Source organism: Diadema setosum, chromosome 20 (genome assembly GCF_964275005.1).
Source record: "Diadema setosum chromosome 20, eeDiaSeto1, whole genome shotgun sequence".
NCBI lineage: Eukaryota > Metazoa > Echinodermata > Echinoidea > Diadematoida > Diadematidae > Diadema > Diadema setosum.
Window position 1 is genome coordinate 24,265,085 of NC_092704.1, and position 144,179 is coordinate 24,409,263.

The 144,179-nt window shown below is 37.8% G+C and overlaps 1 protein-coding gene across 1 annotated transcript; it reads right to left on the bottom strand.

The window, feature by feature from the left end:
* Positions 1-14,187: 14,187 nt before the first annotated feature.
* Positions 14,188-88,109, bottom strand: LOC140243687 (5'-AMP-activated protein kinase subunit gamma-1-like). The gene is made up of 17 exons (XM_072323350.1): positions 87,720-88,109; positions 84,402-85,296; positions 54,513-54,665; positions 53,267-53,357; positions 47,368-47,525; positions 34,727-34,760; positions 30,567-30,667; positions 29,057-29,138; positions 25,536-25,594; positions 22,139-22,184; positions 20,729-20,780; positions 19,916-20,042; positions 19,135-19,218; positions 18,432-18,554; positions 17,486-17,632; positions 16,201-16,294; positions 14,188-15,594 (listed from the first exon to the last, which is right to left on the bottom strand). Exons 2-17 carry the CDS (start codon positions 84,591-84,593, stop codon positions 15,539-15,541), a joined length of 1,599 nt encoding a protein of 532 aa, XP_072179451.1. The 5' UTR covers positions 84,594-85,296; positions 87,720-88,109; the 3' UTR covers positions 14,188-15,538.
* Between the last annotated feature and the right edge of the window lie 56,070 nt (positions 88,110-144,179).

Consider the following 144,179-nt stretch of genomic DNA (forward strand, 5'->3'; position numbering starts at 1 on the left):
ACGTAATGATACTCTTTCTTCTACAGTTTGCGAGTAATCAATTCATTTATGGACAAATTTCATTAATATCAATGAGCAGAATTAATGGGAACAGGCATTTCAAAACTTAAAGGTTTTATTTGTTTGAGTGAGTATTTGGTGAGTAAAGAAACGTCGATAGCATAACAAGGTAGCGTTAAAACATTACGTTTGTTTAACTTCAATAAGCATACGTACCGTTTTAAAACACAGACTAACAGACACATTGACACACAAACACACACACAAACACACAAACACACAAACACACACTCACACGACACAAGTGCTATACACGTGATGTGGTGGTCCTTTCAAACACGCCCTTAATGCATGGTGACAAATGAAACGTGATTAATGACAACATAATGGATGGCGCCGCCAATGGGCTGGCTACGTGAGGGATCGGGGCATGCGTGCCACGGGCAGCAAGTTTTCTTTTCCAGAGTACTTTGCGTCATTAAAATGTCTCCTTTCCTGTCGTTTATTTTAAATTTTACGATTTGATACCAGTCATAATGACATCCATTATCAGGGTCGAGTAAATCGCGACGAAGAGCTTGGAATTAAGAATAAAACATTTGAATTTTTCCCGTTATTCAAACTGATTATCTTATATTGGTGTTGGTTAATTACGGTATGTTAGGATATGGTATGTGAAAGGCGGTAATAAGGACCCTGGTACTGACTGCACATCAATTAACACAAGGTCGGCAGGCCGGGCCTCGGAACAAGTTTTTGTTTTGTTTTTAACTTTGTTTGTTACGATACATAAAAGATCTAACGACATGCCCAGTTACAAGTTTTCCCTTTACCTGAACCGCATAATGCTTTGATTAATGATCACAGCTTGAATTTTACAAAGTTGTTTTTAAGTCTAGTTACAAAGTTTGTTTGTTTGTTTGTTTGTTTTTTTGGTCATGATTTGGTATCAATATGACATTTAAAAATAACCAAATCAGAGATAAGAGTGAGCTGAGTTAACACTTTAAATGCGGACTCGTTATCAGTTTCATACAACATGTTATTTCATATGCAGTGAATTCTTTGTCAATTAAATGCGATAATCGGTTGAATATGAAAAGAGCAATCGTCTTCAAGACACTCGTGCAAGCGGCACGAGCAGTAGCAATATTTTATTTTGCACCATTATGAAAGATGAGGTTTCCCCGAGAATGACCAGCAACCATCAATTTCCAAGACAATCCCTTGTCAGATCTTATAGTTTTTACACTGATTACACAATGCCATACTCATAAGTATATAGTATATCTGTTGACATGATATGCTGAAAGCAGGTTTTGACGATGAGAATTGTTTTACAAACTGCCGAAGGGTGAGCCAACAGAGCGGTGTTTGAGCACTGCAGAGTGTATCATTCTGTCAATCGCATTTGATGGGCAATACTTTTTCTGTGCTTAATGATACTTATGCTGTCGTGAAACTGTCATAATCACTGCGAGCATGACAAACATAGAAATATACTCAATATCCTTCCAAATCTCTCTCTCTCTCTTTCTCTCTCGATCGCTCGCTTGTTCTTTGTCTGTCTGTCTGTCTGTCTCTTTCTCTCCATCTATCCCTGTGAACATTTTATGTCGGATATAACTGCTTGGAAATCCAGATACTGGTTAATCAAATTAGCATCGTAACCGGCTGTAAAATGCATTGGTTGCTGAATGCTGAAATTGATCATGCCGATGAACGTTTTGAAAAGTCATTATCCATTTATCCCCAATTTTCGATATGGAATACATATTAGTTCTGTCATGTTAATCAAACGTGATTTCACACTGCGAGACATATATCGCTCCCCCATTCATGCAGTTTAATGATTCATTAGGAATCCGTAGACTGATCGGGTTATCTGTTACTCTAAACTAATTAATGCAAGTACAATTTGTATGTATCAGACATTATAATCCTGTATAACTGTTTAATTGTGGATGAATTTCCACTGCAGCTTCAAAATACTTGCAAAGTATCCTGCATCTTGGCGTATTTTTCTTTAAGCTTCACTAAACATGAGTGTGCAAAAGTGGTGCTTTCAATCTCTTAATTCTATAGCGACTAGCAAGGATAGGATATTCAGTGTGTGTGTGTGTGTTTGTGTGTGTGTTTCTTAATGGACAATAAAGTAAATGGGAACATACTCCCAAAATGCTGATATCCGTAATTGCACTGTAAGTTTTGCCTCGAGTTTTTGAGAAATTATAATCAAAGTCTTTGTTATATCAAGTTTCACAATGATTTTCACTTCTTATTCAGATTCTCATACATCAAGAGAGGTATAAGCTTAATTAAATTTCATTGATTATATAAAAGTGGGAAGAAGAAAAAACTGCACGATTTGAAAACCTTTGACACATTCCTACTGTCATTCAACTTCAATTAGTAAGATCGTCATAGAATCATACTTGCCGCAATGAAGACCACGATACAATTACTGTCCTTATCTACTAAAACATGACGTGAAAGTACTCAAATGGAAGAAGAAGAAGAAGAAGAAGAAGAAGAAGAAGAAGAAGAAGAAGAAGACGAAGGAAACAAGAAGAAGAACGGAATAACTGCACAGATTTTTGGCACTTAGGATCTCAGCCTAATCGGATCTTCACTTGGTGGAATACGTGGGCTTCTAGGCCGGCATATGTCTGGAGCACTAATCAAGAACTCAATCTAGCAGCGCTACAGCTGGTAACCTTTTCTAGGTTGACTGGTTTTCGACGAGCTTTTTTTTTTCATGGGGGGGGGGGGATGGGTGGGAGGAGGAGGATGGGTGGTGAAAAAAAAAAAAAAGAGATTGGGTGAGAGTTACCTTCGCGGCCTCTGGTGGTGTCCCGCAGGTTCATCGCGCCGGTGGAAGCGGGTTGAAGAATCAAGAGAAGTAGAGTTAGCCCACCGCACCATAATCCAAAGCACACTCCCTGCATGGCGACGCTCCTCCGAATGAGATTTCCGCCTCAGCGAGCAAAACCCAGAGAAAAAAATCCCGTAGTCGCAAACCGGAACGTTGTTTCTGCTAAAGTTAATATCTACTGCTGATATCCACAAGTGTTGACTTAATTAGCTACTCCGTTTCGTCGTGCGGAGTGCGAAGTGTTCGTACTTCGAAATTCAAACTATGAATACTTGCAGGGTACATCGTAACAGAAAATGTTGGTCCTGTCGCATAAGCACCTGTGTGCACGGACGACTGATAGAAACTGCTTCATCGTGCGGCGGAGCGCACCGATATATTATAGTCACCTGGGTGTTGACGGCGGCGGGGGAAAGCGCGTCGTCCCCCCGTAACCCTTCGCGATCATCTCTCGCGATTCAGTGGCGAGAAGGGTTCTGATGGCCACATCCAACACGAGAGAAGCCACTGAACTCGCCCACCCGCCCGCAGTTGCAGAATAATCCGCAAGCAAGTTAAATCTACTGCGCCGTATATCTGGCTGCACAATTAGCGTGATGGTCTGGCAGAGTGATTACTTCTTTCTCTACTTGATGAGGCTCGCCGATTTTAAAGAGGGTTCGTGCGCTGCTGGCTGGCTGCAGCGTCTCATTGATAATGCGATGATCAAAATGCTGAATCCCGCCCTATACTGAGAAAGAGCTGGATAGACGGACGAACGAGCAAGCCTGACTCGCATTCGGAATCGGCTGCATCGGTGGTTCGGTTTTTCAGGGTGGACCGTAATAATTCAACGTGGCAAGTCATACTCGAAACGTGAAGTAATGAAGAGTGTTAAAAACAATCACTGCGAGCCAAAACTCCTATTTAAAACAGTCCCTAACATCATTTATACAATAACCTCATCATCACCTTAACATACATTATCACTTGGATATTGAGAATAGAAGCTTTGAAATAAGGCATAAGATTTCACCCATTTCAGCGCCTGTTACTTAACTTGGACCATCACCATCTGTTTCTATTTGCAGTGCAGCGCTCCTACACGTAGGACCAATGCACGTGATATCGGAATAAATTCGCGAATTGTCCGCCGACGTAAGAACTCTCTTCTAATGTTTGATGATAGTCTTGGTCAGAACATGAAATCTCCAGCTTTGAATTTGATATGTTCAAATTTTTTAGCTGTTCATGACTGTCTGAAGGTGACAAAATGTTTGGCCCATATCGATCACTTGTCGATGTGTCTGGCGTGATGTAAAAAATTGCCTCGCTTCAAGCAAAAACATAACAGGCCAACCTCGAATAGTTTAATCTAAGATTTATGCTTAGAGACACAAGACTAATAGTCCAGAGTTTGAATGATATGTTTACAAATCTTACTCATGATTCATAAATCATCGACTTTTCTACAACTACACTGTGACGAACTGTCTTTTTTTTCCAGACGTCTATGGTAATTCGCACTACTAGTATCGAGAACATAATAATTGAAGTGTAGAAGCAAGTGTATGTATGTGTGTGCTTGGAACACGTGTGTGTGAGTGTGTGTGTGTGTGCGTGTATGTTAGTAATATTGTGTTTACTATATTCGTGTATGCTTTAACAAATACAATTTGTGAATGCATTATGTGTGTGTTTTATGAATGTTTGTGTATAAGTGAGTGTGTGTATGCCGGCGTGTGTTATGTTCGGCTATTGATCTTGTACTGTTCATGGGCGCAGCGCACACTAATGATTCACAGAAGTGTGGGACAAGCTAGTTTGAACAGACACCTAATGCCGAAAGCGCGAGATAATTGCCAATTAATGTTAGGCTATGTTATGAGCATCCGGGTTGTATAAATCAAACTAGGTCTCATTTTGAAACGAAATTAAAGCTCAATCTTCACATGTACGTTCTCATTACTCGATGATAATTAATTTCAGATGAAAAGCATTTTCCTCAACTGATAATTGGCATTCATGTGTGCAAAATGCGGTCAATTTACTTTCCTCATTTTCCAGGACACTGTTAAGTTCATGCCCATCAAAAGTTCAGCGCGACACATTCTAATTATTATGATGACGTCAGTTTATAATCGCATTTTATAATAATGACATAATAAGTGTGTAATATGATTTACGGACAAAAGTGTTGTTTCTTTTAATCTGCATCCTCCATTTTTGCTACACTACCAAAGTGCATTCCGTGCCGTGAGAATTTTGAACTGTACCTTTAACTTCCTGAAGACAGAATGCACAATGATATACTTGTAACACTGGCTACGAGCAAACGGACAAACATTAATGTTCGCTGAGGACATGATGTCCTACAGCAAGCTTTTACACACACATACTGACACACACACACACACACACACACACACACACACACACACACACACATTCCCACACACATGTATTATATACGTTCGTTTATTTACTTAGACATGAGTTTGTGTTTCATTATTGAAGGCATATAACATTGTTAACACGTCTTTATAAATACAAACACACAGATATGAATGTAATAACACACATCTTATATACATGTCTCTCTCTGTGTATGTGTGCGCGCGCCCTCGTGTGTGTAGGCAATTATTGGTCACGATCATTTTATGTGAATGAAAATTGCTACACTTTGAATGATTTTCTAGAATTGTATGACCGTCGTATAGACATGATAGAGCTCTGCCTATTTCAGAAATTAAAAAAACAACAACAACGGAGAAGCTTATTTCCATATACAGCAATAAGTATAATAGTTTTTTTCTAATGAGGATGCATACTATTTCTCTTTGCCGTCAAAGGCCCCTGCATCAAAATCTTGACATAAGATTATTGCTGGTGGGACTTAGGCCTATAGAGATTGTCACAATCTCATAGATGTAGTAAAATCAAAACAATACCATGTGTGTTAGGTGATCTCTTGATGCTGTTGTTGTTGTCTTTTTATAGTAAACATCTTATTCTACATATCATCCGAACAGATAAGGTATTAAAAAAAAAACCGTTAATGGCACCTGTATTAATTCATAATTTCATCTCAGCAAAAAATTACTGATAAACGGTAGCCGTAATCGTTACATTTGTACTTGCAATGTCCAAATCTGACGCTCTTTGAGCGTTGCTACACATTGATAATCAAACATGTACATTTGCATTAATGTGGACCTCCCTTAATTTCTATACGTTGCCATGGTTACGAGACCAGAGCTATTAAGACTCAATTATAATAGTCCTGGTTCTATGTAATGATAAAACCAGTATAGTTACAAACTCAAAGTTCCGCGGTCACATGTTATCGGTTTTTCCTCGAAATTCTGTAGCAGCACTGTAAGACAGTGATTGTTGGTATAAATTTTAGTGATCACCCCTGCCCAACGCTGACAGCAACATGAGAACCCGGTTTAGAATTATCAATTTGGTGATGAACATCAATGAATAGATAGGTATTATAATTATGATAGGTATATCATGACGCTGAAATAATTGTCCTTATATGATTTGAAATTTAAGTGGGCTAAAACCTAGATAAAAATGCATCCAGTACTATAAACATAAAACAAAATGGGGCGGGGGGGGGGGGGGGTAACATCCACATACGCCCGTTACAACTAACGCACAAACACTCGGATGGAAACGAGCACTCAAGACAGTGCGCATTAAATCAGTGAGAATTGCGCAGATGGTACCCTGAACTTTGAAATCAATTTCATCACGTTCATTTTCCCCTCTTACAAAACACTCTTAAATACTTCTTCAAAATACTGCTAGAAGGCCTTATGTGATTCATTGTGTCAATGACTGCAGCCAGCTCTGCAAACATTATTAACGCTTGACTGAAGCTGATTCCTTTGACTAAGGCTAATTCCTTTTTAGTCTCTACTGGAAATATTCACGACGCATGAATGCCGCAAGATTGTGATGTCTTTAATGACTTCAACAATACAATGTATTCCCAAACCCCGCACGCACACATACACACTATAAGCTTCTAAATCACGGGAGATTTTCGCTTTCCTTTTCCCCTTATTACCACTCCTCTAGGCGAACGCGAGAGAACAAGTCTCGGGTTACAGGTTGGTTGCCATGGAAACAGCACGTGTTGAATGTATCCAGAGAGGCAACATCATGCGCCACAATGATGATGATGAGAAACAAACAAGGAGGTATTAAGAGACTCAAGACGGATTGCTCATGCAAACAAAAATAAATATGACCACTATAGGAGATGGACGAAACAGATGTTTGGTTTGTAAAGGCTCAGATTGAATCCATGTTTTTAGAATATTACAGTATGGTATTGTGAAGCATTACTTTTCTATAGATGTATGGAACTATAGGCCCTATATAATATATTTGTATATAATTTATTACGAAGACGCATCATGAAGTAAAAAAGAAACGAAAAAAAACCCCCCAACAACCCATGAACGATAAGAATGCACAAAAATTGTAATATGAACCCGTTAAAAAATATTATTTTTGTGTCTTTATACAGATGATGAATGAACCATGGAGCTACTAGTGGCTCCATGAATGAACACAGCCCCTTTTGTGTTCATGGTCCCGCACAACTGGACAGTGCAGATTGCATGCACTAGTCGTTTCATTACAGAGCGCATTCATTTCATGTTTTATTCATTGTCCTTTGTGATCATACCAGAGCACTGCATTAAGGAAATCAGGCTTATGCTGTTTTCGTAAATCATTGCTTTACGACATTCTCTTTTGTTTGTTAGGGTTGTTGTTGTTGTTGCTGTTGTTGTTTGTTTTGTTTTGTTTTGTTTTGTTTTGTTTTGTTTTGTTTTTTTTTGCACTCCTCTGCTTCTAATGGGGTGGTAAAGTAAATGTTATTAACTTTACCCTCGTGGGCCCAAAGTAGCGGAGAAGGTAAATTGGCAGTTATTCCGCGATTGTTGCGGGATTATCGTCGTGAAGAATTCTCAACAGCCCTCGTGAAAAAAAAAAGAGGAAAATGTATACAAAATATTAAAATATCATGTCTTTGTAGAAGACTACAGCCAGACCTACATTGGACCTAATCCACTTCATCGGGGTGTTTCAAGGTCGTCACGCAGGCAGTAGCGTCCGCAGCGCCACCCGAAATTTATGGAGGTGATTATACACTTACGGAATACGAATGAATTATACATGGACTGATTTTATGAGATCTCAAGACCTCAGCATTAGTGCGCATGCCCAGTGAATAAAAGATGAACCTCCAGAGGGGAATAGAAACGCAGCGCGGTGGTCTAAAATTGATCAATCTCCATTTTGATCGCTGGGACGAAGGAGTGATTAAAGACGCACGTTTCCCCAGTGCAAAGTCACGAAACTGTTTTTGAAGGCACCAGGGTGGTGGTGGTGGTGGTGGTGGGGGGGGGGGGGGGTCAAACATAGCGTACAAAGTGTAGGCCTAAACACTGTGGAGAGCAGTGGGAAGTTTCCACAGGTTCACACTCAAGACATCCTGCGGGAATCCAGTATTTGATCAAAGACGCGTGACATTTTGGGTTGAACCAAGGAGGGATCTCATACCTCCTTGGTTGAACAGAATGTTATGTGTTCCCGTTCTTCAGGCACGCCACTTTCGACTGCTGACATCTGAAAGTTTGACACTTCCAAACCATCATGGGTGTCGGAAATCAATAAATGTTGTTAATTATGTCATAAAGACACGCATTTGGCAGAAAGGTAATTATTATTCACATTATGCAATCTCATATTGATGGGTCCCGCGGTAAGTTTATACACGGAGAGACTCTTATCTGTGTTTTCACATTCTACACTTTTCATTCTTCAGACATGTCGTTAATTGGCAGAACTAAACCGCTTCAAAGTTGAAAGGGGGGGGGGGTGGCGCAATTATTGCACAGGCGTGATCGACGCACGATCACAATAATAAGACAATTCACTAGCTCATGCCACAAATCGTCATAGCGTCCAAAATCTACTGACAAGAACTGTTCAAATCTATGAATTCTTCCGTCGAGTTCTTGTTGTTGTTTTTTTTCGCGGGGTGGGGGTCAATCAGTTGCAATTACAAGCCGATTGTTTCGTCAGTCAGTTGCAACAACATTCAACAGTCAATCAGCATAATCATGACTATATATTTACAAATTAAGTGATTTCTTCAACTAGAGCGCTACAAACATTATCCTGACAATTATGTCTGTTGACACGCGTTAGCTTTCGTTCGAGCTTTCACTTTGTGTTCCTCTTAAATCGATTCAATCTGTCCACCCCACCCCCGACTGGAAGTCATTCATCCCTTTTGTTCACCCCCATCCTAGATGTAAGGTAGCTTAATCAGTGCACTCCCGTTATGATGAAGTGCTCGGGACCAGCGGTTTTCTTTCGTTATACCTAAATTTCTTCATAGCCGAAGAGTAAATTACGTATATAGCTATAATTATAATCTTTACTTCCTTGTAACGACCATTTCGTTATAACCGTGTTCGTTATAACGTTATAACGGGAATGCACTGGGGATGTCTATTATTAAAATCTACCACACGGGACACGGCATCAAACCGTAGCTACATAAACTCGGGTCTCGAATACGGCCATTTTCAGACTTCGAAAAGAAGGCGTTTCCCTTCAGCTCAGGGCATGGAACTTGTCAGTCACTGACAACTGTTATAAGCTACTGAAATCCTTGCATCTGATTGGCCGAGAGCAAATTTGTCTGTGCGAATCACTTGACAAAACACTCGATGAAATCCCCCCACACCCATTATTAGTCGAGAGAAAAGGCTCACTAAACCTTTCTTGTAAGAAAAGAAATAAAAGTCTCAATGACTTATATAATTCATATGCTCGTCCCACCTGTAATCTCGTTTTCAAAATACAGCTCTATTTGTTTGCATGCCTTTCTTTCCAAGTTTTGAGCCGCAACTGTTAAATGGATTTGGCATCCACATCATGTTTTCTAAAAATAAAAAAGATAATTAATTCAACATGCATACACTCCAGCATTCGTGGACACTTGTAACTTAACACTACGCAGCGCTGTCCCGATGACTCCAGGGCAGGGTCAGTTTGCGACAACATCGGCTCCTTGAAGGGGACCCTTCCGGGGAAATTTCTAATCCTGCAGCCCTCAGTCTAATTGTAGATCAGTGCTCAGGTCTAAACCACACATACACTCACACGCTCGCTCGCACGCACACACACATACACACGCACGCACGCACACACACACACACACACACACACACACACACACACACACACACACACACACACACACGCACGCACGCACACACACACACACACACACACACACACACACACACACACACACACACACACACACACACACACACACACACAAGTACAACTAACCCCGCCAGATGCTGGTAGAGTTGGTTAATTCACACTGTATCTATTATGCATTCCTTTAGAACCATTAATTTCAGGGCGACAATACAACTTCACCATCTACCCTGCTTTCTTGCAGGTCATCTGCCTTCATTTCAACTTCTTTTGCTTTAAGATTACTCAGTCATACCAAATAATATTTCCATCACTAAACACATATTGGTGCGTGTGTGTGTGTGTGTGTGTGTGTGTATTTCCTGTGTTAGCTGTATTTTCCAAGTCTGTACCATAGAATCTCACCACTAATGCAAGGAAATAATATCATTTACACAGCATTCAATTAAAGAAGACCAGGCTGAAACCAACATCGTATTTGATAAACTCTTGTGATTTATTTTCATATTTCTTCATTTTACAGTTTTAGTCTGAAAAGAGCAGATCCCTCATAATGATTACAAATTTTTACAAACATATGAACAAAAGTTCCAACTTCACAACTTGATACTTAAAAAATGAAGGTCAACAGTACTTGGGTTTGTCTTACAATGTCTATCATTTTTCCCCTTTCCTAAAACAATAAATCATTTCTCCAACATATTCAAGGGATTATAACACTAAGTACTTAAAATTAGGTAAAAGATTTCTACGTTCCACGTTCTTGCACCATCCACACCTGTGTTCTTACATTCTCTCTTCATTTCAGCATCTAACTTGTAGAAATTTTTGAACACTTCACCATTCTAGCCACACACTTCATAGATTTTATTGCTCATAATAAAATCAGTGGCAGAATGGTAGAGCAAACATCACATCCTATACCAAAATTGCCAAATGTATCAGTTTTTAAATCTGCAAATATCTCCTTTCAAATGAAATTATCTTCCAGAAGACTATTTGAGAGAATTTGGTTATGTTTTGAAACATGCAAGAGTGTTCTTTGAAAAGCATCATCAATCCTGGCCATATGGTCTAGTCTCTTGCAAGGCTTACCATCCTATGTAAATCAAAACATGACATTGCTAGTCAGGGCTCAAAATCAGCACAGGCCTGTGGCTCGAGGCCACCTAGAAATGATGTTGGGCTACCAAACTTCCAAAAAGATTATCCTTTGGTAGCCTGAACATGCAAGTAAGTTTCAAAAAGGATAGTTATGTTTCCTTCTATTTCGGGCCATTACATTTCTTTTCGGACAACAGAAATGTCAAAATTAGATATTTTAGTGGTCTGAACAGGCCACCAGAGGGGGAAAAAATAGTATACCTCCAGATGCTCTCACTGGTGCTTTTTGTTCATTCCTACTGGTATGACAAATTGGCAGAAGGAAATTCAATTACACATGATCTAGTCTATCTCAACATTAGTTCATGTTTAATGCAGCTAGCTGTGGCCCTTTGACGAAGACGTATTTGCTACCAAACACAATGATGAAGTCTGCTCAGAGTTGACATGCAAGACTTGATGTGTAGCAACTCACGGCTACCAAGTTAGTTATATTCTTTTTGGAGTGCATAAATTTTGACGGTGGTCTCCAGTAAATTTTCAGTACAATCTGTTTTGAACCGACTCGTCAGATAACAAATTTCTCCGAGGACTATCTTTATAACATCAATTTATTTTCAAAATATTTCACTTTGGGTATCAAACGTGAAGCACTGATAAACACAGTCTTCATGATAAATGCTGTGGGGATACATACATGTATATCTCTTGCTTCCTTTTCCCCAACAGTAGTTGGGTGTAAAATAAATCATATTCTCATACATCTCTGACACTCTTTCAAAGGTGATATCAATGGGTGGACACTGCTGATGCTTGTATATACAGACAACTCATTTCTACAGCAACAAAGCAGTCCTCATTGCATGTATACAATAATCACAGAATTGGCTTTTCTAAGCAGTTCAGAAATAAGCATATTTTCACAGAAAATATCAAAAACGTGTTACAAGCCACATCATGAAGTCCCCTTTCATCAAACTAAACAAGGCATTCAAATCTCGGATCATGGTGAAATCTGTATTTCATAACAAGGGCATGCCGAACAACAATACTGATCCTGATATAGGTCAAATACACTGCTAATTTTTAGTCAACACTAAACATATTTGAGACACTTAGCACAAGCATAATCTGAAAGGGGGAAAAAAATCATGCCGTGACATGTTCAGCCAGCTGAGCTGAATGACGAAACACAATTGTGTAGGGGGATCACAATGCTCAATTCAATACATTTGGTACAACTGGCATATCTATTATGTACAACTATACAATGTTTGGCAAACATTTTGTAGTGCGCAATTGCACTGTCATAAAAATGACCTATTTAGCGACAGCAGTGGCTTACCCGTGATACCCAGGCAAGAGGCATGAGGTTATCAAACCACCGACTGCTACAGGACATATCTGGATATCTCATTGGCCCATTCAAGCTGTACAAACAAGTGAAGCCGCTGCGCCGCCATCGTACTGGGCACACTCTATGGTGACTTGCATGCACTTTCCAGTAGAGACTGTCACCAACATCATGTAATGTTTTGAGCTCTGTACACAAGTGTATGGGTGATGTGCATAGTAAGATGGCGGCACGGTCGCTTCAAAGCAATTGGCCTACGAGATATCCATATACTTCCTACTAGAGATCAGTGGCATCAAACGGGTCCTTGGAACAAGTCTAAGCAATTTGCACACCACTTCTGCTCTTGAGTAAAAGTTACCACTGAAGTCTTTCTGCAAAACAGAGTGTAAGGAAGAAAAGAGTGAGGTTACAGAGGGCATGAATGATTGAGTTGAAGATTGGGAGAAGGAAGGGGGGGGGGGGTAGAGGGAGATGGGAGGGGGGGGGGGATGGGGAGTCAGACACTGAATACTTTTGATACTGTGGTCTTCCATCATGACACATTTGGTCATGCCTGGGTCATATCTTGGCCAAACTTATCCCCATCAACTCCCTGCCAGGACCGAAGTTGACACCATTCAAGACAAATAATGTTAACTGTCACTCTTCAAAATATTGCATACATCAAACAATGCCGAGAATAATGAGCCCACTTCTTGTCTCTTTTCACAAAAGTTTCTGCCGTCAAATTTTCCCCCGGCAGTACCATCACAAATCTCATTCTCCACTCTTTGCATCTCTTTATATGTAACTTTACACCTACAAATTCCTTTTTCTTTTTTTACAAGTCTCTTTCTGCTGCATCGTCCGAGTCTAAACTTGCACGTTTCTATTCTTCACATATATGTTTCTACATCTGTTCTAGCAATTCATATACATCTTGTCTCTCTGTTGTGCTTTTGGTGTTTCCATATTTTTCTGAATTTTACTTTCTCTGTTGATCAGTTATCTCATTCTCCACTGATCCTCACAGTTCAGTTGGGTCATATCAAAATTTTTGGATGACAAGTCATCCATCTTTAATACACATCTCTTGTAAAAGGACATTTGGGGCAGTTTGCACAGCGATGAGGGTACTTTAAGATGCATAAGCGGGGTGGGGGCCAGGTCTTACGGCGATTTAAGTAAACCTGTGGTTTCATGCCTTGAGTCCAATTATAGAATCAAGCATGACTTGTCTTGGTGTAAAGTGGAACTATGCATGAATTTGATGAAGAAACTGGGTAATCAGTTAAAAAAACAAAAAACAAAATTACCATGCCAGAAACAACCCCTAAGAAGTTATTTCAGCCCTGTTGAGTATCCAGGGTGCACACTTGTCCTCTTTTGATGTTGTCTTTTGAAGACTTAACCCCACTGTTTACTTGAACAGGACGTGCTGTGCACAAAATCCATTGTAAATTGATATAATTATTATATATTGCCTGGAGCTAACTTCCTTGGAATATTTCTGACATGGTAGTATAATGCCTGGTTCTTAATCCCATCAACTTGTGCTAGAGAGGCTGTGGAGAACATCAATCTATCTATGTTATTCTCAAATTGGAGTTTCAGCTAGCTGCACTCTAGAAAATTGAGAAATATGACCCCAGGAGAAATATGCACAATGAACACCTAGCAATAGAAGACAAAGTACAAGGACTGAAATCTAAAGCGATTACTTGCCATCATACATATGAATGAAATCGCGACAACACTTATGAAAATACCACGAAGGTCACAGCAGCAACACACTGGAGATGTTGCAAGGATGACTGAAAATAGCACATGTAATCAGGAGAAATATTTCGCTTTAAATATGACAAGAACGCAAATATGATATATAAACCTGTAATCTGTGCTCTATTTGTGTGTGCGCTCACAGCATTTTTACCCTATCCTCTTGGCAACTGATTGATATGAACATTCACAACATGCAGCTTGCCATATATTGGAGTATAGAGTGACTGCTTACAAAATCCTTTCAGTTTCACTTGAAAAGGTGTATATGTAAAATGCTCACTTCAGCATGCCTCACAAGAATAGGCCTATTGTCCTGTGCCACAGACTAAGAAAAAAAAAAAGCCATGCACAGTCAAGCAACGTCTGCTCGCATAATGCTGATGACTATTGGTATGTAGATATTCCAAGTTTGGTGACGTACGTAGGTCGGGATCGATGCATGCATCTACCACAAACTTCACGAATGCCACAGCGTAAACCAACACTTCACTTTGTGGGTTTCTCTGTATCTCAATGACGTCCGCTGGCTTGCTTAACCCTCCCACTCAAATCAAGGTACAAAAATTCTGTTGGTTTGACACAACAAAATCGAGACTAGTGAGGCAGCGAAGAGCAACATTTCATTGTGCAATAGTGGGGGATTTCTATAGTGGGGTTTGTCTTTTACAAATGCAGATTTTTAGATATTATGGTGAACATCATATTTAATAGGAAAGTGGCATTTTCAGGGTAGTCTTCGCTTTCTCACACAAACCTGGATATTGAGAGTCACTCATGTTTCTCCAGGGCCTCCATACACTAAACATTCTCAATGACTTGTGTGCACAATTAGAAGCAAATGCACAGCCAATGACCGATGTACATTTCCTGCAAGACAGGCATTGGTCCTCATCACAAGTCAACATCTGCTCTACACACCAGCCCACTTTGGTCACAGATTATATCCAGTTCATGCAAGTATGCTCTACTTGTAGATGGTGGGGGGGGGGGGGGGGGGAAGAATTTTTCGTCTAAATATATATTTCGGCAGTCTCAAGACATCTTGAACATCTTCTTTGCCAATGCGATGCTGAATCTCCGGACGTAACCTGGTGGTAATCACATCTCTCCTGGTGAGTCCAGATGTGTGGAGATGAAGAGCAATGCCGACATGCAAAACTAGTACTCGAAGAGTAAAGAGCGCCCTCTCTGGTTGGCTATACTCTTGGTGAGCCCTGTGATGAGGACGCACTACTCTTTCTGCTAGGTACTCCTTTAAAGGTGAAAAGAAAGAGTAAGTAGAAAATTAACGGGGCAAGGGCATCTTCTGGACGATATCAAGAGTAGGCAGGACTGGCTGTGCAAGATATCATTTCATTACTTACCAACTGACCACCGAAGCAAAAAAATATGGAGAGTTCAAATTGACCCTATATCTGGCTCCTGAGCTGTATATTTACATGAAATTCTATTTTCTCTTCATCTCTTTAGCAATACTATTACAGGCAACTACCGTTATAACGAAGTCCTCAAGAACCAGTATAGTCCTCAAGAACCAGTATCCTTGAATTCTTTTGTTATATTGAAATTTTGTTATGGTGAAACAGTAAAGTAGCAAAGAGATATATATGATAATGAGGGGACCTGAATTTTTACTTCACTGTAGCGAGAATTTCATTATAACCCTATTCGTTACAATGGGAATGCAATGTACTACTACAAATATGTAGCACAAACAAGAAAAACCATGCCTTGTTTAGTGAAGGGAACAGAGTCTTCTCATACAGCTCAATGCAACTAGGAGAAATACATCTGATCTTTTTTTTTTTATTTCTTATACTGACTGCTTGCTACATCTGATCACCATGGCAACACTCACCTGCAGGTTTGAGAACCAGCCTATTGAGGATGTCTGACAGTGAGATGATGCCTACCACGTGGTTCTCGTCGTCAACGACAACCAGTCTGTGAACCTGTTGCATACAAGTAAGAGGAGTCAAGACAGTGCAGTGTGGTCAGAAAAGCGGCGAAATCATCAAATAATCACTATGTGACTACACTCATTTCACAATTTACATCCAGTGCAGTACATAAAAAATTAAAGCTCCCCAAGGAAATTGAGCATCACATGTTAAAAGTGAAAAAAAAAATCCCCCAAAAATCAATAAAGAGAAGAAAACACAACTAAGTTTGCATAAAAAAGAATTCCATCAATCAATTTTACTACACAATGAGCAAATTCTTTCCTGAAAAAAATGAGAATGCTCCAAAGAAAACTTGGCAAACATGCATTAACAAAATGTACGTCAAAATTTTGACCACATCTCTGCCAACCATGACATTTAATATTCTTTTGAGCCTAGCAGAATGACCCTACCAAACAAGACACACAGTCTGCTGTGGCATGAAGAAAAAAACACATATGCCATAAATATCTGAAAACTATTTCCTACACTGCACAGAGCTTACTGCTGTGAAAGACATGAGTCTTTTCTGCTCTAGCCTCACAGATATTCAAGAAAGATAGAATGATGAGAGAATTACAAATCCACATTGCAAGTGCAAGGACACAGACAGAAAATTATCCTAAGTAGAACTGAAGATAGCGAAGAAATGACAAAATAAAACAAAACGCAAAGGCAACACACACACACACAAACAAATAAAGTGTCTGTCACCCCTAGAATAAAGAACTTCTATTAATGCAGACAGGTATGAACAACAGTTATTAAAGTAGAATTGAACACCTGAATATATGAAAGACCACAGTCCATTCAATAGAAGTTTGAGGGGGAAAATAGGCAACATCCTAATATTTCATATTTTTCAGTAACAGGAATGTTATGTCTACCAATTCAAATGTGAAACGATTATCTTCATTTGCACTACTTCCCAAGGGTGTCTCCAGAGATGATGGCAAAATTTGGACTTGAGCTCTTCCTACATTCTAGTATTCAATTGAAGGAGATGTGCAAAGGGCGACCAGAAAAAAAAAACAAGGAAACAAACCAAACCAAACCAAACCAAACAATGTACACAAGCAGGAAGAAAATGTGATATCAAGGGGGAGACAAATTTGTCACCTCCACTCCTCCCCCTCCCCCACCCCACACCCCCCCCCCCCACAGTCCCCAGAGGAGATGGGTGGTGTCTTTCCAACCCACCCCAGCCTTGATGATCCGCTCCATGATGGTCTCCAGTGTCTCGCTCTCCTTACACGTGCTGACACCCTCAAAGTACGTCTGGCGGAACTGGAGGGCCTGCTGGATGGTGATGTCCAAGTTGTTGTAGGTCTTCTCTGCAGCAAGATTCTACAGATGAAAAAAAAAATGACAATAAAAACTGGAGTAGACTCTTGGGTTTTGACAAACATACGGCAAAACTAGCAAAAGCAGCCGGAGAATATGAAACATAACTCTGGATTGAACAGGGTTATGCAGAGAGAGAGAGGAATGCCTAAAATGAAATAGTGATCATCATCCTCTTCACTCTCATCTTTGTCCTCCTCCTCCTCCTCCTCCACATCCTCATCATAATATCATATTCTTACTTACCCTGGGTAGACCCATTAGAGTATGCATTGTCCTTCTATAAAAGTCTTGTCATTATTATTACTCTATAGCATGCCAGGTAGTCATTTACATAACTGGCTAAACACGACTTTGTGAAGTTACCAAAGCATCTTGTCCACAAACTAGTGCAGTGAGCAGGAATCAATCTTGGTACCTTCTGTTACAAAGATTAAAGAGCCTTCATCGACGCATTGCATGGTTTGCATTGACGGTAGTTATGAAAATTGAGGTTAAGCCTATTAAAGTAAAGAGTCATTAAAAAAAAAAAGATCACAAGCAATCTGTCATTTGAATCCATATGGGTTAACATAGTTTCTGGATGATTTTTCTGGATGTATCTAATTCAAAAATTAATCCAGCTCTACTAGGAAGGCATCTTTCAGCCCTTCCCCACCCCTACTCCACCAAAAATAGGGAAGAAACTATCTATAATTCATCATGGATGACTACAGAGAGACACACAGACACTGACAAAGACAAAGACAGAAAAAAAAAAAAACATAAACACACAAGCACAACTAATTAAGGCAATACTCACGATGACATCAAACTTGGCATAGATGTCAACAATCTTGTTGTTTTCATCCACGATGGGCAGAGCGGAGACCCGCTTTGTGATGAACATGTTGAGAGCTTTGATCAGGGGTGTGTCTGGCCGTGCCTAGTATTAGGAGTCAAAGAGTTAAAAAGAGACTTGTAAGTATGACTGCCTTAAAACAAGCTTTCATAAGAGAATGCATTGATTTCACCACTAAAACCATTTGAGCAAGTGACTAATTTTTTTTCAGAGTCTTCAGTAAAATCATTGAATACTCAACCAACAAGAATATCAACATGTGTTATTGCCTTTTTAAGAGTGTAACAATGCCCCAGCATAATCTTTTTAATCTCTTCCAGTGTATCGAACTGTGCAATAGCTTTACATTTTTATTACTCAGCTTTCACGATTCCTGCTTTTGTTTCATTGTATATGTTACCAGGAGCCATCCAAATATTGTACATCAAACTGTGTGAAGAAAACTACCAAAGAAAATGGGTTGTTAGGACCTCTTCAATGTTGTATTACCGTCAAACTTTGGAATCAATTATAAAGGTTAAAGACAACTCCATCAAAGCATTGCATATTGACAATGATAATTTCATACATCTTCTGTCTAAGTTGTTTTTTCTGGAGCTATAGAATACAAAGAGATCTTTCATCAATAATGACGATGGTCTCAGTCCATCAGACTGCTACTCACCGTTGCGATGTTGTTGTAGGTGCCGATCTTGAGTTCTTTCAGGGTCTTCTTGAGGAACGAGGGACTCTTGATCTCATTTTTCTGCTTTACATGAGGTAACACAGGTTGGGGGAAGAAGGAAGAGAAGGAGAGACGAGTTGGACAGAAGTCGCATTGGACGCACCAGAAGCAATCATGAAATAAAGATTGGGCATAAACAGAGCTGCAGACATCTGCAGGTCAAAAACATACTGATGATATAGAAAACATAGTTTGAAGGCAAAAATCATATACAGGTGATTCCCGTTATAGCGAAGTCCTCGTGACCAGCAGTTTTCTTCCTTTATATCAAATTTTGTTACAACAACAGAACTAATATAGAATTCTGAAGATAAGTAGAAATAATTTTGACTCCTGAATTTTCACTTTGGTGAAATGAAATTTCGTTATAACTATCTGTCATAATGGGAGAGTACTTAACATTACTTTAAAAGTAAGAAAATCACACAAAGCAAGCAATGATATAGAATATCAACCTCTTTTTGTCTAATCTAAAACATACTTTTGTATATTCAATGAAGAAACATAAACAAATCATCAAAACATACTAGACAGCAGCACTGCATAAGTTGCACAGAACACACAACAAAAGCCTACATGAATAAAAGGTTGCTGGAGTTTGTAAGAAAAAAAAAAACATCAACGACCCAAACAAACCCATCAAATAAAATAAAACTAAAATAAGATCTGATTTCTTGTGTCCCTGGAAGCATACATATAGAAATGAAATACACAAACGAACCAGTAATGCCAGGAATTTGAGAATTCTCTTGTGCGTCAGGATGTAGATGACATTCCCCGTTGCCTGATCGATGACCGGTAACCTGTGGATCTTTTGCTGGATGAGCATCCGCACTGCTTCAAACAAACTGTGAGAGGGAGGCATTTATAAAGGTAGGTTGATGTCATTTTCAAACTCCTTTCACTGTACATGAACAGTCACAAATATAAATTGATATGGACTTCATTTAAAAACACTGCTCATTTAATGATCATTTGATATAAACAAAGATTCTTTTCTTATAAACAAAATAAATACTGGTCACATCTGCATTGCTAAGAAAAGTTTCCAGATAAAGTTATTGTAAACAGTTGGGGTCATTGAAGAAAACCATCATAAAAGGTTGTTGTACATGATGAATATGCACAAGGAATAGACTGCATAAATATTCGTAACCAATATGTTCTTTGACACACTTTTTTTTTTTTCACAGTATAATACTTCCACATATGTACAATAGCAATCAACCATGACAGCTCTCTCATAGTTGCTCATCTATGAAAAAAAAAAAAAAAACCAATCTGTATTTGTACTTGATCTGGTTGAAATTTGCTTTGTCAACTTCAACCTTGAATAACTCTACTATTCCCCTCCAAATTGATACTCCCTCAGTATTCTGGCTCTCAGGTATATATGTTTGTTTTGCATGTGTGTGGATGACAATATCACTGGAAAGTAAGGCAAAGTTACACATTTCAAATTGGACTTCCTTAACTTGCCCATCATATACAATGTTGACTGTGTAATCTAATAAGAAAAGAGCGTTGAACTCACCTTTGGTCTGGATCAATCCACACAAGGGGTCTTGCCTTCTCTTTAAGGACCTCTGCAACACAAATAATAGGACACAAACATTAAACATGGTTTGAATCTTACAACAAGCCACTGATTGTTATCCATGCAATTTTGTGCTTGTCACAATAATTGCTAGCACAGCAACTAATGAACACTAGTACACCATGCATTGGAATTTTCCTCTCCTACTTTTTCCCCTTTACATTCTGTTATTCTTTGCGTTCTGTCCCCTCCATTCTCTTCTTATCCCTTCTCTTCCTCCTCATCCTCCTCCTTTACTTTTCCACTCCCTTTTTGCACTTATCACCCTTTTCCTCCTTCTTTTCTATCCACTCTTTTCTCCTCGAATTTGGGCCTAACTGCCATGCAGCTTACTTGGACTTAATGTTCAAATTATACATGTTTCCTCTTAAAGGGATCGTATAGTTTTGGTTGAGACCTAACTTCAGGTTTCTAACATTTTTTTTGTGTGTGTGTGAGATAAGGACAAATTTCTTATGAAACATGAAAGAGCATGTAATTCCAAGAGGGATTCAACGTTTATTTGATGAAAATTGGTTTTGAAATGGCTGAGATATCCAAAATAGAGCAATCCTAATAAAGTGTGGGACCCACCTTTTATTAGGATCACTTTGTTTTACTTTGTTTTTGGATGTTTCAGTCATTTCAAACCGGATTTTCATCAAATAAACTGAATTCCTCTAAAAATGGTATGCTCTGTACTACATGTATTTCATAAGTGTTTTCTTGGTATCTCCAAAAAAGTTAAAAGCCCAATTCTCATCTCCACCAATACTGTACCATCCCTTTTAAGCAGTATTTTGCTCATTATCACTGTCAAGGAAATAAAAATAAGTCAGACAATTAGCCCAGTAGATGTTCAAATTACTGTATACGCCATATATTTCGCGAGTCTAAATTTTTGCGAATCGGAACTTCCCGACAATTTCACAAGTGGTTAAATTCGCGATCGTGGAGTCCTGTACTGAATGTAGAAATGTATATGTGTACGTCACATTCATATCGGCATTATAGTTAATATTTTTGTGTGTTTTTAATTTCGTGAAAAGCAGCCGACTCACGAAATTCCCGAAAATAAAAACCTTGCGAAATATTTGGCGTATAGAGTAAGCCTTATCTGCCCTCTGCATCAAGATTTGATGCATATGGCCAAATATTGATGAATGACACCTCACTTTTTATCTCTTTATTTTTTGTAAAAACAAATTCAACTTATCTGGCACTGACTGTGGTTTAGACTTTTCCTATTCACTGTTTGGAGAAATAACAGAGGAAACTTGACTGTGTTTCCCTCTTTGAAAGATAAGCAAGGATATTGGCAAAATACACTCAATTTATCAATAAAAACACAAGTGTCGAAAATCTCACCCCGCCACGTGGCAATCTTGTGTTCTTCCAGCTCGTCCATTTTCACCTGTGTCAACAACACAAGGAAAGAAATTTTTGAAAATTTACAGGCGTGTGAAACCAGCTTTAGTCCCCAAGTGACTACATGTGTTTGAATAAAACATTTCAGGTCACATGTGCTGCAACAGGTACTGTTTTTTTCTCTCCTTATTTGGGCAATCTGCAATATACAGTGTACATCTAATTCACACAAAAGCCCCTGTGGCTCAGTGGACAAGATCATGGACTGTGAATCACAAGGTCGCTGGTTCAAATCCCCTGGCTGCAGCGATTGTGTCCCTCTGCAAGACGCTTGGCTAATCCTTCGGAAGGGATAAGCCATTTGTCTTACAATAATAATATGCTTGTAAGCATGTGAGTGCCTCCTTAGTGGTTAGGTCAAACAAATTCAAACACACATTTTATACTCAGTCCCATCCAGGGTGCTACGTAATTTTATTTTACTACTTGCCCGGTTGGGCAAGCAGATTTTCAAATTTGCTGCAAACCACTTACCTGAAAAGAACGTCCAAAATATAAGGAAAAACACTATCATTTGAATAAACAGAACACATTGATTCGCATGCTTAGACACAATGGAGTAACAAACTCGGTCCGCCATTGCATTGCAATGGGGCTTCTTCACAGAAGTGTTGGAAAGTTGCTGACATGAAAAGTGTGTTGCATCACTAAACAGCTATTATCTTTGGGCTTCTTTGGGTCTTCTGCGTCTTCAGCAGCAAGTCTAATGGCAGCAAGTTCATTGAAAGTTTAAAAAGGTACTGACCCTCATGCATAAGTGGTATTCTATTAATCAAATACTAACAGCTTCACAACCTTCTTACTTTACTCTAATCAAACTATAAAATGTGTATACCCTAGCTGTTGCCTCATAGTCAGCCATGTAGATTCTGCTGAGTGACCTACATCACTCCTTTTATTGCTGCTGATAATATGACTCGGGCAGCATACCAAATTTCGCGAGTACAAAAGTTTAACAGCACTCAGCATGATGACCTTTGCACTGCAATATGTTCAACCATCTTCTATTCACACCCAACCCCCATCGTCACTCTCAAACAGTAATCCTGCCTTGTCATATCACCTATGCTTCAGCGCTCACCGATGATTTATTACCATCAGGTGACCGAATGCGGTACGAATGAGAATCTGCACATCTTTGCATTCGCACATATCATTATGCGCGCGCTGGAGACAACATTTAGGTTTAGCCTGTTCCATAGGAGCCTGGGCTTCCGGGGGCTCTATGAATTCATCCCCGTAGAAGTACCCTGTCAATTCCAGTGACAACATCATTGCAGGCAGGGGGGACCAACCCCGCCAATACTTGTACGTCTGAGCCTTTGTAGCAGGAATAGCCTCAAGTCAAGGCTAATTGAAATAAAAACTCTCTCCTTGCACAGGGGTGGCACAAGCCTGCCGTCACCCTATTTTATAGCCTGCCCATCCATGTGACGTGATGGAGAGCAGTATGATAATGAGAGATCCATCTGGGGATTAATGTGCAGTGATTATATCCAGGGACGAGGTGCTTAATGGGCCTTGAGGGACGACAGTGACAAGAGACAGAAGACAATGACAGAGTGAAGGGGGGGGGGGGGCGGGGGGACGGGGCCAAGCGGGAAGGAGAGTAAGAGAATGATGACACAGAGGATGAGGGGGATGGAGATGGTAAAACATCTTACTAGGAAGACATCGTGAGAAAAGAGGGAGACTTTCATAAAGTTGAACAAAATGAATGGGATTTAAGAAAAGTGGAGAAAATGGCTAGGGCACTAAAAATGATCATCAGATGCATACAATGTATACACAATGGATTCATACATACATACAGACATACATACATAGAGACATACATATATACATACATACATAGAGACATACATACATACATACATACATACATACATGTATACATATACATTACATACAGACATACATACATACAGACATATAGACAGACAGACATACATACATACATACATATGGTACAGACATACAAATCATGAATATTATGCGAGAAAGAGACGGAGACAGAGAGAGAGATATAAAGGAAAGAGGCAACTGACTGGCATTGTTGGTGAACACTTCAAGAGCACACACTTCTACTGCCTAATTTATTCACACTCGTTCTGGCAAAGCCACCTCACTTGAGGATTTTTCTGCGACAGAGGTTGGTTTTGCCGTCTGCGCAAACGTATGTTCACAGATATCTCAGTTTTTTTTAATACATAAATCAACAAATTGTGATCTCCACATGTCCTCTTTCTAATGATCTCTCGAAGCTGTATCTAGGTTGTCACACACATGAAAATAAAATATCAAAATATCAATGTCTTTGTTGCACAAACGATATTGAAGTCAAAAGCAGACACAGGATAGCTGATCCTCACTGTACAGTCAACTATTTGCATGGGAAAATATCTGACAGAACTAGATAATATCTAAGTTTTATTCTCTGCCACCCTACTACGCATCTTCAGCGTATACACTGCTCTTGAAGAAACCCTGCTATAATTATCACCCAAGCACCACCAAGTACCGTATGTACCTCGGGGTCAAGAGGGGTATTGTGGGTATACTATTGTGTCAAAGAATGCAAACACACTGGGTCGAATTGAACAACTCGAGTATCTCTTGGTTTTAGAGTCCAAGCCCTTGAATTATAGGCTGATATACCAGAAGAACTGTAGGCCATACCAGATGAGGTACACACATCGGATGAGCTAGATACTTGTGCTGTCTCACCATACAAGCACACACACACACAAAGAAATATAATACAAATTACTGAATGATTTAGATGGTTTACACGTATATAGTAGCAATATCAAGAAAGGGCAACAAAAACACACATTGTGCATCAGTGCATAGGACTAAGGCTTCTCATTTGTGAGATATACACTGTAAAAAAACATTATTTTCATGTACAGATATTTTTGCGTAAAGATATTTTTGTGTTTAACAGATATTTTACGAATGAGGTCACAGAAATTTTTATGAGATGTTGTTTTTTTTTCGCGATTTGACACCCAGGCCATCGCGAGTGAACAAAGATGCTAGTCCATACCCTAGCACATGGTGATATTTTCCTGTGTTGTTAGATTTATGGCATAACAGTGATTTACTATATTCGCGAAAATCAAACCCTCGTGAAAATAACAGCTTTACAGTAGTTCAAGTACTCTGGTCACAGGTTGTGCCGTTGGCAAGGTACTCTATCCATTATTTGCCTGGTCCAATGGAAGGGAATAAGAGCAGTTGGTCCCATGGTGGCTTATTAGTGAGAACTGAGTTTTTTTTTAATGGCCATGTAAAATAAGTCCAAAGGCAAAATGCAGTTCAAAGACAAACTTACGAGAGGTGATTTGTAGTAGTACTGTAGAATGTTGATGAAGTCTGTGATGGTCAGCATACCTACAAGAAGAAAACAAAAATCAAACAAATGTATTTTTAATACACAGGTAGGTGCATGACTGGTAATCAAGCAAGTATACTCTTTATGCAAATTGTTGAAATTCTTGAAACTGATGAACAAGTTGCCCTACATAGACACAGATAAGCACTGAAGTGATCAGTGTTTTTATAGTAGTAGCCACAACAAACAGAAATCATGGGCATACATACTGTACTATAGCAGGATTCAAACCTGTGACCCCCTGAACTCCGGACAGGCATCTTATACAGTAGATCACTGAGCTTTTGCCCGACAACCAGTGCTGGTTCTAATCCTTATAGCATGCAGCAGGTACTGCATAATTATTCAAATTAATTAAATTATTGAGTCAAAGATCTTTTTTTTTTTTTATTTATTTTCTTTTTTTTTACACTGCAACTGATCAACAAATTGCCCTACATCCCACATCTATGTCTGTTTTTTTTAATCCTTCTGTGTATCTGTGTGCCCTGCTCATTGATCAGTACAAACATCCAAGTACATTGATGCTACTACATATCAGTTTAATATCATCCTTGATGTCACAATGGCCTTCTTACAGGTCTGTGGTATAGATTCACCAAGAGCTGGCTTGCCAATTTCTTATTTTAAGGCCATGTACAGGGAAGATTTGACTACATGCCAATACAATGGCGTGGCAAGTTTACAGTGTAGAGCTAGCGCAGAGGTTAGCAAGACAGTATCTGTGCATGAATTTGAATGTCAAAACTGCAAAAATATGTTGCGTCTCGAAAGATGCAGCAAGCTTTGCTTAGGGATTATGATAGGAATGTATTTCATTCTGCTTCATTTGAGCTGACAGCTCTCCCATACCAGTATGTATTCTACATATTACTGTGAAAGTACGATTTTATATGGCGTGATGAATTTTATACCAAAAATGAAGTATCCATAATTCCTCTTGCTTTTAATTTCACTGCCAATGTATTACTAGCAACATCATATACTCATGGACAAAATGCAGCAAACAGAATAGTCACAAATTTTCTTTTCACACTGTTATAAAAGGGAACAAAACGTGTGCACATTTCTATGCCAGATACTACCAGTGAAATCTAGCTGTATCACAATAGGTGATTTTATCTTTCTTTTGCATCTACTTATATAAAATATAAAAGGTAAGAGTCATAGAACACATCACAGGAAAGACTGATTTACAAAAAAACCTACAGGTGTCAACCAACTTCATAATTTCCCTGATCTACAAGATAATGAATCTGTACAAGTGGGATGCGAAAATGGGTGGGAAGCAGTACAAATTTAGTTATTAGTATCAGGCATTAGAAATGGAGAGAAACCCAGGAGGACACACATTAATTCACCTGGAGGGAAAACAAAATTATCTAACCTTTTCACGAGGAGACTCTGAAATATTCCACAAAATTTGTATCTCACCAAGCAGGTTCTAATAGGCAACAATTCAAAATACATGTTCCATCTCCCACAAAAAATTTTATGCTCCCAGCATCCCTTTATATTGCAGACATGTTCAGGCAAGTCGCCCACTTGCATACTAATAGACCTCTCTGTAGACATGATATTCCAACCGTATGCATGCCTGTACACTATTGAACAGTTATGACCAACAACCAATCACTTTGCCTGAGGCTCACCTGACCATGTATTGCATGCAAACTGGATTGCAAGTACTAACATTTGCTTACAAGGAGCAGAAGACTTTAAGTTACCAGGTCAACGGGGTATAATATCTATAGATGCAAATGCACTGATGAATTTAGTCTATTTCTCTTTTATTCCATCTTTGCCACTCACCCACCCTGTGTTCAAAGGGATGGTATAGTTTTGGCGAGACGGGGCTTCAGATTTCCAACTTTCTTGTGAGATGACATGAAAACTCTTAATATGAAATGTAAAAGAGCATACAATTTTACAAGGAATTCAAAGTTGTTTTTGTTTGACTGAAAATTGGCTTTGAAATGGCTGATAAATCCATAAACAAAGAGGTCCTGATAAAAGGCAAGACCCACCTTTTATTAGGATCACTTTGTTTTACTTTGTCTGGATATTTCAACCATTTCAAAACTGATGATCATCAAAAATAAACTTTGAATTCCTCTTAGAATTGTATACTCTTTATTATTTCATAAATGGTCTCTGATTATCTCACAAAAAGTTAAAATCTAAACCCCCATCTCAACCAAAACTAACCATCCCTATGAATTGCAATGAAAAAAAGTTTGAAGACATTTCTCTTTAGAAATTATGCAAAAATGAGCAATCCAGTCAGCTAGGGTACTACAATTTATATTTTACCTTGTAAGCCTAGAGGATGCTTACACATATTTATTTTCTTTTTTACTTTTTGTATTCTAACAATGTTTGCGGACACTTCAGACATGACCGGTTGGAAACGTTGCACGTCGGAATTCATGAAATCTGCATATAAAATGTGTCCCTTCACGGAGCAAAGCAGGGGCAATGCATCAGCAAAGGAAATTTATGCCCTTTCGTGACTTATAATCATGCTCTTTGGTTGTGACTGCACGATTCTACATCAACAGGAATAGGAAAGTCAATTGGGACAGCTTTCTAAATGAGGCATCAGTTTATTGATGCCCTCCTCCTACATCACTGTTGCCATGGTTACTGGTTCCTCATGGTGTGGTCCATCACATAAACATCAAGTGAACAGATTTTAACCCATTGAGGTCGGACTGATTTTGCTACGACACGCATTTCCCATAGACACCTGTCCGAGTATACTTGGAACTAGTTTTCAACGGGTTAAAGAGACAACGGGTTCTGCATAGTAGTTTTTAGACATTAAGAATGATGTTTAACATTGTTGAGGCTTAATTACAACAACAAAAAAAAAATCTGATCTCTGTTGACTGAGCTTCAAAATAATTTAATTAAAAACACTCCAGCATACAGCGTTTTGAGAATTATGCTCTCGCTATCAAGAGAACTATGAACAAATACAGTGTATCACTATGCTAATAAGAACGTATAGGAAGGCAAGTTATACAGTTTTTAGTTTTAGCTTGTTATATATTGGTTTATATTACAAAGCTCTTATACATTACTTGATTAAAACAAATCTAATTTTGTGCTGCTTGAAAACTTGATTTTCTCAACAATCAGAAAGCTTGCCTCTGCCTCTATAAAGTCATCTATATCAACAAACCGAGCTCCAAAAATATTGAAATATAATTCATCTAAGGCACAACTAGTGAATTTAAAAGCTTTGAACTTTTTAAATGGGAGGCTAGGGTGGGAACTCACTTGTGGGAACACATTACTAAACATCACAGAGTTGTTGCTATGATGGACAAGCCTTTGACAGGGCCAAGGCAGGTTTCAATGTAGCCATGGATAATCTGTAAATGAAGCATGCATGAAATTTGAGCACATACACGTACAGGAGCTTGTCCCAGTGCTGATGATCAGGACACACTTACCCACAAAATCCTGTTTTGTGCTGTCCCATAGTGGAGCTGCCCTTACGCCATTGTAGACCAGAGCGTAGAAAGCCTTCTTGACCTGTGGTGTTAGAATTACAGCAGAGAAGAAAAACTATCTTCTTTTAAACAGATCAGAAAACCAGCACAAATCATGCTCATTTGGTGGTAGCCCTTACAAACCACTATCAAGGTGCTGAATTGAAGCATGTTCATAGTTAACCCGTTGAGGACGGTTTGATTTTGCTACAACACGCATGTCCCATAGACACTTGCCCGAGTATACTCGGGACTCGTCCTCAACGGGTTAATTGAAAAAATAACTTTGCAGCCCCATCATATTCAAGATCAATATACAAATTGTAGATATGATGCAACATTCATCTAACAATTCATATTTCAAATCCATGAAAACTCAAATTGATTCATAAAATATCACCCCAATGCTAAAACATGGACACACATTAGAATCATATGGAGCTGGAATATGAGAGAATTTAACATCAAGCCTGTGAAATGTTGAACTTTAACCTGTTGAGGGCAGGCTGATTTTGCTACAACATGCACTTCCCAAAGACCCCTGCCCGAGTATACTCGGGACTCGTCCTCAACGGGTTAACACACTACAAGATGAAGTGTAACGAGTTTAGCAACTATTAGTAAGGACAAACTCTCAAACTAGATGTATCACATTGTGTTATGAGATCTAACTGCAGTGATATGTTAAATTGATTTTTTTTTTTAATGTCTTTCTTTTTTCCATGAAATTGACATACTGGATCACTTAAAGCCTCACTCAAGACTCATATTTTTTCACCAGGCATTCAATTGCTAACTCTCTCACAAGAGTCTGTGCCTTTGAATGCTTCTACAACAGATATATACAGTATGGTGCTATACAAATGCTGTCGATCACTATTAGCATCATGTCACAAGTATGTTGTAAGTCTTACCGCTATACAGCCATACAGTGACTATAATAACATACATGCTTTTATCTTTTAGTATGGTGACTTCTGTAATTTGATTGGTCAATAAGCCATGCAATATTTCCAATATTTTATGATTGAGGTGCGTGTCCACTGTTGTATCAAAAAAGAAAGAAAGAATAAAAGATGAATAGGAAAATGTTTGCTGATTCCCTCATATTAAATGTAGCTACTTCACTGAATGTGAAATTTCACTAATATGTTGCAATATTGTGCTACTATACAGCAAGAAAGCAAAGTGATATGACATACAAGCTTTATCTTTTAGTGATGGTGAATTCTATAATCTGATTGGTCAATCAACCAGGCAATATTTCCCATATTGATTTTATGAATGAGGTCCTTACCCCTGTTGTATTGAAAAAGAAAGAAAAAAAAATAGAGAGAGAAGTACAATTGTATGTTGGATGATATAAGGATTCCCCCACATAAAATGTAGCTACTTCGCTGAAAATGAAATGTCACCGGTATGTTGCAATCCTTATTGCTGTACGGCTAGAAAGCGGCGTGACGTCACATACCAACAGCTTGAGATCGAAGACGACAAGCTTGGAGCTGGTTGGGATGATCTCGTAGCACTTGTGATTCTTCATGAATCGCACGAAGGTCATGTCCTCTTCCTCTGTGGTTGCCATGGAAACAAGGATAGAAATTGCATCAGCACCTTCTGCAGCCTACAGACCGCGAAGATCAATGGTCTTTGATAGTGTCTTTTCTTTTTATCCCCAAGAGAAAAGAACCGAAAACAAATCCATAAAATGTTCTTACGTGCCTGGCACAAGTCTCAGAGGTGAGTGACTGATGACTGTTTGTTACTAATCGCCTGAATTCTCTGCAATAATTGGTCATTATTCCCACTTTTTCCCTACAGAGCAGCAAGAAACCCACACATATGATAAACACTAAATCCTTTCCATAGACTATTAGGGCACACAATGCATACACACACCAAAAAAAAAAAAAAAAATGATGAGTGTGACATATGTGGTGCTTCATGCCTTTGAAGGTATAAACTCAGTGCAGAGAGCATGCTCAACACCACTAGATCAAACCATTTATATGGGTATTACAGACATGATTGTCTCAATACAAAAATGATAATTTTCAATGCATCATGTATCTGCTAACAAACGTAGAATTATACTACTACACCAGAATATACCAAGCCTTTGAATTGCTAAAGTTATAACTGATTTTTTACATTGGCAAACACCTTTTGGAAGATCGCAGTCCCTATTTTTTTCTCTCAAATTGACATTTTATCCTTATTTCAGATTTCTTTCTGGTTTCATGTGCATTTAATGAATTTCAGCACTTCCATCTAAATTTCTTTAAAAAAAAATTTCATAGTTGACAAATCAATGAGGACATGATTACTCTTAGAGCAAAACTACCCTGGCAGGACTTTAAGGCCCAAATTCACGAAGGTGGTACAATCTTGTCCATGGTTTAAACCATGGACAAAGACCATGGAGCGCCAAATGTCGCATGGCCTGTTTCATTACAAAATCAGTCATTTCGTCAACAAAATGAAGATTTTGTTGACAAAATGATATCGTTAACGAAATGGTCATTTTGTCGACAAAATGATAATATCGTGAACGAAATGGTCATTTCGTCGACAAAATGACAGATTTCGTAACGAAATATTCTCTTGTGACATTTGGCGCTCCATGGTCTTTGTCTGTGGTTTAAATCACGGACAAGATTGTACCACCTTCGTGAATTCGGGTCAATCTGTCTAAATAATGGACAGAGAAACTGCAGCCCCCTTGGGTACATGTACAAAATATTGTGTGCAAAGTTTGGCCAAAGCCCACTGCAAAGAACAAACTTTTGCCACTTTTTGTTTTATTTTAAAATGACTTGCTCTAATGTACTTGATACTAAATCATTTTGTAAGTCTATTTGTTCTCTTTATTTGATAAGGATCAAGTAATGACATCAATTTCAGAGGCCGAACAAGCTCACTTAAAAAGTATGTCCAGCTCTTCACTAGTTTCCCCTAATCTCACAGATGTTATGCGTATCTGGATTCATGCAAATTATGTTTTCATAGCATGGCAACAGTATATTTATTCAAAGTTTCTTTTCCCTATTATTAATTCAGTGATTATAAGAAAAGTACTATTATCAATAAATTATGTAATTATGTGCAATATGTCATGACAGTACTGGATTGGCAATGGACTCGTTATCAACAACTGCTAAAATTTTGCCGCTATAATAGCCCTGTGTCAATGTACATAGTAAGAACATGAGACGGCCCTACACAACACCATAACACAGGTATGACGAGGCCCTAAGTTACGGCATGCCACATTATCATATGTGCAGTTTTATGTGACACTGCTTCACACCTAAACACACAAAGCTGACATTGACAGAGTTAACAAAACAACAACAAACAACATAATGGTGCTACCAACACACCAGGCTAGCACAAGGAATTTTTGGATACTAGTACATGGGATGATGACAAACATGCAATTAGTTATAAAGGGAGGGGAGGGGGTAGGTGGGGGTAATGTCAAGGTGTCTATTGTGGAGTGACACTACAGGGCAGGGTCAACAGCACAAATGAATTTCATGCTTAAACATTACAACACCGACGAAACAGCATGTAAAAATGTCTGCAGCTTTAATAGAGTACTACATTGTATTTTGGTAACAATACACCCCTCTGGGCTAATCTGATATTCTGACCACCTGACATACTTTTGTCTTGATTTATTGGGCTTTTTATCATTACAGTTGATTATCAACAGGAATTGCATTATTACAAGCAACAATATTTTTGATATTTTTACAAATAATGTGGATCTTTTTACTTCAATACAACTGTACTACAATCAGGAAAGCTACATGTATATTATGACTGATATCAATTATAGATATGACAGCATCGTCAGGATGTGGTTTAGAAAGCTAGTCCAGAAAGTGCTAAGTGCATCCTGTTCGACCTCTTAATTTTCACCATGCTACATCTGAAGTACATACACTCTCTGAATTTCATTTAATCTATTTCGACTGCTTGGGGCAGCTTCTAGTCATAAAAAACAGCAAAAAAACACAAATTTTCTTTTTTATGTGCTTCACTTATTGCTTGCTTGTTTTGTTTTGTTTTGTTTTTGTTTTTGTTTTTGTTTTTGTTTTGTTTTTTGGGGGGTGGGGTGTTAGCTGATGTTTTTTTACCCTTTGGTCCATTCTATTCTTCCTCCCTAACCTTTCAGACATCACTTTTCGGCACTCATGATTTCTTTGCTGTGGGAATTTGTGATATCGCAATAGTGGAATGATAAAAATAGAAAAGAAAATATAAAGACAGCTCTCTGGAAATTTCATTTTTATGAAAAGTACTTATTAGATTTACTAGACCTTAGACTTGTTACTGATATGTGATGTGGGTAATGATATTCTCCGTCTTCAGAGAGAGTTCGGCCACGTGCTCTTTTTATTATGCCAGAAAAATAAAAATTATGAGGAATTTTGTTTATATCACTTTATATTCTTTCCACTGTATTCAACAACTGTTGTACCCTTTTTATCTAGTGATGAAGGCTAATGGAACCACCAAAAATCCTAGAGTAAAATTTCATCAAAAATTTCGAAAAGATTGTCTGAGTATTATTCCTCGAGCATTACTGATGTGTTCTGATATTTTTCCATTTACTCCAGCCACAATGGGGTCTATTTCCCTGCTAGTGTTGTTTTTATTTTTCATTATCTTTCTTTACAGGGTAAGTGGACCTGTTGATGTTATATTTTGACTCTTTACCTGTTAACACAAACCTGCACGATCTTAATAATGCCATGGGTATTTTTATTATGGATGTATCCCTGAAGATTGTCAACCATCAAAACACATGTTTTTTTTTCTTTATTGATAAGATCATTGACATTTGTAAACTGGATGTGTCTGAATTCAATAACTTGATTTTCTGAACATCTATGATGATGATAAAACAAATGAATTGCAAACACAACAAACTAGCAGCATATAAGGAAAGAATTATCAACTGAAAACCAGTAACATATCTGGTTAGTATGTGCCTTCATTCAACGAAGAACATACATGAAAAACGGAATGGTAAAAAATGAATAGATATATACCTCCACCTTTCAAGGTTTGGTAGTCATACCCAAGCAATTATGGAACACTAAGTGTGCTCTGATACATTAGTAGGGTGATTTTTTTTCACTCAAATTGTATCGTCACTACACACGGCTTTCCATACCTTCTCTCAGTAGCTCCATCTCTCCTATTGGATCACTTGTCTTACGAGAGAGCTACACGTTGGTAACGTTGGCAGAAGGGAGAAAAAGGAAAAATGGGCGGGGGGAAGAACAGTTGACAAAAATCATAAATATTAATTGAAAAGATATTGTGAAAAAAAATCATAGAAAGCTGTGAAATCTGATGAATTATCTAAAATGACAACATTAAAAGCGACTGAACAGCTGTGAAAAAAAAATATGTGAGCACATGGATGAAAAACATGGAATGGGAAATTTGGGATTAAGCAACAGATCAACGAGTGAACAAGCAAAAATTGAACGAAAGAAAAAAGAAAAGTTGCGGCATTCAAGAGTGAACGGGTCACGGAACAAAACAAAGAACGTAAATGGGAACAGAAGCCGTTTTGCTGTGACACTGTGCCTGATTGTCAACGCCACTGACCTTTCTTCTTCACATAAGACTCGGAGTATGACCTCTGTAAAGGGAACAAATGCAAATTATCATATCACCATGGTAATCAAATATCAAAAGGAAAAAAAAGGTCTTATCTTGTATCAAATGAACATAAAACAATGATAGGAAAAATAAAACCTGTGTGGAAAAATCAAATAAAATGTGATGAAATAATTGTTCATTTCACTGAATGCAAAAATATGAAAGGCTCAGTAACTATCTCACAAGCTGTTCGTACATGTACACAAATTTGAAGAAATTAAGCAGAGCTGAGTTCACATGAATGGGGCCAGCTTACTAGCATATAAATTCTGAAATTTTGACTCACTTTTGCCTTATTGCCAACGGTTGTTCCTGATAATGGGAAAGCTTGCCTGCATTTGCTTCACTCTGGGTGTGCATTTGTTTTGTCATCTGAATTGTATGACTGCTATATATGCAATACAACCAATCATGACCTTGTATTCATGTCCACTTTGATGTGTGCATACTCTGAGTCATATTGAATGTATTACAAGGTATCGAGAGCTGTCTGATTAACATTTCATGGATATGTGATATCACAGGGTTAGTTGTTTTCAAACCATTTGTTAATTGACGGGGAGACTCATTTCGGCATTTGAAAGCTTTGAAACTCTAAAAGCGGGTTCAGAAATGCAGTATAAACCAAGCCTTGTTTTGCAAGTCTGAAACCCTGTGGCATCCATTTCCCTCCAATCTACATTTTATGTATCAACCAAAAAAATTCCCCGCAACGCTCCCCACCTGCTCGTAACCCATCTCGTATGCAAATCCAGCAGCAATGTCAGTGTCTGGCGCCTCACAAGTGCATTCTGTGCGGCCAACTGGGGTACCTCTATTCCGCCAAGTGCATCTACAGTCTATTTTTCATGTATTCAGTCACGCTCAATCTCGCTGCGGGCCAGAGGGAACGCTGCTACATGTACATGCGTTTCATTGTCCGCCATTTATGCGAAACATTTTCAAGGCTTTTTTAATATCTGTCTGCCCACAGCAATTTATCTCAATAAAACTGCCTGTTCATTTTTCTTCTTTCTCATTTGTAAATGTCAAAGCTCTCCCAGACTTTCAAATCAATGCTAATAGCAGGAAATACCATTGTTTCTTGAACCCTACTTCATCATTTCAGAGATTTTGCATACAATACATGATGACAATCTCAACTTCATTCTGCACACTAATGTGAAGAAATGCGAACAAAAAATAAGCTCAACAAAATCATCCTCTGTTCAAAGGGGTGTACGAGATATCCACAAGATATTCCCTATCATGGTGATTGCATAGAATTATTTCTAGAAGCATGCTGAGTACAAGGAATGCAGTGCTTTTACTTTTTTTTCTTTTTGCCTGGAGTGCCATTCCACAAACCACTCACGTTTGACCTCGTCATACATACCGTCTTGACAATAGGGGAGGGAACTATACTTTATAAAAGGCAATACTGCATATTAGATAGTCTCGGATCCCTGGAATATTGAACAGTACATTGCTCATACTTAAAGGTAGGGAATCCCATTTGCATGCCTTAAATGAAGAGTTGTATAAACACAGTGGTATGTTGAAGAGAATATCATTTTAGAAACTCCCATAAAGTATTGAAAGTGGAAGGTAACATTTAGTACATTTTTATTGACCATTAGATTTTGAATTGAATTCTTTTCGGGGCTCACCGTAAATTCCAGTACATTACTAGGCTACCTTTGCACACCCATGCACTGCATGTGTGTCCATCATGTATATTATGTGAATAAAGTTCATCAAAACTTACAAACATTTCTATACATTCTTGCCACACACTCTATATGTTATTACATCAGCTCTTATACTTTTAGATTTGTGTTTATAGATAAAAAATACAGAAGACTGCAACAAAAAGGCTTAAGTGTGGCTGACACACAGAACTACTGAGTAGTTGAGTTTTGTGCATTATTCAAATTGTAGATAACTGTTGAATTCCAAATTTCTAAGCAGTGGCCTAAACAAGCCCCCTGAGGTTCATATTTAATGTTTTGCTGCATTTTGGGAGTTCTGTAAAAGGTATCCCCTACCTTTAAAGGGATGGTACAGTATTGGTGGAGATGAGAATTGGGCTTTAACTTTTTGCGAGATACCAAGAAAACGCTTACAAAATAGTACAGAGCATACCACTTTAAGAGGAATTCAAAGTTTATTTGATGAAAATTTGGTTTGGCATGACTGAAACATCCAAAAACAAAGTAAAACAAAGCGATCGTATTAAAATATGGGTCCCACACTTATTACAATCGCTCTGTTTTGGATATCTCGGCCATTTCGAAACCAATTTTCATCAAATAAAAACGTTGAATTCCTCATAGACTTACATTTTCTTTCTTATTTCATAAGAGGTTTCTCATTATCTCACCCAAAATCTTAGAAACCTGAAATTATTTCTCAACCAAACCTATACGATCCCTTTAAACAAATGCCGACAACAACTAACTACTGTACAAAGACACCAGAATCAATTCTCCCAATCGCATACTGTATACGCCGAATATTTTGCGAGGTTTTTATTTTTGCGAATTTCGCGAGTCAGTGCTATTAGTGAATTTAAAAGGCACATGTAAATATTAACTCTGATCCAGACATGAATGCGATGAGCAAGCATACATTAATTCGTTCAGTGTTGTACTTGATAATCGCAAATTTAACCACTCGCAAAATTATTGGGAAGTCCTGATTCGCAAAAAATTAAGACTCGCTTAATATATATCTGTAAAAACTTGGGCTATTTCAGGTAATGTGGCGACAATGCTGTGCTAGTGCATGAAAAAGATGGAGCACAAATTCGTTATTTCCAAACTGTCCTAGCTTTGTACAGAGATTTTCTCAGCAATTGTTAGTACATGTTGGGAATTTTAAGTAATATGAAGTTACAAGCTCTGAAAATGCACAGTCTTCTATTGTGACATGACAATGTTTTTTAACCATAAATAAAAGAGAAAAATTAGATGCGATTATTGCAAAGTACGTTCTGCCAGTACCTGCTGCATAGTAACCCTGCATCAACGGAATGGCACAAGTCGACATTGAAAGTGTGACCCCACTTGACTAATGCCTGTTGCGTGTGGGTGCATATGAATGTTCACCTCATTCACTTGCATGTAGCTTGGTCAGAGTATAAACCAAACCACTAGCGACAAAATGTTTACATTTATATGCGATAGAAATGGATGCACATTAACCTTGTCATTAAAAACCAGGGCTGGGATATAATTGCCTATGTATTGGATATTTTATAGAAGAAAACTTAACAATTAAGACCTATATAATATTTTCTGCAAACTAGTGAATATTTTAGAGTACCATATGAATCAGAAAGGGTATACTTCCTCAACCAAGCTTTCCTCTACTCCATAAAACTCCCAAGATTTCTTTTCCTCCGATAACCCATTAAATGTATCTCATCTGTCTCTTTATTTAGCTATCATTCCATGGCCTATCAATCTACTTGATATCTATACGTGCATTGTATACAAGTCTACGGTGTATCTCTCTTTCTCCAATATTAAACATTTTCCATGGGGAAGGATATTTCATGATCATTAACCCGTTGAGGACGTACTGATTTGGCTACAATACTTGTCCTCATCAACAGGTTAAGAGAATCATTCACAAACCCTAACATAAAGTGATACCATTTTCTTTTCTTCCGTGGTATATCTCTTCACTGACATAAGCAGCATTTAGTGAAACTGACTATTAAACAAAAGGCAGTTTAAGAATACTCATATGACCTGCAGTCCCTGCTGCAAATAAAGTAGAAGATTCATATTTCATTTTTGCAATTAATCACCTCGGGCACTCTTACAGGAACCTTGAAAGAGATGATTTCCTTCAATGACAGGACGACAGAAAATCTGACTCGTTACTTGTCTGTGGCTAAATGAAATTTATAATGGTATCTTTTTATGAATTTCATTGGTGTCCAGCTTGAAAAGAAAAAAAAAAATGATATTCAAAATCCACAGGAGCAACAGCAATATGAATACCCATGATAATGAGTGTGCAAATTTTCTCAGCATTTCACTTTATCTATTTTGCTTCTTAAAGGACAAGTTCACCTTCATAAACATAAGGATTGAGAGAATGTAGCAATATTAGTAGAACACATCATTGAAAGTTTGAGGAAAATCGGACAATCTGTTCAAAAGTTATGAATTTTTGAAGTTTTTGTGCAGTAACCGCTGGATGAGAAGACTACTGCAGTGTGTGAATAACTTAGATGTCACATGCGTACAACAATATAAGGAAAATATAAAGAGAATTTCACAAAATGTCATCTTTTGAAAAAAGTACACATTCCCCCGACTCGTTACCGACAAATGTTATGGGTAATATTATTCCCCCTGCCTTTAGAAAGAGGCAAGTCAAGTGCTCTTTTATTATGCGAAAAAAGTGAAAATATGTTGAATTTTCTTTACATTTTCTTTATACTGTTGTACGCATATGACTCACAAGCTGTAGTAGTCTCCTCATCAAGCGGTTCCAACACAAGAATTTTAAAAATTCATAACTTTTGCATCGATTGTCCAATTTTCCTCAAACTTTCACTGATGTGTTCTACTAATATTGTTGCATTCTCTCAATCCTTATGTTTATGAAGGTGAACTTGTCCTTTAAAAAGTTTGTAAACATGAGACTCCACAGATCTGTTTTAAAAGCATGGTCACTCCTTTTGCTGTATCCCAACAGCTGCCAGTGTTCACAGCTTTCTGGATAAGACTAAATTTTAAATGTCGTTTCCAACGTGCAGATTATGGCCTCCAGAATGTTAAAACATGCTGGAGTTCAATAAAGCTGACAGGAGATGACATAAGCAAGATGCCTGTTTGCTGCATAAATGGACTTTGAACATTACTAATCATACATTTTGTGATCTGTTGACAAATACCGAAAGAACAAAAGAATGTTGATCGACCCCTGCACCAAGATTACTCGTGGCATGAATGCTTTCACACTTACTCATATCCGATTATCACCATGGTTTTCAATGTTTTAATTTTGTGAATATTGGTCCATACGCATATAATTCACAAACATAAAAATACTGCAAAGTATACCCCATCTATACAATTTATACAATTTCCATATTTCTAGAGTTAATACGTCAGGAATTATCTCCCCGACTGCAATCACTAAAGCTGTCGTGACAGAGACTAGCCATTTTTCTGAAAACTTATCTCCACACACTCAGTGTTTCATACATAGCTCCTCCTACATAGGGTGCTAAATATGTTGTACATAAGCAATATCAATCTACAAATGCAATGTCAAATAAACAGTTTCTATCAGTACCCTACCATAAAATATATACATGTGACCCACACCCAGATTCGAAGCAGTCTCAACTTGTTCATCTATAATACTTCCTCTCTACGAAACGCCCATGATTGTAATGTGTCACATCATTGATTTCCATCAGTGCCCTGTATGTGACCCACAAAGGAATCGAGCTAGTCTTCACTTTTTATACATTTCCTTTCCTCCCTGGTCATGGGAAAGCAGTACCCCCGGAAACAGGCTCAGAGTTCTAGTTTCATGTCTAGCAATATTAAAGCCCAGGTCATTCAAATTCTCGCCTATTCTATTACAAACATGTTGTTTCGATACTCACCGACTCCTCTTCGGTTTCAACTGGTTCAGCCATGTCCATCATTCATAAACCAATAACTTAATATTCTCCAAAAAAAAAAAAAAAAAGAAAAAAAAGATGGTCCAGCAGCATGCGATTTTGTCTTACACGGTGCAAAGTCCTTTTAATACCCCATCAAAATACTGGAAAGGCGCTATTGTTGAAGTCGAATACGATGATCGGTGATAGCAAATGAATCCAGAGCAAGCTCATATACGATTTCAGATCAATATTCATACAAGCTTCGTGCTGCTTGCACACAGCAAAATGGGCAATGTTCAGCAAAGATTTAATGTCTCCAGAGTAATGAACCTCATTCCTTTCTTTCAGCACTAATTAAAACGGCAGTCACAAGTTTCATTGCACAGCTATTTACTTTGCTCCTTTTAATTACAGTTCATAGAACGCTCGTGCAAAGCCAGAAATCCTGAGCAACGAGTGTTCCTGTCATATTCAGATGCCAAGCGCTGTTCTCATCTTGCCCTCAACAGGGGTTGCGGCTCGGGGAAAATCATTGCTTGGTTCAGTATGATATTTGACATCCTCCTCTCTTCTCCTCTCTCCCTCGCCGGTGGATATATCTCGCGTAATCCCAATATTCTACCGGCATCACTAAAAACATTGTCCCGACGAACAAGGCACTTGAGCTCGGTACAGGAATCAGCTACACGTATGTGTGCCCTTCTTTGTGAGGGAGAACACTGGAAATTTTCTGGTCAACACAGAAAAAACACAAATTGCAGCTGTATGAGGCAAATCCAACCATCTATAACCCCAATGCCAGCTCCAGTTTGATGAGGAGTGCCCCTCCTGTTCTATTCACTGGGTCTGCTCTCCTTCCCTCTCCTTAGGTCTCCCAGAAACTCAAAGCTGGGTCTTCTTCCGGTTCAGCGCTTGGTAGGCGACATCATTTGTGGGTCAGAAAAGCGCACGCCGGGTACCGGTCCTCACCAAACCCCCACACAAAATGAATTCCCCAGCACGGCGTCTTTTTTTTTTTTTTTTGCGTCAGTTACTACTACTCGCAGAGACACACGTAGCCACAGCAAAGAGATTCCCACACTGCGTTTACACACACACTGCCCCTCTACTGCTGTCCCGAGTACACATACACACACTCCATAGTTCTCTTCCAAATGCTAATGCTACCACTCCAATATACCCGACACGGTGCCGCAGCAAATGAGATCGGAGATGGATAAGGCAGTTGACCTATAAAACCCGCCCTCTGTCACACAGAGGCACCATGTAATGCTTCAGCGATTATATTGAATGACACCCATCCAGCCCCTTGGGAAGGAAATCGTGAGAATAATGTAAGACACAGTGGCAGGCGTACAGATCCATGATAAGTATGGATTTTACATACCACACAGCATGCTTAACACTGGAAGAGTTCAACAACAAGGCCATGAATGGCTGTATAGTGTGTTGTATCAATTCATGCATGGCTCATATCTGAAACATGCACTGCAGGTAAATTCCCTGTTGTCCAATTACCGGTAATAGAGCTGTATGCACTCAAGAATGACAGTATGGTGCACTTTGTGTTTGGAGTATACTGGTATTAATACATACTGCACGTCCATGCATTATACAATGTGTATTCTTATAGCAATTAGCATGACCGAACACATACGATACATCATATATCTGTGTATGTCTGTATAAATGTGTGAACATGTATGTGTATGTATACGTAGGTATGTGTGTGTGTGTGTGTGTGCGCGCGCGCACGCACTGATTGGAACCTGTCCATGTAAGACATGGGAACAGCTTTACTGCAGTCACAGTGAAATTGCTGTCAATTGGAGGCTTGTCGGCCTGTAATTCACCTGCCATTTCCGTTGCATTATATGAAATCCAATTACAGCCTACTCCTCATTTTGCAAGTCACCTGGACAGTTCTCATTTGTAACTGATTATTGCGCAATACTCCTCCAAAACCAAAGTACACTTTTCTGTCATCAACCTTCATGCTCACAAATTTGATTATGTTGTTCAAACATGTAGGCAATAATGTTACTGCAATATTAATCTGGGCTACTGACTGTAATATTTCCCCATGCATTATAAGACCATGAACTTTCGATAAGACCATCTAACTATACCAGTGATGAGAATGCACATGTACGTGAGAATCAGCAGTGAATAATAAATCCCTGTATATTTCCCAGATTTTACTGGAAAAGTTTGAGGTCAGTGATTAGAATAAAATGCCAATTACTGCAAACATGAATTTTTTGTAGTGTGTATAATGATAATAATGGGGAAACTGTGTGGTAACATGCAAATATTTTGGAAAATTTATTTAAATAAAATTCACTACTGTATATGTGCCAAATTATAAACAAAGGAAATCACTAAAATTGGCCTGTGTGAAATACCAATCATATATAATTTTTTTTTTAATGTTTGTGAACAAATCTGAGGAGTTTTATTAGTCATATCATAGTAATGATCTATCATAAACTACAAATGTACCATTTTGAGGTTCTCATAAAATACACAGTCTGAGACTTTTGAACTGATGACACTGTATCATTTATACTACTTGTCTATTTTTGTCCTTTTTTCATTTGAAAAAAAAATCTGAAGTACCCTGGTAAGCTTTGGAAACATGCTCATCATGCATATAAACCTACAAATGTAGATAAAAACAATTGGGAAAAATGTGTGAAATTCATGAGTAACAACAGATGTGAGTGAATAATAATAACTTGATATTACATTCAGTATAATGACTATAAGAGAGTATATTCACGAGATTCACCCACATATAATACCTGTAGAGAATACAAGTGTGTACATGTTCTAAGCACTGAAATTAAGGCATCTTTAATATGATACAAATGCATCATTATGTGTATGATTCCCCTAATTAAACTTGAGCATAAAATGGCAGCAAATGGAGACAGGAACAAAAGTAACCAATTTTACAGTAAATACAAAGCTTATCATTACCAGTATAACAACGTATTTATTACGATCATTATTTTCATCATAATTACGATAGCCTTAATCAATAACTACACTGTTATTGTAATTACTATCATTATCATTATTTCTATACCTGGTAATCATTGATCTCGCATCTAGAGATCTACGCCCTTCAGAGTAAAGCCATAATTGTATATCACAGTGATTACAAAGTACAGTGTATCTACAATAGAAGATTAACAGTTAGGATGACGTATAAAAGGAGTCTTCAATCTTTTCATGATCTAATGAACCGGCAGAATCATGAGACAAGGGAAGTTCATTAAATTACCAATTCCACTCATAACATCTTCCATGACATAAGATAAACAAGCTCACAGCCCCAACTACCTGTATTCAACACCATTCCCCTGACTATTTTGCTACCATAATACGTTTCTTTTGTTTAAATGTTATTTGAGATACTTTGTAGACCACATTATGATCTCCCATTACACACTTCTGTGTAGATTCAATAAGATTGTGGTGTTTTCAGGCAATACCTTTCCAGTTCTTATTTCCATTCAACATACTGAAAAAACAAACAAACAAACAAACATACAGCACTAATGAAAAGTCACATGCTTGAATCTCCCCTCTTACACAGATGGCAAACGCACAGACTGCTTTACATGAAGCAACGATAACAGATGTCCCCTAATAACGATGATGAATTAATCACTTGGAGATGCTGTCATCCATTAATGTCTACTGTCAACCATCAGTACCTCATTGCAATGTTCCCCTCCGACAGATGTCACAAGACTTTTTTAATCTCGCATTGAAAATTCACATTCATTATCCTTTTCCCCTTGGGACCTAAACCACTCTTTTAGACTTCACCTTCCAATCTGATTTCATTGTTTTCAACTCATTTTGGTGCTGTTTTTATCATTTCATTTGATCATTTTATCTTAAGTCAGGGCTAGAACTTAAATAGGAATAATACGTATGACGTACAGTAGAATCATGAGCTCTTTAAACCCATACTTTAATAGATGCTCCATCTTTACAAATCACTACAATTGTAACATTCCACATCTGCAGCGACTGTTGTATCACCTTGGCAACGATCAGTCTGCTGTGAATATTTAAATCATTGCCACGGTAAAGTACGTTATAAATGACTAACACTAGCATGAAACCATTTTCATAATGAAAATGGGTTCCACATATGGACAAATCCTATGTTCCTCATGCAATGTGGAGGTGGAAAAATTGGTGTATCAAGTCTAACTCAATCTGCTACCGTTGACTGCAGTACGAAAATTCAATCTTGGTGTAACCTAATACTGACAAAGACATATCTTACCACCAGACACAGATTACTACGCTCAGCTCTGAATGACACACACTATCAAAAAAAAAAAAAAAAAAAGGGATCTTGTTCCCCCAAGTGCTTTGAATTTCATTGTGAAAGGAAGTGTGACCATGGTGCCTGCATAATTTGACGAGTCAAATATGGCTGCTGCAAAAGTGGCCTTCAACAGCACCAAACTCTCAAATTTCTTCCCTTCTAGGTGTTTTTTTTTCCCTCCAGACAGACAGTAGTGATTTATAAATAATCAAAATGTCTATAACAATACACACAGTATCTTTATCAGAACAAAAGACATCATATTTTGATATATCATGTGCATTGCACATTTTAAAAATCAAACAAAGGCAAATTCCAGGTAAAACTTAACTGAAATTAAAAATGAATATGACAAAGTATGCTATAATGGATCAGACATTAGTAACTCAGTATCATCAAGTTACATTCTTATTGCACGAATTATATTCAAACAAAGCAGTATCTTGCATGTAAATTCTAATATTCACATCATTATGTAAAGAAAGTTCGATTTAAAAGGGTTACACATGTCAGTTTATTACAATTTCATTAACACTTCTTTATGAGACAAAGTGCCCACATGCTTAAAATTATCAACTCTTTTTCCTCTTGACTTTATGTCACTGCCGAAGATCAGAAATGACTCTCATTTCCTTTTCTAATGGATCAAAATCTTTAGGGTACATTTTCAATTGACATCTTTCCCGGGAAATCAAAGAATCAAATTTTTTATTTGTATTATTTCTATTTGCATTTAGTGTTCATTTTGTTTTTGTAAATGAAGTAATCTATACAAAACCAGATATTACCTTTGCAATCTGTAAATAAAAGACTAAAGCAAGAAATTGTATGTTAAAATGAAACTATGCAATGTCAAAAAAAAAAAATCATTTAAAAAGGTATGACTAAATGTAATTCAATTAAAAACCACTAAGAATAGACATCAAATTGGCTCCCTTTTTAAAACTCTAACAGATAACCTATTTTTTTTTCTGTAAGTCATAGTTTAAGCATCCATGGCTCAACAACACATTGGTACATTTGGAACAAATGGGCAATCTATTGCTTTGCATATAAATTGCAAAATGTTTGCATTCTGTTCAGAGTGAGGAAAATAGCCTGCCTGTGTCTTGCACATTACTCTTTCCCTCAGTCAAGTGATTGTTTTTCTTTTTTAATGAGAGAGCAAATAAGGATTTTGACTTTGAACTACACTAGCAAGACTGTAGAGTGATTTGCATCCGCAATCCATAGCCTAGATGGGAATAACATTAAATTTATGACTGTGTGCAAGAGAGACATAAATTTTGTCACTCTCCAAGTTATACAAACTTTGGCCACAAGATGGCGCCATTACAATAAACAAAGATACTTCTTCGAGTCAAGTATGACCTAATCTGATCTGCTAGAGGAATTTCATCTCATCTCCATTTATAATTGTTCATTACAATGTCATTTTCAGAAGCAAAATTACAATGTATGTGAGGAAATTTATGGGACTGGTTCTCATTTGAATACTTATCTTGTCATATTCTGCAGATTTTGCAAATAATACTTTGGGGGCTAAAACTACAGATCCATGTGACCATTTGTTATTGAGCTTTCTACATCTTTCTATTCATTCATATGCCTGTTATGTTTGTTGCTTTATCTATACTGTACCTCTCCATGTCCAGCACAAATGTACCTAGATGCATCTCCTGATCTAAAACCTCTCAGGCAAACCTTTCAGGCCCAAAATAAGAATATTCAATTAACAACTTCTTCCGAATTGTTGCCAGTCATACTGAAATGATTTTTTTTTTCACATTTTTTTATTTAGGTGTTTCAGGAAAGAAACGGCAAACAACTCACACTACAATAGTATACCATAATGGTATAAATGCAGGGCTGTGTAACCCATTTTCCACTGTAGTCAGACCTTTCCCTGCTGGATCAGTAGATTTTAAACCAGTTTTTCCATTTTTACCGGTCCTGTTCTCTTTTACGTTTTGACTTGCCCAGATAACGATACTTTCATATTTTTACCAGTCATATCGAACCAGTAAATTTTGCAATTCCTGAAAAGTTACTGGCCCAACAGGAATTCTTACCGGTCTGGGACTGTCGGACCAGTAGTGCCAGTTTTAAGCATTGGGTAATGGCATGTGGAAGGGTGAAAGTTTATACCTACTAGTACAATAAATAGCAGGGAACATAAAATTGCTGTAGATGACTCTCCATCAGTGCAGTATTGACTGTAGCTATTCAATCACACAAAAAGAGAGAATACACTTGAAAGTGGGATCCAATCTACCAATTGACGCTGCAACTGCAACTACATTCTTTTGATTTACGGATTCATTCAAGAGTCCTGCGTATGTGAACTGCTAGGTGTAACATCACTTCAAGAATTGTAGTGGTTTTTGTTTGGACGAGATGACGAGTGGGAAGGTATATGTCTAAATATTTTTCAGTTAGTGTGTTTGTGTCTATGCGTTCCTAGAAATCTGTACGAGGGAAATATCAAACAGCCTTACATCAAGACTACCGGTAGTCTGTGGAAAAACAAACAACAATCCTGACCAGACAAAATGAACATTCAGACATTATAAAAAAAACTCTTTAAAAGATATCAATCAAAACACTTTGACTCACGGGATGGAAGGGCGTGGAGATGGTTTCCCCCTGGTCCGAGAATTGCCGGACGAGGACTCGCCGTGGTAACCGCCTCTCTGGCTCCCTGTTGTAGTCTTGTAGCCGGAGCTGCTGAAGGCCACTCATGTAGGAAGGTGTGGTGCTGGGCGATCCCACTGCTGGAGAGGAGAAGATAAAACAAAGAGATTATTACCTCCGCCATGGAAGGAGGAGGTTAAATGATCATTGGTGTTGGTTTGTCTGTTTGCAAAATAACTCAAAAAGTTGTGAACAGATTTAAAGGAAACTTGCAGGAAAAGTCGATGACACAAGGAACAGATGATTAAATTTTGGCAGTGATCTGGGAAAGGGGCAAGGTTTGAGATTTTGAACCTTGATTTTATTTTTCTTGATGATGCATATTACCATTTTTAATTAATGTACGAGCAACCTCTTTCAAACCTGACTGCATCTTACTTCAAAGATAATTTTCTTATGACTGCCTTTGTCTGGTTATATATCACTTGTCTTCTGTGGTAACAGTTTCAGAAATAAAATGTGGGGCAAATCTTGTCCTAACAAAAATGCATATCTGGAGAATTTAAAAACTATCCAGGTTGAAAAAAAAAAAAAGAGAAAAATATGTTTGGGGGCAACTCTTGTATTTGTGGTATATCATCATATATAACAGGGCATTCAGCTGCCCAGACCAAAGAGGTTTAAGAGTTGGAGTTCCAAGTGTCTGTAATTATTCAAACCATTGTCAGATTTCTATTGATGTACAAAAGAATTGCACAAGTGCATAATTTGTGCCTTTGATAATCGATGTTCGGCGCCGCCGCCTTGCTGAGCAATCTGAAGATTCATTTTGAACGTTAACATAATGTTGGTCATATTTTGCTTATTTATATATTAAATGAAATGAAATTTCACTTAATAGTAAAGCATGTCAAACAAAGTCAATCCTGTCCAGAGATTTGTGCAAAAGTGCAAATCAGAGCTGAATCATGTGAACTTGTTTGAAACTGTACTATGCCTGTAAAAAAGGTTTTATCACTTTTCCACTTAATTTCCACAAATAAAACTAATATGAAATAATCTTCAAGTATATTCTTTATTGAAAGATACATCAGATTAGTGCCCGGATATGCCCAGTCGGATAATTTCCATCTTTATTTCAGCATTTTTTGCACAATATCTATTCGCGCATCCTCGTGTCTCTACCGCATACCTTTTATGAGAAGGGATAGCGAAAAGTAATTACCATCACAAAGACATATCTTCCTTAGAAAGTGGCTGGTGATTATGCGATGAGACACAAGTCAATTGTCTTCCTATCTGTGTGGCAGATCCTGTTTGGCACATGCTTCAAATATTTTTGAGCGGCGGCATCAAACATCTAGCAAAGGAAATAAGACGGTTGTGACTCAATTCTCTTGAACCTCCTTGCCCAGACTGGCAGAAGTCACAGTCATTATACAATAATCACATTTAGTGAGTCATACACATGGCATATCTTTCAACCTAGGCCATCTTGAAATACATATTGCTTTGCTAAGACACAAGATGGGCATAAGGTATCCCTACAAAATCTATAGCCTTAGCTTGAGAATTGCCAGACATAGCAATGGTCAATGCAAGCACAGCACATTTCAGCTACAGGATAGCACAATTGGAAAAGGGCATGAAAACCAGAGAGCTGATTTGAATGGATGTGGGTGAGGAACCTTATACGTCGTCGTTAAGTACATTAGCGAAGTTGCCGATTGCACTATAGGCAGAGGAGAGACATGAACATCCGTCCTGTAACACAACACGCATCTCACACGACACAATGCCTACCTCTATTCCTGCTAAAAGGGAACATCCTTTTGTTCACATGCTCCCCGCTGTCACAAAAAGATGCATACGAGTCATTTGGGCTGTCACTTCGGAGAGACAGAACGTAACGCATGCACAGTCCCATCAGTTTGCAATCATGGCGTGACATTCGACCAACCAAGCCCCCAAAATGTCCTTTTACGATGGCTGATAATCACGTCAGAGGGAGGTTGCTGCCTGTCTGCCGGCAATTTAGCCCCCCTTCCCTGGAATAGGGGAGCCCCAGCAGTTAAAACGCCAATATGTCAGCGGAATCGCATGTCATATTCCAGAGCGGACCAACTCCTTGAGTGCCATCATATCAGTCCTCCCGTTATCAATACCCAACCTCCTTTGCTGGCCATGCGACGTGACGGTACACCTCAATATTCTACCCCAGTCTAGCGCTTTCCTCTCTCTACATCCATACATCCATCTAGATCCATACATACATACATACATATATCATACTATGTCATACCACTGGGATAGATGCCCTGAGCTTCAAACAAAAGAGACCCAACGCAACTACAAATCTATGCATTGTATCCGTAAGGAGCCCACGCTATATCCCTCGATCCGATTGGAATGTAGGTCAAGTTGTTTGCCAAGATCTGGAACAAGTTATGAGCCTTACAATGTTTTGGTGTACATGCAGGGCGCCCAGTGGTAAACAGTTTCGTACATTCGCCCCACTCCTCCACCCCATCCCCCACCCCCATCCCTGATGAATAGTGCATGCACAGAACAACAACTCCTCTTTCATCCTGTCACGACGGCACTCATCCATAGAAAAATGATCACTCTGTTTTGACAGTTCTCGTTTTGCACTCCCGTTCATTTGAGGAAATTTTGGCAATGACACAGAATATGTTTGAATATCACAGTACTCTGTTTACTATTAAGTTCTTAGAAGAAAAATGACAACATTTCTTGTACTTCTTTCAATTTACTTTGAATGCATCAAGTCAAATAGAGGTCAAATGATCAACAAAATATGTGTCACTGATTTCCTCATGACTATCAATAAAATGTTCTGAAATAATGTGTCTGTCGCCGAGGGTTTTATTTTTGGGAACTTCACAAGTTGAGCGCTACATGCGAATTCAAAAACATGTGAAAATATTAAAGGAATTGTTTTTCATTTACAGATAAAACCAAAACCCAGCTTCAGTGCTTCAAAATAGTTCTGAGATGTGAGTTAGAGATAGAAACAACCAATGTAAAAATACTAATCAGTATAATCAATGTTCAGTATTATACAAAATATGAACAATTGTTAAAATAATATAATTATTTCTAGGATAAACCATCTACAGTTATGGTTTATTGAAAAAAAATAGTGATATCTCCTTATATTTCATGCTTTATTGCAAAATTTTTGTATGGTAGGATGTTTTGTAATACAAATGACCTACACATTATGCATCAAAACTCGAACATTTTTAAAATCACTGCTCCCAAAGGTACAAAACAGTACCTTTAACCCTGATTCCAACATGAATGTGATCTGCTTACATACATTTTTCTTCTCATTCCTGTGTTCCAAGATCATGTTTTGAATGTCTCATGGAACTATCAAGAAGACCCAACTAGCAAAAAATTAGACACTCTATAAAATATATGCCGTATACGGTATTCATAACGTGAATGTCCTGCCTTGTGCTTTTCCACACTCCATTGTCCCCTACCTCTGCTTTTAACACAACAGCTTCACTTCTTAAAATGGGACTGGAACAATAAAACCAAATGAGTGAAGGCCGTTATTCAGCTTTTGCAAGCCATAAAATTACAATTAGACTGTTATCATACTTAATACACTACTATATCAATATCTCAGATAAAAAAATCTCACAATGTCACAATTCTATTCGAATAACAGAATAGCAAATAAAACTTTTGCAGGATGTCATTGAAAAACTATTATTATATTAAAAAAAAAATGCATTCTCTTTCTGCTATAGTATAATGGCTATGTATACACTCATCCTAGGTTATATCCAAAGAGGACATCATAAAAATGACAACACCCTTACTTTTACGCACCAGCCGAGTACTTGAATGATCTATCGAAATACTGGGTTAAAAAACTGTTCTAAACTTATACAAAGAGTGTTTGAATACTTACAAGATGAGATGCATTATACACTGAAAATATCGTTTGGTTCCAGATGGAACTTTGAGGCATACTTTGAAGAAGAATAAGAAGAAAATAAGTTAGTTTCATCAACATCTAATGTGTATACTTTTATATTGTATCATGCGCATTCCCCCCCCCCCCCCCCATGCTGGGCTTATATTCCTCAGATTATTAGATAATCAAGACAGTTATTTCATCTCCATGGCAAAGAGTCATTCAAGAGTATCTGGAACAAATGTCTTTGTCCCTAGAATTCAAACAGACAGCCATCTCAGTTCATTTTCATCATTCAATTGCTGCTGATATAGTTTCCATGGAAGCTTGAGCACTGAGGCAAGATAGCACAACACTCGCTGACCAAATCAGGATGGGATTTGGTTACTATCTGCTGCCCTCTACTGTTCACAGCCCAACAACATCAGTGCACTGCTTGTGTTGTTTGCTCACAGTGATGTAAGTCCGGCTATAAATACTCGAGTTAAACGCCTGGCTGTTAAACAATGATTTATGGCACCGCAAAGCAGGCAGTTAAAAGACATTTGCCAGATATTGGGGAAAGAATGCAAAGCAGGGCCACAGTAAATGCTAGTTAAACTCAACATTATTTACTATGACTGTCCATGTTTCACTACATACACCTCCACTCAAATTTGTCTCCTTTCACTAGTTTGTCTAACTTTATGCTCATGCACTCAGTTTCATTCCTCTTTGACCGACTGTGTGCTATGACTTTGACATCTGACCTCTGACCTTTAGTCAGTAACCTACTGTGCCAGGTTAATATCTATATCAGTTTCTTCTTAGCCAGAGTTGAAATGTCATAGGCTGAGTATCCTTTACTAAAAGAATACTGCTACCTAATCATACATGTACACGTGACTGTGACCCTTGACCTATATTAAACACCATTGCCTTACTGTACGAGCTGAAATTTTTGCGGTGGTATTATTTTCGCGAATTTTGAAAAATCGCTTTTGAACCGCAAAAATAACAACACGCGAAAATAACAACGCGCGAATATCTAAGTTCAGTTACACTCTCGCACCCACGAAATTAACAACACGCGAAAATGTCCTCCAAGTAGCAATTCGCGAAAATATCTGTACGCGAAAATTTCAGCTCTAACAGTATCCCAAAGGCTAATAATCAAACAGTTTGGACTTACCACTGGTTTTAGGCTGATACTACAAACCTCCCCAGCAGTGGAACATGGGAAACAGCATCCTTTTAATCTAAAGTTTGTACACTATGCAGTACACTAAGCAGCACAGACATAAAAAAAAGGCAAATAAAACGGTTTCCACAACCTCAACTACTGTATGTAAAGCGCTAGAGGGCCCGTTGCATAAAACTTACCGTTGAATTTCAATGGTAACTACGGTCAAAATTAGGCATCACAGCCAATCAGCATCAAGGATTATAAAATTTACTGCTAATTTGAAGACTTACCTAGAAAGGAGCGGTAAGTCCAGCGGTAAGGGTTTTATGCAACAGGGCCCAGGTGTGTGTGTATGTGTGAGTATTGACCGATTCTGTGACGCGCTATGTGTATTTTTGGCATGGGCAGCGCCATTACGCGGTGTCTCAGCCGACCCCCCCTTCCCACTCCCCACCCCTCTCCCTACATTAGCACGCGCGCAGAATGAAAAACGGATGCATGGTTGTTTTAGCCAATGAGCGTCTCGTACTGAGTGTGCGTATGCTTGCTTAGTGCGCGAACCTTTGTTACAAGTGCGCGATAAACATGTTGCCCGGGGGGTGGGGGAGAGCAGGGGGGGTCGGCTGAGACACCGCAATTTGAGCTCATGGCTGCGCCCAGTGCCATAAAATGTCTGCTGCCCTCAACGAACCCGAATCGGTCAATAGGTTGGGGGGGGGGGGGGAGGAGGAAAGAGGAAACTTCTTGCTGAATTTTCTTACCTGATCTTGAGTTGTACACAGGTTTTCCATGAGGTGAGGCCGCTGTCTGACTAGCCGAGGTGGAAGGTCCACTATGCCATCTTCGCTTGCCCTGCATATCATTAAAAAATGTTAATTATTAAACATTCCAAACGGGATGAGTCAGTTTAGAGTGCAAATGATTTTTGGAAACAATGGATCTTTTTTAAAAACATGGCTGAATTCTATTAACTGAAGTTCTTTCTCCAATCTGCAGACTACAGTGCTGCACTGTTGGCAGAGTACTTCAGAGATCAGACATACTTGCCGACTACCGGTAACTGCCAGTAGAACCAAACTCACTGTTGGGCTAGTGAAAGGCACTTTACCTCTTAAAAACATATGGGTCCTTTGTGCAATAATGCTCATTCAGATGAGTTGGAGAATTTTCTTATTGCTGGAACTGATTATTGGCACCATTTGAATTGAAAGCTTACACATATTTTTGCACAGTACACTAATTCTGTAAGATGCATCTGCCTAGGTATTATGCAAATACAGTAAAAACTAATACCACAGATATGTTGAGAGGCTCCTTTCTTCTCATCATCATACTTTGCATTACATTTAAAAACATGTGCATTGCTTGATTCTAATGATACAAGCTTGGTAGCAGAGACAGGCAATGCGGTATGAAAATATTTGCTAACTGCCAGTAATAGAGTATGCAAGTGTTGCAGGAGATCAAACTATTCAGTGTATTGTTGTACCTTCCTTTTTGTCACACTGGAAATTGGAATGATCGTAATCTTGCAAAATGTCATTATGAAATAATATTATGAAATAAAATCATATTTAAATCTTTGATCTTACGAAATAGGAAGAATTTCAAACAAAGTTATTCATATCTAAATAGCCCATAAATGACAAGGTCTTAATATCTGAAATGAAGATTAGCACCCAAAACCAATTTCAGTCAAATCTAAAGTAGCAAAATGACTCCAAGAATGAATTACAAGCTTATGATTTTTTTTTTCCCCAGGGTAAGGAAAATAAGCACTTCAAATATTAGAAGGCTGAAATAGTAAGCCACTAGAGGAGTCATTCCTAGCAGTGCTGACAAGTGTGCTCTGCTTTAAAATGTGATGTACAGAATGTTATACCTCTTTTGTAGGGCAAAGGAAAAAAAATAACAGACACCCCCTCCCCCTCCTTCTCCTTAACAGATACGTGTTTGAGCATGGGAGTAAAGCAAGATCAATCCTAAGCTTACGTACAAAGTACTTACGGGTTTGGCTGCGTTGTTGGGAAATGTGTAGCGCCGCGCGCTGTCGATGTTTGTGATGCTGCCCCCTGGTGAGGACGAAGTGCTGCCCCCTCGAGAGCTGCCCGGTGATTGTTCCTCGCTCTCCAGAAAGGGCATAGCAAAGGAACTCAAGTCCTGGGGGAGAGAGACGAAGATGACCGGGACAGAAACGGGATTGAATAATGAGACTGACTTGAGTGGTGAACTGTGTGACGAACATGTGTATCTCTGCCAAGAGCCCTCTCAAATCAGATATAATATCAATCAGTACCTTGCATGAGTATACCTAGATGATGCAGCTCTCTAGATCTGTCTCGTGTTATCACAAACATATTTCTGAGGTCATCATAGGTTGTTGACAGGATTTTAAAGGGATGAACCCCGTCTCACAAGAACTGAGCTATTAACCCGCTGAGGACAAGTCCCGACTATACTCGGGGAGGTATCTATGGGATATGCGTGTTGAAGCACAAGCAGTTCGTCCTCAACGGGTTAAGGTGAGGTTGGCTTAAATTACTTGTGTCTCTCTGGGCTCATTCAATTCCTCACAATTTAGGGCAGGCCCATTTTACACACATGAATTTTGGATCGTGATGCCAAATCAATTTTATTCGCAGCCATTTACCCACTGGTAAAAGTATCACTTGGATGCAAGCAAAGCACTTTAAATCTCCAAACTGCGCACACCAAAACAATCACTGGAGGAACTTGACCTCAGTCACCCTCAGCCAGACTTAGTGCAGAGACTCCAACTCTCCCGTTTTCGACGGGAGATCTCCCGCCGAAAACCCATTTTTGCAAAATCTCCTGTTCTCCCGCTTGAGATTTAATTTCTCCCGCCCAGGCTCTGTGTCTCCCGTTGGAAAGGATTTCTTACTTATTGCTATTGTATGTTGAAAAAAATAAGCCTTACATAGCACCAGAGAGCATCTAGAACCCTAGGAACTTCGCGCTTCGCACACATCAATTTGGAGTCTCCCGTTTGCTAGGGGTTTCAGGCGGGAGAATCTCTAGGGCAATTACTCCCTGGGCAATTACCCCGCACCCTTCCCCTGACCCTAATCCTAATCCTAATCCTAATCCTGAACCTAACTCTAACCCTCACCCAAACTCCTAACCCTAAACCTAACCCTAACCCTAATCTTTACTCTTACCTTACCACTAACCAGTATTTGGCCGGGGGGGTAATTGCCCTCCGGGGGTAATTGCCCGGATACGAATCTCCATATCAGAAGGTGCTTTGGGTTGGAGTCTCTGTTAGTGCTGTAAGCTGAACCATGGCATGAACAAAAATCGATATTGCTTTTGTATGTTGTTCACAATGTACAATGCATGGGGAAAACTTATCACGAGTATATGACAAAAATCAAGAAGAATGATTTTTGCATAATGACGTAGAGGGGATAGTGATGTTTTAGTATCCATCTGCACACAAGAATTATCTGTTCTTGCATTGCATTGCAAGAATTTATTTTTAAAACTCCATAATTTTGGGTGCATGTGAACAGGCCAAGCATGGGAATAGGTGGTACAGAGGTGGATGGGGTCTGCCTCCCCTACCCCATCCCCTCCCCCCCCCCCCCCCCCCATCCAAAGTTCTCCAGCAGCACCTCAAAGAGGAATTGAGAGTAAAAACACAGATCTTCTAATGTATTCCGAACAGGAAGTTTCCAAGTCTCAAATGACAAGCAAAGCTAACAAGGTGGTGTGTCTCAGACTATGTTTTCACATGATTTGACATTACTTGATTGAAAGACGTGGGAATGTGGGAAAAAACTAGGTTTCTATTGCATCCTGTACTTGTAAGTTATTGGCAATGGAAAAAAAAAAACAAAAAACGAACAACCATAAGACAAATCCTGAAACTTATCCAAAAACATCCATATTTTCATATGTGTATTTTTCCTGAATAAAACTATTCATGGAATGTTTGAAAGTTCCATGGACAATGTAGGATACCTGCATGCATTCCATGTGCCTACACTCTGCAGTGTCAGATCGCTGTTGGGGGGGGGGGGGGGTTGAATAAAGAACAGCATTCTAAACTTGATAGGGCCTACCTGTCTAAATTGACACATAAAGGTGAAAACCAATACTTCAGCAGAAAGCAAAGTAATGGTAAAATTTTTGAACTAATGCTTACACTGCTTTGCATTATTAATTCTTTTTCATAATCTAATACACAAGAGCTTTAACAAACAAACAAACAAAAAACAATAAGAAAAGATAGGACTGAGATCTTTCAAAACTGAAAAAGCAATGACTGATCCTTTAAGGGTTACACTGCAGTAAATTATCCATACAAATCACGGTACAGATTACTGCAACCCTTGTTCACACAGGCATAACAATCTCTGAAAATACACAGACTTGTGTGCTGATGAAAAATGTGATTTAGTATTCATTCTGCACAAAGTCCCTCACAGCAAAATCCTTCTGTTCCATACTAATGACATCAGAAACAAAACACAAAATAAACCTCCAGAAATTTCGAAGCCGACATGACAGACATGACGACTGATGGTCCTTACAAGATTACAAATGTTCACACTATCATTTAAAGGGATGGTGTAGGTCTAGTTTTGGTAGACATGGCACTTCAGGTTTCCCACATTATCTGATGATGATTCTGTTTTTTCTTGATCATGAGAAACCTCTTATGAAATACGGAAGATGATATAATTCTAAGGGGAACTCAGAGTTTATTTGACGAAAATTGGTTTTGAAATGGCCAAGATAAAACATAGCAATCCTAATAAAAGGTACATTGTAGGACCCACCTTTCATTAGGATCGCTTTGTTTTACTTTGTTTTTGGATATATATCAGCCATTAAAAAACCTATTTTAATCATATAAACTTTGAATTCCTCTTAGAATTGGATGTTCCTGAACATTTCATAAAGTGATTTCTGAGTATCTTGCAAAAAATGTTAAAAGCTGAATCCTTTAATACCTCAATCAATACGAAACCATCTCTTTAAAAACACATTTATCACCATCCCAGAAACATCTTAACAATGTAAGGGCCCAGCATAAAAGTTCATGCTGATTTCAAGTTTATTCCTCAGTTGGCTTACTTATTGAGTTAAAATACCAATCTCATTTGATGTCCATTTCTTCTATGGACAGCTCTGATGTTATTTCTGATAATTCTCAGACCCTACATATACCCTCTTCTTTGATGCAAGCATTTTCATGGTCTTAAAATCCAGAAAGAATGTTCCTACTGAAGTTGGAGCAAGTCAACAAGTTTAGTCAAAGTTTAGTCACTTTTGGCATTGAGTCATCTTGCCCAAATCTAATCAAGTGCATATATTTCACGGTTGCAGTATAGGAAATGCTATGAAACCCTTTTGTCTCACTCTCTCTCATGTTGGAGGTTTGGGGTTTGTGCACATGTCTATTGCACACACACACACACACACACACACACACACACACACACACACACACACACACAAAAAAAAAAACAAACAAACAAACAATATTTGAATGCCTCTGATACCCTTTGGGGGCAGAAACACATATCAAATGTGAAGTCATGTGATATATTTTTCAGGACAAAATGATATACCACCCCTTAAAATACAAAGTGTAGTACAGAGACTCCAACCCCAAGCACCTTCTGATCTGGAGATTCTCCCGCCCGAAACCCCCAGCAAACGGGAGACTCTACGTTGATGCGTGCAAAGCGCGAAGTTCCTAGGGTTCTAGATGCTCTCCGGTGCTATCTAAGGCTTATTTTTTCAACATACAATAGCAATAAGTAAGAAATCCTTTCCAACAGGAGACACAGAGCCAAGGCGGGAGAAATTAAATCTCAAGCGGGAGAACGGGAGATTTTGCAAAAATGGGTTTTCGGCGGGAGATCTCCCGTCGAAAACGGGAGAGTTGGAGTCTCTGGTAGTATCTGTAAGCATTCATTACTTATAAGATTTAAATGTAGTATCTATTAGAGTGTTCTTTATGTTCATTTGTGTGTGTGTTTTTTTTTTGTGTGTCTTTTGTTTTTTGAGGGAGAGAAGTTATGATAACGAAAACTATTTGAATGCTGTGAAAACATTTAAGCCTTGAGGCAAGGCTAGCTAAGAGAACAATTAAGAGGAAGCTGTGCACAGCAGGACCTCTTGTGTGGGTGTGTGTCCTGTGTGCCAGCGAGTAAGCAAGCACTCTACAAAACAAATGGCTGAAATGGATAATTAAAGCTTATTGAATATTTACGAGGTCAGTCCATTGCTGGTCTCATTACGGGTCAGTTTGTACTAGGCAAATTAAGTCTTCTTTGAAAAAAAAAAGGTAAACAATTTCAGAATTACACAAACATGTAGGCCTACATTACAGTTGGGACTGCTCACTGTAACATATGTAACCTTATCATTTTTTTCTCTTCTTCTCTTCTCTTCTTCATATCATTATCAATACAGTTCTCTGTAGAAAAAAAAAGGGTTTTGCACGGAGACTAACAGTAATATTTCATCAGTATCAGGATTAACAGCTATTAATCTCTCTATTTGATACTCTAAAGGCTATGATGCACTCAAACCCAGTGCGCACTTACTGCACCAGTAATTAGTAAAAAAAAAAAAAAAAACAACAACAACAACAACAAAAAACAAACATTTAAAGCACCACAGAATTTGACTGAAAAGGAAATATTTTCAAGTACTGATACTTTTTCTTATAGACTTTCTGGCTTAAGGCCTAAGGTTACACTTTTATAATGACTGCACACATTGCCCATTCATAAAAAAGAATGGTTTCAGCCATTCTAATAATCTAAATAGATTATTTAGTTAACTCGTTGAGGACGGACTGATTTTGCTACAACACGCATTTCCCATAGACCCCTGCCCTACTGTAGTATACTCGGGACTCATCCTCAATGGGATACAGTATAGCGATTTAAATATCCTGGGTTGAGTATCATGTGGCCGAGGAGGGTGAGTAAAGTAGGAAGATAAGATGAAGACATTAAAGGACAAGTCCACCACATCAAAGGATTGAGAGAATGCAGCAATATTAGAAGAACACATCAGTGAAAGTTTGAGGAAAATCAGACAATCTGTTCAAAAGTTATGAATTTTTGAAGTATCTGCGCAGTCACTGCTGGATGAGAAGACTACTACAGTGTATGATGTCACATGCATACAACGATATAAGGAAAATAAAAAGAGAAGTTCACAAAACTTTACTTTTTGAATAGAGTGTACATTTCTTCGACTTGTTACTGACGTATATTAAGGGTAATATTATTCCCCGCCTTCTGAAAGAGAGAAGTCGAGTGTTCTTTCGTTATGCGAGAAAAATGGAAATATGTTGAATTTTCTTTATTCTTTCTTTATATCGTTGTACTCATGTGACATCACAAGCCATAGTAGTCTTCTCATCCAGTCGTGACTGAGCAGAAACTTCAAAAATTCATAACTTTTGAACGAATTGTTCGATTTTCCTCAAACTCTCACTGATGTGTTTTACTATTATTGCTGCATTCACTAAACCCACATGTCTATGAAGGTGAACTTGTCCTTTAAATGCATCCAAGTCATTTCCAGGTATCCTCCTACACATTAAAGGTGTGGTTTACCATTGGGAACAGTGATTTTAAAAAATGTTCAAGTTATCACATTTGATGCATATGTGTAGGTCAGTTGTATCACAAAACATCCTACCATAATTTATAAACATTTTGCAAAAAAGCCTAAAATATGAGGAGATATCACTGTTCTTCTCAATAAACCATAACTGTGGGCAGTTTATTCCAGAAACAATTTTACTGTATCTATTGTTCACATTTTGTGTATTTAACAATACTATAAACATTGATTATATAGATTGACTTTTTTACACTGGTTGTTTCTATCCCCAAATCACATTTTAGAACTAATTTGAAGCACTAGTCCAAAGCTGGGTTTCTGTTTCATCTTCCAATAGTAAACAATGCCTTTAAAACAGGACTCCATTCATCTGCAAGGTTTGACCCTCATCCAATAGTGCAAGCATGTGTGTGAATGGAAGACCACTGCCCTCCTGACCAATAGAGCCCCACTCATAATCCTCTTGCTTTGTGGGGAAGGTGAATATAAGAAACTGCACACTCTGATGCTGTGGACCAGCAAATTAGACAAATCTGATTAGCATTATACGCAGGTGTGCCAGTCCACCCTCACTGTGTTTCCATGCATTGCAAATAATATTATAATTTGCTGGTAAATAGAACAGTTTAACCTTCAGAGAAGAGGTCTCAGAATATCACTGACTGTGTGTGTACATGATCTAGATTCGCCTTTGGGCATCGCAGGCTCAATGTGGATTAGGCCAGCGCAAGTCCTGCAAAATTATCTCCACCTATAGACTTATTAAACCGCATAAGCCTTTTACTGGTAGCATACATGTAGACAACGCCATCTGTAATTTATTCAGCCATCTTATAGATGCTTTGATACTTTCACATGTTATTTCTAATAAAGACCTATATGGCTGCAAATTTAAAAGCTGTGGGATGTACCATGTCCTGGCCAAATATCTATTAAAATGATGATGATGGATACAAAGCACATCTCACTTTTTTCATATATATACCGGTAACAATAAATTGATCTCTGAATTCATTCTCCAGCAAAATCCTCTTTCAAAAATCTTATATCATAACCTTTCATGAAATCAGAGATGATGTATCAACTTTTACTACCTTATTTCATCTTTTGGATGCTCTGATGCTTTCTATTCCCTAATTCTTCTTTGTGAATCAATTCATTTTTTAAAAAATCAATCTAAATCCCATCATCTTATATATATATCTTGTCATCTTTTTGTTCATATATTCATAAACTTTCATAAATTCATGTTGTCTGTACTATATCAGGACTTCATTAGGAAGTCCATTTACTTATTCTGCGATGCTTTCTCATCCTTTCGAATCCGTCCATGCATTAATTCATCGATCCATCAATTTATTCATAAGTATGTGCACATTCATTTCCTTGCCCATCTTTCATAATCTTTCATAAACTCATATCCACTGCCTCGCAAGGATTTTTTCTTTTCTTTCTCTCTGTAGACACATCGCTGTTTTTTGTTCGGTTCTCATTACTTTTATATATTACCCTTTGATATAACTCCCTGGCTGGCTGTTTTATCTTTATCTCTCCCTGAATGATACTGCTGATGAAAATTCAGACTGATTCTTTTTGCCAATACATGTATGTATTCGGTTCCTATACCACAAAGAGCAAAGCAATTCACTGTACAAAGATGTAGTGTGTAACATTATGCACTTGGAAATAGAAATTAACAATTTACTTGTAATATTTTACTATAAATAACTGGATGTTCTCTCTCTCCCTCTCACACACATGCACACACAAACACACTCCCACAAACACCAATGAGTTGGCAAATTAATGAGATTTATCGGCACTGGGGTGACAAGACCTTGTTATCTCAAATTTTGGTGAAAATGACTTTTTTTGGATTAACAGTCAGATAATCTGTTACAAAGTGATGTCCTGTCCATATCCTAGCTGTCTTATTCCAAAACTGAAGCCACCACATTAAGTCAAATGAAAGGATATCCCGTCTGATGTAGTGCTTTGGCTGCCATGTTTGTTTTTTTGTTGTTGTTTTTTGTTTTTTGCTCTACTGAACATTTGACATTTTATGAGGTCTTGTCGCCCCAGTGACGTTATGTAAATTTCCTCCACACCCCATCTGCATCTTATCAAAGATGCATTCATGTCACTCTTTTTTCAATGTGTGCAAGGCAGTCAGATACTAAGGGGGGGGGGGGGGGGAGCATTTCTGACACCTGTCTGGATAAATATCATTCAGATGGGGATGGTTGAAATCGCAACTTTCGTGTCCTCAATCATCAAATCTGTCTAGCACACACACCAAGATGACATCTACTCTTAATTATGCTCCCCTGTACAGCACATTCTGCTGTGCAAACGTGACAAGAAGAAAGTATACATGTTTTTTTGTGTGTGTTTTTTTTTTTTCTCATCAAGATTTGTTTAATAAATGCAATTTAGTGAAATTACAATGGTGGAGATCAGATTCAGTCAAAGAGTTCAGCCTACGCAGGAAGAACATCTCACAAACACACAACTTTTTTTCTAATACATTTGAAAAGAAGATAATGTTGGCCTACGAGAGAAAGAAAACAAAATTGGGTGACATAAATACAAAATGTACGCCATTGGTTGAAAAATCAGACAAAAGCTTTCGGAAAATAGAGAAAATGTTGTTCTGGGTTTCAATGAGATGTTACAATGAGACATCTATGTCATCAGCATTGGTCAGGTTAACATTTACTTAGAACTCACTCTCTACTCCATCCTCATTTTCACTGACCTTGGTCTCCATGGTAACCCCTCAGCTACCTTTGTTTAATTTTCATGTGCCACAGATCTGTCAATTCGGAGCTATTGGCATCCAAGTGGAAGCATTGGATTCAAATCAGGCCATGACTATTGCAGCATGCATTACCAGGTTGGTGTTTTCATTGGATTGAAAGAAAGATATCACGGGGTGCTACTACACAATAAAGTCTGCCTCCGAGCCACTTATCTCTATTCAGACCATTAGTAACACAGGAGGGATTATTCCGCTGAGAAATGTCAAGCTCTTACTGCGAGTCTCGGCTCTAAAGAAAGCACCGGTAGTTACCCGTTATCTACCCTGGAAGCGGTGAAAATGCAGTATTGAGCGCGGCACAATTTCAACATTGGAAGTTTAGTCAGAAGAAAAGGCATCCTCCATGAACAATAAATAATGCATCCAATCCAAGAAATTACATTTCTGTGAGTTTGGTTCTGCATCTGTTTACCATTTAAAAGTTTGCCTAACATTCATTAATAGTCTTTGACAAGTTAGAGGAAGAGCTTCTTTTCCACTTGTGCACTTGGTTGTTCATATAATGTACTCTTAAATGAATCCCTAAAGAATAGGAACAATCATCCCCCAGCATTCCCCATGATTCTCACTGATCAGTTACTAGCCATCCCCTTTAAGCTGAAGAGTGGTCAAAAGCCTCCCAAGTATTTGCTACATTCAAATTTTTTTTCTTTCATATTAGTATTAATACACTTCAGAAGACTTACAAATTTATTCCTACTGGTAATTTCTGTAAATTTTAATTAAAGGGTGTGTACAGTTCTGGTCGAGGTGATGATTTAGCTTTGAACATTTTGCGAAATATTAAGAAACCGCTCTATGAGATGTCAAAGAGCATGCAATTCTAAGGGGTATCAAAAGTTTATTGATGAAAATCGGTTTTGAAATGGCTGAGATATCCAAAAACAAGTTGAAACAAAGGGATCCTAATAAAAGGCATGGCCTGTTGCCTTTTATTATTGTCACTTTTTCAGATATCTCAGCCATTTGAAAACCAATTTTCATCAAATAAATGTTGAATCCTTCTTAAAATTACATGCTCTTTCATATTTCAACAGAGGTTTCTCATTATCTCACTTAGGAATGTTCAAAACATGAAACCTCACCTCAACCAGTATTGTACAGTCCCTTTCAAGTTGTGAAGATTCAATGCAATTAACTAGCTCCACTATACACTTGTAAGAAAATATGCTGTAAAATTCGGGGGTACCCATTTAATGGGAAAATAATTTCTGCAGCAAAAAAAAAAAAAAATCTCCTGGGAATCAATTGCTTACTGTATACGCCATATAATTAGCAGGTTAAAGTTTTTATAAATCAGGACTTCCCGACAATTTCGTGAGTGGTTAAATTCGCGATTGTGGAATACAGTACTGAACAGAGATATGTATGCGTGCATATCACATTCATGTTGGGGTCAGAGTCAATATTTTCCGTGTGTCTTTAAATTCGTGAACAGCACCTAACTTGCAAAATTCGCGAAAGTAAAAACCTCCCGAAATATTCAGCATAATATACAGTAATATTATGCTACCACGTGTGTTGAATGGTGGCTTGTTCTCAAATTACATACGTATTCACACAGTGTGCTTCTACTGGAGACCTCGCATTACCTCACATCATCGCACATTTTTGTCACCTGCATCACCTCCTGATTTACTACTACCTGAACTGTTTCTACTGAGCAATCAAATACTGTAAAAGCTGTTATTTCTACCTAGATATTTTCGCAAATGGGGTCAAAGACATGTTTGCGAGATGTTGTTTTTGCGATCGTAAGTGCACCAATGCCTGTCTGTACGCGCTGCAAACTTCATGCAATCTACATTAGGTGGCTATATTTTCATGTTGAAGATGGACTGATTTTGCTACAACACGCATTTCCCCTAGACGCTTGCTGGAGTATACTCGACTCGTCCTCAACGGATTCAATTCGCTGCCCGACAGTGATTTGCGAAATTCGTGAAACTTGAACCCTCGCAAACACGATGGCTATCACGTGGAGATGGCAGGGTAAAGCGAGGGATCTTGCAAAGTGCAGTGAACCAGAAAGTCCTGTATCGTAAGGTCACAGATCAGGTTGCTATGATGACCAATTGAATAACGCATGGAATCTTTTCACTAGGAATTCAAGACTTCCAGCACACCACAAATTTTGTCACTCTCTCCGTTTCTACTGAAAATCATGCCTTGCATTTCTGCGCATCGGCCACCTAAAAAAGGTGGAGGATGCACTTTGTATTGTTTCGCTTTTGTATTCATTTCTAAACCCGTTGAAGACGAATCCCGAGTATACTCGCGCAGGTGTCTATTGAAAATGCGTGTTGTAGCAAAATCAGCTTCTCCTCAACAAGATAATTATGAAGCAATATGTGGAACATTCCTGAATCCTGATCATTGGGTGCGTTCGAGCGCTCTAAAGCGAACCACAGCCAACTGAACTATAGCGTACCGTACCGTACCATGCCAATTTTGGAGCGTTCGAGCGCTCTGTGGAGAAAGCGTACTCACGAGTTATTTTTAGAAAGGTCACGCTTGTTTGTAGCAAGAATGTCATTCACCCCTGGCGCTTGAACTACTTACAGCTGTCCAGAACAAAGAGAATGATGTTTTTGCATTGTGACGTATGCGCATGATACGCACATGCTTTACAACGAACTTTTGGTACGCTTTGGTACGCTTTTGGAGCACATCGGGAAGTGGTCCACTTTTAGCTCGGTACAGTACGGTACGGTACACTTTAGGAGCGTTCGAATGCTCCTCTGGCGCGGGTACGGTACGGTACAGTTCGCTTCAGGAGAGCGCTCGAACGCACCCTCAGTATCAAAATACACATCACAATACATGCACAACTTATAAAATTGATTATAATACCAACACCATTAGTACTATTTTATGCACACAAAAAGTTCAATGATTGTATTTAATATTTCCCACCAATCTAAAAAGTACTCTTCACTGCATAACAAATAGCATTTTCACCCCCATCTAGTAGGGTTGCTGGATACCCAAAAGAATGCTCAAGTCAACAATTAGTCACATTTATGATAACACGTCCTAGGAATGAATAAATATAGGAGCTGTGCCAAGTTTCTATCATCAGTGAGGAAAAGAAGTCAAAATACTGAGTGAACAAAATGAGTAAAAACTCAGTGGTATCACATGTCTGTTATACAGGATAGTCTGGAGTAAGATGTTATGAAAATACCTGAATGTAGACCAGCAAGTTTGCTTTACTGTTTCTAGTTGGTGTCTCTTAACAATTAATGCTGGTTCCCTTTGGCATTCAAAGCCTATATCAGAACATCTCAAAAATCTTGATTCCCCATTGCTGTTGAATCATTATGGGTGCATTTCTCTATCAAAAAAATTTCCTGAGGCAGAATCGCAACACAAAACACATTTGAGGCATTCTGGGGCAAGAGATAAAACAAAATTGTGTTTTCAAACAAGTTGAGAAATGCCGATTTGAAACGCCTTTGAGACCACGATGGTCTTTCTGCGAGTACTCAGTAGACAAACGCAATACCATTTTGAAATGTATAATTTCTATCTCCAAGCTGCCCAGGTCAACATCCACCTGTTTCCAGTTGCGTGAATAATGAAGGCATGTTTGGTGGTACGCAATTGACCTTTACGTCCCCGGGTCGAACTGCGCAAAGCAGATGCGCAGTGACAACACTCCAATTGCCATTATATGACAGTTTAGATACACAAGGCACCCCGGGAATTGCATTTCAAACCGCATTCATAAACAGTATTCGAAATACATTTTGAAACATGATTCTCAAGAGAGAGAGAGAGAGAGAGAGAGAGATTAGATGCAGGCTTATAGAAAACTCCCTTTTACTATGTAAATTCTATCTTTGCTTGGGCTGCAGGCTCACTCAATGTTGCTAAATGATACCAGTACCGGTAATGTTGTTTTGGGGTTTTTTTTTAGACACCGAACATCTGAAACCAAGGCTACCACAACCTCCTCAATAGATATTCAAAGAGCGTATAAATATTCACAACTGAATGATACGTAACTTAAAAATCAAAACATCAACATAAAAAATAACAAAATTTTACAGTGCTAGGCCACAAGGTTTATAGAAATGGACAACAAAATCAACAGCGGAAATACAAAAAATTAAGTTGTTGTTTTTTTTTCCAACACTTCACGGTCTCCTCACTATATGGTAGAATAAAGTGAAGACAAGCATTTCTCTGCACATACCTTGTACCCTCAGATTTAACAATATACACATACACACATACACACACACACACACATACACACACAAAGAGCAAATTCACAGAAATTTATGCCTACACGTAGGCCTACATACTCTGTAAAATGAAGGCACTACTGCAGTATGGACTAGCCTTGCAGTGTTTCTTAGGACTTGAACAATGACACTTACATGGCATATTGTAGAAAAAAAGACAGCGAAATGGAATAGGCTTTCCATATAGACACGACAGTCAATACTAGAGGAGTTCTATCTTTAATGATATGGATTTGTGGCAGACCTGGGAATTGAATGGGTCACTGATTTAGGACAATTAACACAGACACACACGGCACACATCTATACACACACTACACACACACACACACACACATGCAACACACAGGCACAACACACATGCAGTAAAAAGGGACATAAAAATACACACAAGAAGAGTGCATTGATCGGTCCCATTCATAAGTCCACGGAAGGACAACACAAGCCTGGGGCAACACTATTCCAGGTCCATTCACCATGTCTGGTGGTGGTAATGTAACACGCCTCCCTCCCTCTCTTTGTAGACAATTCTGTGTCTGCAAATTGGATGAGGTCACCTTTTCTGTGTATGGTACCCTTCTAACGAAACATACTAATACAGCACGCAATGGAGCAGAATGCATGATTACAAAGTGTAGCTCTTGTTGGAGACTATAAAAATGAAATAATGCCCAGCTAGAAATTCATTCCATGCATGGATTTTGAGAGGGAAAGAATCATTTTCTTTTTTTCATTCTTATCCTCATCAAGTGATTATGCACAGTTGAATGTGATGCAGACCATAAATCTGGCATAATCAAATAAACTGCACAGAACAGGTGTTTGTGAAGAAGTGATCTTATTTCCTAACATTAAAAAAAAAAAAAAAAAAAAAAATCAGTGTTACTTGATTATGGTGCAAATATTAGTCAAATAAAGAAAATGCATTTTCCATTTTGTTAATCCAATCTCTCCATTCATATTATTCATGTCTTTCTTCAAACTTTTGTGTAAAAGCAGCAAACCATACACGCTGCATACACTAATCTAAACACGTGATACGAAAAACAATCTGTTTTCATAACCCCACTGAAGACGAGTCCCAAGTAGGCCCTACATATAAATACTCGGGCAGGTGTCTATGGGAAATGCGTGTTGTAGCAAAATCAGCCCGTCCTCAACAGAGTATAGGTTAACGAGTCTTGCTCACACTGATTAAATTGCTGAATGCCGAATGGGAACAACATAATAAATTGTCATTTGAAATGGGTATTATTGCTTCACTTATTAATGTGACAGATGGAATTTTGTGAATACAGTGGCCTACTCCTAGAATAAAAGTAAACAAAGTAAACTAAGCCAACAAACAAACAAACAAACAAACCCAAAACATACTAAAACGTATACTCTCAATGAACAAAATAACATCTACATGTACATATCAACTGTACCATTTCCATGTGAATGTGTGTTATGTATGAATTTCTCGAGCTGTCATGGATGATAATGATCAATGTCTAGTTTATCTACAGTAAACAAACCATGCACCAAGAGGCTCCAGTTGAAATTATGGATGCCATATGTTGGCAACAACAATTTTACTTTCTGAGGGGCACCATCATGGCCCTGAAGAAAATTGTGCTATTTGTGTCACCGAGAAATCTATAATTTCAATATAAAAACAGTGCATGGTCTTTTTATATTATTGTTTCAATAATGAAAATGCAACAGAAAAAAATAGTAATCTTGTTGAAATCAAAACATAAATTGCAGCATGAACAAAAACTGTATTGTGCCCAAACGCAGTGGACGCAATTTACACTGCTCTATGAGGCCAACACTGGTTCAGCACTCTACACAAGCTATCAATGAAAACACGTTGATCGATTGTGTGTCTATGACATACTGTAAAATGAGGAATGTTCGCGTGCATTTTAATTTAGCGAATTTCGCGAGCGCCAAAATTTGCAAAATTGAAATGCATGCACGCAAAAGTTCTTGTCTACACTATATGCATTGAACACCATAATTCACAACAATTTCATGCCACAAAAAGGCCGTCGGCTCCAATTCGCGAAAATTTCACGCCATGAATATCATACGCTTGTACAGATGTATATCATGTTTTACAGTATCATTTTAGTGCACTATGGGGTATGCCATAAATAGTATGTCACAGTACAGCGTATCTTTTCTCTGTCTGCATTTTGTCTTTAAAATAAAGAGGTAACATTATGTTTGGTCATGTGACACTTCAGGGCTTGACACTAACTTTTTTGTTTGGTGGCCCGATGGGGCCACCAAAATCCTCAATTTCAAATTTTTGGTGGCCCGAGAGAAAAATTTGGTGGCCCCGAAAAAACAATAAAAAACTTTAAAGTCCTGTTTTTTTAATGAGTCAGATATCTAAGTTTTATCCAGTCATAGTAAGAATTGGAAGTTGGACATATCTGGCCCATTCTCAGTAAAAGCGTTCAAATACGGAATTTTGGTGTCGCCGACATTCCATGACAGTTTGCGGTTCCCTGAAACCTATTAGATACTATTCAAGTGTTTATAATATATCACGAGGACTTTATTTGTTAAAAATAAACACGATCAAATGCGGTTGTCTGCCTTTTTGTATAAAATTTTGCTGTTAAACTTCGTTAAGACCCCAAAAACGCAGTGTCGCCGGCTATTTCAGAATTATGTTTTATTGCTCCTCTCCGTCCACAAACACACTTTCCAAATATCATTTTCATGGACGATGAGCATATCATATGTGCTAATCACAATACTCAAAAAGTTCCAAAATTTTTATTGACTTCTTTTTTTATAACCTTTTGAAACCTGTCGCCAAATTCACCGCCAGATACGTTACCAGTTTCTTTAGTGTTACAGCATTGGGAAAATAACAAGACTATGCAATGACCCTGTGTATATGAAACCCTGAGGATATACTTCATACACTGCAAGTACTTAGAGTTTTTGTGCAACAGCTCTTTATTGAGAATACGGTATAATGTTTGAAATATCGGTTTTCTACACTTTTATTTGGACAGATACGTTACACACTTTTCACGCCACCCACTGCGACAGATATTGCAATGTCAGACAAATTGTATATTATACATTACTCCTCGGAATGACGCATCGATTCAACATTAAAGCTTAGTACAAGTGAGAAATATTTGGTAGATATCGCTCTCATAATAATATGATCGACCATATACATTGTACGTTACCACAGATACGTTACCCCAGATACGTGACCGAATTTTGCTCATTGGTCTTGTGCTTTCTGGGGATCAAATCTGGTCAAAATTCATCCCTACACATTACATGCTTCGTTTTGTTGGACCTCAGGATTATATTCTTACACCAAAAGGACAGAGAGGTGAAAAAGAGCAACACTTCCACATGATTTTTCTTTGTGCGTCAGTGTCTCACAACTTAATGTCAAGTTTTCCGACAGATACGTTACCACATAATCAAAATGCTGAAAAGAAATTGTAAATGTTTTTACAAACAAATCGTTGTGTGCTCATAAACTCCAAAGTTCTATTCTATAAAACCCAGCCACTTTCATATTCTATGCAACAACTTTGAACGTTTATTTTACAAGACGAAGCTAAGATTCAGCATATCAGTTTTTTGCTTTTCAGATTTAGCAGATACGTTACGTATAATTCAGGGCACCCACGGTGACAAATAATGTTATGTAAAACAAAGTGTTCATAAAACAATTCTGCATAGAATGACGCTTCCATAAAAAATTAAAGTTATGTTCAAATGAAGAATATTCAGTAGAAATCGCTCTGTAACTTCACCGACAGATTCATTTACGGTACGCCAGATACGTTACCAAACTTTGAAAGATTAAAAAGTAGTTTATGAAACGCTTCCGAGAAAAGTTTCAGTGTTCTGTTGCATATTTATTCTAGTGTTTTTCAACATATGAAGAACTACTCAAGATTTATTGATAAGTTGAACAATTATTTATTCATTTTCATTAAAAGGGATGAGCCAAATACGTTACCATAGGTCAAACAACTGTTTAGCATATCGAGTTCATAGAGACTGTACCTACTTCCTTCTAAGTGCCTGCAAAAATATATTTTTCAAACCTTGTTTGCATTATCCATCAAAACTTAATGAATATTTACAGTCAGATGGATAAATACATTCAGACGTAAGATGAGAATATTCTGTGAATGAAGAACTCAGCTTTCACATTTAGGGCTCTTTTCCACTACATTTCATAGTTTAAATATTACGTACAATGTTTAAAATGGTTAATTTGGGCTTACATCATTCATTTTTACATCAATTCATGAGGTAAATAATTAAACAGGTGATATTTATTAATTCATACACAACTAAAATTATTACTTATATTTTACCAGATACGTTACCAAAGGTGATTCGATGTTTTTCAATAGCTATTTCCCCAGGAAAGCAATTCAGATTTGTTTCCTGTGGAAATTCCAGATCGGATCGTTCCCATTGCATGATTTGTGGGATTCGAAACTTTATTTGTAAGCGAAATTTGCTAAAAATACAAAGTGAATCTTAAGGTTATATTTCATTTCAGCAAAAAGCATATTTCAACCTACCACACAGAAATAATTTCTACCAATTAGCAAGGGATGACAACATCTTTACCTCTTGAAAAACCCCAATATCTTTAGGGGGGACAGATGTCTTTTCCTGAACAGAAATTGGATCAAAACAATAAATCTAATTCAGAGTTAGGAGTCCATTACAAAATGTAAATTTGCGGTAACGTATCTGATTGGTGATCAAAAATCATATATGATGCTCTATTTCAATTCATTTTTACTCAATGAATGGCCATCATTTAGAATGTTCCACTTTTTGTTTCGTATTTGACCGGTTTTGAAGTTTCCGAAAACACATCTTTGAATGTATTACTTTGTGGTTGATTTTTCGGTTTTACTCACATGGAATTGAACACTTAATCTGAGAATGGCCCATCTACTCATAAACTCGCAACACTCACTCTCAGGCACTCATTCAGTCCTTTTCATGCATCCTTTAAACAATATAACTGCTAATTTCCGGCGCAAAAAGTTACGAATTAATTGACGTACGTACTTTTCAAAAAGTTTTGGTGGCCCGAGGCGGGCCACCAAATTTGCCTTTTTTGAAATTTGGTGGCCCGACTTTCATTTTTGGTGGCCCCGGGCCACCGGGCCACCGGGCCACCGTTAGTATCGAGCCCTGCACTTTGTAAACCAATCACTTAACAGGATTTCGGAGACATTTTGCCTTTTCATTATAACGGGAGTGTACTGTAAATTATCATGCTCTTATCTTATAGGCCTATGTCTTATTGTTTGTAATGTTGTCTACTTTAGTTATCTGTTTTTACAGAAGTGTTACTAAACCTAATTCAACTTAATTCAGTGATTATTAAAGGATAAGTAAAATGTCAATCATTCAAAAGCAGGCATTCAGAATAGACTTTTTTTTTCATGATTATCCTCACCTCTTCCTCCGTTATTCTCCATGGATTCATCATGGCTGCAAAATGAATAAGTGCAAAGTTTTCCAAACAAACAATAGTTTAGGCTATACTTCTTTAGTTTCTAGACTTCCAGTCAGACACTCTGCCCCAGCTGATGTATATTTCAGGTCAGGTATATGAGTATAATTCTCCTCTAGTAGACAGAACTCGCTGCAACTCCTTTCAAAAGCAAGCAAACACTCTGCACAACAAATAATAAATCCAGCGAATATAAAGCAAAAAGTTCACTATAAATGCAAATGATCCAAGAATGGCTGAACAGAAAGAGGGTTGGTCTACGTGCAGTCAGAAGCGCGGCGCAGTCATATAAGGTCTGGTTGCAGTGAAATCAGAAAGTAATCTTCACAGCATGTGCAGTGTACAGGTAGCTAGAACCTCTAGACGGTCTATTTAACACTTGCACTCCCTAAACTCAGCTTGTATCATCAAGCATGCATTGGAGGTAGTCTTCTCAATGTCATCTCATCCACTCTGCAGGTAGAAATCGTTGACTCCGTTCTGACAACTGTGTACAACATAGTCCCGCGTACAGTAAGGCTAGCTGCTGCTAGTTGACATCGTCATGAGCACATCACTCGCTTCTCGTTTCTGGTCCGACACTCTTTCCATGCAGAATTGTACTAGAATTTTTCTAAGTCTGTCTGAAGGGCAAATGACTCAACACTACAGTCAGAACAACTGTTGTATTTTATAGTGTAAGTATAGTCGCACCCGCTGGATTTCCGCACTGAGCACACAAGTCACAAATAACACCTGTGAACAGCTTGGCTCATTCCCATCACAGAAGGCACAACAGCTAGACTCGAGCAGAGCAACAACCCTGCTGAGTATGCCCAGTAATACGGTCACATTACCAGAAAAGAGGCCCCTACCAGCAAAAACTTAGCTCATAAATGAGAAGAGATTCCCTCGTCTCCCAGATTAAGGCGGTGTAATGAATCAGCCACCGTCACAAGGCTGCGAAGAGAGCCCTGCTGAAAAAAAAAAAAGCTAGCAGCCGATGATTCGTAGGCAGATAGTAGGATTTAAAAGGGGAGAGAGGATCGGATGAACTAGTGATTCTACTAGGTGGATGTCACCAATCGATGAAAGTACGACATCGCAAGTCTTCACACGCACAAGTTTGTTTTCGCTCAAAATTTGCTTTCGAGGTAAGCAAACTGCAGGTAAAGTCCCCTTGACAAACAGACAACCTCAGCCTGAATATGTTGACCTTCAGGGTGCAAAGTCCGCTTCACTGCCTATAAATATAATCCTGCCCGAGTCGCACTCAACTGCGTAACATAACATTCCAGTGTAATGCTGAACATGCTGAATGTCTACACAAATGTACAGTTTTGATCCACAAGATTCTCCAAAATAGACTCTACGTCTTTATGTTAGCCCTTTCCACTTTCTGCGGGTCCGAAATTTCAGTCCAGAATAAGGGAAACTTTGCTGTTGGAAGAGAAGATGCACAGACCACGCTTCCACAAACTGCAAAACACTCATGTGCGCAGCTGCGCAGGAAATATTCTTCGAAGTGTAGAGATCTACTGCATGCTTGGCAGGAAACTTTCTGAAGCACGTGTTCTTTGCTCATGTATTCCCAACAGTATGTGAGATTCTCCACGTACACACTGGAAGTTTCACACAACAACAACACACACACACAGGCCACAGACTAGACGCACTCTCAACACAACACATACACACACACTCGGACACACAGGGATACACACAGCTAGCTGCACTGCTAGATCTTGTGTGTAGCTTGCCAGATTTTCTCCATGAAAAAAAAAAAAAAAAAAAAAAATCACAGAATTTCTCTGCAAAGCCAGTGGCCTTCACCTAAGCTTGTTTCCAAAAATAGCTGCCCTCAGAAGCTCTCTGGAGAGATTTGTTTGGAGCCCCAGGGTATCACTGAGGTCAAGGGGTAAAGGTCATGGCCTGTTATGGTGATCAATTACCCCCCCCCCCTTCTCTTATTTCTTTTTTTTTTTTCCCCCAGCAATCCTGGTAAATGTTCCAGACACAGTTTTCATTGCCTAGTAGTAGTACCCTCTTGCTTCAAGTGTAACTACTCGAGGTAGAAAGATCTTTGAAGAGGAGAGAGAGAAAAAAAAAAATCTCTTGTGAAGCGGAATCATGATCACACAATATTAGTGAAATCTTCTCAATAATAACAAGTGGACATATCCTTTTATTTCAAGCTCTCTCTCCCCACATGAAACCGACTGCCTCTTTACAAGCTTACAAGAAAACAAGCAAACATAACTATATTACGATAGGCATACCTACCACATGCTCCCGGCCTCCACTACAGAATGGCAGCTGCTATCTGCTGTTAACTTTCACTATCTATCTTATCTATACTTTGCACTACGATACCCGTGAACCTACTGGAATTCAAGTGTTGTTTTCGTTCAGACATTGTATACACATTGAGTGCCCCTTGGCCACTGCTATTGACTACCCATTGACCCATTCAACGAGATCACTCAAAAGGTAGAGCTGGTTGCTCTACAATATTCTCAAGTGAACTGGATTCCCCCTTATCAGCGGAGATGTAGGCCCTATGTTTACGGCTGAGAAAACGAGCAAGAATTGGAGAAGAATCAAAAGGTGATTCCTGCATCCAGGGTAGGCTAGAGCCAGGGTGATAGCACCCAGGGTATCTCAAGGATATCCTTTGTGAAGCTAGGGATCACATGACCTAATTAAGGCAACCCCCCCCACCTTTTCTTCTGCTTCCTCTCTATTCTTGCCTTTCACTACCGTTACGATGGACTTTCATTGGCACAGCAAACATGAATTCAATATTCTCTGCATAACCATCCAACCCCCCCCCACAAAAAAAAAAAAATAAACAGTGCATGATTGGTTTAAAGTTCTATCAAACCTTGCATGTCAATAACTGCATGCAAATTAAAAGTTTGATTAAAAGCTTTTTTGTAACATTTTTTTCAGTTGTCATTTTTGTGTTTTTACTGCTCCTTCGAAAATGCTCTTGCCTGGAATAAATACATATAACACATGGTGGGTATATTCCTTTTAAACGAGCACAAATAGTTACATGAATTCATATGCAAGCGAATCACAACAGCAAAAGATGCAATATTATAGATGCCTGTATTCAAAGATGCAAACTATTGAAAGATGTCTGTGTATATGTTTTGTGGGTTAATTTACTTCAAAGTTTTTAAGAATGATTTAATGCAAGTATTTGGGGGAAAAAAACCCAAAAAAGATGTGAATCAAGCTTCCCAACACAACAGGATGTTAATTTATTGATTTTGTTTTAGAAATTTCCCTCATTTTGAACTCTAAAAGAGGGTATTTAGACACAAGACTAGTCAAGATGTGGAACAAATGATCAGAGGAAGCCAGCTACTCACAAAAGGAAAAATATGAAAAAGGAACAAAATTGGTAGTTGGGAGAGGAAAGGAACATGGCTATAGAAGAGGAAAAATACCTCACCAGGGGCTGCGAGGGGGGGGGGGGGGGGATTGTGGGGCATGTACACGTAGCCCCCCCCCCCAAAAAAAAACAACAACAACAAACAAACAACAACAAACAAAATGGAAAAATTAACAAAAATAAGAAAAAAATCACAACACCCATGAATTTCAATTTCCAAAGATTCAAAGATTCTTCCCTAAAAATGTTCAAAAGCCCCAGCCCCTGCTTGTGCGAGTGAAATGCTGTTCGAAGCCTATGTTTCTAAAAAATAGTCTATTTATGAAGCAGGACTTTATTCGCACCCAAGAATCATATCGATGGAACAAGAAATAAGGCATCATTCCTTTTCACAAGCAGGGTCAGCAGTTTTCCTCCTTGAAGGCAATATGCAGTGCAGTTGCATTACAAACAGAAATATTTGCGTGTTGCAACAATTCAGAGAAAGTTACTAGCCAACCATGCCAAAGCCCAACTCAGACATAAAAAATTGGATATATTAGGGAGAGTGATTTCTTTGTTATTCACATGAAATCTGCTGCCACAATTTGCAATGTGAATACTCATTGCAGAAATGTCACCATTTGCATCATAGGACTCCATTTTAGTGTCTAAATTCCACACAAAAGGAGTGGCTAGCTGTTGATCTAATTCCTGCAAAAAAAGCCGTAATTTTTGTGTACATGTATTTTTGTGAATGAGGTCACACACATTTTTTGGGAGATGTTGTCTTTCACAATTTGACACCGAGGCTATCATATATGCACAAACATACTAGTACATACCCTTAATCGTAGCGTGTGGTGATATTTTTGAGCATGTTGTTAAACTCGTTACCAAAGCATGCTTCGCAAAATCTGTGAAAATCAAACCCTCATGAAAATATCAACTCTTATACTATTATGACATAGCCATACACTGTATTTTGTGCAGTATAGGTTTTGGCCAATTGCATACAGACAGTACAGGCAGCATAGTCATGAACTCACAAGAGAAAATTCAAAACTGCCTTATCCTATGCAGTGCCAATGAAAAACGTAAACTGAAGTGCTTAATGTCACAATATTTTTCTCAATGAGGGACCTATACGGTTATAATCTTTAATTTCTGACCCGAATCTTTGGCCATTATTTGTTGCTTGTGACCTCAGGAAAACCTGGAGTCCAGACTTTGGCCTTCTTTTATCACTATCGGTATACAGGTCAGATGATAATAATTATAATCTCTCACTCATATTTTAATCCACATTAGTAAACTTTTTAAAGGTACTGTTTACCATTGGGAGGAGTGATTTAAAAATGTTTGAGTTATCACATCAATATTTGATGCACAGTAGGTAAGTTGTATCACAAAACATACCATATAAAAATTTCACAATAAAGCCTAAAATATAGGGAGATATCACTGCTTTTCTCAAACTATAACTGTATATGGTTTATTCTAGAATCAATTCCATTGTAACTATTGTTCACATTTTGCATATTTAGCAATACTTAACATTAATTACAGTGATTAACATTTTCACATAGGTTGTTTCTATCCCTAACTCACATTTTAAAAATATTTTGAAGCGCTAAAGCTGGGTTTTTATTTCATCTGCTAATGGTAAATAATACCTTTAATCTTTGTGCCTGCAATAGACATAGGCAACTCTCACCATAACAAAGTCCTTGGGAGCAGCAGTTTTCTTTCGTTATATCAAAATTTCTTTACACCTGAACAGTAAAGTATAATCACAAGGATATGATAATTTTGGGACCTGTGTGTTAACTTTGCTGTAATGATAAATTTGTTATAATAGTATTCATTATAATGGGACTATACTGCATTATTCAATTTAGCCGGTCCAAGTCCACTCTTATAGGGGTTGCTTCCATTAAAAAAAAAAAATAAATAAAAAATAAAAAATAAAAAAATCCAACACAGATTTAAGATTAATGCTTCAAATTTTGTTCCCGATCTTGCAAGCAGAAACACACAGCATACAGTAATTCCTCATTACAGTCTATTCCAATCAGAAAATCTGGGGGGGGGGGGGGGTCACAGTATACCTACAATGGGGGTGGGGGACGGGCAAGTCAGACTGGTGTCTGAATTGTGAGGAGAATCCAATTTTTGCTGGTATCTTACAGCATGAAAACACCACTTGAAATGCTCTCACTCATATTCTTATCCCCATCTGTGTGTTGTTAAAGGTAAACTTCCTGTGATTTTGTCTACTTGTGTGTTGAAACCTGAATAGACTGGAAAAAAAGAGAGAATGTCAACAACATACCTGAATGCCATATCCAAAAACGCCGATTCAGAACCCAGGAAGATATTACAAGGTGGCAAATTAACTGTTTCTCTGACTGCAATATAGACAACTCCCAATAGCAACACTGATCATATGCACACCAAGGTAGCACAGTACTCACTGGAATATCAAACAGCACATTTATAATGCCACAGTCCACCTCATGTGTCTTGGCAATGGCACAAAATACAAACATAGAATTATGGATAGTCTATGCTGCAGGCATGACAGTTCTGTATTTTCAGCCTTCACTTGCAAACCCAACACATAAGCCAAGTTTTCTTACTGTTTCGTAAAACCAGAAATTTTTGCATGCATTTTAATTTCACACATTTCGCGAGAGCCAAGATTCGCAAAATTAAAATGCACGTAAAAGTTCTTGTCTATATGCATTGAATGCCAGAGACAATTCATGAAAATTTAATTCTCCGAAAAAGCTGTTGCCTCCAATTCGAGAAAACTTCATGCTGCATCATATTTTACAGTATTTGCAAAGAGCGCGAATCCACAAAAATTCATCAAAATCTCTCAATGTACAAAATGCACTTATGACATAGGACGCATATATATTTTGATAAACATTATCTTGGTTCTAATTGCTTGGAAAATCTGTTGGGGAAAAGCATACATGTGTCTGAAATCCAGACTATATATATGCACAAATCAAATATAAAAATTATTCATGCATTTTGCTGAGTCACTTTGGTGGTAATATAGTCGTAATTACAAAGCTTGATTGAATCTTTCATGGTGAAATCTGTTCAGTTTGCACAAATTTGAGAATATTGATCCAGCACTCTAAAGCCACATAATCATGCACACCTCTCTACACATTCAAAATCATGTAGTGTGTAGAAGGAGTGGGTGTCAAACAAACAAATCATATGAGATGATAATGGAACTGATCATTTAGTTTTTCAAAAACATTCAATTGAGTGAAATCTATCCAAACAGTGAACTGCCTAGCTTAGACTTGATCTCCAATGCTCTACCTTTTTTTCTTTTTTTTTTGAAATGAATTCCTTTTTTCCCCTCATCTGAGAATCTAGCTTTGGTTGTGATAGGGCTTCAGGTTTCCAACTTTTTTTTTTCTGTGAGATGAGGAAAAACCTCTTATGAAATATGAAAGAGCATGTAATTCTAAGAGGAATTCAAAGTTTATCTGATGACACTTGGTTTTGAAATGGCTGAGGTATCCCAAAAAACAACAACACAACAACAACAACAAAATCTATCTTGTAATTTGTCTACTTGCCAGAGCTCTGCTCAAGTTTTTCAATCCTTTCACTTTTAATATTCAGGTATAAATTTGCAATTACTCACTGGGATACTGTATGTGCTGGGAGTTTCATGAATTTCAATTTTTGATGCTATGCAATATTACATGACTTCAATTTATTCATAGACAGTTTATGTGATATTAGGTATGAATTCAATTCTATAACTATATTAAAAGAAATGTTATTCTTCAGTAATGTTTGACCGGGTTATCCTTTCATGATTAACTCTTTGCCATGTGCTTTACTATAGAATTTAATTCTATACATACAGTATTATGATATAGTGACTGGGTTGGACCAGCGTTCGACTACTTAGGCTACTCCCCAAAACTAAAGCAAAATAAAGAAAAAGATGAAAAAAAAAGAAATGGTTTAATGAAACAGATGTATACTTGTATTTTTATATAGTGATGGTTCCTCTGGTTGATCATGCTAATTTGCATTAATTCTCGACTCTTTTTGTGCCAAATTCGCACACCAGACTCAGCAGATGAATTGCCAACTTTGCAAATTCTGCTCAAAGGCACAAACTGATTGATAAATCAAGAGTGCGCCAGAGAACATTTTAACTGTAGCCATAGCTTTTGTCATATATGGTTTACATCACAGCACAGCTTGCAATTTTCTATACAACTTTGCTGTGCTACATTCCTGAAATACTTCTATAAAAAGCTACATGGCTTTGAAAAACAGGATGTTTTTCCCAAAGTGCTCAGAATGTATTGTGGACTGAGAATGTGACAAAGAGGAAGTTTACACTGTGGCACATGAAAAGTTAATTACACTGTTGTCTATCTACACAAAATTACGTGTTAATCATCACTGCTATTTTTGTACATACAAAACACAACTGTTACCCGTTTCATCTCTGGCAATGTTTTCTTCCTTACACTTCACTACCACATGCCTACATTTTACATTTTCACATTTTATTTTATTTTATTTCTCATGACACACAAACACTGAATGAGTTTAATGAGCACAGCAGGACAACACAAATCAAAAGAGAAAATGAAAACCCTTTCATTATTTTAGTAAACTATGAGCTGGTCCTCATTTATCATCATTCAAATACATTTTAAACATCGGGATATAATTGCTGATTGTACAGCGAAAGAAAAAAAAAATAACACCAAGCTCCACTTTTCCGATCTTGTGCTGTACCTCATGCATTGGACGGTTAACTACAGCCACTTTCTGGCTCAATATCAGGTTACAAGTTCAGCTACCAGGATAATTTGGAATGGAAAATATGTAAACCCAGTACCTGGAGGGGTTTTCACTCCTACAACCCTGGGCATATTGGGATCTACTTCAGCAAGACGCTAACAAGACCGCAACATTCCCATGTGATTAAAGGGATGGTCAGTTTTGGATGAGATGGGGCTTCAGGTTTCCAATGTTTTTTGGACAATTATTTTTTGAGATAATGAGAAACTTCTTATGAAATATGAAAGAGCATATAATTCAAAGAGGAACTGAAAGTTTATTTGATGAAAATCGGTTTTCAAAACGAAGTGATCCTAATAAAAGGTGGTACCCTCCTTTCACTAGGATTGCTTTGTTTTACTTTGTTCTTAAATATATCAGCCATTTCAAAACCAATTTTTATCAAATAAATTTTGAATTCCTCTTAGAATCATATGCTCTTTAATATTGCATAAAATGGTTTCTCACAAAAAGTTACACTCTGAATCCTCACCTCAACCAATACTACACCATCCCTTTAAAGGACCTGAATGTAGGCAGATATGAATATACACCCCGGCAAAAGTCTGTTTGCGGAAACAGAATATTTACTGTATGGCCAGGAAATAGGTGTTAATACAAACATATATTCATAGTATATGCACAGACCAAATAAAATGACATTGTATAATCTCTTTTCACTGTGCATATATAATTATCATGTAAGCCTATGTATCTTGATATATATAAAATGCGTCAAAGTGTGCTCATATAATTCAGTGGAATTCAATTAATGAAAAATTTCACTTCATTTGCAACAAAAGATATCAGATACAGTTCACCTTGTTTCTAACAAAGAAATAATTCATACCAGCCAATACAATCATTATGAGATGAGCATACAATAATAGTGAAATATCATTATCATCTGGCATCATAAAATACAATATTTTTATTGAAATCCCGGATGTCAAAGTGCATATTCTCTTCATGCAAAAACAAACTGCTTACTCTTTGCTCAATTTCACTCTTTTAGCTCCCAATATCTCAACGGGGAATCGACATTGTATGCAAACAAGTTCGTAATCACAAAAACAAAGATGATATATCAAAGTTGATCTGTTTACTTTGCACTGTGCCATACATACAGCAAACAGCAAGAGGAGTGGTAATGCATGTGGAAAAATGATCAGGGTCAATCTGGGTGAAATGTGGGTTTTCTGGAAAAACACTCGATTCGTAACCACATAGACCCAATACCAATGTTACAATTTCCATCACAACGTAAAGTGTGAATTCAATGTTAGTATCCAATATGCAATGATTTCCCTAGAAGTAATCACACAGTCTTATCTGGTATTCATGTTGGTGCATGATGTACTGCACAAGTTGAAGTGTTCCAATATTGATAAGGAAACTTACTGATTAAAACTGTATGACTATAAGCAAATATTGACAAACACTCTGAGCACCACACTGCCATATGTTAACAAACAAAAAAAAAAAATACAGTGGTGGTAGGGAGAAGCAGCAGGACAATTGTAATTATAATGATACAACAGTCATATTGATATGAAATATCATGCTCAATGCATGTTCATTATCTTTATAACTGGAGGAATAATGATATTTGTCAATAATCATGATCACTGGAACTCTTTTGGCACATTTTGGAAGGAAAAGACATCCAGTGCATACCATCAAATGTCGGACAAGCACATGACCTGTGATAGTGTGTGTGTGTGGGGGGGGGGGGGGCAGAGGGAAGAAGAGTCGTGATGCCAGGATAAATGATCAACAAACTATTGAACTAGCACCACATCGAATTGTGGTATATATTTCTTAAGTTACTTGGTTTCATCTTCCAGGATATATCTCTGCAATAACCCTCTGGAGAAAGAACATTATCAGTGCATTAGTTTTGTTTGGCTTTGTGCTATTTTTATAGTTGGAAAGAATCAATAACTAAAAAAAAATAAAAATAAAAATAATACCACTATAAGATTGTATTTGTCACCTTTATATAAGCTCTAAACTTGTGATCACAATGTTTTCATCACATGAAAAATTTGGCACCACTCCAACAGCAAACAGACATACATGCGCATGTATATAAAAACATAATATCTCCGGCGACACTTCGTGGCGGAGGCATACAAACAAAGTGTGCATACACTCCCACACAAAATGATACGTACCTACACACATTCATGAACAAATGAAAATAGACGCATGCACACTTGGACACACACTCACACAAACGCAGACATCCAGTCATTTCTGGTGGCAATGTGGTTCTGTAATGACAATCACAATTTTAGAGATACGTATGTACTACAGTCATGGCCAAATCAAAAGCCTAGCCGATAGGATCTCTTCTGCAGATACAGTTTATCCTCCTCTAAAAAAAAAAAGAAATTATACTAACACTCTGTCTTTTTATTCAGTTTAAGTTTATCTTACAAAGGCCCTGCTATACTGAATTCATATTAATTATGACAATTTTGACAAATCAAATCAGTTGAACAGATATAATGTTTCAAGTTTTAATGTTTCAAATTTTTTTCTCTATTCAAACATGTGCCCCCATCTCTCATGAGATCCACACAAAAAAAAATAATAGAAGTGCAGCATAATCGTTAAAGTTGGTGATGATATCATCACACTACATGTCTCCAATCTCCAGTTTGCAATACCATCACTTTACATCCTTTCTGAACATTTTAGATGGAGCTCCAATCATTCTTATTTGTCTGATATCACTCCATTTATTGAAGTAAAGAAGAATGTAATGTACAATTGCATTTTAAACATACAGCAAACGGGTGTCATTAAAGTCACATCATAGTCCAATGAGTAAGATGGCTTCTTTTAGATGCTTTGGAAAAGTTATATTATAAACATGGATTATCTGATGGTTTGTAAATTTTTGTGAATTTTGAGTTCTGCTACCTGATGCTAGAATAAGTACAGATGAATAATTTTGGAAATGTTAGAATATGCACATCAATAATCTTATCCAAGAAATTGTAAATAAGCTCACTGCAATTGGCTCAGGGGAAAAATAAAACTTGAACAAAAGTTTCAATTTCTAGTTTTTTCTCTTTTTTTTCCTAACTGCTGACTTTGAAATGCTCACATTTCCTTATGTCAGAATTATTTCACAATACATGACAAAAAGGTTTGCAGTGTCAAGCACTTAACAAACTCACACAGTAGGCCCTAATGGATCTCTTGCATGCTGTGTTGCTGTACTGTAAGGAATTTGAGGCACACACAACACATAACACACACACACACACACACACACACACACACACACACACACACAACAATGACATTTATTATGCAAACAGCATTCCATGAAATAAATGACATATATCCAAACACAAATCATTAATAATTCATATAACTCTTAAAAACTACAATACCACTCAAAAGGCATTTAAAGACAGAAAAAGGAAAAACAAAGACTTAAATTACTTACAACAGATGGTATATTTCCGCTGCTGTTGTGCCTCATCCGCGATATGCGTCCTCGCGCTCGGCCAACACCAGGGAAGCAGGACCTAACGTATGCCGGGGCAGAGAAGCCTGGAACAGACCAGCGACGCTTTCGCTCCCCTCTCCCCTTTCGCACAAGGGCTCCCTCACGAACAAGAGGCTCCTCTCGAATCATGACAAGTATCGTTCTCTTCTCCCCAAGGGCAAACAGAAAATATTCCTTGACAGTTCGGTTCGGTTCACAACAGAGAATAGATGATAGCACAAGTGGCCTCCACAGGACTTGCACTTGTTTTTTAGGTCATGATCACAAACAGTGTGTGACCCAGATACAGTTTGATAAAGGTCAAAGTTCACAACATTCGCTTCAGAATAGACACATTGCAGAAAGGGCAGTGATATGAAAATTGCGATCCAAAGAAGATTTCCCCTCGCAATTGTGCTCAAGTCAAATTGAGCTCAGAGAGAGTACTGGCATGATAATTGTCAATACAGCCAGAAATTTGAGAAGGTCAAAGGTCGCTTGCACTACATACAGCAAACATAGAGCAGCTGGAAGTGAGTCGAGGATGTCAAGCGCATCACCCCTTGCCCCAATGTAGTTACACCAATCCCCCACGAAGTTTGTTGTTATAGTCGGTCTCCACGGTATTAATACGCACACTTTCTCCTGGTAGCTTTTGTGGGAATGCAGGGCGGTTAACAGCACTTGACTGGGAGTTCTTACATCTATGTCGTAACAATGTACTGCCAGAGGTTCCCGTCGCCTAGTTCATTCGAAGACAAGTGCGACTGCTGATTCGTTTTGGCAAATAGCGTCATGACTGCGGGATGTACACACCACAAGCGAACTGGAAAACACTGACTTGAAACGGGAGCTGCAGAAACAATAGATTCGAGTTCACTGTGTATACCTCATTTCCTTTGAGGATTAAAAAACAAAAACAAAAAAAAAAACAATTCACATTAAAAATAAGAGTTCGAAGAGACAGGCCCACGAGAGGGTTTTCCGGCCAAAATTAGATTCAGGTCATCACAGATGGAAAAGCATTTGGCTCTTGCATACAAACATGGAGTTGCACACCATTCGACATCAAATCTGTATGTAAACTATGTCATGGACAGAACACAATCATAACTCGAGCTGGGAAAGAGCTACAACTCCATTAATGTATGCATGCAGAAAACACCGAATCAAACGCCAGGAAACTGCCACAGCCAAATCCATTCAGCATCTGCAACAAGGGGGAGCTTTGTCATGCCCGATAGTGATCCAGACTCCAAAAATAGCTCCAGTGAATCGAATAAATGCAGTGTTCTCGATACTGTGAAAATATCCATGCAAATGACTTCCAACAATCTTATAGAAAAACACAAGTACAAAGGCCTACATGTTCCACTCGAGAATGCTGCAAAGTTGCAAAGAAACCTACAAGATATGTAGACCTGATGTTCAGGAATTTCAAGGGCTGAATATCATACCATCATACAACTTTTCCACTTTTTTTTTCATTTGTTATTCAGCTCACAGCTGCCATCAGTATTCAGGGGGGAAAAGCTACAAACTATTGCTCAAAAACTAGACTAAACATTCAAAACACATACAACAAAAGAGAAGGCATCAGATGAAAGATGAAACTATTACAAGTTGGCGACTTAGAAAAAAAATATATGATAGGGTTAAAATACTATGATTGTGAAAGCTACAGACCCGATGGATAATCATTCACTGATATGTTGGAAAGGAAAATAGAATGCAATCACTATGCTTAAAAGCAATACACCACATTTGCTGCAAAAAGAAGTTCCATCCAATCCCACCCCCCCTCAAAAAAAAAAAAAAAAACACACACCAAAAGTCAGCTCATTACATCATTCAACACCATATCAACTTCTCTTCATATCCCCCTACAATACCACATCCGTAAATCCAGTTTGTTGAAGAATACTGTCAGTGTTTTGAGGTAAACAGTGAAATTTCTTTAACAGTGCTCCATTATTGCTGACATCTGGCCTTCATCAGATTCAAACTCAAGTCATACACACAAGAATAACCCTGTCACGCTTTCCAGTAATACCAAACTCATACATACAGCCATCATGTTTCTCTTGATAGGGATAAAATATTATTTGTGACCCTTCACTGTAAAAGCCTTTAATATAAATTAGAGCTTATAATCTCTCTGACGGCATAATTCTTAGATTCTAAGTACTGACTCTTGACTTTTCCATTGGTATGTAATCTCCCTATCTTTATTCATAGATATCTACCACACAAGAAAGTCTTGCCATCATAAACACTGTTTTGACGGAATAACTTTTAGTTTCAATGTGGTCAAGCATACAGGAAATTAGGCATTTGAATACAATAGGTCAACTCAAAGACTAGTTGGAGTGGTATTGCCTCAGAAAGAAATGAAAGTTTCAAATTTCGAAACATTCCTCGACTTTTCTCTTCTAACAGGAAATACAAGTAATAACATACCATTGGTGCAAAATTATTTTTGTTTTCTTTTTAATTCCTTCAATTCATGTTTGCATGTCTACAATAGGACCATATTGATATGTTATATCAAAGAATTTGGATTAATCTTTTGAACTTCACTACATCTATCTCAGTTTGGTTTAAACTGCACCACACTGGTTTGACTTGCTTGTTTATGTTTCAGTCAGTTGCAGTACATCAGATACTTCTGGAATTATTGTTTGCTATTGAAAATGTCAGGCTTTTACTTTGACTCTGTGACAATTAAGTAAACTTTCAGTCAAAATTAATGTATCAGTTCATCAGTTTGTGAGCATGCATATTTTGAGTTTTTCTTCCAGTGCTTTCTGTATCTCAAAATAGAAGTTATCACGTTGATATGAAACCATTTGCCACAAACAATACATTAGCAATTTGCAGGAAAACCCTATCATAAAATGGCAGAAGTGTAAAAATCTCAAATCAAAAAGAAATCAGCAAAGCTTTTTTGTAGGCCTCTGAAGGTATTGTGGTTGAAAAAAAAAAGGGCAAAACTTTAGTCATTGCAATCATTTGGCACATGTGGCAATCTCATGATCGCAATGTTTTACTGATGAATAGATTCATTAAAATATAAATCTTTAAAAATGATCTCACTCAAAGGTCTAGCTACATGTAGGCATAACAGGGTACAAGAACCTATCGATGTGATGCAGATAAAGCAGGAGTGAAATGATAGTCAAAAGAATCGTTATGCGTCACAATGGGGTTGTTCCATCAGAAAAATAAGGGGGATGTGCAACATCAAAGGAAGAAAAAAAAAAGAGCAAGGATTACCTGCAGGAATGTCTACTCCATCTAGGGGGTAATCATCCACAAAGACTGCACCAGGAGGACAAACCACACCCCTCCAGGACACCAAGAATCCACGCAGAGAGGGCCTGACACAGAGCCATCAGCACCAAGGAGGCCAGTAACCATAGCAACCACCACAAGGCAGCTCTCATCTCAACCAACTGGATGTGGAGGATGTGCGAAGGGGTTGTGCCACAGGGAAGAACTTTAGTGTGCCTTAATGCTTGTTTACTTATATTTCTTTCTCTCCTACTCGTCTAAAACTTACATCGAATCTATTCCCTTTGTATAGGTTTGATAATCTTTTTTAATAATTTTGGTGCCTCTATATCTCATCATTGCCTTGGCCCCTACTGAAATCTCAATATAAATAAAATGTTGATGAGACTTGCATATTCATATGCTTCCATAGTACTTCTTGTTGCTGGCTATAGCAGGTTACAGTGAGGCAAAAGATTCCTTGTATAGAAGATCTACTATGAATAATCAATTGGTTTAGAGGGATTTGATGACAAACTATACGGCAGTTACTTTTCTATCTTTAACAGAGCGTAAATGACAAACTGAATGATATAATTCATGAAACATTCAAAATAAATCTGGCTCCACGTAATGCTTTGTGAAGAATTTGATGATTTAACTTATGTCCTCGTGTAGTCACATTAAAAATTTAACTCCCCTCCAATTTTTATTCTATCCAACTTCTTTTCTTATTCAATACAACCATGCTAAACTTATCAGATCAATCAATACAAAACGAAAGGTGAGCCTTTGTGGAATGTGAAGATGGTAACAGTTTTTGGCCCTGTGATGATGCGACTTTTATGCACACTAGAAGAGACAAGAGAAGGTGTGAGAAAAAACAGAAAAGTGCACTAAGTGGGCCACATGATTCAAGATTCAATCCTGTAAGAAATAATTTACAAGAATAGTGATGAACACTTCCATCAACAACCACCACTGATACATGGCAAAGCACTGAGGAATAAAGCATCAACAGCATATGAAGATGTTATCTGCCAAGTAAGGGGACTGTGTAATATCGTGTATCTATGAAATACCATACCAAAATGAGCAAACATTCGAAAATGACACAACCAAGTTTGAAATTTCCAGTTCAGTGATACCAATTCGTTCACAGACCCATTAGGAGAATAAAAGTGACTTGTGCCAATAAAAGCAATGAACAGGAGTAATGAGAGCACACTAGTACTGCATGTTTCATGACTTCTTTCAAGCAAATGATGCAGATGAATTATTGGGGCATAAGAAAAAAAAAACTCCAACAATCAGCCCCGCCCCTCAATACCGATTCTCTCCAATCTTCCCAATCTCCAACCTAGCAACACAAACCAAAGTACTAAAGGGAGAAGTCCCTTCTCAATTAGCCATTACTTCTACAATATTGTAATCACAAATTGTTCTAACCACTGTCAATATTAAAGTGACTTTGATGAAAAAATACAAGAGCACAGTATAGTTGAATATATTTTCTGTAGTTTCTGCAATTTAAACATTTGTTTTATTAAGTATTGTCTTGTGCATCTGAAGTGCACAAAATGTATTTTGTAAGATATATCTTTCTGTCATTGTTAATTTTTTTTTTTTTTCATTTTACAGACATTTGATTAGTCTTATCACAGATTCACATTAAAATGAATGCCTCTGACAACCTTTAGGTTTGAAGCATGGCAACTTTCTGTCAAGAATTAAAAAAAAAAATGCCAGCAGAAAGCTTGAGAACACAAGTTTAAAAAGTTGATTTATTTCTAGACCAGACATGAAAAAGGGTATGTGGCATCCCTATTTTATAAAACTACAGAAATCTTATATCTGAAATAATATCCAATACATAAAGTTGATTTAATACAAAAACAGTTACGTCATTGAGTATGTATTTACTATTCAGATTCTTCTCCTTTTTTTTTTTTTTGGGGGGGGGGGGTGAGCACATAAGTATAATTACCCTGACAATAAAATTTGATGATTAAGCAACAAAAATTAGAAGTTCCCACACTCTACAACAATGTAATATGACCATGCAAATATATCAGATCCAATTTGTTTGTTAGGCAAATATCACTGTACACAAAACTGGTTCAGTTAGCACTACCCTCTTTGGCTTCCCCTTGTGGTCACTATATGGATGAATACGATGGGTATAGAATGCTACAATTAATCTTCTGGCATTTTGATTGACAAGTCTCGGTCTAGATATTTTTTGGTCTCCTGGATGACACACTATTTGCTTGAGCGACAGGACTACAGATCCAAAGTAGATTTAATCTTTTTTTTTTTTGGGGGGGGGGGGGTAGTGGGTAGAGTTATGCTTAAAAAAAATGCATATCCACTCCATTTTAAAATTTAGCTTAAGTACAAAGGATTTAAAAAAGAGATTGGGAAAAAAATTAATTAACATCAAAAATTATATATATAACAAGTACAGGAGTGAAATTGCATAGTTTTCAATGCTTTCCCTGAACTAAAATGAAGTATGAAGATATAACTTCTTCACAATTCTGCCACTGGATTGCAATGAAAAACATTACAAATATTTTTTTGAAAACAATTTTGTAATAAACATTTCTTCCTTAAAAATCAACACTGCTAGGTCATAAAAATACAAGAACAATTTCAGGTAAAAAAACTCAAGTTTTTCTGTTTGAGCATTTTAGGTTAAGATTTGTATGCAGTTTAAAGGAAGACCTGCGAGGTTACATCACCTCATCTCCATCACATCACATCACATCACATCTGATACGGAAGTAGAGGACTGGTCCTGTAGTATTTCGGTCATTGATATCACTGCTCAGTGAAGACTCACAAGATCCCCTTTAAAGGGATCGTATAGTTTTGGTTGAAACCTAATTAAAGGTTTCTAACATTTTTTGTGAGATATTGAGAAACCCTTTATGAAATATGAAAGAGCATGTAATTCCATGAGGAATTCAACGTTTAATTGATGAAAATTGGTTTTGAAATGGCTGAGATATCCAAAACAGAGCGATTCTAATAAGTGTGGGACCCACACTTTATTACGATCGCTTTGTTTTACTTTGTTTTTGGATGTTTCAGTCATTCCAAACCTGATTTTTATCAAATAAACTTTGAATTCCTCTTAAAATGGTATGCTCTGTACTATTTGATAAGTGTTTTCTTGGTATCTCACAAAAAGTTAAAAGCCCAATTCTCATCTCCACCAATACTGTACCATCCCTTTAACTTTCTGATCATTAGACTAAATGTAGTGAATCTTCCTTCCACCACTTTTGTTTTTGAAGTTACACTTTCTCTTACAACTAACTTCAACAGAAGTGGTAATGTATTTTACAGAGGAAGGATGACAAAGAAAAAGAAAGTGAAAATGAAATATGTCTCCGATACCAAAAGAGGGGTGAGCATATAAAAAAAAAAAAGAATAAAATAAAATATTCATCTGAAGTCTGAAGCTTTAGCCTAGCAAAAGAGAATCTCTCCCAGGCATGGCACCACAATCACTGGGCTGCTAAGGACAAGATCATACAATGAGAGGGGGCCTTTTGTATACACATTGTGTGATGATCCCCTCATAAAAGCTCTCCAAAAGACAGAGACACATAATGGGCTAGTCTACATTCCAGACTTTCCAACTTGGACATGAACACAGCACCGTCTCTCTGACACAACTGAACTTGTGCCACATAATACCAACTACATCCAAGGGCAAGAATCTCAAATATGGAGGCCAAGAAGTCAAAGGCAAACTAATCCCAGTCTTGATTCAACAATCATTTTGCTCCAGTCTCTCTCACAGACTTTGTAATAATTCCAGGGTTGATCTCTTGAGCACATAATATCCTTGTGGGCTCACCTCACTTTCAGCTAGAGATAAACACAAAATGCCTGTTTACCACAGGATGATGGTGCGTGTGAATGAACATGTGTTTTCCTCACCAGGAAGTGCACACAGCATACTTTGTGTACATATATCCAAACATTCAAAACAATGGTACGCTCACGATGAATGTCGAAAGCAGAGGCACCCGCCACTTTTAGAATCGTTTCCATGCGCACAGAACATGAGACCTGAAAAAATACACACTACACCAACGACATCGACAACAGTCAATACCACATGTCTTGATATGAACACATCAGATATGTATTCAAGTCATATCTCCAGCTCGGCGTAATCCTACCAATGAATAATGCCACCGCAAAAAGGGATCAATGACTTGGATCAGTCTATGGGCCTATTCTGCCTGTCACGCTCCAATGCAAGGTCTTCAAAGTTTGCAGAATGTAAACAAAGCTGGGGTTCCTTGCCCATTGAATGAGCACCAGAGTACAGACCCCCGATGATGACAAAAATAGAGGCATGCAATTTCTCCTCGCAAAATGATCCCTCAACAATGCAGTGCGTGGAGCCTATACCCACCCAACCCAGGGGGAGGTGCGGAACAATTTCTCCTCGCAAAATGATCCCTCAACAATGTAGTGTCGTGGAGCCTCTACCCACCCAACCCAGGGGAGGTGCGGAACAGTTGCTGGTCGGGCATAACTGGAATGTTTACAAACATTTGCAGGCATCTACAGCATTCTGAAACTAGCTGCCACCAGTCATGTGGTCATTACAATTTCACCGTTTAAAGAGCGGGAAGGGCATTGTATTACATGGTATCGCTGCTGATACATGATACTAATGAGGAAGAGTTCATTATGTTTCCTTCTTTTCACTGTGATCATCAGTGGCTTATACCTGAAGAGTTCAGAGTCACATACAATATCAAGAGGCACTATCAAACAATTTACATATTTGTTGCAGCAACCATCGTTCCTTCTCCTTGCCCCCCCCCCCTTCAAAAAATAATCTTTGAGAAGTGAAATAATTTTACAGACCAGTAATGAACATATATTTCAACAGCTACAATATATCTGTAGGTCAACAGTTACAATATATCTATAGGTCCTACTGAAAAGCAGGCACTGGTAATGCAAGAATAAAATATCATAAGCTTATTCAGAGAGCTTTCTGTGAAGATGGGTAAGAGTGAAAAGATGCAGCACTGTTGATTTATTGAACTTGAATGTCATAACAAAATGAGAAAATACTTTAACAGCAATGGCATGACTTGGTCTTTAAAGGACAAGTCCACCTTCATATACATAAGGATTGAGAGAATGCGGCAATATTAGTAGAACACAGCAGTGAAAGTTTGAGGAAAATTGGACAATCCCTTCAAAAGTTACGAATATTTTAAGTATCTGCGCAGTCACTGCTGGAAGAGAAGACTACTACAGTGTGTGATGTCACATGCGTACAACTATATAAGGAAAATAAAAAGAGAAAAAGAGACAAAAAGAAATAAATACATGTACAACTAGAGAAGCACTCTGAGAGCGCAGATGTACCTCCGGCAAGCAGCATGATTTCCACCAATGATCTTGTTCTTCCACACAGAGATCAGTTATTTCCACCCACTGAAAAATCACCCGATTTCCCAATGTAGAAGCCTTTGTTACGTCAGAAACCCTCAGCTGCACGGCACGCCTCGCCTTTGCAGAAATTAGAGCACGCACTTTAGTGTGCGCATGAAAACCTAAAAAATATGCAGCTTGAAAACCTAAAAAATATGCAGCTGGAACTCCCAAGTTCATTGACCCTACCTGCCAAAATATTGAAAATCCTTCATAAAATTCATAAAAATTTCCAGATCACTACCAAAATTTGCTCATCTGTTCCTTGTGTCATTCTCAAACTTTCCTGCAAGTTTCATCCAAATCCGTTTATAACTTTTTGAGTTATTTTGCATACAGACAAACAAACCAACAGTATTGAAAACATAACCTCCTCCCTTGGCGAAGGTAATAAAATAAGGGTCCAGGATTTATGATACTTCTGCCAACCTGAAATGTATTTTCAGAGTATGCCTGAGATGTTTTAATGCAACCATAACAACGTTCAGTTGTGTGCAAAAGTATAAGACCGATGGATGTAAATTCTTCTCATTCGTCCAGTCAAAGTACAAGATCAATAATTAGTTGAATCAAGAAACTGGAATTAAACTCACTCGTCGCGACGTTTTGCCAATTATCAATATCAATATCAGCACGCGCTACGAACGATGGGATTAAAAATACCGATTTCCGAATCTCGATCGTGCTCACACACACGACGCTTGGCAAAATAATCGCGATTATTCTGAAAAATCGCACTAATAGTGCGAGTTGGATCGCGATAAGGATCGCAGTAATTAGTGAGATTTTTCTGTCCACACTGGAAAAAATTTCGAAATTTTGATCGCGATAAGAAAATCAATTTTTAAATCGCACTTTTTCCCTTGTGTGTGAACGGGCCTAACGTGTGTTGTATCTATTGTGTCTCATCCCCTTCCCCCCCCCCCCCCTTCAAAAAAAAAAAAATGTGGAAGAGACACAGGTGGAGGAAGAACTTGGGAGAGTTGGCTAAAGAAAGGAGGATGTATAAATATAACAAAAACAAGTAAAACAGTGGTGGCCATTGCTTCTACATCTATTCCTTCTCCATATCTACTTCCCTAACCCTACAAAGAAAAAAAAAATGTACCTTTAATTTTCTGTATTGATCACTGCCTGCCAGGCAGAAGGACGCAAAAGTTTGTGTGCTAAAAAAATAAAAAATAAAAAATAAAAAAAAAATGATAGGGGCATCATAGAAAAAACTTTCATAACTCTTGTCAAATTATGTCACAAACCTCAATTCGGTTACGAGTGGAAATTTCATGCTAGGGCCCTTCTAGGTGTTAATAAACTGCTTTGACAAAAGACAGAAGACAGCATTTTTCAGAATGCACTGCCTGCCAGGCAGAAGGACGCAAAAGTTTCTGTGCTCAAAAAAAAAAAAAAAAGATAAATAAAATAAAATATGATAGGTGCAACATAAGTGAGAAAACTCCTGTTCCTATTCATGTGAGTTGTCAAATTCATTGTCAAATTATGTCATTGTCAAATTATGTCACAAACCACAATTCGGTTACGAGTGGAAATTTCATGCTAGGGCCCTTCTGCCAGGCAGGTGATGAGATGAGGTAAAAGACAATTATCTCATTCTTCTTTTTCATGATGCATTTAAGTGAGAAAACTCCTGTTCCTAGCGTGTTGAATCGCTTTACCCTCACAAGTTATTAGTAACCCAATCCACATTGCAATTCACCGCTTCCACAAGTTAATTTCCCTCGGGATAGAGTTCCATTGTGGGAACAACAAGACAATTGTGATGTGACGAGGGACCACCTGGTTTCTATTCAGATTATGACAAAATTTACCTCCAGCGAGATATGTTGTTTTGAATGAAATCCGTCACATCATTTTGGAAAAAAAAAAAATGTTCAGGCACACTCTATCAATGCTATAAGTTGGATGACATGTAGACACTAAAGCAGTGTAACCTTTACAAAAAAATTCTACCCCCTGGTCAGACTTTGCCGAGATTGTCATACGATTTATATCTACACACGTTTGTAGACTAAACCATACATGTGGCAGGCTCACATGAATTACTCATATATTATCAATAGCATGTCTTACGCCATCTTCAAGTAAAGGCTTGCAATCTTGGGAGCGGACTGTTCCAGCATCAGAGCTACCAAGTCTCATGCATTCTGCGCGAGACTCACGCATTTAGGGTCCATCTCACGATCTCATGCATGGCACCCATTTTTCTCACGCATCGGGACCATAGCTCAATGGATTAAAGTGATAGTTGCAATTGAAGGTATATTTCCCTTTTGTCTTTCAAAATAAGTAAAAAATAGTCACTTAAGTATGCACCAGATTGCGCCATTAAGAGCTAAAAATTGAAAAAGCTCCCTTCCGTGGAAGGGGGACACGCGCCGAGATGCCAAGTCATGAGAATCTCACTCATAACAATTTTTTTTTTGAACTTGGCATCTCTGCAGCATGACAGTGAATCCAACTTTTTGCTGCGCTTGCTGAATTGAATAAGCCCCCTTTTTGAGTTTGTAACTCCTGACTGCTCAAAAACTATAACGATGATACAAGTCTTGTTTGGGGTTCCTTACTGATATTCTTTTGTGAAATCATGTTGAGACATGCCCAAAGGTCTGTTGGTGTCAGCAAAAGAAAGGATTTCATAGTGCCGATTCATGTGAGTTAATCCCACCAGGGAGATGCTAAAAATATACGTAATAAGAAATGAACAATCTCCCCTTTGTACCCATGCCCTGTGCCGCTGAGAAGTAAATGCGCTCTATCGCAGGTGTTAATAAACTGCTTTGACAAAAGACAGAAGACAGCATTTTTTAGAATGCATCATTCCTCAAGCACAATAAACCGAGCGAGGAGCAGTTCGCTGTCCCTTTCAATAGTTTTGGTAGCAATTATTAAATGTGTGGAGGACAGGACACATGAACAAATTCAATGTTTAAGCTCAACATCTGTCACACAGTTATATATGTTAGCTTCACACAATGTCCCTAATTTTACAGATTAGCTTGAAGTTTTAAACTTCGACGGCTAATTAGCTTGTAGTTTAGCCCCATGGAGATGCACTCATAAGTTAGAATCTTAAAGATTAGTCAATGATTAGAATCACATGAATTTCTTAGGGTTCAAGCTCTATCCACGAGCTGCGGGGAGCCCCCACTCAAAGTCTAGCATCGTATGGACACGACAATCAACAAACTCGAAAGTTACGTGACCTCTCCATCAACACTATTTCCCTCAGCTTCTGGGTCAATCTCCATGTTGTACATTACCGTATCGTCACACATCATCGGGTACATTGCTCGCGGTGCTTGTGTTTATTTATTCCGGTTCTCTGATTTAATCATCATGTGGGACTCTCCCTCTGAAGTTCAATCTTTAAAACTACGTGCTAGTGGATGCATGCTGTAGTTTAAAGGGATCGTATAGTTTTGGTTGAGACCTAATTTCAAGTTTCTAAATTTTTTTTTTTTTTTTGGTGAGATGAGAAACCTCTTATGAAATATGAAAGAGCATGTAATGTCATGAGGAATTCAATGTTTATTTGATGAAAATTGGTTTTGAAATGGCCGAGATATCCAAAACAGAGCAATTATAATAAAGTGTGGAACCTACTTTTATTACGATCACTTTGTTTTACTTTGTTTTTAGATATTTTAGTCATTCCAAACCCGATTTTCATCAAATAAACTTTGAATTCCTCATGAAATTACATGCTCTTTCATATTTCATAAGAGGTTTCTCATTAATTCACCAAAAAAAAAGTTAGAAACATGAAATTGGGTCTCAACCAAAACTATACGATCCCTTTAAACTACAGTATGCGTCCACTAGCACCTAGTTTGAATTCCTTTAGTTTAATTCCTTTTAAAATGGTATGCTCTGTACTATTTCATAATGTGTTTTCTTGGTATCTCGCAAAAAGTTAAAAGCCCAAATCTCATCTCCATCAATACTGTACCATCCCTTTTAAGAGCACAAGATCCAATAACTGATGATTAGCCTCCATGTGAACATAACTAATATGAGTAAAGTATTGCCACAAGTTTACATTAAAGCCACAATTTACCATTTGCAGATTTAAAAAGAAAAACAGCTTTATTGCTTCAAAATAGTTCTAGAATGTGAGTTACCAAGAGAAACAACCAATATCAAAATGTTAATCAGTATATTACAAGTATTGTTAGATATAGAAATTGCAAACAATAGTTTTATTGAAATTGTTTCTAGAATAAACCATCTACACTTATGGTTTATTGAGAAAATTAGTGATATCTCCTGATAATTGTGGCTTTATTGCGAAACTTTTATATGGCGGGATGTTTTGTGATACAACTGAACTATATATACATGTATGAATCAAATGTGCTAACTCGGACACTGTTTTTAATCACTGCTCCTAATGGTAAACAGTGGCTTTAAGGAGTTTGAAATTAAAAGGGAGAGGTCACAGCTCCATATCAATTAGATTGTGTAGTTCTAATTGTGAAAGTATGATTAGCTGGTCACTCTATCAACTCTTCATGTGGAAGTTAATCTTGTGGCATGGACTTTAATCGCTCTTTGCCTGGAGCAGAAGCCACAGACTGCAGCATCAGGTAGAGGAGCATTTCGGAAATGAAGTAAGGGGGAGAAGGGGGAATACATTTGAGCATCTGAGCTTGCTGCATAAGAGGCTATTAAAGCACAACCAAGGCCATATCAATCTGCAAGCCCTTCCACAGTACAGGTGGGTACACCAATGCCCAGTTGGTCGGAAGGAGTGAATTTTCTATGCCGTTCTGTACAGCTGCATTAACTGCTGCATTGACCACACACACACACACACACTTATACAGCACACTCTTCTGCCTTTTTTTTTTTGTGTGTGTGTTTTGGCAAATAATGAAAAGAAAGACTGGTTTTGTAAAATACACAACAGATACAAATACATAACACTTAACAGGGCAGAAAAGCCACTTGAACAAGTTGAGTACATTTCTACAAGAATGTGAAGTATTGAATACTTCCATATCTGGGTTAGATCAAGCATTACCATAGTACCAAGCTTTAGAATTCAGAGGATTTCTTGTGATTCCAACGGCTCCTTTAGTGAAGGAAATGGTCAGTTTAACATGCTTACTGGCTGGTGGTATATTCATGGTGATAAAATAACATATTAATGAACATAAAACAGGACAGGGTAATGCAAAAATGCCATGAACCAGGCAAGAAACACATACCCTCCATATCAGGATCCTGCCCACGAGTTGGAATTCCAAACCCCTACAAGTGATCCGTCCGCAAGCACACCCAATAAATCCACCAAGCATCACTCTTCCCATTCTTTTCCCCCCATATATTTACATTTTCAAAAGATATTTAAGTTGTCATGTTATACATTTACTGGAATAATCTACCATCTATTTTTTTTCCCCAGCAAATATAAAATTTCATATTCCTCACCCAGATTGCATTAATCTGTAGTTTTCTTGACTTTATTGTCCGCAACTAATCATTGTATAAAATGTAACAACAGACCACACCATATATCATGTCCGAAGGTCAAAGACCATCAATGGCCAAAGCTTTTCCAGAAATTCAAAATTGTTTCAAAAAAAAAATAATAAAGTGGATAGTGCAGACACAAGCAGGATACACATCACGGAATTTCAGTTCTTCACAGTCTTCAAAGTGTTTTGGCAGCAAGACATCCATTCAAACACTAGTGGGAAATGCTAAAGGCTTGTAACAAAATGTCAAAGGATGTTGATAAAATCCATGACATAGAATGTGAATGTCGAAGAAGTAATTCTGGTAGACTATTTTATATAGTACTAAACATTTAATAATTGAAAGATCTGATGAGGTACATGTAGTTGTAAACACTATGCAGAACCACCTGTTGTAGCCTCCATTTGAAAAGCATCATATATGGGATGTTGCCATGGTTACTACCTTAGGTAATTATTAGAGATCTGAAATATTCTCCTTTCTCCCTCATCCCCTTTTTCCTTTTTCTTCTCTCTACTCTTTTTCTTTCTACCTTCTCTCTTCTCATTTTTTCATTCTTTTTTTTCTCCTCTTTCCTTCCATTATTGCTATTTTCTCTTCTTTATTCTTTTTTGTTCACTTTTCTTTTATAAATCTTCATTTTTTACTCTCTTCTTTCCTATCTACCTCCCTATCTCTCCCCTTCTCACTCTCTTTTCTCCCTCCCCTTTTAATTCTTTCTCTTTTCTCTCTCGCCGCAACCATCCATCTCTGGGGGGATGCTCACTGGTAAACCAATCAAACTTGGGTAGAGTATGATATCTAACAGCCACTCGTCTGGGTAAACAACTCCTTGCATCACTATTTAATAGCATCATCATCAACACCACCACATCTCCATCTCCCTCGCTTGTTCTCCGGAGCAGCACGAGAATCAACCATGCCTAGTTATCTATCGACACAATGGCTCAGTAGATATCATGCACTTCTCTAGATCACTTTCATGGTGTTATACCCATGCTAACACTAAAGCAACAATGCGACAACCAGACTGGTATATCCTCCCACATACATTGTACACATGCATAAAATCCCTCCCAAGCACTTGTTATTTTATCATTATTTACAGTAATGACATCCTTTTCCTACTGGTGTAACAGGAACTGTACATAGGAAGGCAAGTTGACAGTCAACATCATTGTATTTGACCCAGCTACTGTAAAATGAGGAATGTTCGTGTGCATTTTCATATTGCGAATTTTGCGAGAGCCAAGAGTCGCAAAATTAAAACACATGCGAAAGTTCTTGTCTACACTATATGCAATCAATGTTAGAGGCAACTTGCGAAAATTTCATGCCGCGAAAAAGGCCATCAGCTCCAATTCGCGAAAGATTTCATGCCGCGAAAATATCTTGTTTTGCAGTAGATGGAGCTATTTGCAAATACTTCAACTGAGGTTATTGGCAACAAGTTTTGATCTACCATTTTGTGCAAACACTGGGCCTGAGGTGATGTTTGTAGGAAAATTCATCAATGAACTAATTAGCTGTATTCCAGTTCATATCAATGTTGTGTGGCCAGAGTCAGGTGGAAGTGATTAAGTAGTAATCACTTTCATTTCTGAGATAGCAGCCATCAAGACGCATAATCTGCATATTTAACAACAGCCTTCTGAATTCCCATTCCACCAATGCATTCTACCATAATTCAAGCATAATTCAACCATATTACCATTTATTTCTCTATCCTAAACAGTACAAAAGCAGTACCAAAGGGTATATCTTTCCATTTTGCTTTCAGACTATTTATTGTACATGTAATTATTAGTTATGTTTGAATGTATGATTGTGCATCCTAGTGTTTTTGAAAAATGGGAAAAAAAATATTGTACTTCCATTTTTCATATGTTCAATGCAGCAAATTCAGAGTAAAATTAGAATTTGAATTAATAGTAAAGTTAACAATGTAACTAGCAAAGAAAAAGATCAAATCTTAATGCACAAAGCAAATTGGAGATGGATAATTTCTAGCAGAAATTGGCCTGTACTCACGATAGTCACATCACCTATACGTGCGAAGATATAAAAAATCACATCATTCATTTCAAGGCCAAAAACATACTATTTGTGTAAAAAAATTCTTGCATACATCATGAGGACTCATTAAGAGAAAAACTATGCCCATAATTTGTATTGAATAGATCACAAAATCAAAACATGGATTCCTATATCACATGAGGTTCACTTTACCATCCTAATCTTTATTAACTATTTCCTTGCTGAATACAAAATGTGTATTACTGAAAAAAAATAATAGATTGAGATTTGAAATATATTCAATTGCTGTTTTATTTCAGTCATGAAGCCAATTCTGAAAAAAAAAGGAAAAGAAGTAAAGAGCAAAAGTATTAGTAGGGAAAACATCCAGAGGTAGCCAAGTATTCTTTACATGCATTGGTCTCCATGGTAACACAGATGTCCTGCAAGAAAAAAAAAAAGTCTCCTGGCATTCCCTGCTTCATTGTTTGATAAATGTGATCGAAAGAAACTCGGTTGCAGTTTCTTTTTTCCTTTTTCTTTTCATGGAGGACTCCTCTTCCAGGATAAAGATGTCATTTCTCCACACATTCACTGTGAATGGGAGTTTGTCAAGCTCTTTGCTAAAAAAATATGCAGACTTTGTCCCCGGTTGCCATGGAAATACACCGGTTCATACTGAATGGTGCTGAACAGGATTCGATTCCCACAAGCACTTGGCTATTCATATCTTTGATGAAAGCCGAATGTCACATTGGTTTGACATGTGCATGCCAGAAATTTCGCACAGTCAGAGAAAATTGAGAAAAGATAAAATGTACAAAGGTGCCCACCTGTCTGTAAGAATCTCACAGGCACATTTCTGGACAAAATATAATAATTTAGAACTAAATACTGGCAACAACTGAAAATCTGGTTAACCAACCAACTGCTAAAAGATGTCAGCATGCTATGATGCATGTCAGGCACTTGAAAGTGTTTTCTTTCTTAACCCATCCCCTATGAGGTCCTAAACTCTCCCTATAGATATACTTTGCACATGAAATACAGGATTTCTGTGGGCTATGGGTTGATAACAATATCCCTGAATTGCTCTATGCATAACACACATACACACACATACAAACAAACAGCATACAACTGCATTTTCTTGAGGAAGACAAATTAAACATTTGTCTTCAACAACATGAAGAACCTTTATATAGCTGCTCTCACTTGAGAAGAATCTATGAAGAATTTTTTTTATTAATATTTTCTAAGACTTGTGTGATATTTCAGACAGAAATTTATACTGCATATTCTGCATCTTCACATAGGAAATCAAGACAATTGCATAAAATTGGCTGCTATATTTATAGATGACTCACACAATTCAACTGGAAACAATTTCTAACAAAAGCTTTATGAGCATATCTACACTTAGGGGCACATTCTCCCATTCGCTGTATTTGCCAGAAGATAGAATAAGAATTTTAAAAGATTAAATCATGCAAGCTTGCTTTGTCATTCTAGGAATGTTATCAAGTTGGTATTTTGATGCCTAACAGATAATATGAAAAAAATCATTTTTTTTTTTCACATTCAACATGACAACTGGATAATTATCCGGTTGTCAGTCAGTCATATTGTTTCTGGTTGGTTGAAAAAAAAAAAAATGCAAACAAACACAAGCACACACACAAAAAAAAAACCAAAAAAAAAACTAAATGGGTCAGAAAAAAAAAAATGAAATGTAACATGCACTTTCAAAGAAACAAAGTAAGATGTTCCCAAGTCTTTGGTGCTAATGCATATTTTGCTATTGCTATAGATTTGTACGGCATGTCATGGGCTAATGCCTAATGAACAAAATCATGACCTTTCAGTTTTGCTACTATGACAAAATTATCTATGTGTACACATCTGTTCTGGGCATTCTCTTCCAGGCCGCTATGTTTTTATGTCTTTGCCAAGTTTACGAGAAACTATACCTTTCAAAATGAAAATTACATTGCAATTTATCAAAGCTTTGCATCTCACGGCAGGGTTTTAGTGAAACTAATTAATTTCTCTGACAGCTAGAGCCTGGCTTTGGTGACACAGGCAATGCTGTTTTTTTATTTTAGGCTAAGTGCCTCTGCAAAGCAACAGTGGCACGTCACTTCAAATTAGTGGATAGAAGGCTCACCTCTCCATAAAGCAATCTGGGCCGACATGGATACTGAACACTTGCTCACGCCCTGTTACAACCAAACTGCCATGGTGGGGCGTATCTCATTTTCCCCTCTCCGTTTTCCTTTCCTCAATAAACAGCTGTCTGTGTATATGTATGCGGGCACACATACACCCCATAAATCATTAATGGAATCGTAAAGGACCTTTCATGTGGAAGACACTCCCAGAAAGCAGTGTGATGATATTTCATTTCAATGGCATTCAGATGCAGATTGTGTCCTCTTATGAGGAAAAACGCACAAAAGATGTTTGCTTTCCAAAAGGTTTCACTATGGAGTCTACACACCACACAAATGATACACAGCATCTAAAGATACAATAAAACTGGCTGACATTACTGCTCAAAGGCTGAATGAGAAAACAATATAAAGAGTATAAACTCGACTCGCAAAATTAAAGAGCAAAACTACATAAATTATCCTGACATTATGCTAAAGGCAAAGATTGTAAAAAAAAAAAAAAAACATGTACATGGGACTAGCACAATAAGTTTGTGGCTGTAGATGAGAGGTAAAAATCAATGATGTGATCTACTCTTCTGATCATTTTACTCTTCTCTGAAAAGCTGTTTTGTATTTTCTGCACACAACATTTTTTTTTTTTTTTTTTTTTACTTCTTTAACACATTCATATAACAGCCTAGTTTTAGGAGGATTGTCTTTTCTGATATGGCCAGGCACATATCAGACTTAAGCAGGGCCCCAACTTGTTTTCAAAGAATACAAGGCAAATACAAGCTGCCTTGTTACCTTTAAAAATCAAACATAATCCTGTTTTAACATTTGATGGCTTTTTATCTGGCCCCGTCTGGCCTCTCGGGTCTGCGGGCGGGATTAAGAGATGGGCTCGTAGAGTTCTGGCCCTAGTCCAATCTCAAGCTATGTGACTAATGATAGCAATGCTGGCATGGAACATACATGTACCATGCCAAGATTGTCTAGAGCTATGACAAGCGTTTCCGTGCTTCAGCAACTCACATCCATGTACCACACTGCATGTTTGTAAAAGTGACTACATAGCTAGCAGGTATATCGGTTTGGGACAAAATCAGTGCATTTCGAAATGCAAGGATGACAATTTTTTCTCCTTTTTTTTGGGGGGGGGGGTGGGGGCATTGTCCCATCTGTTTGGAATTGAACAACTGTCATGAGTTGTGTGTGTGTGTGTGTGTGTGTGAGTACAACAGAAAAAAATAATGCCTCCGGCACCCTTCCGGTTGAGGCATACAAAAACTCCCTCATGACATATACTGAAACTTACAAATGAGAAAGACTAGATGTGCTATCAGGATTCATCTAAACTTCACCACGCTATTATGTAAGATGGTCATATTTGCACTAACAGCGTGACTTTCAAACAATATTTCTCTATCTGGGAAACACTTGGAACACACAGCAAAAGACTACTGATTTAGTATCACAATCTACTAATCTCAGTCAATATTTCATACTTTGAAAACTAATAATTGAAAAAAAAAGTAAGATGCTGACAACTACAATAGTAACGTTATGCACTGGATATACAGCAGCATACAGACACGCACATTATACACTCACAACTGAACCAATCAATTTCAATAACAGCGTATATCTTATTTGACAAATGTAAACATGTTCTTTTATTGTGCTAATAAAGACATGAGGCAACTATTTTACAGGCAGTTTAGGGATATGTAAACAGTTTCATTTTAATCCAGTAGAAAATTTGACTTCTAACCAATGCTTTTAATTACTTTTATTTTTGAAATAAACTTGTAAAAAAAAGACCAAAAATTAAAATTTTGATGGGGAATTGGGAGGGGAAAAGAAATATAGATGAAAACAGACTGTGATGTGCAACAGACAGTAACGAGGAATCATTCCTTGACCTTTCCTGTAAGTGATATCGAGTTTGATATATTGCTATCGCAATGCATTCTGTGTATAACAGCACTATCCTCATCTATTTCCATCATGCCCCGACCCCTCCCCCCTTCCGATGTCGCAAATAAATCTTCCAGAAAATGAAGTGTCCAACAAGTGTTCTCATCAAGATGAAGTGGTTGTCCTCCAGGGAGCAGGAGACCCCAGATGACAGTGCTGCATCGCCACGACGACATTTGTTTCACTGGGCAAGATGATGCGGACGAAGTCACCAATTAATCAGGTACACATCTGACATTTGGTGGCATTTCTAGCCGAGAAAGCGCTGAGCGAGCTAATCTCAGCACCTTCGATAAATGTCTCGATTGTCTACTAGATGCTAGATTTCTTACGACGCATGAACGCACACATGCACAAACACAACAAGTCTTCCGAGGCTTCTGGGAATCGAATGCAGCACGCATGACCCAACTGGGAACCACTAAGCATCTCTCAAAGCATCAACTTCAACTCTGGCTTGATCAAGAGAGAGAGCAAAGAAGTTTATGAGAACATTGAAAGCTTTTAGCAGACAGTGCGTAGAAGTTCCTTCAGCAGTGATATAAAAGGCACTTGGATTTGCTTCATAGTCTTGAGAGGCACCTGTCTCTCTTTAAAAAGGCACAATTTACCTGTACCTTTGGGAGCAGTGATTTAAAAAATGTTCGAGATATCACATTTCATGCTTATGTGTAGGTCAGTTGTATCACAAAATTGCAATAAAGCCTAAAATATAAGAAGATATCACTTTTTTTTCTCAATAAACCATAACTGTATACGTTTCAGTCTAGAAACATTTTCATTATACTTATTGTTCACATTCTGTACATTTAACAATACTTACCATTGATTATACTGATTCAAATTTTTACATTGTTTGTTTCTATCCCCGACTCACATTTTGGAAATATTTCGAGGCGCTAAAGCTGGTAAATAATACCTTTAACCCTCTGTGTGCCGTGTTTATTTTCTGTCCATAGGTTTGTGTGTGAAATTTGTGCACATTTGATTCATTAGCACAGAAAACTGTAACCCTTACTGTGCTCTGTTTGCTGATTGGTGCACAAGCTGAAGTGCTTTCTCAGTTGATTCAGTCAAATCAGATGCCTGGAAACTGACTTTAAAGGCATAATTTACCATTTGCAGATGAAAGCATTAGTGCTATAAAATAGTTCTAAAATGTGAGTTAGGGATAGAAACAACCACTGTCAAAATTTGAATCCGTATAATCGATGTTAAGTGTTGTTAAATACACAAAATGTGAACAATAGCTATAATAAAAAATTTTCCAGACTAAACCGTATACAGTTACGGTTTATTGAGAAAAACCCTGATATCTCCTCATATTTTAGGTTTTATTGTAAATATTTCATATGGTAGGATGTTTTATGATACAACAGACCTACACATATGCATCAAATATGATATCTTGAAAATTTTTGAAATCACTGCTCCCAAAGGTAAACTAGACCTTTAATGAAGAGATTACCTAATCCCCCTAATTCCCCTAATCCCCAATGCGTCACCATGGCCTTCCCCTTGGACTGAGGCAAAGTGGTACACTTGACTGGGCTTGCTATTAACTTTTTTTTAAAAGAAGAAAGTCAAGTTTGGATGGACTGGAGAGTGCTGATGAAAAAGTTTGGCAAGTTACAGATAGGACCTAGGCAGATAGAGGGTTATAGGTGACTTGCCTCCACATTACCCCAAAAGGGATCTGCAATTACTCCGAACCCTTCCCCTGGCCCTAATCCTAATCCTAATACTGAACCTAATCCTAACCCTAACCCAAACTTCTAACCCTAATCTTTACTCTAACCTTACCACTAACACGCATTTATGGGGGGGGGGGGTAATTGCCTTCGGGAGGGTAAATGCCCTGATACACCCCAAAAGAGTTGCAAATACCAAAGCTGATGAAAGAAACTGATGTAGAATTGAATAATATGCATTATAAACAAAACTATCTCAGTTTAAAAAGAACTGAAGCTGTCATTATCTTTAAAGTTTCACCTGCTGTCTGAATTTTTAGAGTCTCTCTTGTTTTGAAAAAGACTTGAATCTTTTCTTTTCTTCAAACACACTGCTAAGTGTTTTAATGTAACTACATGTATTGTGTTTGGATGTCTCATCCCCGCCACTCTTTGCTGCATCATATCGTCAGGTGAGAATGTTAGTGTTCGAGACAACTTAACACCCTTCTCATTCTCAAGCGATATCTTCCAAGCAGACTTTTTCTAAACTGTATTTTACAAGCCAGCTGCCCTACTATCTTTATGATGGATTGCCCTGAATAAAGTGTCAGAAATAACTCATAGATTAATCATTCTAAAGCTGCTATATTAGGCAAAAGTGGAAAAGTTCAGAGACTCCAACAGTCTATGACAGGTAATTTCTTATTTTCTTTCTGTGGAATTGTGCATGTTTCAGTTTAGACAATGGTTGCCTGGCAACACAAGTTGTTTAACCCAGCAAATGGACGTGGAGGAGATTGAAGCACACTGCCTCTGTTCTTGAAAATTGTTGTCGATGTCTTTCACACACGTGGCCCGGATTGCTAGTTTATTTATAGTAAATGTAGATTCAAAAAATACTTGGCTGTGACACAAGCAGTCTGGAATAGTGACAAGGGTGCCTATTGAAAGGTAGGTATTGTACAGTTAGCAGTTGCTCAGAGCTCTTGTACTTTTGATGATTTTCATTTCTTCCTAGTTAGAGAGACAGGAAAAAAGCTCTGTGGTAGACCTTGGGAACAAAACTAGCAAAATCTACTTCACAATACACTTTACATTCTACACAAACACAACCACACCCAACATACACACATTATACACACACATAAGCACATATACAGGGAAACATGATGTCAAATAGGATACTCGGACTCCTCTTAAAGGGCAGCAGCGCTTATCAATCTGAGCCACATCTTAATCTAGCTCCAAGGTTAAAGGGATAGTACAGTATTGGTGGAGATAAGAATTGGGCTTTTAACTTTTTTGCGAGATACCAAGAAAACACTTATGATAGAGCACCTGATCATACCATTTTAAGAGGAATCCAAAGTTTATTTGATGAAAATTGGGTTTGGAATGACTGAAACATCCCAAAACAAAGCATTAAAACAAAGCAATCGTAATAAAGTGTGGGTCCCACACTTTATTTTTTTCATTTTTGGGGATATCTCACCCATTTCGAAACCAATTTTCATCAAATAAATGTTGAATTCCTCATAGAAATACATGCTCGTTCATATTTCATAAAAGGTTCCTCATTATCTCACCCAAAAATGCTAAAAACCTGAAATTAGGTCTCAACCAAAACTATACGATCCCTTTAACTCTTTTCTTCATCCCAAACCTTTGCTCCATCAATTTCCTCAGATATGCATTACCTTTGTCATGTAAACAGAGATGAAAATATATTACTTCTGACACATTCAGTAGAAAGAGAGCAATAAGTCCATGTCTTACTTGTTGTGTATGTTCTTTCAGGCTAAAGATTCTCACAATAAATGCGATGCAGTCTGGCAATAAGGCTAGGCACGTCTTGAAACCTGTGCTGTTGGTGCCAACACGCTGACAGACGCGACAAGGCCCTAGGAATGGGCGAGGTACACAGCTTGGCTTGGGGCGCGTGGGTTAGTGGGATGATGTATGAAATGCCATTAACCCAGAGCATGTAATCTACACTGAGATACAGACATCAAACAGCTGTCAGACGTACTAGCAAGATACAGCTTCCTTCTGGGCATACAATGTCTTCATATCTCAGGAAGATTACTTTAATCAGAAAGAGCCAACGGGGATGTCAGACAATGTGTGCAAATCTATAGCACCGAGTAGGGTATTCTTTTGCTCATATCTCACTACATAGGCCTATCACATATGAAGAGTTTGTTTGCAAAAACCGATAAGTCCATTTTTGAAGATTTTGAAGTACGGTCTCTGTTATAAAGTACAAAATAATACCTTTTAAATGATATATTGGTCACTACATATAAAGGTACATTTTTGAAGTTATGGTCAAAAGAAGCAAACATTTTCTTATTATTCTCTTTATTTTTCTAGACCTTTAATCGCAAATATTTCCATTTGGCAAATATGGACTTATCGTTTTTTGCGAACAAACCCTTCATATATAAATGTGTACATATATGTGTGTATATGTATATATGTGTATATATATATATATATATATATATATATACATATATACACACACACATATATAAATAAATATATATATATATACACACATATATAAATACAATACACACACATTATATCACACAAGTTGTTTATCAACATTTCTAAACCCAACAGACGACTACACCCCACCCCTCAAAGTCAAGGGGACTATTACTGTTCCACCTGATATCTTTTCTTGACAACCATGAGATGTCAGAACCGTTTTCAAACATTGCGTTAGACTTTGGAGTTACAGAACACACACCGAGACGGCACAATCCATGTTTCATTACGCCGTTTGCGGTACGATACGTCAACATCTTGGCACTGAATTAAACTCCAATTACCTTGCTTCAGAGTCCCAACATCATTACTCTCGCCCTCACCTACCCACCCCTGTTGCTTTAATTCGTCCCCCACCCCCTCCATTTCTAAACCTTTATGCTGCCTCGCTGACAAATACTCCCACTGATTGGCAATTGGCTGATTTCAGGTCACCAATTCTAGGCACTGGAAGCTTTTCAAGTGAAGAATATTGGGGGAGAGAGACACGCACACAAACAGAATTGAAGAACCATCTCTCAATGGATGGGTCTTGAGAGAATAAATGAAACTGAGATGCGTGATGTATATCAAACCTCATTCTAACCACGACATCAAAAAAGAAAGAAAGAAAAAAAAGGAACCTGAATGACAATGTCTCGCCACATCGCATGACATCTAATGCTCTATTGTGATTACACAGAAGGGCACGGCGCAAAATCACACTATTTTCCCCTTCACTCTATTTTCCCCCTTCAGATGGAAGGTATACCAGCCCTGCAGGTGGGGCAGCATCCATTTCCATGGCAACCGGGAGGAATTTACATTATGCAGCAAAGGAGGAAGGCGTAGGAAGAAGAAATGCCAGGGGATGAGCAATCTCCTCCCAATCCACTGATCAGATATCATGCTGTATTCTAAAATTGATCAACACAAACGGACAATCTATAATCCTCTTTATCTCGGTTATCTTTTAATATCTGTGATAGATATGCAGTTTGCGGTCCCTGGATTTTCATCTGTTATTTTGCAAATCAAGAAGTCCCGAAGGCTTTGAACAAATTGAAAATAATTCATTGTAGGCTACAAGGGACAAAAAATTGAATTGCATTTCATTTTATCCTTTTGAATGACTGCAATGCATTTTGGACGGGGCTTGCAGAATTGAGAAAGAAAATTTAATGCATAAATGCAGAATCTTCTCTTCATCTATCATACAATAATTCATTGAAATATATATGATGCAAGTATATATGAAATGAATGAAATATCCTGATGTAAACACAGAATACAATAAATGCATAATAAATGCAACATATAAGATACAAAGCCATCTAAAATAGCAGTTAAAGGGACTGTACAGTACTGGTTGAGATGGGAATTCATATTTTGAACATTCCTAAGTGAGATAATGAAAAGCCTCTGATGAAATATGAAATAGCATGTAATTTTATGAAAATTGGTTTTCAAATGGCTGAGATATCCCAAAAAGTGCTAATAATAAAAGGCGACATGCCACAACTTTATTAGGATCTCTTTGTTTCACCTTGTTTTTGGATATCTCAGCCATTTCAAAACTGATTTTCATCGAATAAGCTTTTGATACCCCTTAGAACTGCATGCTCTTTGACATCTCATAGAGTGGTTTCTGAATATCTCGCAAAACGTTAAAAGCTAAATCCTCACCTCGACCAGAACTGTATTTAGGATAGCTAAAGACCCAGTAGTGTGGGATACCATGGAGTAAGAAGGCTGGCTTGGTTAGGATGTAATCAGGGATCCCTATAATAAATTGGATCTTCATAGTTGATCTCTGTGTAAGTACACACACAGTCAAAAAATCAGGACTGGTGAAAACTGTTACCACTGACCATCCACGTTAATGCATGTATTTGCTGACCAGTGCCATTTGTGGTTTTCAAATGTACCTTGGTGGGCAGCAAATATATTGCAATGAATAGACTCACAGCTTTGTCAAGTAATTTGAAACTTAAAGTATGGTGAACGAGAAAAAAAGGCTGATATTCATAAACAAGGTAATTTATACATTTCTGAAAAGCTTAAGTCTCTAGGAATATGAATACCTAGCTTTCAGAATGCAAAAACATCTCCAGAACGATGGAGAGATGGTGTTTTGAGACCCTTTTTAGACCACCTGAACCCGCTCTGACGGCAAAATTTTGGTGACCAAAATTATGACGTCACGAAATGTGCGCTGTGCTACGCACTCCATCCACACAGTGAGCTCCGTCTATGGAGGGCCGTTGCGGACGTGGTTGGTTTGGGGCATACGCAGGGAGAGGCAGTTGCATACGTATGCCTGTTTCCATGTATGCCCCAAACGAGTTATGTCCACAGCGGCCTTCCATATTCGTCGCCTCTCCCTCGCTTCTTTTACAACCCTGACTTTGCCACTGTCAATATCAGTGTTATTGTCACTGTCATCACTCAATTCACTCTCGATGTCAAACTCAAAGTCTTTCCGTACAATATAAGGTAAAAATTTGACGTTTTAATGTCTCAGCCGAGAAAGCAGATGTGACTAAAGACAGGCCAAATATTGCATCCACTTACCAAGAAATACATGCTTTATGAATGGCGGCCTCGATGTCCCGCTGCACTCGTAAAGGGTTTTGTTCATTTCGTGACGTCATATTTAGGGCCCGAAAAAGACGGCTGTTCCGAGCGAATATCGGTGAAGCAAATCAGTCAGTTTTAACTCGCGATTTCTCATTCGCGCGAATATCTTTTAATATGTATCATTAACAATCTGTTTTAGGAGACATTTCCCTCTGCTTTGACACCTTCTTTTATATGATTTTCTTGATTTCAATGTCTCGTTCACCATACTTTAAGCAAGTAAGAGATAAACATCATCCCCAAAGATGAGGAAAAAAACATATCCCTTTCCAATGAAATTGAACCTAAAATATGAAAGAGTTTCTAATGAAATGTCTCATCTTTTTAAAGTACATTTCAGTTGGTAATAAAAGCTTTAGCTACACATTAAAAGACTCCCAAATGATACATTCTAAATGATTCCCAGGAATGCTTCAAATTTTGCTTTTCATCTGATATATCAAGTGCATAAATGGGGGGGGGGAGATGTTCCTGTGTCTATAATTTTTTGATGAAATGAAACCCATGCCAAGTTTTGCTGGTACTCCTTCTCACACAAAATTAGCTGTTCCAGCACATTATATATTTTGCAGTGTGATGCAAGAACCATTGAAGCTTTTGTGCGAACACAGCTGCTAACTCTCATGATAATGCATCATGATACAAAAGTTGCTCATCTTGATATTTTCTCTTTTTTTTTTAAATCCTCATAATTTGTCTTGCATAGTGTATGCGGTATGCCGCCAAAAAACAAACAAACAAACAAGTTTTTTAACCCCATAATGCAACTCATCGAACAAGGTATGTGTACACTATAGGGTGTCCAGGATCATACTCTGGTCATTGTTTAGGCATCTCCAGTCTGGACATTCCCTGAACTTTACTGGCAGCCAAATGATTTGTTGGGTTGTTTGTTTTTGTTTTTGTCTATGCTGCATGTGAACGGTGGTAAATATGAGATCGATATTCGCATCACGATGAGAAACCCGATAACAACTACATGTGAATGCAGCGATTGTTAATCTCACCACTTATTGAGAGGAATGCTTTGTTTATCTGTAAACACAAATCTCTGTTGAAGCTATGGTAACTGTTGACGGCTGTTGACAAGTGACGGGACATTACAAAAGATAAGCTGTACATGACGTGCTTGCCGTCATGGAAACCTAAATAACTTGATCTCCTGCCCCATCCCACCCCCATTTTAACTAGCAGCATATAGATCCATCACTATTTCTTATAAGTGCTGTCATTTTAACCGCCACAAGGCAACTACAAGCAGTTATAGTAGTCTTTATCTGAAATGAAAAATCAATACCAATCAATAAAGTCTTAAATGAGTCCAATTTCTCCTCCACAAGTACCTCAATATTTTTATTTTTTTCAGAGATAGTTGCTGATACATGACATCTGTAAAGGCAGCATCTTAGCTTTTTCAAAAGACACCAAGTGGATTTCACATCATAAGGCTTTAAAGTATGGTGAACGAGAAAAAAAAGGACGATATTCATAAACAAGGTGATTTATACATTCCTGGAAAGCTTAAGTCTCTAGGAATATGAATAATTAACTTTCAGAAGGTAAAAACGTCTCCAGAACGATAGAGAGATGTTTTAAGACTCTTTTAGACCACCAGAACCCGATCTGACAGCGAAAATTTTGTTGACCAAAATTATGACGTCATGAAATGTGCGCTGTGCTACCACTCCATCCACACAGTGGGCTCCGTCTATGGAGGGCCGTTGCGGACGTGGTTCGTTTGGGGCATACGTATGGACAGGCAGTGTGCCCGTTTCCATGTATGTCCCAAACGAGTTGTGTCATCGGCGGCCATCCATATCCGTCGCCTCTCAATCGCTTCTTCTACCGTTCCGACTTTGCCACTGTCACTATCAGTGTCATTGTCACTGTCATCACTCAATTCACTCTCGATGTCAAACTCAAAGTCTTTCCGTACACTATAAGGGAAATTTGGACGTTTTAATGTCTCAGCCGAGAAAGCAGAGGCGACTAAAGACAGGCCAGATACTGCATCCGCCCACCAAGAAATACGTGCTTTATGAATGGTGGCCTCGATGTCCCGCTGCACACGTAAAGGGTTTTGTTCATTTCGTGACGTCATATTTTAGGGCTCGAAAAAGACAGCTGTTCCGGAGCTAATATCGGTGAAGCAAATCAGTCAGTTTTAACTCGCGATTTCTCAGTGGCGCGAATATCTTTTAATAAGTCACATTAATTATCTGTTTTAGGAGACATTTCCCTCTGCTTTGACACCTTTTTTAATATGATTTTCTTGATTTTGATGTCTCGTTCACCATACTTTAAGGAAGTCCAAGGTATTGACTCTTGATTTCAACAAAACCATGAATCTATTGTAAATCTAGCATGAAGTCAGAATACATACACCTTACAGAAGTCAGCACTTGCTAAAACAAAATTTTGCTTCCAACACTTAAAAACACTGAACGTACTGTACTGATGATCCAGCAAATCCGTGCTTTGTCTTTTTTCTTTTTCTTTTTTTTTTTTTTTTTGGGGGGGGGGGGGGGGGAGGGGTTCTAACAATAGTTCTGGCAATTCATTCCCAAAGCAGTAATACGGTTGTAAAGCACTGTCTAAAATTGTGGTGGTGTCATCCTTAGAAATGTAATGATCACACTTTGCTAACAGAGTTGGAAACTGAAATCAAAATAGGTGAAGGAACACTCAAATCAAAGCATGCAACAGTTTACCTGAGCATAAGAATATTTGTAAAACTTATGCCATAATTTTTCAGATAATTAGTTCATTCAGATGTTTTAACCCCCGCCCCCCGCAAAAAAAAAAAAAAAAAATGCATATCAAAGGTACATCTGGGTCAAAAACAGACTTTTTTTCTTTTCCAAACAATGCAGTATTTTTACCATTACTTCAGCCATAGTTTTTCACAGCTTCAGTTTTTACATGAAAGCAATAGCAATGGGAGTCATGTAGAACTGTGTGCGTCCCAGATTTGACAGATTGGAAACACTGCGAAATAGTGCCTTCAGGCTTTCAAATTTTTTGAGCAACATTGAATATCTATGACATCCTTTCAGGCTCTTGAAATTAATCTTGGAAGGAAAAAAAAAATAATTCTTGAAATCCTAAACTGGTTTCTCTTCAGGTGATCAAAAGACATGCTACCAGGTCTTCAATGTCGCTCATTTTTCAATGAGGGAAAGCCAAAATAAAAACTTATCCATCATTCTGATGCTGACAGAGCAATGTGTAGACAAAATTTAGATTGTCAGACAATGTACTTTAAAAGATGCATCAATGCACATGTACATGAACGTCAATTCAAGAGTAAAATTCAAGAATATCTGTGGTTATTTACTGTAGTTATTGTCCAAAAAGTGACAGTCTCACAATGCTTGTAAGTTACAATTACAGGGAAAGATCGCAAGTCGATATAAGATACATTCCAGTTTCTGCTGCACAATTATGGTTGATAAGGCCCATATTTGCTCTTTCTCAACACGAGTACAGTTTAAATATCACATGAAATGATCATAATGGCACCATCTTTTTTGCCTTGTCACTGACAAATTCCTGCAATTTCATGACTCCAAATATTAGGCGCTGCTAGCAAACAAAGTCTGTCATAATACTTTCAAGAAAACCAATCACATGTATCAAGTCCTCAAAATCAAATCACTGGAGTGAAGACAAAGAGTATATTAACAAAAGCTGTTTAACTCCGCTGTTAGCTTCCCCAAAACCATCCCTCATCAAAACCACAGAAAGACAAACTTGATTGAGTACACACTGAATCTACATCCGTATGATACAGCCGACCATCCTTCCTTTCTGATGAACAATGGATGCATAATCATGTGACACATAGATGCAATTATTAAAAGAAAAAGCACTACTCTTCCAAATACGCAGTCAACATACTAGAACATTGAGACAGACGTTCTCTTGGAACTTACGACACCTCCAGCTTAGAAATAACTTAAAAGAAGCGACCACAACAGAGGCGCACCTGAATGGGAGATCGAACAATGAAAACCAACCATTGTTGAATCTACCTGTGGAGGGTAGCTGCCGGTAATACATCCAAGACATACCAGTCACGACACTCTTCCCCCTGGATGCATACCGTGAACGAGAAGCCGCGGCAAGTCAAGAAATCACGTTCAAGGCGATCCCTCCATCCATCCCTGGCCGTGATTGCACAAATTGTCCAGTCAATGCGGTGTCCTTGGGGAAGGAAATAACAAAAATTTCTCCCTCACCTCACCTCCGAGAGACTAATATCATTATACAGCTGCACTCAGGCAAACAGCTCCAGCTCCCTGCTGCACTGTGGATGAAAGTTCACACACGGGGAGCAAAGCACAAGAAATAATCGCTGGGCAAATGCAGACGATATATTTTTATTGGATAAGGAGAGGCTAATGCGGCTACTTTATCAAAACTGTTTGGCCAGCGACTGACTGACTGATGTGCGGCCGCTCCTGAGCTGCGAGCATGAAGATGATGTAGACGGCAAAATGCCCACACACATCTGCAAGATGACATAAACATGGGTGTGTTCACAGGGGCATACAGATGCAACCAAGGGGAATGACAGAGCATGCTTCCACCGGTAGTGTCCCCCTCCCCCCTTTTCCCTCTCTCCCTCCTTCCCCCTCTTCCCCCACCTCCCCCTCCTCAATCCTCCTCCGGTATCCTCTCCCCCCTCCCCCACAAACCTTTCTCCTGGCAGGAGTTCATTCTCAAGACGTGTTATACGGCCTTGATGCAGACTTCGATAACTATGTCCTGGTTTTTCACAACCTGTCTTGTGCGAGGGCGTGAACTGCTACAGAGGGGTAACTGGTCGAGATGAAAGAAGGGGGGGGGGGGGGATATTTGGAGCTTTCATAAAAGAGGAGCATTGTATGAAACAGAAATGAACCTTAATAAAACAATGACATCACTGCATTCTTCTCTTGTTCCTAAAGCCATATGTGGTTTCAGTTTACAACAGTGTCACCCATGTGATAGTATAACAAGAATTTCTCACGTTCTCAAAGTTAAAGAAGATGAAGAACCTTTCGAGTTTTTTTAAAGACTTCGAAATTGAGTCCAAGAAAAGAGATAAACCAAATGGCCTCTAACAGGTGAAGAAATCAAATTACAGCAAAAATAAAGGAGTTTACACCTGCCTATATTGGCATGAAATGAATTGGCATTTCATCTGAGAGCTAGCGACTAAACATAATCCGCCTTTATATGCGATAGCAAGAATTATCTTGAGGATTTCACACAAAAACATTAAGATGGACTGACTTGAGCATTATGACACATTATCATGAGAATTGGCAGGTGGGTTTTGGGGTTTTTTTTCTTTTTTTTTTTCATCCACACACAAGAATCAATGGTTTTTGTATCATGTTGCAATATAAATTTTTAAAAACGAGGTTGATTTTGTAGTGTAATGGAGTGTAATTCAGGCATTAATTTGATGAGATGATTTCTGCTGAAAAATTCTGTGGGACTTGATGATTCAGTACATATAAGTATCCTATAAGAAGTCCTAAAACACTTGGAATTCTTCCCAAATACAATAACTTGATCAAGCTTGTACCTTACAATCCCACGCACACATAGAGAACTGCACATTGCATAAAGAACCCCCAGGGAAAGCTTAGAAATATTGGGTAAGTATAATCTGGGATCAAGACTTCACTGCAGACAGTAAGAAATGAGAACAAGTCCTCATTATATTGACAGTGCACTTGTGCTTACGTGGAGCATATGGATGCATGGAATGGGGTAACCGTACTTCCATTACTCCGTCCCCCTTAATACACTTCTTTAAGCAGACAAGGAGTCACTCCATATTTTGTACTGCTACGCTTTGGAATATTTGCAATCTTCCAGAGGGACCCATACAAGAATCGGGGGGGGGGGGGGGGGAGGGGAGGAGAAGGGGGAGGGGAGGAGAAGGGGATGGTGGGGATCATTGTTTGTTTGTTTTTTATAATTATGGTCTGCCTGCTTTAAAAATTGATTATTTCCAAAGCTAAAAAAAAAAATGAGTATTGATCAAAATTTCCCCCTCTGATAAAAAAACATTCAAAGAAATGACTGAATAATCCAGTCGTAGCCTGGCTGTAGTGCCCTATGGCAAGGCACTTTATCTTCACTGCCGAGTATTTTGGGGAAAGACTTAAAGGACAAGTCTACCTTCATATACATAAGGATTGAGAGAATGCAGCAATATCAGTAGAACACATAAGTGAAAGTTTGAGGAAAATTGGATGATCTGTTCAAAAGTTATGAATACTTAAAGTTTTAGTGCCGCCATCGCTTAATGGAGAAGACAATCCTTACGTATCACATATGAAGGTGAACTTGTCCTTTAGAGCCATTAGTCCCGCATGAAGGAGCATTATAACCTTACACATAACAGAACCCATTTCACTTCTATCTCCTAAAGAGTAGGGTGAAACTCTGGTCAAGTGGTCAAGCAAACAAAAGCTAGCCGATACACTCTACAGAAGTAAGGCCTACAAGTCACAGTCACTAAGTCGTTTTCATTGCTGTCCTGGCAAACAAGGAAATTGCATAAGAAACAAAATTAATGATTATTTATCATCATCTTATTTATTTATTTTTTTTTTTGCAGCAGGTACAAGCAAGTTGTTTTAAGAGCACACATTATACAAACCCTGTCTTATTTGGTACATGCAAAAAGTGATCAACAAGGTACAAAGATGTCTTTTAAAGGCATAATTTACCATTTGCAGATGAAAGCATTAGTGCTTTAAAATAGTTCTAAAATGTGAGTTAGGGATAGAAACAACCACTGTCAAAATTTGAATCTGTATAATCGATGTTAAGTGTTGTTAAATACACGAAATGTGAACAATAGTTATAATAAAAATGTTTCCAGACTAAACTGTATACAGTTACAGTTTATTGAGAAAAACCCTGATATTTCCTTATATTTTAGGTTTTATTGCAAATATTTCATATGGGAGGATGTTTTATGATACAACAGACCTACACATATGCATCAAATTTGATATCTTGAACATTTTTGAAATCACTGCTCCCAAAGGTAAACTGGACCTTTAACATACACTGTATTTGACACTAAAAAATTGCAGTGTATTTTCAAACTACAGTTAGTTCCACTATTTCAGTCCTCCTGTACCATTTATCTTCTTCTTTCCTGTTCAAATATTTCTCTTGTCCTATTCATTCTTTGTCTTTTCCATCTCCTCCTTTTTCTTTCTTCTCTTTTTCCATTAACATTATCTACATCACAAAATTAAACCTTTTTTTAAGCTTATTTACATACAGTATGTCTGGTTCAAGTCTCACATTCCCCCCCTCCCCCTCCGTCCCAAGCCTTTGAGAATGAGCGCTATTCATTACTTTCACCCACACACTAACCTGTCATTACTACTAATAATAGTAGGCACCCTAATTACCAGACACAGTCAATGCCAAGTAACCTGGAACCTTGTCTAACTGGATGAAAAAAACTAGCACGCAAAAGCAAACACCCTAGAAAACAAAAAGAAAGTCTGATTTTTCTCAGACACACTAAAAAGGTATCCGTTTCCTTGACAAGCTTGGGTAAGAACAAACTTGTGGAGTTCACTGTCAAATCTTAAGCTGTCTCATTATTGTGGGGTCGACCGTAGTTTGGAAGCCTTTAGATGCCAAGCTGTTCTCATCAATACTGTTTCTGTACTACATAGAAAACATATGGTAGATCTCTTTCCTCTTTTTATTAGACGTCTATCTGTTTTGCCTTTTTCCTCTGACACACAGACAGACAGACAGACAGACACACACACAGACACACACACAGACACACACACACACACACTCATTGCCCAGTACTGTAAAAGTGGAAATTTTCGCGCATTTCGCGCAACCAGAAACTAGCGCGAAAATAAAAGCACGCGAATATGTTTGCTTGCCATATGTTCCTATGCATGATGTCTTGATTCCGCGGAATTAAAAACACGCAAAACTCTTCTTACCCGGCCAAGCGCGAAAAATTAGTCGCGCGAAAATATCCACTTTTACAGTACCTGCATTGTATCTTCTGAAAAAATGAAATAAATGCACCTACATGCTCCATTATAACAGATTACTGTAAAAATCCATTTCATTCCCTCTTCATTAAAACACATTCGAAGGTTCCCATAAACAAATTTGACACAAAGAGAGAGCTGGATATTTAGACAAATGGACATTATGTGCTATTCTTTCAACTCTGTGGCTATTGCCATGGCAACGTACCAAAAATCTAAAGAGAAAGAGAAGGGGGGGGGGGGTGGGGAAGCAACAAATCTGGACAATACAGTGTAACATGTTTACATCCTCAGTAGACAGGGTCAGTTTTCAACACGCCGCATCCCGGGGCTCACACTGCCCGATGCGGCCGGGCAGCAGAGAGCAAATTAAGCACGCCCGGCCACATGAAACTCGACACCTCCTCCAAAACTAATCAAGTCATCAACATGGCAGTCTAATGGATTACATACCAATCTCCCAGCCTGTTTTTTTTTTCCCCTCTCTCTCTTTTCCCCTAAGGCTGATATTGATAAGCATGGAATATCAGGGAAATAGAAAACAGAGAGAGAGAGAGATGTGCAAAAAATATTTCTATCAGTCGTTTGTTGACATTAGATTGGGTTTATGCTGTGTATGCTTGGGGTTTATTTTCATGTGAAAATGCTCCACTGTATCCATAGCCATTACTGCTGAAAGCACAATACTGCAGGGGTTTATTTTCAAATAAGAAAAATGATCTCTCTCTATTACTTTCATCATTTCTATTTCATCTTCTACCTCTTCTACCAGTGAGGTTGTTTACCTTGATGTCTGTCAATGATATAAATTTTTACAGGATAAATTCCTCACATATGGCATTTACTCATATAAAAGTGTAGCTCTTTTCTGCTTACCAATATCCCATACTAATTGTTTACTTCTCATTCTGACCTTACACCATGCAAGATAAATTTCACCCCAATATTTTCCCTGTTCCCACCCAATCCATACACAAACAAGAAATGGAATGAAAACATACAACAAAAAAAAAAACCAGCAGCTGTGACGGTAATAATCATGATAAACTATTAATAGTGCACTCTGGCTCCTCAGCGAAGGAAATAAGGTGGAATAGAGGTACAGTAACAACACAGGGAATGTTCGCGTGAATTTTACTTTCGTGAATTTTGCGAGAGCCAAGATTTGCAAAATTTATATGCATGTTAAAGTTCTTGTCTACACTATATGCAACTCGCAAAAATTTCATGCAGCGTAGAAGGCTGCCGGCTCCAATTAACAAAAATTTCGTGCCATAAAAATATTGTGTTTTACAGTAGGTATGTGCTCCTGCCACACAATAATCAACTCCACACTGTCAAAGATATCATTTCTAATTTAAGCAGATTGGCAACATGGCGTTTTACTCAAACTTTTTGGTCTAAATAGTTATCCATATTCAATATTTACCTATACATCCCAGTGTATATTTGGGCCCATGATTAGCAAGCTTGCTTTTATGTAGGCCCCATCATATTTCTCATACTTTGCAAGATTGTAGTCACCAATATGACTGTAAATTGACCATTACATTTCTTTTCTTATCATGGAAGTTTGCACAATCATGTAAGTGATTCGCCTACTTTAACTTTTGTATATGAATAATTGTATTTCTCATGTTATTTTCTTCAGAAATATGAAAACATATTGGAATTGGAAAAACTGAAATCTCTCACAAGGTACTATCATCTTGTTACACAAGAAAACATTTGTAATGCCCAAGACTACTTTGATGCTCAGAAATGATGCAACATGTACCATTTATTCTAAAAAAAAAAATTTTACTTGATTTTCTTATTTCTCATGCCCTTCTACAGGGGGTATCTCACTCACAGACAGTGACAAATGCTTGCAAATACAGCAACTTTTGGAGTTTTGTCAAGATTTGTAAATAGTTGTATTCTAATCAAGTTCCCAAACCATTTTTTTTAATTATCCAAAACAATTCTTCCTGTTGCAACATAAAATTCTGAACATGTTCAAAATTTTGTTGTGAATATATATATATATATTTTTGAAGAGCTGCAAGCATTAAAAGTTACAAAATAGTTGGAAGCCTTTGCAAACAGTTTCAAGACGTTTCACTGAAGTTCTTTTTAATTCATTAATTCTAGCACATTGTCAATGCTAGCACAAAGAGAACATCATTCTTTCTCTTGTTGTTGGAGATACAACATAAAAAATGTAGGGTGCATAGGGAACTATGAATAAATAAGTTATTTACAATGAGCCTCTTGTAGACCCTCCACCTGAAGTGAAGGTAACCAATACAGGTGCCTGCCCCTTAATCCCTCAGACAAATCCTATCCTACAACGATTTCTAAAATTGAACATTATTCTACACTTATCCCTATTCAAATTCATTGATATAAACAGGGGTTTATTTTTCAATCAATTTTCAATGGACGGTACATGCAGACCTCTCACACAAGCTTTTTGAGATTAAATCAACAAATAACTGACAGATAAGCTTTTTTTGTCTTGTTTCAGACACTGCGCCTGTCAACACATGTGATAAACAGATGCACTATCATTCAGTTTGGATAAAGCATCCAGCATTGATACATGGAGAGACTTCGTTTCCAATTTCCTTCAAGTAAATCTAGCAGATCAATATTGGCATTTCAATTTCAAGCAAGGATGATGCATAGAACATTGCTTTGTGGGTTGCTTTTTGTTTTTTTTTTTATAATTGAAGCTGCTTTTCAAGTGTTTTCCAATCTATGATTCATAATACGAATTGACAGAGCAGTCATCCGAAATCAATTCAGAATTGGATTCACATCAAACAAAATGAAATTGTATGTAACTCAAAATGTTTCCCCTTCACAACAAATAAAATTATATCCGCATTTCTTGCCTAACATATAACAATGTGCGCGACTCAACAGTGAATCAAGTCATGTGCATTGTCTCGATGAAAATGAAGTAACTAATACTCATCTTTTAAAGCTACAGGATATACAAAAATATTGGAAACAGTTTTTCTAACCTTTTTCAGCGGAGACATAGAGGGAAGACACGACATCTTGCTGATTTTTTTTTTTTCCTGAGCAGAAAGTCCTGAAAAACTGTCCAAAATGTCAAACACAGCTTCCGGCAACTTGTAACTGGGAGAGCAAAATCCTTTTGTTGCTGCTTCTTTATTAGGAATTGAAGTAGCTGAGAAGGTTGTTTAAAATTCAGGCTGCAGAAGAGGGCCTATTTTATAGTACAAGACACAGCCAGAGCTTGTCTCCCTAATGAAAGATGCCACAATAGTGTTCTAGAAACACTGCTCAAAAAACACCCAAACCACAGATCTTTTTTAGACTGTCTATCACAAAAGGCACATGCAGACAGTATCTGTAGTCTACGCCCATGGCCCTCTCGCCAATTTGTAGACAGCATTCCACTCTGCAGTATTATGTCATTGTCTCTTCACTGCACCCCCATTAAAGTCTTGTGTGAACTAGAGTGTGAAGATAAGACTACAAGCATCCAACCAATCAAAAGAATGATCACCATCCTTGTTGTTCTATTTCACACATTTTACATCAACTGGCATGAAGGTGGGTGGCAAGATTAAGCTTAAGGGCACAATAGGCAACTCATTTATTATACTGTAAAAGTGGATATTTTCGCGAGACTAATTTTTTGCGCTTGGCGGGGTAAGAAGAGTTTCATGTGTTTTTAATTCCGCGGAATCAAGTCATCAACTGCTGGAACACATAGCAAATAAAAATATTTGCATGCTTTTATTTTCGCACTGGTTTCGGGTTGTGAGAAATGCACGAAAATTTCCACTTTTACAGTATTCTATAATTTATCATTATGCAATACTATCAGGACCATGTGGATGGAACAAGGAGAGAAAAAAAGGTGAATACCTTTTAAAATAAAGACACAAAGTTGATAATGTTTCGTGTATTTCATTGACATCTAAACATTTCCAGTTGTCACTACAGATATTTTTGCCCCTTTTCTTCTCTTAAACTGGTTATGATTTTGAACTGAACCTTCTTTGCAAAAAGCAGCAAAACCTGGCACAAATGAGTGATAATTCATTCAAACGATGCAATCAACCCTCTTATTTTTACACTTTGCTCCTTCAAATATACATATATACATTTAGATAAAGTCATAACAAACCTTATGCTGGTATGGTATATGACACTAAAAATGAGATATCATCAATATGTTATTCAACACATTTCAAAACCACAGAAAATACTGATGTGCTGTTACATGATTGCATCATATATTTATAAACTTACCACTGAATACACATAAACTCCATGGCAGCTTATTACGCTGTTATTTTTCGCTGAGGCAATCAACATGAAGTATGTGACGTAAAGCCACAAAGGCATAAGGTAGAATTACTAAGTTGGGGTGAAGCTAAAGGTCACATTACCATGGCAACGGACAAACAGCCACATTCATACAACTGATTGCGGACTTCTGCAACTCAGACGTACCGACATCAGTGCCTGAAATCTAATCATTACTGCACAAATCGACAACAGGTACCAATGCTCGGCGGCAGATGAACATGAAAGTAGAGAAGATTCAAGCCTAAAGCACAGTGCTTTGCCAAACTTCAATATGAAATATAGGCCTATACCACTTGTACAGCAAAAATTATGCAAGACAAAATACTTTCGCTACAAACCTAAAATTACTATCAAAAAGAAAGAGACCAAAATTGAACAGCGGAACAACAGTTGATCAAATATACATTCTGTCTGGCAAACTCTTCAATTTTTTAGAGAACTCTGAAAACATTGAAAAAGAAAATTATCATGAAAATTCAAACCTGTCTTCAGCCTTCTAGCATTGAATAACTGCCAACATGTCTTTATACAATCTACTAATCATTCTTATGAAAATTACTAACTGTGGGCTTTTTGGCATAGAAGCACACACTATATTCATTAAAAAAATTACTAATATGCAGAATTTTACAAGGTCAAAACAGCATAGTCACATGCTGAAATTGCTTATGATAGCTGACAGCTACATGTACAGTAAGCATTTGGAGGATCTCACCTTTAAAAGCCTCAGGGTCAGGGTAGGGCAACTCTGTTGACAGGCTATAGAGTACATAATTGTACATTTCTGGAATTTGATGCACCTGTTGCACAGGCCACTGACCTGCGCACCTGTTCATTTCTGAAGATGTTTACCAAATAGTTTACAAACAAGTGTGAAAGGTTCAAACCCAATGGGGTACAGCTTGATGAGATAAGACAAAATGTGAAGCTTTCCTTTTGTAACTGCATGGCAGAAATAAATGAAGAGTGTGCATGGAAATTAATAATAAAACATCTCTTGGCATTTTATAATTATTTCCTCTTATCAATTGTACGTAACACAAATTTATAATCTATGTTATTTTTCTGTTATCTACTTTTAATTTTCTTTAAGAATATATATCGTATCATATTTGTTATACATAGAATATATCTTGTATGAGGCAAAGTGACTGCTTTTAAAGCACATCTAGAACTATTTGCTATTACATGGGTAGTGCTGCCTTTTTTTTTTCCTTTCTTTATATCTCTCATTTTCCCGATGATTGTTCTTATTTACATGTTCATGTATGTATTGATTTGTTTTTTATTCCAATAAAACACATTTCAAAAAAATCATAAAACATGAAAACAAGAGAATGAAAGTGAATGAAAAACTAGAAACTAGAATTCTGACATTATTATTTTATTTGTTTTTTATCAGTGGGATTAACTTTCAGAAGTCACATTTGCCCATCTCCGCAGTACCGTTTAGGCATATTTGCTCAGGAGAACTTTGATTTCATTTAAGGTGATCAAGAATAAATGGACTGGGAGACTCAATAGAATATTACACGGAACAAATATTTTGTCAGTTTTCTCTGAAAACTAATTGTTACCAAAGCTATTCTGGGATTTAAGTGGAAACGGTCGGTAAAGCAAAAGGACCCATCAATCCCGTCTGTTCTCTGAAGGAAAGTCTGATGCGCCAGCGAGAAAAACAGATGTCAAACAGGTCTGCATGATGAGCAAATGCCTGGTTTACTAATCATGTTTTCATATTGATCGATGTTTCTGTCCTGTAAGTCTGGGTACTATACTGCACTCTCTCCTTCTTACTCAATTTCTATGACATAAAGTCTCTCCCAGCTGTATGATTATTTAGCTGTTGCTACATTGGGCAAGCCTTATGTAACTGACTAATTCTAAGAACAATTCAAAGATTGCCCTGTGAACAAAGTATATGATCACTTCATACATCAGCAAATTGGTCTAATGAATACTTTTCTTTCAGTATCAATATTGAACCACATCACAACTTGTTGCAAGACTTTACTAGCAACACTATATATGAGTGGTAAGCTAATGCATGAGAACAGATTACTGTACGAACTGCAACTTTTACATAAAGGTATTCTTTTGTTTTGCTGTCACTGAAGTACTTCTCTGATTTTTCTGTTAGTGTTTTCATACAAAGTACCATAAAATCAGGATAGCCTTTTTCCTTTAAAGATTCTTATCAAATCAAACTCTGTTCTGCATCATTATGTGACTTCATCAGGACGTTGACATCCTAGTTCCTCTAAGGACCTTATTTGAAGAACCTTTGTTCTGATAGGCTTGACCCAGTTAGTCTTGGATCCTTACTACAGCTAATCCTGCATGCAATTTTGTAAAAGACTCTTGAGTTTCCTTATAATTCACCTTTACAATTTGTTTCTTTTCGAACCTGCTTGATTAAAAGAGACACCACCTGCAAAGCACCAAGGTGTTCAAACTTTTCATCTATACTCTTTTTGCTTGAAGGCTTTGCCACATTCACCTTTAGACTTAAATCTTGACCTCTTTACTTCTAAATGACCTGTATGGTTTCTGTGAGGCTTCATGAGCAATAGGTTTTTATATACACACTATAGTGTGATGTAATTCCTTGCACTAGCTGTTTGTTATTAAGCTTCTTGCTTTCAACTTTCCTCTTGAACTTTCAAAGAGACATAACTTCACGGTTACAGCTCGTTATTCCGAAGGTTCATTATTCCGAAGGCTCTTTATTCCTAAGATTCGTTATTCCGAAGGTTCATTGTTCCGAATTTCATTTTCGGATTAACCAATCTTCGGAGTAACGAACCTTCGGAATAACGCCACGTATTTTCGGATTAACGAACCCTTTTTCATTTTCGGATTAACGAACCTCTAGGTATAGGGAATTTGCGTGTTTCGGATTAACGACCCTTCGGAATAATGACCCTTTGGAATAGCGAACCTTCGGAATAACGAACAGCACCCAACTTCACAGCCTAGATTTATGCAATCATGGCTTTAGTTGTTGGTAGAACAAGGATTAAAACCATTTACTGCACGAGCCAGGTATAGGTATACATGTTAACCCTTTCTGTGCCAGGACTTAAGAAAATGTGTACAACCCTACAGGACTTTCTGTGCCAAAATGAGTGATTAACCCGCTGAGGACGAGTCCCAAGAATACTCAGGCAGGTGTCTATGGGAAATGCGCGTTATAGCAAAATCAGTCCGTCATCAACGGGTTAAAGCACACGAATGGTAAAAGACTACTTTTTTGGGGGGGGGGGGGAGGGGGATATCTTGGGGGAGTCAGGGGACGTTGGGCTAACAGAAAGCTTGAAGTATAAGTGACCTTGTTCTGCATTCAAAAATATATCACATCCCTAAAGAAGTAAAAGACATAGCATGGGTCCTTGGATTTAAGGGGGAATTGTTCTTTGGTCATTGCAAGAATCAGTGGTAAGTACTGCATACGCCATATATTTCGTGAGTCTAAATTTTCGCGGATCGGGAATTCCCGATGATTTTGCGAGTGGTTAAATTCGCGATTGTGGAGTCCTGTACTGAACGGAGAAATGTACACACGTACGTCACTCACATCCACATCGGGATCAGAGTCAATATTTTGGCGTGTCTTTAATTTCGCGAATAGCACCTGACTCGCGAAATTCGCGAAAAATAAAAACCTCGCGAAATACTCGGTGTATACAGTACCACTCTGATACTGTCAAAGTATTTTATAAGTGCAGTGTGTTACCAACTATGTACAAGCAGAAAACAAGCTTCTGAAACCAGGGAGGGGGAGGGGGAAACATATTCCTGGCATCAAACAGATTCAGTGAAGTTCAGTGTAAACACATATTATGATATGCTGTACAGACAAAAGACCATTCTATCTGCAATGCAATTCAAGCAGCACACCTGCCTTCTAAACTCTAAAGCTAAAAAAGAAAATGATAATAATAAGTGCTAATTTGGCAGTCTTCAAATTCTCCTTTTTCACATTACATACATACACTGTAGTTCTGTTGTTTCCAGCAAGAGAGAATTAGGTGTGACAGCATATTGCAATCAGGGAGGTGTTAAAGAGATGGAGTGGCAACTCTTCGTAATTCATGCAAACACATGTTTGGGTTCAAGGCGTTACAATGGGATGTCTAGCATTCCATTACGCTTTGAAGTCATGCTCGGCACCGCTCTAGTTGCAAGACGAAGTTCGGAGACGAAGAACGCATTTCACCTTTCGTTGAATTACAAGCTTTATTTCACCGCAAAATTTTAAATGAAATACTCGAATTGATTTAGAATAGTTTAGGAAAGAATTCAATATTATTAACATATATTTCTAGTTTCTTCGTAATTCGCAAATCGAAAGGAAATAAAAATTAGGCCTTCTTAAAAACCTAAATTTTTCTATAATGCGCACATTTCCGCATGTTAATTTTCTATCTGTTAATAAGGGGATATTTTGATCTTTCAAATAAAGTACTCCGTTAAAGCGTGTTCCAGCGTGTTTTTAAACTATTCGCTGTTAAAATTGTGAGTTTTACAATGCATTTTGATTCGCTGCTCCAATTCAAGGTACAAAATTCATTGTTGCCATCACATTGAAAGAGAGAGCGAATTGCAGTAGGAGCAAATATTTCTAGATATGAGAGCGCTAGTCCCGATTATTGATGCTCTCTTTTGTCAAAGCACATGGGTAACACCTGTAGTTGAACGCATAACTTCTCGGCGGTGCCGCGCATGACTTCAAAGGAGAGCTTCAGTTGCCTCTCCTTCTTCTAGCACCTCCCTGTTGCAATTGACAATTTCAAGTAACAGAATTAGGTGTGAGACAAACATCCGATTGTTCTGGGCACACCTGTGATACAATTCTCCCATGTGGTATGTGAAGAATCTTTTTATAAATGGTTAGTAAAGCATTCAATCATAAAAATGCAGAAATAAACATGCCTTAAAAAAAATCCACCATAGCTTGTTTGTGACAGAATGTAGCAGCAGTGAACTGAGTTCATAAGTTCTGTGATTTTGTGTAAACAGCACACACTGCCCTATGTTTAAACAATAACTAACAAAAGCAAATTATACACACGAACAAACAAACACACACATCAACACAAACCCCACAGGCTGACATAAAGCAGTTACCCACTTGCAAGCCAAGTTCCTTTTCCAAATTCCTCCAAGGAATCAACAAAGAAATGATGTAAATTTTGGATGGAAGAGAGCGTCATTAAGCAAAAGCTGCCCACTCTTCATACTCTGATGCACTTGTACACCTGTGCCCGAGTAAATACAGGTGCACACAGTGGTCATATTGATTTGCATTTTATTTTTGCCCATTCTATTTGAATTTCTCCTACAAAAAAAAATCCCTTGTTTGACATGTGTTCTTCAGTTACGCTATGTACTGTTACAGACTGCTGACTTGTGCTATATAATGTCATGATACATTATGTTAAAATAAATAAATGAATGAATAAATAAATGAATAAATGAATAAATGAATAAATAAATGAATAAATAAATGAATGAATAAATAAATAAATAAACAAATAAATACATAATAAATAAATAAATACATTAATTGATTAATTAATTAATTAATTAATTAATTAATGCTATAGGGGAAAACACAATTCAAACAGCTAATTTCCATCCATCATGAAAATGAATAAAATTTTTCATTTGTTTATTTTCTGTCAGTTTCCACACCACAGGCCTCAGATAAGTACCTAGTCAGTTTTTTAGTTCTCAACTTCTATGTCATGATAAAACTGCTTAAAATCACAAATCAATATCATAGAGATTACAGATAGCTCTGAGAGAGATATTTGTGTTTTACAATAATCTCAATTGATTGGCAATGATAATTCCTATAAAAGTCAGGAAGACTTTCACATTTCTTTGTAAGCATGTGAAGAGACACATTTGTTTATTACCTCCACCACGGGAGGAGGTTGTGTTTTCATCGGCATTTGTTTGTTTGTTTGTTTGTTATTGGGCAGGTTGGGTGGTTAATTGGTTTGTCTGTGTGCAAAATAACTCAAAAAGTTATAAATGGATTTGGCTGAAACTTACAGGAAAGGTTGAGAACGACACAAGTATCAATGCAGGGCTCGACAATAACGGTGGCCCGGTGGCCCGGGGCCACCAAAAATGCATGTCGGGCCACCAAAATTTCAGAAATTCAGAATTTGGTGGCCTGATCGGGCCACCAAAAATAAAAGTTAGTATGGAGCCCTGATTAATAGATGATTAAATTTTGGGGGTGATCCAGGAATTTTTGGTGGATTTTATGAAGGATTTTTGATATTTTGGCAGGTAGGGTCAATGAACTTGGGAGTTCAAGGTGCGCATTCATGAGGTTTTCATACGCGCACCAAAGTGAATGCTCTAGTTTCTGCTAGGGCGAAGCGCACCATGCAGCTGGAAGTTGATGACGTAACAAAAAGCTCCTATATTGGGAAATCAGGCGACTTTCAGCATGCATACATAGATGGAAAAACAAGATCAGTGGTTGAAATGAGCTGCATGGTGGAGGTCTGTGCTCTCAGAGTGCTTCTCTAGTTTAGATATCTTTTTTCATGGAGCCAATTGTGCAGAAACATGGAGCTTGCCACTTTCAATGTTTGGACTTAGAGGGCAGTACACTATATTTCGATACACTGTCTGAATGTTGCACATGAGGAGGACCCATACCCCATCCCACCTAGCAGTATTGTGTACACATGTGATTTGGCACGCCATATCCCACGGTACCGTCATACCCTGGGATATGCTACAACGTTGTGTAGCGCCATCTCGTGTTCGTAAGATATATAGTTTATGTGCATTGCTATCATGGCGGCCAAATTTTAGCGATTGGCGATGTCGATCCCAATGCCAATTCAGCACTGTTATGACATGTTTAACAAATTTCAATACTGATAATGATGTTCTCTGTTTATAAATATCATTGATAAAACAATACGGAAAAAGTTAGCTTGTTCATTTAATCTGTAAAAGAAGGGGTTGGTAATTTCTGGTCTTTTCCTACATAATATATCATTGATTAATATGGTAAAAAAAGCTTGCCAAAGTTACAAGGTTTTGAGGGAGTAACAAGGATAATGAACAGAATTTTAGATGCAATTCACATTGGAAGAATCATGACCCGAATCAAAAAGGAATTCACAGAGTTTTTTGTACAATAGTCAGGGGCGGATCCAGGAATTTTGTACAGGGGAGGCGCCTTTACAAAATTAAAGCGGGCACATGCGCCCCCCATCCCCCACATTTTTTTTTTTCTTTTGTTTAAACAAACAATAAAGAGGAGGCAGGTGCGCCCGGTGTGCCCCCCTCTGGATCCACCACTGATAGTGCTACATAATCTTCTTGAATATAAGGCACTAAAAACTGCTTTCCCCATTTTTTTTTCTTTTTTTGGTATAAAGCATATATCCTCCTCAACCCCACCATGCAACAGTAGTGCTTGACAGTGATCTAATGCAGCTCTAGTCTCATAAAGGCTCTCTGGTTTTAATCACCTTTAGTGTTAAAATCTTATGAATACACTTTGTATTTGCTGCCCAGTGGTGAGGGAAGGAAAAGGTAATTCTCTGCTATAATCATATAGGTACAATATACGTATGTAATTTGTTTAATGTAGTTTTGCTTTCCATGCTTTATGGTGTGATGCATACTAAGAAATGATTGTTACTACAATTTTCCTCATTATCATTGCACTATCCTATTGAAGTGACATGCACCCAGAGCTATATCAAGATGCCAGACAGATGTACTTTCTATTCTATGAATAATAAAGTGTGGTATAGTTTTGGTTGAAGTGAAAATTCAGTTTTTTATGTTTTGCAAGATATTTAGAAACCACATTATGAAATGTTAAGAGCATACAATTCTAAGGGGAATTGAAAGATTATTTGATGAAAATCAGTTTTAAAATGACTGAGATATCGGAAACAAGGTAAAACAAAGAGATCCTAGTTGTGGCCTGACGCATTTTATCAGGATCACTTTTGGGGATATCTCAGCCATTTCAAGACCAGTTTTCATCAAATATACTGTGAATACCTCTAAGAATTACATGTTCTTCCATATTTCATATGAGGTTTCTCATTATCTCACAAACACCCACACAAAAAAAAACCAAAGAAGTTGGAAACCTGCGGCCCCATCTAATCCCAAACTGTGCCATCCCTTTAATCAATCTTTGTCAACTTTCAACCAGCGAAAGGCCAACAACAACTCCCTGAATTCACCCCACTGAGTCAAAGGGAAGTTTGATGAACACATAACCAGTACATACTAAGCAGTTTAGGAGGAGCATAAGGGTGCAATCACAGAACTATCACATGCAGAACTTTAGTACTGTACACATTACACCGTTTCATAAGACTGGACACATGATCAGCCAAAAATTAAACTTTCATATCACATGAACCGAGTGACAGTGCCATAAGAAAGGAAATGTAAATGGCTTTGCCTTCACTATTTTCCTCCTGTAACGACCCTAGGTGGAAAAAGAAAATGAATATTTTTTTCCCACCTTGTGTTGTTATGGCACTGCTCATGAATAAAAGATGAGAGATGGAATTAGATCTGATCCTCATAAATGGCATCCAAACTATCCCGGCTGCCCTGCCACAGAAGCAGGAAAATCCACTTTTTGAAGGAAACTGATTATTCATTCTTTTCTTTTTACCAGATTTTTCATATATTCCACACCAAGAGAGAAAGAGATAGAGAAAGAGATAGAGAACTTGTTTTAATCCTACTCAAGATGAGAAAAGAGATAGCACAATGAACTCTTGAAAACACTGCAGTCTACCTTTCTAGAGATTATACTGGAAATATGTCTGATGAAAATATAAAGCTTTGCCAATATTCTGAAAACAAGTGGAGGGAAAAAATATATTTCTTTGATATGGAGCCTATAGTAGCTCATCAGTAGGACCCTAATGATATTCCTCATCCTGTAATGTATAATAACCCCGCTTAACCCGTTGAGGACGAGTCCCGAGAATACTTGGGCAAGGGTCTCTGGGAAATGCGTGTTGAAGCAAAGTCAGCTCATCCTCAACAGGTTATACAGGCAGAAGGTGATATTACACCCAAATTGCTCCCTTTCTCATCACACTTTCTCATCTGAAGATTGTTGTCTGACACAAGATCTATCAATCCGCATCTCACTTCTTGGAGTGCAGTGACTGTTGCCATAGTTACCGACATTACATCAGTAGGGAGCTGGATAATTCATTCTCTCCTGTATCGTAGCATGAACCTAATACACATGGACTGTTCACTGCAGTCTTTCTTTGATGTAATGATCGTCACCGACACCTGATTATGTGCATCTTAATGAGTAAATTCAGGTGTCTGGACAATAACGATTGTGTGATCATGTATCGTCACTAACAAAAGAATCTTTACCCTCATTTCAGTCTTGTTTCGCTGATGTGCCTTTTTCAGACGGAAATGTCTTTAAATAAATACAGATGATGAGGAGCAGCAAACCTGAGATCATGACAAATTTTGTGTCAAAAGATTGGTAATTGCTGATTCGCACATTTTCTCACATGCATAAGACCTTGCCTAATGGCAAGATATTACTATTTTCTACCATTACCGTCCCTTTTTGCTCTGGAATAAGCTGCAGAAAGTGAAATATTGAGATCACAAATGACAATCATTCTGCCAAAATGTTAGCTTTCTTTTAAAAACCGCCTGCTTCTCCCAAGCAAGATTGTTTGAGGTATGATTTCCTAACATACACCACAACTGCACATTCACTTTACTTGATTTTTGTGAGTTATTTTCTTCTGCGCATATAGTTTTAGATTTCTCGAATCTCCGCCTTGTTCTTTTCCCGGCTTGCTGGCGGTGACGATCATGGGATCAAAGCAGTGAAGCATGCTAAAAATGTCTTTGTGGCGCTTTTGAGATGTACGGGTGCATGAATTAATTAACGATACGATGAATGTCCATGTGTATTAGGTCCATGATCGTAGAGAACTTAACAGATAAATACCTTTTCTTGTTGTATCTGCGCGATATGATCTCACATGCATGAAGCTGCATGCAGCAGGCAAATGCTACATTATTGACATACAGAGTTAACACAAGAGCAAGGATTGATTCCTGACATTTCAAGTTTGTTTTTTGTTTTTTTTCACAATCGGCATCATTGAATCCTACGTGGATACCGGTGCTGCATCGCACTCAGGTAACTGATTAAGTTAGAATGTCGCTGATCAGCCTGCACGATAAGAGATTGTGGCAATGATATATATAAAATCAAGTCATAGCACAGAGGGATATCAACATGTCCAATCAATACTCCCTATTGCATATAAACGTAGACATTTCTTTACTGGCAGTCGGGTTCGTATGCTGGCCGAACGCTATGTGCGAGTGAATGAGGTGATCTTACACGCCCATGCACAACATGCATAAGTTAGACAAGGTCACACTTTCAGTGTCCACGTGTGCTCTTCCAGTCACGCATATGTACTGTGCAGACAAAGACACAGGCAGGTGAGAGTAATGCGGTAATCACATCTGATTTTTTCCTTTTTACCATGACTATTAAAACCATTTCACTTCACACATCAGAAATGCCTTTTCAGAGCTATTATAACTTGATATTTCTTTTCCAAACACTTAACAATTGCCGAGAAAATCTACAAAACTATCGTCGTTTGGAGATAGGGATCTAAATGCTCCACGTTTTTCATGTATGATCAAAAAGAGTTCCAGCTGTGCACCGGGCACAACAATGTCAACACATTGTTATGAAAAATATATAGCGCTACGCTGTCTTAGTTTTTACGGCGATATCCAAAGGGGAGAATTCAGAGACACCAAAATCCACTTTCCCAACTTACCCTCCAAAGCCCAGGTCCAGAAAAGATATACATGGAGGGGAATTCAATCTCCACACTCGAGATGACAGGAAAATAAAACCTTTTCCACAGGGGAAAAATTTCACAAAATTCCTGCTGCTTTCCACAAATGGGAACAATGCAATATCTCTCTCTCTCTTTCCTAGATACAATTTGTACGTTGCAACCTTGGAAGAAATGTCAAAGATCTTGCTATCATCCTGGACGGAGAAAAACAATTCTCTTTAAACAGATGTTGGGTCTTCAAGGTCACGCTCCGATTGAGTACACCGTCATCACGCACAGCAACATCAAGTGTGAACTGTTGGAGCAATCCAATTCGGAAATCACAAAATTCATTCTGCAAGCGTCCTCTCGATACTGAATCATATTCGGAGAATAAACACAGAAGAAAAAAAAATAACACCTTGACAATGAGACAACATTTATCAGCCACCAAATCAAAATCTGTCGAAAGAGTGAGGGGCAAATTCTCAGTGACTTGCAAGTAGAAACGAGACCTACCCTCCTCCCACTCCTACCCCATTCTCAGTCCTCATCATTCTCCAAACAGATGATTTGTGACCTTAGAGTGACACGAGCGGCTCATCAAAACTCAGACATCGTAAAACTGCTAATTTTAGCACACAGACCTTGTGTCAACTCAGAGTAACTACAGCAGCACAAACATGTCACAATATAGAACATTAATTCCTTATCGTATTGTACCCTGATAAGAAATACATGCTGCAGACAATCCCCCCCCCCCCTTGATATTCTGTGATGTTTCAACTGCTATCTCCAACACCCTGTAAAACTACTTTCAAGAGTAGAAACTTCCAAATGAAAGCTGAAAAAAAAAATAGATTAAGCACAAGTTAGTTCTTTTCCTCAAATTTTGTATATACCCCCTCCCGAAAAAGAGAATATTTCATAACCATGTCTACAGGCAATAAACTTGACTTAAGCACTGCGTACAGACAAAAAATATGGCATGACCTAGAAAAATATATAGAGAATCAATATTTTATGCAAAGGTAATATAACTTTATGACAGTCAGAATTCAGCAAATATAAGACATTACACCCTTTATCAGCAATTCAAAAACAGCAATATATTCTATTCAAATGTTTATCCCAGGCATAAAAAATCTCTTCAAATTGCTCAAACTAAAGACCATAAATACGACATGTCTTGACCTCCAACAGTAAGTCTGTGACTCTTGTGTATTTTATTCCGATATTCTGAGGTATAAAGGTTGACTTTGATTTAGTCATCAAGGCTTATATCACAATATAGAGTTAAAATGAGGGCAGTAGACTCATTTTAAAGGTAGGGGATACCTTTTACAGAACTCCAAAAATGCAGCAAAACATTAAATATGAACCTCAGGGGACTTGTTGAGGCCACTGCTTAGAAATTTGGAAGTCAACAGTTATCTACAATTTGAATAATGCACAAAACTCAACTACTCAGTAGTTCTGTGTGTCAGCCACACTTAAGCCTATTTGTTGCAGTCTTCTGTATTTTTTATCTATAAACACAAATCTAAAAGTATAACAGCTGATGTAATAACATATAGAGTGTGTGGCAAGAATGTATATAGAAATGTTTGTAAGTTTTGATGAACTTTATTCACAAAATATACACGATGGACACACATGCAGTGCATGGGTCTGCAAAGGTAGCCTAGTAATGTACTGGAATTTATGGTGAGCCCCGAAAAAAATTCAATTCAAAATCTAACGGTCAATAAAAATGTACTAAATGTTACCTTCCACTTTCAATACTTTATGGGAGTTTCTAAAATGATACTCTCTTCAACATACCACTGTGTTTACACAACTCTTCATTTAAGGCATGCAAATGGGATTCCCTACCTTTAAGACCTCTTTAAATTTTCATTCTGTGGTTATAAAATACTACATTTACCCTAACTTGGTGTATTACACAGCCCTTGATTTACAATATAATACTAAAAGAAATCTTTCACAAAGGCGCGTACTTAGGGGCTTTTACAAGAAAGCTCAAGCCTTTGCAGCAAAGAAAAAAATGGACACAGATGGCTATTTAGTCTTCAATGTAGCTGCATTTCGACAACAGAGATATTTTCTCCGGGCTTAGTTACCACCTTGGATGAAGAATACATCCCAAGTGCAGATTTTATTGTATGAATGCCTCTGCCATAAAAACAACAACAACAGCCCTATGAATATTGAATTGGACGAGTCAAGACAGCTTTCAGCATTGGTGATTTTTTCTTTTTTTGGATGGACCATTCAAAGAGAAATCTTGTAGTGAGAATTCTTGTTCATGTATAGGGTCCTCGTTAACATAGTACTGTCCTCCTTTTGGACTATTACTAATTTCACATAATTTTCTGTGATATTTTGGTTCCATGACATTTGCTTTTGCGACAATTGCTCCTATGAATATGCTGCAAGCTAAGCCAAGCATAAAACCTACTAGCAAACATAACCTTAACCCTAATCCTATTCCTCACATCAAACTAGACCTAAAACCTTATCACAACCCTAACCCTAACCCTAAGATCTTGGAGAAAACAAGACCGGAGCAGTTGTTGCAGGAGCAAATGTCATGTCACCGATATTTCAGCCTCAGAATCAATTCTCCTCTTCAAAATCTAAAGCACAGAAAGTATGCCAATTGCAGAAAGTCTGAGGTGACAGACATTTATTCCCTAATGAATTTTAATGAACATCCATTTCTTAATCCTTTTGCATATAAAAACACAACAGGAGGAGGGGGATTTCTACAATAAAAACACTGTGATAATATGATTGATTTCAATATTCTGCGAAAACTGTATGGTGTACCATCGAAGGTCCATTTATCAGCATTCAAACTGCCATAGATTTCTTGTCACTGATGTGATTTTGTACAATCTTCACGTTTGAGGCTTTAATTCTTAAAAAATAAATGAAACACACACACACACGTACATAGTATACAAACATTTCGTAACTGCTTTTAGTGTCCAAATTTCCCCCAAATTTTCACTGATGTGAAATGTACTTCTTTGCTTATTTTGTTTTCATACAAAGTTACATAACATAAGGATGGACTTTCCCCTTTTATCCTGTGCTTGGCAGCCATTTTCAAAAGACACCTTCCTGTACTCATACAATAAGTTACTGTAAAACCAGAAACATTATCATGACATGATGAACTAGAGAAGCACTCTGAGAGCGCAGACCTCCGCCAAGCATGCAGCCCATTTCCACCACTGATCTTGTTCTTCCACAGAGATATCAGTCATTTCCACCCACACGTACTTACACTACATTGTGTGCTGAAAGTCGCCCGATTTCCCAATATAGAAGCCTTTGTTACGTCATAAACCCTCAACTGCACGGCGCACCTCGCCCTACCAGAAACTAGAGCACGCATTTTAGTGCGCGCATGCAAACCTCAAATACGCGCAGCCTGAACTCCCAAGTTCATTGACCCTACCTGCCAAAATATCAAAAATCCTTCATAAATTCCCCAAAAATTCTCGGATCACTACCAAAGGTTAATCGTTTGTTACTTGTGTCATTCTCAACCTTTCCTGCAAGTTTCATCACAATCCGTTCACTACTTTTTGAGTTATTTTGCACACGGACAAACAAACTAACTAACTAATAAACAAACCCACGGTAACGGAAACATAACCTCCTCCCTTGACGGAGGTAACTGTCATAAAGTATATTATAAATGTCACTACTCATAGGGAGATCACTCAGCAGTGATGTAAGATGTCTGCTATGTTGTTATTTTCTATGTCATCTTGCTCTGCCTCTGCTTACATTTTATATTTTTCATGTCTGCTCACATTCATTCCTATCAGATTCTCCTTCCTTCATTCGTTCGTTCGTTCCTTCCTTCCTTCATCTGCCCTTATCTCCCTCTCTATATATTCTCTTCTCCCTGTCTGTCTCTGTTAACATTTGAAGAGTTTTATTGCAAAATGGGCTAAGCACCATTTTTAAACATTTCAAAGTATTAAAGTCCATCATCACATAGAGCAAAATTAAACCTTTCCAGTAATACCTCAACTTGTGACACGAGGAATATTCTAGAAGTTATGACTAGAAATATTCTGTATTTTCTATCTATTTTCTCTGTTTTTTAGCAGTTTTAATCACAAATATCTCAACTTAACAAGAATGGAGTTAGCTTGTTTTGCAATAAAACTCTTCATTTTCTTAATGTCTCTTTCCATTCATCCTTATATCCTCTCCCCTCTATCATTCTCTATATCTATCACTCTCTATATCTCTCACTCCCTCCATTACCTAGCTCATCCTAATCCCTCACATACAATAAAACCTCCATCTTTCCACTTCAGGTTGGCATGATACCACGTAGTGACCAATTCAGCCATGCATCCCTTATACACCATGTTGATCATACTCTCTTTACCCTTCAGGGGTAGATGTAGACACATTGCAGTTGAAGCTACCACAAGTATATTTCCTCAAAAAAGCATTGACCGACGCTCAAAAATTTCACCCTCCTATATTTCCTCAAAAAAGAACTTTGACTGCCACTGAAAATTCTGTGCCTCGTACTCATTTTCTGTACTATATAAATGCTTGCATACTTGAAAATACATTCAATTTATACACTTCCGGTACAAATTTCCGGTATGGTCCATAGGGCTATTAAGAATAGCAGACTATGTGTCATGTACTGCTTGTATATGTTTAATCTTAGCAATTATATCGTAATGACAACATGACACATTTTCAACCCAGAAGATTTTTATTGTTTGTTGTTGTTTTCCTTTCAACTATTTCTTTGAGGATCCACAGAACAAATTCATGAATGGAAAAGAAAACTGCAATTCAAAAAAAAAAAAAATGATCATACGGTTTCTGTTCCTTTCACAATATAGATCAATGAATCTTTTAAAAAATGACAAAAAGAACAGTTTATTCCTTTAAGAAATGAATATTCAGAGGCACTGAACTGAATGTCAGTTCAGCATCTCCATGTATGCTATGATTATTAACATGAATGTATACAAATCAGGAAAAAATATACTGTACCTTTAAAGCAGGCTTCTTCATACACAAGTAAGAGTACAATATCCATGTCTCAAATCATTACAAACGGTTCATTTTTTTTTTATTCATTTATTTACACATGCCCTCAAATACATTATGCACATAATACAGAGTTTACACAAGACTAACACAAATATTACAAAGAGGAAGGGTACACAAACCAGTTGTAAGAGCACACACAAACTCACACAAAGAGATCAGAAGCTGTTATTTTGTGTTTAATACACAGCTGTATAATACTCAAAAATATTTCCACACACCCAACACACACAAACTTTCATTCCCACAGAATTCCCCCACTCACCTTAGAATTCCTGTCCTCAAAGTGATCGACTTCACTGCCGTCTGCTGCCATCTTGTGGCCAATGTCAGCACAGCGCCTTCAGTTTGTCAGCTCTCTGCAGCTATGATCTTCACAATCCAACCTGCATTAGATGCATAAAGATATTGAAGCTCCACGTTTGAGGGTGTACTCAACAAACAAGAAAAAACAAAAAGGAACAGTAGGGCAGTATGCCATGACAAAAGAAGAAGAAGAAGAAGAAGAAGAAGAAGAAGAAGAAGAAGAGGAGGAGGAGGAGGAAGAAGAAAACAGATCATTTTGTTGGGAAAACAACTTTTCTTTCTCACTTACCTACCCTGCTGGCTGAGATTATACATGACGTGCTGAGTAGACCATCGCTCATAATCCAAAGCTTTTACAGTATCAAGAGCATTCACTCTTAATCTGTCTGAATATCACCAGACAGCTTCAACCTTGCTCTTTTTTTTTTTTCAGACATTATTTCACTCATAACACTATAGAGAGAGGTATAAAAGGGGAGAAATTATTTTACGGAGCTTCTGAAAGAAAGTCTGATCTCTTCGCATTTTGTTAATTTTTTCTTTTGTTCCCTAACGACTCATGGTATATTTCCACAATTTACAAATATCTATGTGGTTGATAATGAATGTGCATTACGCAAACAATAATAGTGCTTGGACTTGGATACTCAACACGCATATGACATCACTTTTCTTATGCAATGGCAGTTATGAAATCATACCAGCTATTGAGTAATCATTACAAATCAGACCTAAAGCTTACAGAAAACTGGACAAAATTTTCTCAAGATGCATCAGCGTGGACATGACAGAGAGTTTTATTGATAACTTTCAAATCTACTACTGGAGTTAACATTAACACAGATTTAAACTTATCGCTGCTTCACACACAGGAATGAAAGTTTCATGTACAAATCAAATTTAAAAAAAATCATAATTATGAACTATTAAAAGTGACAAAACTGAAGATTTTTTTAAAGTTAAAAAACCCTCAAAGTTCTTAAAATGCTAAGTCAAAACACAAATCCCAGTGAACAAAAATGCTTTTCAGAATTTTGAATGGAATTGCACAATAAACATTTTTGCACTTACTATGGCATTCCACACTCCTCTAAGTGCTTAATGTCACTCAAAACAAATATATAAAACAATTTAAACACAACTAAAAATCTTCTAGCAGTTTTTGCAACATTTGCACAAAATGTGATTAAGAAGAGCATTTCACAACATTGCAAGACTTACCTGCAATATAGCCCTGAGATACAAAAAAGAGAAGAGTTCAAATTCATGTACGGTAAGAATGTTGTCAAATAACAAAGATCTATGTCAAATCACCTTTATTTCTTACAAAATGGTTATATTATATATATATATATATATATATATATCATAGTATAAATGTAATAACACATGTCATATTCAGGTCTCTGTAAATTTTTTTTTAAATTTTTTATTTATTTATTTTTTTTTATTTTTTTTTTTTTTGGGGGGGGGGAACTCTCGCAACACTTTCTCCTGTACTCCAAATAGAATATATGTTTGCATCTTGATACAAAAACCATTAACTCTCATGTGTGAAAGTGGCTACTTTTGATCTATTATGTATCAGATAAGGTCCAAGCCTAAAAAGGTACGTCCATCTAAAGATAGATACTTCATTAGTAAGGTACCTCATATCTGACACACCAGTATGGCTGGGCCTGTGAAAATCAGCAGCTACGAATGAATGGGGAGGTTCTATCAGATCGAATGAGCCATCACAGCGAAACCACCGAGGGAAGGAAGTGACACAAATATGTCGCACCTCTCCCAGATTGCCATTGATCAGCCCGGAAATTTTCTGGGTCAATCTAATTACACACATCATACATGGGTATTTTCCTTTATGTCTATGTGTGTGTGAGTGTGTGTGTGTGTGGGCATGTGTGTGGGTGTGTGTCTGTGTGTGTATATGTTTCTGTATTGATGGAGTGGGGGGGGGGCTGCAATGTATCTTGCTATCTGGTGAATTTGCCTCACTGCTAGTTGGTTGGCAGTGCTCTCGTCATGTGCGACCATATCATGTTTTATATGTGCATTATCTGGCAAAGAAATTCTCAGAGCGGTACCGGTATTGTACTAGAACCATCCAGAGACAACGAGAAATCACAACACGAGAACAGATTTGTGACGATATAGTGCCATTTGGGAAACGGCTTTTAGAAAAGCCATCGAAAGCATCACCACAGAAAAATAATGTACATCAGAAAGCACTGTTTCTGACACCTCGAGAAGTCTGTGGTCATTATTTTCTTTATAAAAAGACCTACTTATTGCAGAAAATGGTGGTTTTTATGATCCATCTTTCACCTAAATTTGGATTACTCTTCATAGCCACATGTAAAGTGCATATCAATTGCAGCTCACTGGCTAGGCTTTTTCTGACACGGCATCTTACACTGTACCTTGAAATAGACTGGCAACAAAATAGTACATTTCGTCTGTTGAGAATGAGAAGGACTTTAAGTTGTCTTGAACCCTATGGGTTTAGTGGCAATTTAACGCCCTTATCATTCTCAACCGACGATTTGCTCCAGACAGTAGCTAAAAATTCCTTTTTTTTTGTTGTTGTTTTCTCTTTTGTTTTCTTTTTGTTTGTTTTTCTGGAGATAGGGGCATTGCAGTGCCAATTGTAAATGACCGAATACATACGAATATTTTAGTCACAAAATATCTCACAATAAAAACTTGGCATAATAACCCTGGACTGATTTAAAATCAGTGGGGAAAGATGAATCACTGCGTATTGGGGTGCAAACTCAAGGCAAAGGTCGCATAATTGATTTTTCCCCCCTACGGACATTATGTCGCCAAGTTGTATGCATTCGGTGCAAGAGGCAGAAGAAATAATATTTAAACAACAAATTACACCTCCTCCATCACTTCACTTTCCTTGAGGTAGTGTCAGGATTCTGCATTTGAATGTACAATCAAAGACCCTTCCACCTCACCTCAACCCCACCCTCACCCCTTCCAACCCTTCCCACTAATGTCCTCTTCCTGTCCCACTCTAGCCCCCCCCCCCCCATTAAGGTTTTCATTTTTCTATATTTTCCCCCTTAATTCTGAAGATCATTATCCTCACAAAGTCATGAATAAAGAAAAAAAAATCCATTGAAAGAAAGATATTATTCAGAGGGGTGAAGGTTCAGGTGTGACTTTCTTCAATTTGTCTCCTTCTACAAACTGAATTTGTTGTATGCAAATCTGGGGGCTCTTTTGCTAAGCACTAAAATCAATCTTAAGTCCGATTCAACTGATCTTAGGGACAATCTTAAGATCAATCACTCCTCAGCAGTTCGGATTCGCTTCACCAAACTATTTGGAAACAATATCTTGCAACCACCTTGCCACATTCTACATGTATATGTTTACATCTTGAATGTACATGTGTATCCTTCCCAAATAGGTCTGATCTGAATTTGTCCCAGCTCCCAGTTCACTGTTGACTCGATATAGGTTTCATGTTTAATAGTGAAACGGGGCATAGGACATTCAAAGAATGATATTAATGACTAGAAATGTCGCTGTGGCGACTGGTATGCCTCCGCCATGATGCATGGTTCTCCTAATAAGTCTGTTGTGTGTCGTGACAATGTGTGATGACAATTTCACATAACTGACAAAAAATTACAATGACATATTTGTCACAAATATGGTGATTGTTCACTTTCCTTGAAGTAGGTTTAATTGCAGCGATGACTATATTGTTTAAGAGAGAAGGTATTGGGGGATTTGATGATTGTCACTTTTATATGCATTAACTATTTTCCAAAGTATGGAGAAAAAGTGTAATTTCAGC

What these genes read in the sequence shown, in the direction of transcription:
- LOC140243687 (XM_072323350.1), bottom strand. Translation starts at nt 84,593, where the DNA reads ATGATTCGAGAGGAGCCTCTTGTTCGTGAGGGAGCCCTTGTGCGAAAG. An exon ending in CCAACAACGCAGCCAAACCC is followed by an intron (nt 53,358 to 54,512) that starts GTAAGTACTTTG and finishes AATGATATGCAG; the next exon opens with GGCAAGCGAAGATGGCATAG. An exon ending in TGTGTACAACTCAAGATCAG is followed by an intron (nt 47,526 to 53,266) that starts GTAAGAAAATTC and finishes TCTCCTCTCCAG; the next exon opens with CAGTGGGATCGCCCAGCACC.